A 144,179-nucleotide genomic window follows, 5' to 3' on the forward strand; every position below is an offset into this window, starting at 1 on the left:
CCCCTCCCCTTGAACCCGCCTCCCTCCACCATCCATTTCAGAACCAGGGTGTGGGCATCTGAGTAATCAGCAAGCCTCTAGCTGCTCCATGCCCCGACCCCTGTATCTTCCGGGAGAAGAGGAGGAATTTTTCTCTGCGTTTAAGTTTCCAAAAGAACCTTGCATATATACACATTAGTAATGGTATTGCATTTGCTTATCAGTCTTTAACATCCCCCTCTTCCTCCCTTCTCATCTTAATCTGCTGATTTTCCCGCTGGTGGTTTGGATACGTTGATGTATGAATGTAGTCTATTTACTCTGCTTTTTTTAAGTTTGTCTTTTTCTTTCCCTGAGTCTGTGATCTCCTCTAGATATGCTTGAGCCTGGATTTCCCTAGTGAAACTTCTAGTGGCTCCTTTATAGATGATCTGTAGTTGTGCAGGGTTCTGTAAATATACAGTAGCACCAATCTGTTCAAAGGGGGTGAAAAGTTATCTCATCCTCCATCTTCGTTCCACCGTCGCATGAGCGTAGTCAGGTCTGCTGAAGAACATGAAGCCTTTATATTCCCTTTTGCTAGTGGGTCGTGCCAGATCGAAGATAGCTTCACCTAAGAGAAAGTTACCAAAATATACCAGCATTGCTCTTGAGTATTGTGCTGGAGTGTGCAACCGTTTAGGGAGGGTCAGAGGAAAACGGTGAGTGCGCTGAACATTCCCAAGCATTTAGTTCTGGGAATGACTCTTTAAGAAGAGATGCCATATAACCCCTTGGGTCGTTCCCCTCTGCCCCCTCGGGGATTCTGAGAAAGCGTAGATTATTACGACTAGCTCTGTTTTCTTGGTCTTCGACCTTCAGCATCAAGTTTTTAACGATTCCCTCTTGATCTCTTCCCTGTGTTTGCAAGGCGGAGACGTCTTTCTCAAGGTTCTCGGTGCGTAGTTCTACCAAAGCCATTCTATCTGAGATCTGCAGACATGTCTGGCCCACTTTTTTAATCGCTCCTTGGAGTTTCTGGATGGCAACGTGGTTCTTCTTGTTATCCTGTTTAACATCTTCTTGAAATTTCCTGATTGAGTGTAACACATCGCACAGGGAGGGTTCTGCTTGATTTCCCCTACAACCAATGATGTCAGATTGCTTATGGTCGGTCATTTTGGAGTCTCCCGACAGACAATGATTCAGGTCAGACAGGGTTGTGACTTGTGGAGATGAGTGCCTCAGTCTGTGATCAATCTGATCTGTATTACTCCCTTGATCAGTAGTGTCCTCATACATTAGCTTATTTTGTCTTTGTGTCTTCTTTTCTTTATTTCCTGTTTTTATCTTTGCAGCGTTGTCCTTAAAGGACTCATTCATCTTCTTAGAGTTTGGGTCTGAAAAGTCGGAAGATTCTGCACTTGTGCGCTCTAGTCTCTGTGCCTCGCTTAAAGTAGACACCACAGTCTCGAAAATTCAGACTATGACTCAGCCTCGTCAGAGGGCGCTTGGGCTTGTAATTGAGATCTCTTGCATAGAGATAGGGGGTTTGTAGATGCAGTTTGAGCTAGATTAATATCCTCCCTTACGCCAAGACACAGTTCAATATTGCCTGGGTCTTGATGCGGGCCTGGTTCCGGCATGATCATTTTCTGCGGCGTCTGACTCTGCGCCTGTTATCAAATTTGAAGGTTGAGAAATGGTTAAGGCTGTGTGCCCAGCTGTCGATTCTGCTTCTTCTGCTGGTTCTGATCCGGCCATTTCACTCGCCTGTTTCCCACTTTTGGCCGCAAGGTGCACTCCTCGTATTCCCAGTATTTTTGTCTTACTTCTTAATTTTTTATCAGGCCCATCCTCCCCTTCTAGATCAAATACTTCTTTGACTATTGGGCTGAAGATATTTGAGATCCGCGGTTGGGCATCGTTTGGCTGTCCTTTAGTTTTGGCTGCCGACTTTAGGTTTTTTATTGACTGAAGTCTCCTTGCTTTTTTTAGCCAATAGTTCCATTTTCGCGGTCGACTGCAGACTGTCAGAACCCACATCTATATCTCTATCTTTATCTCTATCTTTGTCTTTATCTTTATCTTTATCTTTAACTTTATCTATATCAGTGTTCTTGTCTCTACCCCGCTCTTTTTCTTTATCCTTGTCCTTGATTTTGTCTTTTTCATCTTTGTTTTTGGATCCCTATGTTTCTGGCCGCCTCATCACGTTTTGTGAGCGCTGTGTGGTTTGGGTGCCTTGAATGCCCTGTAGGTTCCCTGTGCTCTGTAGGTTCACAAGTATTGTCTCACTCTGATTGTCAGCCAGCTCGCAACTTGCACCCAACTCTCCCGCTCCTGTCATGCTTACTTGTGTTGTCTTGTCCTTGTCCTGTGCTGACTTCTGCCGTGATCTTTCTCCCCCTAGGTTAAGGGCGCGATCACTGAAACAAGCAGCCTTCGCCTTTGCCTTGGTTAGCAGCATGGACTGATGCCTCTTGAAATTCTTTGGCCACGACCACGGCCCCTTGCAAATCACTTGGGCCATGCTTGCAAATCACTTGGGCCATGATGCAGAGGAGCATTTGACCAGAGGAGCATGTAGTGAAAGAGGCAGTGATAGGGCAGGAAGCATCAGCAGCATTGGCGGCTGACCGGCGTCTCCATGGCAATGGAGTGACGCGGACCAGCGGAGGAGGGCTGGGAAACCAGTGGAGCATCGAGCTGTCCGGGTCGAGAATCCCCCTCGAGGAAGCAATGGAGGGAGAGGCTAACTGATCCGTGTTTCCACTGGTCACTTTTCCCCTCTCCAAACAGGTGGGGGCCGCTAGCATCTAGCCCGCATTCAGCCCACCACCCGCAACACACAAAAAAAGGAAAAGATGATGATTTTCCTGAGTGACGGCCCTTTTTGCCTTTTGCTGTATCAGTGCATTGCACAGCGGCAGAGTCGGAATCACAATCGACTGAGAACGAAGGAGTCGAGGTTGGAGGGCATCACTTGCACAACGTACAGGTACGGCTCCTCAATCGGCAACCCACACTTCACAACCACGGCACGATAGGCTGAAGAATTTTGTCTCAATGTCACAAATATCTCAAGTGTCTAAATCCTCGGACGAAGCAGAGCAGTCTTCAATAACTGTCACCAGAGCACACCCTTTTTCCTAAATCCATGATCCATATGTCCTCCAAAGAATCCAGGGGATACAGGGGTCAGAACTAACGGAGCAGTGCCTTTAGCCTCCGATCACACTGACGCCATCTTGCCCCTTTAAATAGTTTTTTAATTGATAGTTAATTATGTGACTTGTGTAATATATATTTTTGGGTTGGTGGTTTGTAGTTTTCATATGGTTAAGGATGTGTTAAAAAGTATAATTATTAAAAAATATTGTTAATGTTAATAATCGTTTAAATGATAATTAATCATGCAAATATGTAATTAAAATATTGTTTAGGTTATATCGGTGAGGTGTATTTTTAGGGAAAAGGATGGAAAGCTAATTAAATATAATTAATGCATTATTTGTTAAATAGTAATATTAATTGTTTAATTGATTATTAATTATGTAAATTCTTTAAATCATGTTTTTATGTATATATTAGGTGTGAGTTGTTTGTTTTGTACAGATAAAGGGTGGAAAGATAATTAAATGTAATTGATTTATGAGTAGTTAATTAATATTAATATTCTCATAGATATTTAATTATGTAAAATGTGATACTAATATACATTTAAATATACATTTTAGATGTGTGATGTTTAGCTTGGAGAGGTATAGGGTAGAAAGTTAAATAAGTAATAACACATTTAAAATGAGTAACTGTTTTTTTAAATTGTCATTTATTATTATTGTATGTGTTAATTGTATGCATTTTAATAATATTTATTGGTTGTTATTATTTTGACAATAGATTTTTGTATTTTTTTAATAAAAATAATATTAGTGATATTTTAAACTATGTATTGCACTTTGTTAGAAATACTTACTTTGTTCATTTAAAAAAATACATAGATCTTTATATTTAAAGAGTTTTATTTGTTATATACTATAGTTTTGTAATTATTTATTTTATTTAAAGTGAAATTATGTAAATGTAAATGTGTGCTGGACTTGTTTCTAATGCTGCATAGAGTGCAGTGGCAGTAGTGAATTTTACTCCACCGCACTGACCGGAATAAGAATAGAAAATGTTACTCCTTCATAATCTACACTTTCCGTACTGTTTCGCTTAGTAGAGTTGGAAGAGTGACTTTTACCACTTAGCAATCCAACACTTTACCTACTGTAATAATGAATGGAGTGGGAGTAGTTAATGTGACTCCTCTGCAATCCAACACTTCCCCTACGGTTGCACTGAAAGGAGTAAAAATAGTAAATTTTACCCCTCCAAAATCTGACAATTTACCTACTGTTGCATTGACCGGAGTGGGAATAGTGCATTTTGTCCCTATGCAATCCAACACTTTTCCTACTGTTGTACTGATTGGAGTGGGAATAGTAGATATTTCCCCTCCACAATCCAACACTTTCCCTACTGTTCCACTCATTAGAGTGGGAATAGTAAGTTTTGCCCATCTGCAATCCAACACTTTCCCTACTGTAGTACTGAGTGGAAAAGGAATAGTAAATTTCACCCCTCCGACATCCAACACTTTCCCTCATGCATTGACTGTAGTGGGACTTGTACATTTTGCACCTCCTAGGTTTGACACTTGTCTACTATTTATAAGCTGTAGTTGGAATAGAATCTATATTCCTTTAATTTTTTGGTAGTTTACATTATTTTGCTTAAATTTATATTTCGGTTATTTGAAATTATAATATTTATACATATTTATTTTACTATATTCATTTTTAGTAAATTACACATTGTTTTGTTTGAGTATTTTATTTGTAATTACAATGGTTTGTTTATTAAATATTTTATGTTATTGGATATATGTATATATATATATATATATGTATGTTATGTTATTACATTAAACAAGTATTACAAATAATATAAATAAAACATATTTGTACATAAATATATATCTTTCTAAAACATTTTTTAACTGATAATAATTGTTCTATTTTTCAAAACAATTATTGAAAATATTTTATTTTGGTTATATTAGTATGATTATGTAATTGAACTTATATTTATTATTTAAATGTATATATATATTTAAAAATCAATATTTTAGACAACTATATTATTGAAAATTATTTTGGGGGATATTTTTGTATTTTTTAATTATAAGTATATGGAGTCGATATTTTTTGAAAATCAATATTTTTGACTAGATATATTGGTATGTAGATAATTTGGTAGTCAATATTCCCTGTATTCTTGTGTGGAAAGCCCTTCACGTGACCAATCAACAAGCATTGTTGACTATTTTTGGAAATCCAAAAGCAAAAATGCCTCCTTGCATTGAACGTTGGGGTGTGCACCATCGTACATCATCCAGGGATGGGCACCCATTCTAAGATGGCTGGAGCGTACGTAAATTTCAAGTGAAATCAAGCACCCCAGCTGCCGTATTGTTGGAAACATTGTCACTGCCACAAGTCAAGATAGTGACATGCTAAAACTGAAAGACATTATTACACATCAGTCTTGAAACAAACACTCTCTGCCTCTTACTAGTGAGTTTGTAAAAATGAAACCTTTGTGGCTTTGTTCAGCCTATGTTGGCAGGGTATGTCCAGACATGGATCCCTTGCTCACTTTGCCACTGGATTCAAGCCAGCTTGCCTGGTGAGGGCTGTCAGCCTGAATCTGGTCCCAGGATGCTTGTTTCTGGTCCAGGGAAGACATGGCTCGGCAGTTCAGGCTGGACTGTTCCCATGAGGCACTGGGTCAGGACTGATTTGCATATAGCTGTGTCTGAGGTGGCGAAGTGAGCTAAAGAACGATGATGGATTCAACCAAGATCTGTGACTGGGGTTGAGTGTCTGAAATGTTTCAGTGCTACATCCATCATCTCCTTGTGTTTGCTTTGTTTGCCCTAAGTTCGCAGGGTGTGCCCAGACGTGGGTCCCTTGCTCACTTTGCCATTGGATTCAAGCTAGACTGGCTGATGAGGGCTGTAACTCCAAAACCGGTCCCAGGATGATTCTTTCCGGCCCAGGAAAGACCTGGCTGGGCAGTTTGGGCTGGACTGTTCCCATGAGGCACAGAGTCAAGACTGATTTGCATATAGCCGTGTCTGCACTGGGGTGGCGAATTAAGCTAAAGAACGATGATGGATTAAACCTAGATCTGTGACTTGCGTGACTGTCTGAAAACTTTTTGTGCTCCATCCATCATCTCCTTGTGTTTGCTTTGAAATCTTTGTGGCACTTGTTGGACTCCATAGAACTGTTGGGATCACACAGTGTATAGAGTAGCGAAGCACAACAGGAAATTAAAAGGGAAAGAAATAAGAACAATTGGTGGGGAAATACAAGGGTTTGGATGAGAGCCCTCACTCACCCAAGGTGGCATGCTTCATTATCTGGTCCCTACACAAACTGGGACTGCAAGGTACCCCCTGTGGGCTATGACTTTCCAACAGGAAAGCAGCAGGAGTATTTTGTGGTGGCACATCTTTGTGATAATACCTTTGGGGTGGAGCAAAGGGCAGAGTGCAAAGGGAAATAGTGTATTAAAACTATCTCAGTAGGGACAAGCAACTTTATTCCTATGCCCTAAGGGATAGATATTAAAAGCATAGTGAAACGTGGTTATGGATGTTCACCATGTGTAATGACCACACGTTTCAGCCATGTGTGACTAAGATGTTCCAGGCACTCTTCAGGACCAGAATATTCAGTCACTCTGCTATATAAAATGTGTATAAACTATAATATCAATATGGAATTACAAATATACTCAGGCCTATACTCTTGACCAACAGTGCTCAAAGACAACGGGTTGTTGAGTGGGTCACATGGCCCTACAAGAAAATAGCCAAAAGGCACATATCAAACATATGCATCAATGTCAGACACTGATGCACACCACCACCACAACCAAAGTGTAAATATTCCCAAAGGATGTACATAAAAGCCTTACCTAAAGGCAGTATGTACGGTCCAACTCTACCATCTACAGAGTCTCTCCACACGTAGAGCTCTCTATCGCATTGCGAAAGTGCGGCGCATCGCTGGAGAAGCAGGACGCTGCCACAGAGGTCATTGTTGCATCACCGGAGAAGCGCGTCGCAGGGCCTGACGCGACTCCAAAGATCATTGAGGCGCCGCATGGCCGTCGGGCATGCACGCATCACACCAACGTTGTTGCATTTCTATTTCTATTTCTATTTAGGGGGTTTTGTAAAGCGCATGGTGACGCTACAATGGAGTGTCCCCGCGCTGAGGAGCTACTTTGTTACTGGACCATACAGAAGCGGCACACCTACTAAGCAAATAGAGCAGTTTTGAGCTTAGCTCTAAAAATAGACTCAGATGGCTCTAGTCGTAACGCCATGGGCAGCTTGTTCCATCTAGCGGCTGCAAGGCATCTGAAAGATCTTCCCCCCATCCGAGCTCTGGATACCTTAGGGACAACCAGGAGTCCAGAGCATCACAACCGAAACGCCATTTTGTCACATCGCAACGGAAAAGAGTATTGCATCAAGGTGCCATCTTGTCGTATCGCACCCGAGAGCAGTAAGAAACCGACCCATCAACTCCCCACACAGTAAGAAAGCGAGCATCAACTCCCGTATGCAGCAGTAAGGAACCAACGCATCCACTCCCCTGCATGTAAGAAACCAAAGCATCAACTTTCCTGTGACCCTTTTGTTTTCTTTGCATTACGCATTTAAGGTACAGTGAGACTAAAATGTTGCATTTGCAACTTCAGAGAACTGAGCTACTTTACAACATTTAAAGTCTATTTTTGAGTACAATATTGTGGATTTTTGTCATTTGGTCTTGTGTTAAGTCTATATAAAAATACTTATTTTTTTATAATACAACCTGTGTGGTGTCCATCTGTAGTGTTGTCACTGTATTTCTGTATGTGTTCACAAATGCTTTACACACTGCCTCTGACATAAGCCTGACTATTCGTGCCAAGCTACCAAGGGGGTGAGCAGGGGTTATTTTAGTAGTGTAACCCCTTACCCTGACTGGACGCAAGTGTCCCCATTTGTCACGGGTACCTACCTATGCCAACTAGAAACCCCCAAATTTAACATTGGTGATCAGCAGTGAGGATTTGGACTTGCATTTCTGATTCATATTGTGAGTGCAGACCATAATGCAACCACATACTTTGAGAGAATTTTTCCTTAGAACTTCTTTTCTATTTTTGCATCCTGAGGAGCCAGCAATGGAGGCCAAGAATTTAAATGAGCAATTTGAGGTGCCATTGGGCCCAATGGGGGGGGAAAGCATCTTCAGGGGCGGGTAGCAGTGTTTCTTCCAAAGGATTGTCCCCAGGAGAGCCGGAGGACAGAGCAAAGGAGAGGATGCATACGTTGGAGATACCCATGCTCAAAATGAATGGTCAGAAAGACACAGAGAGCAAGAAAATAGAGCTTGGGATTGAATTAGAGATGAAAAGTTAGCCTTAGAGGAAAAGAGAGTACATTTTGAGCATGAGAGAGGATTGAGGGAATTGGAGCTCAAGGCCAAAAAGTTAGAGATTCCTCCCTCTGGTGGCACCATACCGCCAGTGCATGTAGAAGCAAGAGCTTACATCCCCAGAGATGTAGTTAAATATTTCGATGAGAATGAGGATATTGGTCAATGGTTTAGGGCTTATGAAGCTGCAATGTTTAGATTGAGGAGTGGGGTTGTGGGGCCGCTTTGTTAGTGATGGGAGGGACACTTTGTTAGATTTACCTACAGAGGAGAAGATGTCCTACAGCCACATGAAGCTTTATATGCTATGCCAACTGCTTCCATTAAAATAGTAGGAAATGAATCCGCTCCTCTACCGATATCTAGAGCAGCCCGACAAGGGTGCCCATGTTCCCCGCTTTTCTTTGCCCTATATATTGATTTTTTTTAAATAAACTGAATTCTGCTAAAGATATAGAGCCTGTCAAAATTTCTAGGATGAATTATAGAGCATTAGCTTATGCAGACGACATTGTAGTAATTACAACAAATATTCAAAAAACAATTCCAGTTATAGAAAATTTGGCATGTCAATTCGGCTCCTTTTCTGGCTATAAATTGAATACTTCCAAAACCCAAAAATTACATTTAGCAGAAGATCCTTTGCTTCTTACGCATTTCAAAACGGTCTCAGAGGCTACCTACTTAGGCATTAAAATTGTCATCCCACTGTCTGATATCCCAAGTACAAACTTTGAGGCAATCTTAAAAAAAAACAATTCAATGTTGGAAAGAATAGATTACCTTCATTTTTCACTAACTGGCTGTGCTAATATCTTAAAAATGGTGGTCCTTCCAAAGTTTTTATACATGTTTCGCACAATTCCTTTAGAATTCCCTCTCTTTTAAAGAGCTAGAGAGAATGTCGAACAGATTCCTATGGAGTTATAAATGACATAGATGAGCATATAAAAAAATGATTCTACAAAAAGAAAGAGGAGAGTGGGGTATTCCTCACTTTCTGTATTATTATTTGGCTGCTGTTTTACAGTATATAGGTCCATTGGTGATTGGCGATAAAGCTAGACTAGCTCCATGTCATTCCCCATCCATTTATGAATTTGCTTTGGGGAAGAAGTATAGAGCAGCTCTAACAAAAATAATTGAACCTAGCTTTTTAAAAAAGACACGATTCAAGGTTCTGAGACCTGCACACAAGGTATGGAGATTAATCAAGCGTCAAAGCGGAATATCGAATATAACACTATATACTCCTCTTGATGCTTCGCACATATTGCCATCGATTTGGCAAGATAATGTGATGTCCATAGGGCGCTTGAAGGGCATGGGCTGGCTTGGTGACATAATTTCTAATGGCTCTCTTTTATCTTTCATGGCCCTACAGGATAAATTTAACCTATCTGGCTTTGATTACTTTAAATACTTGGAAATTCACTGCTATATTACTAAACTAAATGCACCTTTAGATAGAATACCTATTATGGACAGCTTACACAAGAAAACGCCAATCGGTATGTATTATAAATTATTGTTAGAAACCTGCCCTGATGATTTGGAATCAACTCAAGGAAAATGGGCAGTAAAACTGGAAGTGGAATTAGTCCATTTAGAGGAATCAATCAAATTAGCTAAAGAAGTCTTAATTACAGGACGCTCCAGAGCACAACATTACATGGCAATTTTCGATCTCTACTATGCTCCCAGTAAGATATCGAAATGGCAGACTTCGGTGGGAACAGTGTGCAGCAGATGTGGGGAGGCTGCTGTAGATACAACACACATGTTTTTTTCATGCTCAAAACTAAAGGGACTGCTTTCTTCCATTGAAAAATTCTTGACTATAGTTCTTCACTCAAGAGTATCCATTACGGGGGAATTAGTTGTGTTTGGAGTAACATCTGAAGTAATGCCATTAGAAAGAAAACAATTTTTATTTATATGCATGGCGGTCACTCGGTCCTGTATCACCCGAGAATGGATTAGCACTGCCCCTCCTGCCTTTGAGACTTGGCGAGCGGGTTTACTTGCTAAATTTTATCTTGAGTTGGCGATGTATAGAACTAAGGGGCGGGAAAATATGGACACCTCTGATGGATTGGTGCAAAGAGTAAAAATATGTAGATATGTAGTCATGAGGCTGGATAATATTAATGTATGAATCTTATAGGTTATTTTTATCCACCAATGTCTGAAAGCTTTATTGTTTCTTTTTTTTTCCAGTGTATACTGTATTATAGTGTGCTGCTCTGTCTCATGTACTTGCTTGTATAAAAATATAAATGATTCCATAAAAAAAATTTTTAAAAAGAAACCTGCGTTTTTTTCTGTAAATTTCAAATGTTTTTTAAATGCTAATTTCAAACTATAACATCCCTGAAAACTATGGCTTTTCAGTGAAAAAAAAAAAAATATATATATATATATATATATACATATAGATATATATATATATTCACTGAAATAAACGCAGGTTGTCACTGACTATGTCATGAGTGATGTAATATGTGACGTCGTCAACAGTGCATTGCGGGAGCACAAGTTATAGTTAGCTCAAGTAACTATAAAGGCTGAGTTTCTCTAGTTTTGTACAAGTAAAATGTCAGCCTAACTATAACATTCCTGAAACCTGTGTTTTTTTCCGTGAATTTCTAAGGTTTTTTAAATGCTAATTCCTATCTATAATGTCCCTGAAACTGTGTTTTTTTCAGTGAATTTCCAATTTTTTTTAAAATGCTCATTACTAACTATAACATCCCTGAAACCTGTGGTTTTTGCAGTGAATTTTAATGCAGAAAGAGGCAAGAGAACTGCAGAAAGAGGCAAGAGAGGTACAGAAAGAAGTAAGTAGGTGCAGTCAGAGAGGGAAGAGAGGTGCAAAAAACAGGCAAGAGAAGTACAGAAACAGGCAAAAGAGGTGCAGAAAGGCAAGAGAGGTACAGAAACAGGCAAGAGAAGTACACAACGATGCAAGAGGGGTGCAGGAATTTGTAAGAGAGGTGCAGAAAGAAGCAGGAGAGGTGCCGAAAGAAGCAAGAGAAGTGCCGAAAGAAGCAACAGAGGTGCAGAAAGGGGCAGGTGTAGTGCAGAAACAGGTAGGAAATGTGCAATAAGAGGGAAAAAAGGTGCAGAAAGAGGAAAGAGGTATACAGCCATTTGCAAGAGAGGTGCAGAAAGAGGCAAGAGAAGTACAGAATGAAACAAGAAAGGTGCAGAAAGTACCAACAGAGGTGTTGAAATAGGCAAGAGGGTACAGGAAGAGGTACACAAAGAGACAATAGGGGTACAGAAAGAGGCAAGAGTGGTGCAGAACATGGCAAGAGAACTACATAAAGAGGCAAATGGGATACAGAAAGAGGCAATAGAGACACACAACAGGCAGGAGATGTGCAGAATGAAGCAAAAGAAGTGCTAAAAGATGCTAGTGAGGTACAGACATAGGCAACAGAGGTGCAGAAAGAGGCAACAAAGGTGCAGAAAAAGGTAAGAAGAGGGGTGCAGAAAGAAGCAATAGGGGAGCAGAAAGAGGCAAGAGAAGAGCAGAAAGAAGCAAGAGAGGCACATAAAGAGCCAAGAGGGGTACCGAAAGATGCAAGAGAGCTACAGAAGTAGGGAAGACAAGTGCAGAAAGAGGGAAGATGGGCGTAGAAAGAGGCAAGAGAGGAACAGAAAGAAGCAAGAGAAGTACAGAAAAAAGCAACAGGGGTGCATAAAAATGCTGGAGTGGTGCAGAAAGAGGCAAGAGAAGCACAGAAAGAAACAACAGAACTGCAGAAGGAGGCAAGAGAATTGTAGAAAGAGGCAAAAAAGTTGCAGAAACAGAGGAAATGGGTGCAGAAAGAGGGAACGGGGTTGCACACAGAGGCAGTAGAGGTGCAGAAAGAGGGAAGGGGTGAAGAATGAGGCAAGAGGGGTGCAGAAAGTTGCAAAAGAGGTGCAGAAAGAGACAAGAGCAGTGAAAAAGTACCAACAGAGGAACAGAAATAAGCAAGAGGGGTTCAGAAAGAGGCAATCGGAGTACAGAAAGAAGCAAAAGAGGTAAAGAAAGAGGCAATGGAACTGTAGAAAAAGGAAAGGGAGGTACTGAAAGAGGCATGAGAGGTACGCAAAGAAGCAACAGAGGTGCAGAAAGATGCAAGATAGGTACACAACAGGCAGGAAAGGTGCAGAAAGAGGGAACAGGGATGCAGAGAGAGGCAAGAAGGATACAGAAATTTGAAAGACAGGTGCAGAAAGAAGCAGGAGCAGTGCAGAAAGAACCAACAGAGGTGCAGAAAGAGACAAGAGAGGTGCAGAAGGAGGTATGGAAGATACACAAAGAGGCAAGAAGGGTACAGACGTCAAGAGAACTGCAGAAAGAGGCTAGAGGGATGCAGAAAGAGGTAAGAGAGGTATATAAACAGGCAGGAGAGGAGCAGAAAGAAGTACTGGAAGTGCAGAAAGAAGCAAGAGAGGTACAGAAAGAGCCAAGATGGGTGCAAAAAGAGACAAGAGAGGTGCAGAAAGAAGGAAGACAAGTGCAGAAAGAGGCTAGATGGGTGCTGAAAGAAGCAAGAGAGGTACAGAAAGAAGCCAGAGAAGTGCAGAAAGAAGCAATAGGGGTGCAGAAAAAAGGCTAGAGGGTGCAGAAAGAGGCAAGAGGGTGCAAAATGAGAAGTGGAGAAAGAGAGAAGAGGGGTGCAGAAGGACGCAAGAGGGGTGGAGAAAAATGCTAGAGGGGTGCAAAACTAGTCAAGAGAAGCACAGAAAGAAGCAACAGAGGTGCAGAAAGAGGATGCAAGAGAATTGTAGAAAGAGGCAAAAGGGTTGCAAAAACAGGGACAATGGGTACCGAAAGATGGAACATGGATACAACAAAGGCAGTAGAGGTTCAGAAAGAGGGAAGGGGTGAAGAATGAGGCAAGAGGAGTGCAGGAGGTTACAAAAGAGGTGCAGAAAGAAACAAGAGCAGTGCAGAAAGAACCAACTGAGGTGCAGAAAGAAGCAAGAGGGGTTTTGAAAGAGGTAAGCAAAGTGCAGAAAGAAGGAAAAGAGGCACAGAAAGAAGCAAAAGAGGTACAGAAAGAGGCAAGAGAACTGTAGAAAAAGGCAAGGGAGGTACTGAAGAGGCAGGAGAGATGCAGAAAGAGGCAAAAGAGGTGCAGAACGATGCAAAGAGGTACAAAACAGGCAGGAAAGGTGCAAAAAGAGGGAACAGGGGTGCAGAAGGAGGCAAGAGGGATACAGAAATGTGCAAGAAAGGTACAGAAAGAAGCAAGAGCAGTGCAAAAAGAACCAAAAGAGGTGCAGAAAGAAGCAAGACTGTGCAGAAAGAGGTATGAGAGGTGCACAAAGAGGCAAGAGGGGTACAGAAAGAGATAAGAAGGGTGCAGGAAATATGAAGAGAGCTGCAGAAAGAAGTAAAAGAGGTACAGAAAGAGCCAGGAGAGATGCAAACAGAGGCAAGAAGGGTGCAAAAAGAAGGAAGAAAACTGCAGAAAGAGGCATGATAGGTGCAGAAAGAAGTAAGAGAGGTACCGAAAGAAGCCAGAAAAGTGCAGAAAGAAGCAACAGGGGTAAGGAAAAAGGCTAAAGGGTGCAGAAAGAGGCAAAAGGAGCGCAGAAATTTGCAAGAGGGGTGCCAAAAGAAGCAAGAGCAGTGCAGAAAGTACCAACAGAGGTGCAGAAAGAGGCAAGAGGGTGCAAAAAGAGGCAATAGAAGTGCAGAAACAAGTGCGAAAGAGGAACCATAACTGCAGAAAAAGGTAAGAGAGGTACAGAAAGAAACAGGAGAGGTGCACAAAGAGGCAAGAGGGGAACAGAAAGAAGCAAGAGGGATACAGAAAAAAGCAAGAGAAGTACAGAAAGAATTAACAGAGGTGCTGAAAAAGGCAAGAGTGGTGCAGAAAGCGGATGTTGTGTGGCGTTTTAAGCTCCAAGTGAATTTTCCCAATTCATGCCCTAATATAGGTACAATTCACATTGCCCTTATTTAGGCATAGAAATCAAACCCTTATTTAGGCTTAGCCCATGCTACCCAAATACAGGCATGGCTATTTCCACCCATACCAAACATCACAATGATTTCTTGGAAAACCAGCTTAAGCAGTTAGGGTACTTCCCATTGCTTGAATATTGATTTGTCCAAGAAGTCAGTTACTTTACAAAGAACAACTATTCTTTAGGGGTTCTTTCCTGACTTTCATATGTCAGACTTTACGTCAAACTATGGCATTCCTAAACACCTTCAAGGTATATATATACCTACACTTGTTCTAGCAAGATACGGTGGTTCGGAGCAGTTCGAAGACCTACTTGCCCGACGCAGCTCGCTACAGCAAGTGCAGAAGGAAGCCGACTCTCCAGCTGACGCACTGATCAGGAAGCTGCCTTTCTTCTTTCGAGAATCCAGCTCCAGTGTTTCTGGCGCCCTTTGCGGGGTGTTAGGAAATCGAGTCCCGAGACAGAGATACAAGACCTCCTTCAATCTAACCAAGGTATAGAGCTGATTAGAACCTAGAGAAACCTTTGGTAGATTCTTGGAAAAAACTAAACATATGCTACACAATACTTACTTCTTCTCTCGTACTAGACCTGGTTATGTACATTGGGGTAGGTGTATTTTAGAAGCACCTGTTGAGTATTTAAGTCAATGTTATTTATGTATTTTTTTTATAAGGCTTAGAAACCATACACTGCTCTTACAGTATTTTTTCATATTACTGTTTACACAGTATACATTAAACTTTGCAGTCTGCATAACGATTGTAGCAGTTCACTTCTCTTGCATGAGAAAGAAAACTGTTCAATAAACCCTTTTCATTGAAAACACCTGTCTGACTATTTCTCTGCAACTCTGTAGAAACGAAACATGCACAATTGACTGAGTGAAATACTTATCTATTGTTTCCGCGACTCTGAGAGATATATTCTTATTCTTGGGAAACAAAGTTGTCATGTTTATGCGGTTGTAAGAAACTAATCCCTTCTTGTGTATTCAAGAAAGTTTCTAGTGACCTATGAGTTAGCTGGCACACACACAATTAAGTTTAGTATATTCGATAGAGACCTAGTTGAAATCAGTCCTATGTCAAATCTATAGCATATATTATTCAAAAGCGCAGAGCCTATTGGGAATATAGGAACTACACTACATGGTGCCCAATGTTTGGTAAGGCACTAATTTAACATTAGAAACTAAAGTAACTCAGTCGTGCTTTTCTCACAGACCCCATTTTCCGTGATACTCCAATAGATGTTCGGAGTGGGTAAAGGGATAATATCTACCATAGCTGAGTAGGAGGAAAAACCTATGTATCCGTTTTTGGTTTGTTCAATGTTGAATGATACAGTGTTCCAAAATATTGTGCACCTTATCTTTGTTTCCTTGTAACTTGCTCTGCAATTTTCATTAAACAATGTCGAATAACGGAGACAACACCGAAACCGGTGCAGCTGCAGCAGATGCAAACGTACAAGTTTTAAACTTTACAGGTTTCTAAGAGACCGGCGATGATGCTATAAGCATTCCAGAAACTTTAAGGAAAGCCATCACTATAAAACTCATAGGAAATTGCTTATCAGCAAGAGGTGGTAGGGTAGTTTTTGTGATAGAGGCACATGAATATCACCAGAGAGAGGTACTCTATTCATGGATAGTCTTCCCTGAAGCAAATCCGGGAACAAAACTGTTTCACTTCTACAAAGAAGATGAACCACCAGAGGAATACATTCCTTTCAAGGATATTGACATTCCACTGACATACCAGGGGCATGCGGTCTGGTTTAAAGGCACCCTAAAAGATATACATCAAATTACCAGGCTCAGTGCTCTAGGTACACCAGGAGCAACATGGCATGTATTACCCAGCTATACACCACATGCTGCCATTGAAGAAATGTTGGAAGAGGAACTATTAGTTCAACTAAAAGAGCTGATAAAAATGTATAGGCAATTGGTTCAATATGTCATGCAGACTTTTACTGTCCAAATGGCAATACAGATTCCACAACACACCCCTTACCAGGGGAAAACAAATAAAACAGGACCAAATTCCATTCTGGATAGCTCAAAAAATCATTCAAATAGAGGCAGTATTTCCTGATACTACCCATCATGAGAAACACAGAATTCTAACAATCTGTTTACCAATGGGGATAGCACAACATCTGGAGGACTGCAGTACTTGGGGTACAGTCTTTGCTGCATTCTACACCAATACACCAGACGTCCTGAAACAGATTCAAAATAAATACGGGGCAGAGCCTGCTCTAAATCTAGGTATGACACTACTGAAAGATTTCAGACCGGTATCAACAATAATATTAGCTAATATTCTAGGTGAAGCAGCATCTGTGGCGATCCGCCAAAAGCTAAGAGAATTTGATGTAACTGAGCAAACACATGCACTGGCCAGAATAATAGAAAAATCCTATGAAGACTTAATCAGAGACAGCTTGGGTGGAAAACCAGTTAAACCTCAACTGTCAGAAAGTCCTGAAAAGGTCTTTATTAAGAACACTCCTGCTCCTCCTAAAAAGAAGTGAGAGAACACTAAACAAACATCTAAAGAGAAGTGTTCTCAATCCAGAGGCAGGTCTCCTCAAAAGGAGCCCTCTGAAAGGAGGTATAACCTCAGGAATAGGGATAATTTGAGAAAACCTGATAGATATCAAGATACTGATACACGTTCCTCTTGTACCTTTCATACTTCATCACAGAAATCCGAAAGAAGAGGACGGTCAGAACAAAAGGAAGAACGTGTGAAGTCCAAAGATGATCAACATGTTCAGAAAAATAAGAAACCTCAATTCACCAAAAAGAAGGTAGCAGGTCTAAAAATCAGACATGCAGAGAATCTTGAGGACACAACTCAAGAACGAGAAATGGGCTCAGACAATGTTAGAGAGCGCAGCAGAAGTCACCATAGCTCGCAGGATCATCTAGAGACAGTGGACTTGAATGAGTACATCTAAGTTGAAACTGCAGATACCATGGTTAGTGTCCCACATAAGTTATATGAAGTAACACTCCGGATGGAAGGGAAGATAACGAAAAAAATAAGAGCACTCTTTTAGGAGTGGTACTCTCAGGGTTGTGACATTCTTCAGCTGAACAAGACTGGCCACCTGAATGTGTCAGGGAGTGACCAGATGGTGAAGAAATCATTATGCCTGCTTTCTCCAACCACATTCCAATTCATTTAAAATATACCTATGCCAGGAAATGGGCAGTAGCCAAGGGTCCTGCATTATATAAAAATCATGTAGGATGGGATATGGATTCTCCTCACCATAAAATCTAGTTAAAAAATCAACCAACTGCACAAAGGCAGTACCCAGTACCCAGTTTAGAAGCTAAAAAACAGGTCAGGGAGATATTAGATCAACTTGAATAACAAGGGATGATTGAAACATGCACCTCATCAATGAACAATCCTTTGTTTCCTGTCTCCAAACCAGACAATACATATCGGCTAGTATTGGATTACGGACATTTAAACTCTTGTTGCAAAACCTTTGCAGTACAAAATACACATAGTGCAGCATTAATGAATAACATCGTGTGTAAAAAATATAAAACCACATTAGATATTTCTAACGGTTTCTTCTGTCAAAAAACATTGCACCAGAAAGTATGTACTTGACCGCTTTCTCAATTATGGGGACACAGCGTCACTTCTGTCATCTCCCTCAGGGATTCAAGAATAGTCCAGGGTTATTTTCAGCCAGAGTAACAGAGTTACTACAAACCTATGATGATGAGGCATTATCATATGTTGATGACATCTATCTAACAGACAATGACTTGGATAGGCACTTGAACAGGGTGAACACCATAATATTGGGCTTCACCTCTGAAGGGTATAAATTCAATTTCTAGAAATCGAGAATTGCCCACCTCAACGTCCTTTTCCTAGGATATGAGTTATCATGTGAGGGCAAAAGCCTGGCAGCAAACTTTCTAGAGAAATGTGCGCTGCTCCAACCTCCAAAAACGCTGAAAAACTTACAGTTGATTCTAGGTTTCCTGAATTTTGGAGGAACTTACATTCTAAACTATGCAAAAATAGAATACCTCAGCACACCCTTCTCATTATTTCTGTAAACGGTAGTCTCAGTGTTACTTGACACAATTTTGGCAATCTCAGTGCCCTATGTGATTCAGTCCAGAAAAAGATTATAGTCTCAGGAGGTAATGATATAATAGTCCAAACAGGTCTCCTTGGATCGAAGTTTGTTTATTCGCATATACCACAGGAAGAAAACAGCCGACGCGCGTTTCGCCCACAGGGCTTTTTCAAGGCTTGTAGTTATTTTCCTTCTAGTGATTAGGGTCCACAAAAGATATTTCCAAATATAAGTATTTTTGAATCCAGTCAGTCACAAATTACGAAATAAGTCTGCTTTTGTCATTCACTCTATATTGTAATGAAAATATGTCCAATTAGAGGGAATGTATTGATTTCCTTTCCAAATAATTAATCGAAAACCCAATTTAGATGGCATCCAAACCCAAGGTATGGGTTTTATTCCATGAATATTGATAAATCCAAGAATAAATCTATTAGACAGAGCGGGGGCAGTGTAACGCGCCCAGGTAAATCCAATAATGGTGTTCTTATTGGATTTACCTGGGCGCGTTACACTGCCCCCGCTGCTGTCTAATAGATTTATTCTTGGATTTATCAAGATTCATGGAATAAAACCCATACCTTGGGTTTGGATGCCATCTAAATTGGGTTTTCGATTAATTATTTGGAAAGGAAATCAATACATTCCCTCTAATTGGACATATTTTCATTACAATATAGAGTGAATGACAAAAGCAGACTTATTTCGTAATTTGTGACTGACTGGATTCAAAAATACTTATATTTGGAAATATCTTTTGTGGACCCTAATCACTAGAAGGAAAATAACTACAAGCCTTGAAAAAGCCCTGTGGGCGAAACGCGCGTCGGCTGTTTTCTTCCTGTGGTATATGCGAATAAACAAACTTCGATCCAAGGAGACCTGTTTGGACCATTATATCATTACCTCCTGAGACTATAATCTTTTCCTGGACTGAATCACATAGGGCACTGAGATTGCCAAAATTGTGTCAAGTAACACTGAGACTACCGTTTACAGAAATAATGAGAAGGGTGTGCTGAGGTATTCTATTTTTGCATGTGTGACCCAATTTCCTTTGGATCTTGGGAGGAAACGACACCTTGGTGGGTAGGTGTCACATACCTTCAGCACCCTCGCCGTAGTTGCAATTGCTTAATGACCTATTGTCACGATTATACTTGGCGTAACAACCTAAGATGTGCGGCTCAATCTAAGCAAACCCATTCAATTGTGCTATAATATACATTCTAAACTACGCAGAAAGGGTTAAACATCTCTACAAATTAATCAAACCTGATTTCAAAACAGTTAATATGACTCAAAAACACACAGAAATGTTGTGTTAATTGCAAACAGACATGTTAGCAACAAAACATTTACAAACATGCGTAAACGTATGCAACTTACGTATGCAACTTAGGGACCCAAATCATTCCAGGACAATGCGGATTCACATAGTTAACCTTTTAATGAAGGAGAAAATGTACTGATAGTAGGGGTGGGCGGAATTATGTAATCACGTTACGCAAATCTCCACGAAACGGTAAAAAATCTTTGCGAACACGCTGACATTCCGCGAACATGCAGAATTGCTTGTTCGCAATGCTTTTTTACTGTTCGCAATCGCTGTTTGCGTGCTCGGGAAAAATATCTCGCGAACACGCATTCGAGAACGCAAACAAGCAAACAATTTCGCAAAGTCGCGGAATGCAGAATTTTGGGCAATTTCGCGTTCTCCGCAGAACGCAAAATTACCAAAATTCCGCCAATTCCGCGAGCGGAACGAAATTTAACGCCCAGGCCTAACCAATAGCTTACAAATCACATTTGTAAACACAAGCAGAAATGAAATTCACTTCAACTGAAAAAATTCTGACAGCGGTTGGAACTGCAGTAGCAAGAGAGAGAGCCCTCACACAGGATGAGTGCATAATGGTTGTTAGTCCCGTACCTGCCTTAGAGGCAGTGACAAAAAACGAGCATTCCGAATACTAAAGCTTTACATCAGAGATTGATACAACGGGTTAATTCTCTTGCTGCAACAGACTTTGAATACGTTTTTGACCCTTATTTGAAAACACAAGCATTTCTACAATATGAACAAGAATGTCCTCTGCCTACTGAGATTCTGCCTTTAGAGCAGTATGAATGTATGATTTATACTGACGGATCAGCCCAACCCGCTACAGGGGGTAAACAAGCTTATAGTGCTGCGTGCCCGATTGTTAAAGGTCGCTGGTGCAATGGCAAATACCGTACTATGGTCACTAAAACACAATCCCTAGGAGATTGTACTGCTCAGCTAGCTGAACTACAAGCATTCAAGATGGCGGATGAAAATACTGATTGCGAATTCCTCAGACTCATAGTGTGCAATTCGTATTATTTTGTTCAATCTTACAATGAATACTTGCAAAACAAACCGGATTCAAAACGGTTACAGCGATGCAAAAGGTGGCACAATCAAGCATAAGTTGCTTTGGGAACAAGTAGTTCAGTTACAACAAGAACGACAAAAGGCTCATGTGATACATACACTGAGTCATCAACGTGATGGCGTTCACGTTGCAGGGAATTCATTGGCTGATGAAGCTGCTAAGGCAGATGTGCAAATGGCTTCCGTAGCTGCAATTACTTGTTCAAAAATGAAAATAGAGGGCAAAATAATGCAAGCTGTCAATGCTTTGAGCAAAGACAGTGGTAAAACATTACCAAAAGGCTTTCCACTCAAATACTCATTCATAACTGATGCTAATAATGTTCAGTTTTCTCGAATACCTGGAGTGGGGGATAGAGTATATCTAAACATGGAACATAGATTAGGACTAATCTTAGCAGCACATGAAGGGCTTGCCTCTGCACTCACAGGTGTTTCCGCTACAGTGTTGTTATTAAAATAGAGATACTGGTGGCCGTGCATGAGGAAACAGACCAGAAACTATGTTTTGGAATTTGAAATCTGCCAAAAGATGAAAGTGTCTACAGTGAAATGTCCTGTGCAGACGTCACTAATAATTTCAGACAAACCATTAGCTTGTGTTTACCTGGATCACTGAGGTCCCTTACAGAGGGATGGTAACTTTAAATAAATCATGGTCGCAGTGGATTTGTGCTCAAGGTTCATTTGGATGTGATCTCATCGCTCGGCTGATGCTCGAACTGTTATAAAAGATTTGCGAGTCTTTATCGGCACATACACAGTCGGCACGCAACATTCTGACCAGGGTACTGCGTTTTGCTCTCGAACTTACAAGGAGGCCATGGCCAAATTTGGTGTTGCATTGCGGCACTCTAGCCCGTTCCATCCTGAGGGAAATTTGGTAGAGGAGAGACAAAACTGGGACATAAAGCAATCTATAATAGCTTATTAGGCTCGGGTGATGGGTGGATCAAACATCTAATAAGTGACCAACGTAGTCCTAATAATCTGCCAAGAAGTTCTCTAAGGGGTATCATTCCAAATGAAATACTTTTTGGAACAAGAAAGATTATTTCGTATCTCGATTGTCAGACTTCAGTGGTAGAACAAAAACTCTTTGATATCAAAGACCGTTTGGCTATTTTGCAGGACTTAAATAAAATAAGAACCATCCAAAGTAACGTGTTCCTGAAGCCAACAACCACTGAAGAAAAACCGACCATTCCAACACGGCCTGTCTGGATTACAAAGATTGGGGATCTAGTCAGAGAAAAGATCGCGTACAAGAAGGAATTTGGGCCTTCTTACAGACAAACAGGACCTGTCCTAGCCATCCACAGATCAAGAACAGTATTACTGCCGCCCCTTGCTGGTAAGAAGGAGAACAGGTTTGTGTCCATCGACCTGGTCAAACCACATCATGTGGCCAATCATAAGCAATAGGCCAAGTTGACGCCAAAGATGTAGCAGACGCCCTAATCTGGCTACTATCCAAGAGGTTCACACTGAGAGACTCATCACCTTTGAAGAATCTGCAATGCAAAAAGACGGGTTTATGCAACAAAGCCATGGAACTTGTACCTCTTGACACACAAATAACAGTTTGTGAAGAAACACCTGTCTACAATGAAATAGCATCTGACTATACAAATGTAACAAGTGATCAAGTGGTTCTAGTGATTTCAAGAAATCCTAAAGCAATCCCTACAATTGACAGAACTGCCTCTGGCTATTTCATTAACTTTGATATGTTTTCCGAGGATCCCAGTGAACCTGAAATGACGCCAGTAAAAAGAACTTTGAAAGAACACGCAACAGAACATTTTCTTCACTTGGAAAAGACTTTTTCTCCTACTTTAGTTAACTCTTGCAATAACTGTAGGAATGCTGATAAATGAATGATATGTTAAAAAGTACACCGCAAGTAAGAACATCAACTTACTAATCAAGCCATACAAATCATCTCATCGTGAATAAAGAGACTTGTCATCAGTGAACATCACAGCCGTTCCTATACCTGGTGGTGTAGCTTGGGACAGAACTGAATGTTAATTTTTTGATCCGGCGGAGCTGTTGAAGTTTCCACACCAGTTCAAGATTTCCTTGAATTACTTTGTTTCACCCAGTACCTTTTCTGATGATTGGGACTTCTAGACTATTAATGATAGGATGTCAGACTTAGAAATGTCTGCTGTATTTACAAATAATGAATACTTAGAAGGTTCATCAGATTATGAACAAATGTATTGTTATAATCCTTATGGTCATCATTTCTTACACAGATCTGTAAATGCTAGAAATGTACTTAAATATAATCAATGGAAACATTGTCCTACGCCACCAAAGGGTAGCTCAAAAACATTTTAAGGCAAATTTCCATACTTTTCAGATTTTATTGTTTCAAATCCTGAATTATTTTACTTTAAAAATGTTAATAGGATAGGAATTAAAAGTATGTTGACAAATACAAATCACATTTATTCTGCTGCCTTTTATGCTCAGCTGTCTTCGTTAGGTTTCGACTTTTGGAAAGACAACATTGAGATAAAAACTGTCTGGGGCACAAAAGACTGGCAGGTGCAGGGATTGGAAGCCTTATTTAGAGCCTGCATCATCCCAGAGCAAATAATGTTTTTGAATATCACTGTCCAACAGACATCTTGTCTTGGGTTATCCAAGATCAAGGAGTTAAACAAACCATCCATACCTACACCTGCACCTGATAGTAATAACACTTCAGAGGGGGTAGTCGAGGTACATACTATTTTGCTCCAGAACAGAACAGATCCAGAATGGAAAAAATGGTTAATCTGGTCCACAGACGCAAACAACTGTCAAGATAGATTCCTGAATAAGACACAAGGGTTCACACTTACTAGGCCAGATCCAAGATATGTTCAGAGACAGCATCCAGTAATAGTAACAACATACAGTGTAGGGAAACTGTGCCTTGAATGGGTACAAAAGTCTACACTAAAGGAAGTAAAACAACACTTATCTTTACTTAAAGATGGCGCCGATCTGAGGGACTTCTTACAAGGACCTACTAAACCGCGTCATGAACGTTTTATATACGCCGGTATCTATGCTGCTTATAATGAAGCATGGAAGATTATGCAAGCAGAGACTGCAGAAAGAATGTAAGAAATTGATCGTATTAATATAAAGAAATCTCTCTCTGTAGTTGACAATGGGTTAATGTAGTCCAGGATATATTCTTTAGACAGCATAGTATCCTCGGCCATTGATATAATGGAACAGGACTTGGTCATGTTGCAACATGGTCAGTCGCAATTACTTTCTATAATGCTATTAGGCTGGACGTTACAAAACCTTCGTTCAGGCTATGTGCCTTGGCGTTTAATCAACACTACGTCACTGTTTTCAGAATTCAATCTCACTGATAAACAGATCAAACTGGCAGACTATTCGGTGCTGAGCATTGAAAAACTGGAAAGATTGACATTTACAGTTGCTGAAAAGCCAGCAATTGAATGGATAATACACAGTACAATCACTCTGCCTGTTACAATTTTCCATTTTCAGTATTGCTTAAAACATATACCAGCAGGCATATATGAAATGTTGGGTAAAGAATACATCAAGACATCCTGGGAATTACTATAGACACACAAATGTTGAGTGGGGGAAAGAAGTGTTTCTTACTGGTAAAAATTGTGAAAATGCACTAAGCTGTGCTCTCCTTTGTCAGGGTATTAATTTACACACGGCCTGCGATGGTACCTCCAACAATTTATCCTGCCACCTGCAAGGTTCAATAGCTGCAGTGATTGATCCAATTTTAGGAAACTTTCGAATAGTAGTTACATTATGTTGAATGATCACAGCTGCTGTGGCCTGTTGCCAGGATTAGCCTATCTCGTAACTGTGTCCGCCAGGGTCACTTGCTGTATGCAAGTATTGTTTCCAAAAACCAAGACAGACCGGGAGTCGCCTTTATGGCATTCACTAAACATCTCTTCTAAACGAATTGATACTTTAAGCAGAATGAAAGCCATTCTACAAAAAACTGTGCCACTGACCTCGGCCTAAGAGACCTATGATCTGCAAGTCGCAAGGACTTCTGCAGAGATACACACCCTATTAACTACAAACTGCCCTGTAAATTTCTCAGAAATGTTAAGTCGTATCTTAAACATGTCTGATACGAGTGGTATTGTACATGTATTTAGGACAGTTTTTCAGGACTGTTAGCACCTTTTGAAGTAGTCCTAGGCATATTTCCAAACTTCGTGCACTCTGTGTTGGGCGGACTGCCTCTCATTTTGGGAATCGCTGCGGGGATGCTATTTTCGCTCCTACTGCTTCGATATGGCAAGCCAAGTCACCAGCGTTACCCAGTTCACCGTGGAGAATACTCTAGCGGCGATGAAGTGTCGTGAGCGCATAGTCCACATTTTGGCATTAACTTGTTTAAGAGAATTGAATACCACATGGTTTATGTCATTCAGACCAATCTGGCAAGATTGCATCTTACCTGTTCTACAATGCCTGCTATGTGGAGAAGAATGCTTGCTAGACATCTGTCTGACACTCCCATCAGTCATGCCAACGGATGTTGATACTTTGCTTGGACCAGTGACGGCGCATGCACTGTGTTGTCCCCAGAGGCTACCAATTCTGATGACGGCATTCATTGACATCTCACAGATGCAAAATGCTGACGGTGAGGTACGAGAGGATAGCGGCATACAGGTACCTTCCAATTCAAACATTGCTAATGCGACCAATGCCTACAGCGATTCTTCACATCTATGTGCGATTAATCTTCTTAACGAGGTAATCCAACTTTCACCTACAATTATAGACAAATTCTTTACAGACTTAGAAGATTTGATGTTTTCTCCAAACAATAACACTGACTTTTGAATGTTGGCACACAGTGTTCTGAGGGACTCTGAATTCGACCTTCATTTTTCAGAACAAAGTTTCTAACTTTGGAACTCTGTTTTTTCTATGATCAAACTTTTGTTTTTCCAAATTCGTACTTTTTCTTTTTTGGGGGGGGGCACATAGTAATCTGCTTAAAGTAGAACTATTCATAGAGAACTAGAATTATTTGAAAAACTTCCAAGAGACAATATTTGCAAGAAACAAAGAATGTGGCTGACTACGGTTAGGCACTTCAGTTTCTTCAGTGAGATTGTCCATATTGGGATTGTGCACAGAACATCCGGAGCTAGCCACACAGAGGCTCCACTGTTGCGACAGATACCAAAATGTTTAACTTTAAGGAAGTGCATAAAAGGGAAGCGGAGCGTATATAACCCCGGACAGCGTAGAAATTAACTTTCTCCTGTCTACGTTCATCTCCCCTGATCGCGCCGCGAAGATACCTTAGAGTCGACCTGTCTGGAAAAGGTACTTAAAGCTAAACGACTGTGACACTGGTCGGTAGCCCAACTCCTACATGACAGAGCATTTCATTTTTTGTTCATAGATCAACAACGGTTTTTGTGGTCTAAACCTTGAGTGAGTCTGGAGACACCTGATCGCCTATATTTGCTGTTTACATATATTTGACTTTCACATATCACAACATAACGTGACCTAGCCGTACATAGATGCTTTCTACATCCACCTCTTGATCATATCAAGGGACTTTCAAGAGATTTTTAAGCCCTGATGAAAATCCGCAAGGAACAAAACGCGTTGACTGAGGCCGTTTTAAGATTGAACCAATAAAGGATTTATTTTTCACAATTTTGAAAGTTTCTGGACTTCTAATTTTGGTGCGCCATCCATATCTTCAACATTTTGGCATCTGAAGAGACAATATTTGACCTTGTCCACAATCAACCAGTTTATCTAATCTGCCATGAAATGGTCTTGACTTTTTTCTTCTGGAATTAAGAGCCTTTTCATAAATGTATTTTCGTGATTTATTCGGACAGCATTTTCAAATGTCATCTATATGCTTTGAATGAAACATTGCTTTAAATGCATACAGCACAAATGATTTTCGTGTACAACCAGTCCCAATGCATTTTTATGTATTTTGGGTGGGTTTTCACACATTAGTAATGTCGTACATAAGAAAGTGGAGTGTGTGTTGTATGGCGTTTTAAGCTCAGAGTGAATTTTCCCGATTTATGCCCTAATATAGGTACAATTCACATTGCCCTTACATAGGAATAGAAATCAAGCTCTTATTTAGGCACAGCTCATGCTGCCCAAATATAGGCATGGCTACTTCCACCCGTACCAAACGTCACAACAATTTCTTGGAAAACCAGCTTAAGCAGTTAGGGAACTTCCCCTTGCTTGAATACTGATTTGTCCAAGAACTCAGTTACTTTACAAAGAACAACTATTGCCTAGGTGTTCTTTCCTGACATTCATATGCCCGACTTTACGTCAAACTATGGCATTCCTAAACACCATCAAGGTATAAATATACCTACACTTGCTCTAGCAAGATACCGTGGTTCAGAGCAGTTCAAAGACCTACTTGCCCGACCCAGCTCGCTACAGCAAGTGCAGAAGGAAGCTGACTCTCTAGCTGATGCACTGAGGAGGAAGCTGCCATTCTCCTGCCGAGAATTCATCTCCAGTGTTTCCGTCTCCCCTTGCGGGGTGTTGGGAAATCGAGTCCAGAGACAGAGATACAAGACCTCCTTCATTCTAACCAAGGTATGGAGCTGATTAGAACCTAGAGAAACCTTTGGTAGATTCTTGGCAAAAACAAGACCTATGCTATACAATACTTACTTCTTCCCTCGTACTAGACTTAGGTTACGTACATTGGGGTAGGCATATTTTAGAAGCACCAGTTGAGTATTTTAGTCAATGGTATTTATGTACTTATTTTTATATGGCTTAGAAACCATCTAATGCTCTTACACTATTATGTCATATTACTGTTTATGCTGTACGCATCATACTTTGCAGTCTGCATAACGATTGTAGCAGTTCACTTCTCTTGCATGAGAAAGACTTCCGAATAACTTTGGAGCTGTTTGGCAGATCTTAAAAACAAGTTTCCCCCTCATTTCCGCTGCTATCTGGGAAGTTTTGGGAAGCTCTGTCAAGCGGGGGCCGAGAAAAGGGCTGGAACCTAAAACACATTTTCCCCATGCAATTTCTCCTAGACACGACCACAGCCCAAACTGCTGAATGGAATTACGCCAAATTTTGCAAGAGGCTAGTTCTTGGTCCAGAAATAGTGCTTTTTGTAATTTGCTGTAAATATCTTCAGTATTTTTGGGCAGATACACTCACCAACATCAATGCTGTGATGTGCTGGCTGCAGCCTGAGAGGTTAGCTGCGGCTGCCATTTTGTGTATTTGGACTCGGTACCCAGGAAGGTAGAGGTAACCTGACCTGATGAGACTGATGGAGGGGTCTGTGAAGTACCCCTCCTGGGCAAGAAATTTCCCCCAATCATTTTTTGGGGAGCATAAGAATCCGTGGATCCTTCCGTGTAAATCTATGGTGGATCTGTGGATCCAGATCACTATTAAAACGATATACCCACTCACACACTCTCATACAACCACTCAGTCACGCACTCAAACATCCATACACCCACTCAAAAACCCACTCACATACCCATACAGTCACTCACACACCCTCTTGTACACCCATACAGTCACTGATGCATTCAATCACAGAACAGACAACCACTAACATACCCACGCGCAGATAAACACAGGCACTCAAATACCCACTCACACAGCCCAGTACACACCCACGCAACAAACTACACACCCAACCATAGACCCACACAGCCACTCACACAGTAAGGCACACATCTATAAAGACAGTTACACACCTACTCACAGACCCACCCTGCCACTTACATACCCACTCACACACTTAGTCATACCATGCAGCAAAGACCCTCTCACACCCACTCGCACAACCATACTACCACTCATACACCACTCAGAGACGCATAGAGCCAATTTCACACCCATTAATACACCCATCCATCACATAATCACTTGTGCATGTACACACTCATACAAGCACTCACACACCTGCACACAGACCCAGAAAACCACTCACTCACCCATACAGACACTCAAACATGCGGTCATACATCCATAGAGTCACTTACACACCCTCACACACACCCATACCGATACATCCACTCAGAGACTCAGAATATCACTCACAGCCACTCACAGCCACACACAGGCACTCCCACCCCCACTCACACACTCCAACATCCACTTACACTCCCATACAACCACTTACACATCCACTCACACAGTCATACAACCACTCACATACCCACTCTGAGACAAAAAAACATACACTCATACATCCACTCACACACCAAGTCAGAGACCTAGAAACCACTCACATTCACATTTACACACTCATACAGCCTCTTACACACACCCACTTACAGACCAAGAGGACCACACATACATCCACTCATATACACACACAGAGTCCCTCGTACACCCACACAGTTACTTACACAGCTACTAACACACCAACACACAGACTTTGATACAGTTGCATGAATTGTATTAAATGTATTGTTGTTTTCTATTGATTGTGTGCTTTCGATTGGAAATTAATCTGAGGATCCATCTGCAAAATAGCCGGCCGACCCCTTAATTGTCCAAGTATTCACAACAGATCTGCAGATCCATAAAAATCATTTTGAATAAAAGAAAGACCTTGTGAATTACATTTATAGAAAGGCTTACCTTATTTTTTCAATTTAAGTTTTAAAATATATAAGAAGAATGAATACAATTTATTTATAAACTTGCGAAAAGGTAAATTAGCAAATTTAACTTATGGGCCAAATCGTAGTACAATTTCTATAACAAACAGTGAAATTCGCTTTAAAAAACAATAACAAGACAAAATATTGAATTCAAAATATAGAATTACCAAAATATCAAAGTCAAAATATAGAAAGGACAAAATATCGAATTGACAGAATATAGTGGTGAAAAATATCGAATTGAAGGTAAGTAATATATTATCGATTTTTTAAAATATAGAAAGTCAAAATATCGTTAGTATATAAGTGAAAAGTGTATATTATTTTTGTAATTTATTTTAAGTAATGATTTTATGGTTTTTAATTTTTGTGTAATCTAATTCATTGCCGGGTTGTTGTTTTTAGGGGAATAAGGTGGGAAGTAATTTAATTATATTAAATTAAATATAAATTTTTAGAAATTACCAATTATTTTTAATTTAATTTTGCATTTTAGTTCTGTAGCGGGTTGTGGGTTTATAGGGTAATAGGAAGGGAAGTAATTTAATTGGAATTAATTAAATAAATCTATTTATTTATTGGTATTTATTTTGAATTCATTGTTAATTAATTTTCAATTGGTAGTTAATTTGTAATAATTGATAATTATGTTAATTGTATTAATTTATTTTCTGTAGCGGGTTGTGGGTATATAGGGGAATAGGGTGGAAGTAATTTAATTGTAATTAAGTAAATAATTTTAATTTAAATTTATTGGTATTGATTTTTTATTTATTGTTAATTAATTGTTAATTGGTAATTATTTTGTATTAATTGGTAATTAATTGGTATTAATTTATTAATTGATAATTATATCAATTTACTTTCTGTAGTAGATTGTGGGTTTATAGGGGAACAGGGTGGGAAGTAATTTAATTGTAATTAATTACATATTAAAAATACTTTTTGTGTATTGATAATTAATTTACTGTTGATTAATTATTAATTGGTAATAATTTGTATTATTAATTAGTTTTTTTTAATTGGAAAATTAATTAGTCGTTACTTAATTATGAATAGGTAATTAATTTGAATAATTAATATATATTTGTATTTATAATTGATTAATTATTACATAATATTACATTGGCAATTCATTTAAAATAATGTTTTATTGGTATTGATGTTTAATTTATTTTTATTCATATATTAAATCATTACTTTCCCTACTGTTAAATGCACTGGATCGGGAATAGTAATTGTTACCCCTATGCTATCCAACGCTTTCCCTACTGTTGCACTCTCTGGAGTGGGAATAGTAATTTTTACCCCTACGCTATCCAACACTTTATCCACTGTTGCACTCTCTGGAGTGGGAATAGTAATGTTTACCCCTACGCTATCCAACGCGTTCCTTACTGTTGCACTATCTGGAGTGGGAATAGAAATTTTTACCCTCCCACTAACCATCGCTTTCCCTACTGTTGCACTCTCTGGAGTGGGAATAGTAATTGTTACCCTCCCGCTATCCAACGCTTTCCCTACTATTGCCCTCACTGGAGTGTGAATAGTAATTTTTACCCTCCCGCTATCCAACGCTTTCCCTACTGTTGCACTCTCTGAAGTGGTAATAGTAATTTTTACCCCTACGCTATCCAACGCTTTCCCTACTGTTGCACTCTCTGGAGTAGGAATAGTAATTTGTACCCTCCCGCTTTCCAACGGTTTCCCTACTGTTGCACTCTCTGGAGTGGGAATAGTAATTTTTACCTCCCGCTATCCAAGGCTTTCCCTACTGTTGCACTCACTGGAGTGGGAATATTAATTGTTATCCTCCTGCTATCCAACTCTTTCCCTACTGTTGCCCTCACTGGAGTGGGAATAGTAATTTTTACCCTCCCGCTATCCAACGCTTTCCCTACTGTTGCACTCTCTGGAGTGGGAATAGTAATTTTTACTCCTACTCTATCCTATGATTTCCCTACTGTTGCACTCTCTGGCGTGGGAATAGTAATTTTTACCCCTACACTATCCAACGCTTTCCCTACTGTTGCACTCTCTGGAGTGGGAATAGTAATTTTTACCCTCCCGCTATACAACACTTTCTCTACTGTTGCACTCACTGGAGTGGGAATAGTAATTTTTACCCCTACGCTATCCAACGCTTTCCCTACTGTTGCACTCACTGGAGTGGGAATAGAAATTTGTATCCCTACGCTATCCAACGCTTTCCCTACTGTTGCACTCACTGGAGGGATAATAGTAAATGTTACCCTCCTGTTATCCTACGGTTTAAATATTGTATATTTTTTTATTAATATTATGTTAATATATATATATATATATATATATATATGTATCAAAAAATAAAATTGTATGTTTTTTTACTTAAAATAATTATTTAATAATTTTAAGGTTATTAAAGTATTTTAAGTATGTTTTAGTTAGTTATAATTATTATTTCATTAATTTTAAATTAATATTAAGACATTTAAAAATATCCGATATTTTGATTAACTATGGGGGTCATGAAGATAAGGGCGGGGGTCCCGTGGGGGACATTAGGATGCGCCCGCCACTGTGGCGGGCGCATCCTGCATTGTTAGCCTTGTGGCGGGCGGTGCTCTCAGCACCTTCCACCACAATGCTAACATTGCACAAATGCATTTGCATTAACAAAGCGGCAGGCACCGCAGGGTGCCTGCCACTTTGTTATTGCAAATGCAGGGGGTACCACAAGTAGCCCCTGCGCTCCCTGTGCACCCCCCACCTTTCCTTCACTCTGGGGGACCGCAGGGGGCCCCCAGAGTGAAAACTGCATGCCTTTATGTGGCAGCATCGCCGCCACGGAAAGGCATCTAACTCAGCTCATGGTAATATGGCTGGCGGTGTCTAATAGACACCGCCAGCCATATTATTGTTATAAATCTTTTCAGCCCAGACCGCAAGGCAACCGGGCGGAAAAGCGGCAGACGGTCTTTCCGTCCGCCGCGGTCCCTCCGCCATACTAATATGGTGGGGGTCATTTATGTGAGGATGGCGTGCAGATTGCCCCCGCCAGGCCGGCAGTGGCTACTGCCTGTCTGGCGTGGGCAATCCGCCCGCCATCCTAATGGTCCCCTATATTTTTTAAACGATATTTTTGATTCAATATTTTTGTACTTACCTGTTTGTAGATAGGAATTCGATATTTTTGCATTCTATATTTTTTCTTCGATATTTTGGTAATTCTATATTTGTGCATTCGATATTACGTCAGTGATCGAAAAAAAACAAAGGTTACAGGGACGTTATTGTTAGGTTTAGATTTTACACACACAAAACCATTGAAATTCAACAGAGATAGTTATAGTCACCTTAAGTAATTATAACTCGTGCTCCTAGTTAACTATAACTCGCTCCCTCGCCAGGCTCTGTGTATTTCCCCACAAATTACATCACTGAAGACATCTTCTATGACATCATGATAATGTCACTGCAACATTTGCAGGGAGATTATTCATGCGAAACTGTGCATAGACTTGAGATATTTATAACTATAACTCCTGAATTTCCATGCTTTTGTGTGTGTAAAGTCTGAACCTAATTATAACGTTCCTGTAACCTTTAGTTTTTCTCAGTGAATGTAGATAGATACATAGATAGATACATAGATAGATAGATAGATAGATAGATAGATAGATAGATAGATAGATAGATAGATAGATAGATAGATAGATGGATGGATGGATAGATAGATAGATAGATAGATAGATAGATAGATAGATAGATAGATAGATAGATAGATAGATAGATAGATAGATAGATAGATAGATAGATAGATAGATAGATAGATAGATAGATAGATAGATAGATAGATAGATAGATAGATAGATAGATAGATTGATAGATAGATAGATAGATAGATAGATAGATAGATAGATAGATAGATAGATAGATAGATAGATAGATAGATAGATAGATAGATAGATAGATAGATAGATAGATAGATAGATAGATAGATAGATAGATAGATAGATAGATAGATAGATATTCAGACACACATATACATATGGTCAGCTGAAATAACAATTGCCTTTGAGATTTTGCTGTGCTCCTTGTTATTTGGCATTAAGCTCTAGCTAGTTTAGACTTCCTGACAAATTGTGCTTTCATTTTTAACATATTGTAAAAATGCAATCACATATAGTGCATGCCAAATTATGTTGTCTAAAATGCTTAGATGGGAAGAAGGAGAGATACATGACTGGGATCCAGTTGGCGTTTGTTCAATCAATCACAGACCAAAACAGGTGCATGCGCAAACAAAAATATTTCTTCACAAAGGGGCTCAGAAACACTTAAGCACAAGCTTGCACATAGAAAAATAAATTTAACATATAACTGACATGCACAGTATGCAGCACCTTGCTTTATTTACATATACAACTTCAAGGTAACAGTCTACGTTAACAATAAAAACATTGTCAGTAAGTTGAATGTTATGTTTGACAATACATTTTCAATAAATTAACAATTTGAAAGTAGTAAAATGTGGCAATGATGCCAATTAAACCAATATTTCTCTGAAGGACTCTATTTTTAAAATATCATACATTAAGTCCATTGACAAATAAATCTATTATTAGTATGTCAAATTAGTCATGGGTTCATGGGCTTGAATCACAAAACAATTGTAGCTCCACAACCTCCTACACAGGGGTGTAGATGTATGACTTTTCAGGTAATACACAAACATTGAACAGTACCTATGGAAGGTTTGCCAGTCACAACTCCTCAGGTGTACTCCTGAGAACGTATGTTTTTTTATGCATGGTAACCCCCAATATGAAATTGTGCACTTATTATAATACCACCCTGAGGAAAGGCATCCTCACTTTTTTCCTACCCCTATAATACTACAAAGCTTGGATGTTTGTTCCCCTCTGAACATGGAAAGTGTTTTAAAGTCTCTTGTACAACAAAGTCCTTTTGCAATCACAAATCCTTTGATTCGCAAAAAGGTTTTCTTTATGTACAAAAGCCATTTTATTGCGAGATGGAAATGTGTTTCAGATGTGTAAAAGGACTTTTGTGACCCTTTCTCAATCACAAATCAGGTTTGCTTGAAAGGGGAATCCATTTCCTATTTCTGCTTTGTAAAAGGATGTACGAATGTTTTATGACCTTAATTGCAGTCGCAAACCAATGATGAGTTACTGAAGGGAAGACGTCTCATTATGACCCTTTTGATGTTGGGAATCATATTGGCAGACCTTAGGGGGTGTAGGCAGTGTTTCAGTGGACCACTGCCTACTCTGCATGAAGTTTCCAAAAACAAAAAATAATTAGGTTTCAAAATCAGCGCTAGTTTCTTTAAGAACACAGCCTGTTTTTTAACCCCTCCCATGCTTGTGACGAGCTGAGCTCATCATGGAGTACAGTGGAGCTGCACTCATGACGAGCTCAGCGAGTCACGGCCGTTGGAACGTTCGCACGCGGGGCTAATTCCCCCTCTGTGCTGAACGTTCGAAAAACGGGTGCGGCCATGACGAACTGAGCTTGTCACCAGCATGCGGGCGCTGCGTGTGCCCTCCCACCCCCCGCACAGCGGGGGGAAATACCCTGCAGCGAAGGGGTTAAAAGAAAAAAACGGATTCTTTTGGAATACAATTATAACAGTGGGGTTTTGCTGCGCCTTGTAGATAAACCCTTAACTGTAGCCATTCTCAGGTGGTTATGACATTGTGACGTGCCTTATGAATATTATTATCAATACAGAGGTCAGTTAGCAGAATACTATTCCATCCACAATAAGTCAGTGGGCAATCTGCTCCCACTTTTTACAAATGAAATAATAGTACATCAGTCCCTTAGACGTGTGCAGTATTACATGACTATGGTCAATTCCAGCATGATCAAATTTTGTGATACACTCATTTTTGCCTTTATTGCTGAAAATAACTTTATGATTCAGACCAAAAATGTTCATTGAAGGCCATGATGATGATTTGTGCACATTTCATTGAACTAATTTGATATCTTATTAACACATCTAATTGACATCTCAATGACACAGCAAGATGATCTCTTTGAAAACTAAAAATAAAACAAGAACATTAGCAATCCCCTTAGTTTCAAGAGCAATGTGATCGTGGAAAAAATGCAGAAGTTGAACTGTTTTCAAGCTGTGTTGTTAGAAAAAAATCCACAGAATAAGCTAGACAACTCCTATTTCTGTAGACAAAACATGCTTTAATAACACTAAAAGAAAAACATCTTCCTACACACGCTTCTCATTGGTTGACATGTTCAAATTTCCTTCAACATACTAGAATCAAAAAAATAGTATAGTGTGATACTAGAATTACTTCTATTTAGTTCAAATGTATTTCATTCTCAAATATGCATTTTCATGCTTATTAAAACCAAACTAAGCATGTGATTATGTGAATTATAGTACAACAATGCCAACCTTGGAAATTTGCTGCTCAGAGATGGTTTAACAATCTCATTTTGCTTTCCACAGTGCAGAGATACACTAGAGAATACAATGAGCCATATGTATTGAACTCATATTTTGCGATTCTCAAAAATGTGATTTCTTGGCAATCGCATTTTGCAAATCCCAATACCAGATGTAATTAAAAGTTCTCTAATATTTAGCGATTCCCCAAAAATTGCAGATTTTTTATGCGAATACCAAGAATGCGATTCCTTAATTGCAAAATCGCAAATCGGAAATTCAGGTGCAGCTTGATGGCATCACTACCAGGAAGTGCGACTACCCATACTGCACCTGAGTTTCAGAAGCAGAGTGACAGGCTGGAAGGAGGGCTGAGGCACCAGTGCACTGCTACTGTGAGAGAAGACATAGCCACACAGGATAAGCAGCAGGGGGACACGCCCAGGAAGAGAAAACAGACAATCTCTGAAAGGGAGCAGGAGGTGCTCATCCAGGAGATGGTGGTAAACCATGAGCTGCTTTTGAGAAAGAAATCCCTGCGTGTGCCAGAGAACCGCAAATGCAGTATCTGGGCAGACATCCAGGAAAAGGTCAACTCCATTGATGTCACCCCCTGCAGCGTAGAAGACCTGCGAAATCGCTGGTACGATATGCCCCAGAGGTCTAAGGAAAAGGTTGCTGCCAGGCTGGAAGAGGCAAAAAAGACCGGTGGTGGGAAGTCCACTGCAGCTGAAGGATTTAGTCTAGTAGAGGGGACCCTGCTGCTAGAGAGTGTGAGTGGTGTGGCAGACCTTGACAGCATCGAACCCCAAGACCCCAACGAGGTGAGAAGCATGCCATCACACCCCTGATACCTCCCTACTTCACCCAGACACCCAGGAGAGACCCAGGCACCCAACAAAAAAGCAAGTCCAGTGCATGCACACAAGCACACAGCAATGCATTATGGGAGATGTAGTCACATGCACCAAACAGTGGAGCAGTGACACCCAGCAAGGGTCAATCAGTATGTGTGTATCAGGAAAGGCAAAATACAGACAGTTAGGACCTATGTACCTCCAAACCGTATAATTTATTGCATGACAAATGAAAGGCAGGACACCAAATTAATGTGTGCATTTATGTCCGCAGCACCCTCAGAAACACAGGGACCGATGGCAGGAGGGGAGGATAAATGCCACAGCGTGGAAGTGTCAGAGCAAGAGGAGGAGGAGGAAGGCAGCCCAGTGATCCCAGAAAAATGCACATGGCGCATTGCAGTACCACCATTGCCACCACTGGAGGTAGAAACACTGGACACAGATGAGGATGGGCATCAAGTCCAGGGCCAGTCTGACCTTCACCACAGAGCGCAGTCACCTGCATGTCACACTCCAGCTATTCCAACCAGGCGCAGAGCATGGTCGTCCACAAGCCCAGCTGCCGCAAGGGAGGACACAGTTTTCAGAGGGCTTGAGGGCAACATACTGGAGGTACAGCAGCTGCAGGCAAAAATATTAACATAAATTCAGTGACAAATGAGGGTGGGCTTCATGGGCCTGGCGGGTGCCCTGGAGGCACTGTGCAATGAGATGTGAGAAGACCAGGCAGCCAGGCGCAGGGAGAGACCGCCTCCACACACGACTGGACTTATATACGAGGGCTGTTACCCGGCTATCCTCTGCCACCTCAGTGCTGTCAAGTAGCTGCATCAGCACACAGCATTAGTTTGCACACTGCTGCAAGAACGTGGCCCGGGGACTAGTGCAGGTCACATGTGCGGTGAACCAGCTGCGGGCAGCAGCACTGCTGGCACAGGAGCCCTCAGCTCACTGGAGGAGGATGGGAAATTGAGCAGGAGCACTATTACCCCACCCCTCCCACAGGACTTGTGCGGTAGTGTACGTCATTGTACGGCTGCCGATGCTTCAGGAGAAGGCACTGTACACTCTGAGCGCGAGGCTATGAGCCATCAACGCCGACATTGAGGTGCCCTAACTAGCAGATGGCAATGGATGAGTTAACCCATTGCACACAGACTCATGTTTATTATGATTTTTTGCACTGTGTGTTCAATATGTGCGGTACATTTAGACCAGCGTAGTGTGCAAGACAGGCTTTGTGAAGTTAACTTTCATGAACGTAAGGAGTCAGTCAGTCAAACAAAACTTTATTTGATTTGTTAAAACCTTAAAAGTACATTCCACATTCCGTGATAGGAGAAAGGACAGCAGCAAAACATGGCAATATTCAACAAGAGAAAGAGCAGCCGCATAACATGATAATATTAAAATCACAATTACACCTCAAGATACAAGTAATTTAACTTCTCTTGTTCCTTTTAAAACGGAGTATTATAACATTTATTTATTAAAATCGCTAAAATTTCCCTATATATAACTTCTTCAGAATGCAATTTTTACTACTGTTGTTCCTTAGTATCTCTACCTTTATTCAAAGATTAGGGCTACTCTATACATGTTCTTCTGCGCATTTGAGGAACAGCCTAACTTTATTCATATATTTCCCCAACGCACAGGCTATATCTAAATTCTCCATTTCCACCAAAAGAGTGGCAGCTTGCATTCTGTGCGTAATCTTGTATTTTTTAAAAATCAGACATAAAAACTCCTTTCGAAAGTCTAAAAATCTCGTACAATCTAATAAAATATGTAAAATATCGCAAGTGGTTCCTAAAGTGCAAGTGCATTTCCCATTACATCCTATCATTAGGTTTCGAACCCCGTTATTTGCATAGCCTGGGTTTATGCCAATTCACATTTTCAAGACTCCTCGCCTCAGACTACGGCTGGGTAACCGATCCACGTAGGGGAAGTGTTGACTGCTCTCCCAAGCCACTTTCATGTGTGCTACCGAGGTCTTTTGAGCAAGGTATTCCCGATCATAACTACGAGACATATTGACCCCTTGAGTCTTTAATTCTTTTTTCCCAAATATTATGGGGTCTTGCGGCAAGCATACCTTCAAATCTAACACCCCATAAGCCTTGCATATTGAGGCTCTCACCTCTTTTGCACAGGGGAGCTCACTAATGGTAATTTCCTCCTTAGCCCATTGGGAGATTTTAGCGATTTCCCCTACTCCCAACCGCTGCCAGAAGCGTACAAGGCTCATACAAGCTGTTATAGCCCATGAGGTTAATCCCAGCTCCAGTCGTGCTGCCTGCACCATAGAGGATTTTGGCAGAGCGAATAAGCTTTTTAATATATTTCCCTCCTCTATATCCCAGGAGGTCTTGCCACTGAGATAAATAACCTCAGCTCCATACAGAAATTGTGGGGGGACCATTGCTTGATAGGCTTTTAAAACCGGTCTATATGACCTTTCACCATAGGTATTATTAAAGCTTTTTAGGCCTTTGACCGACGCCAGTGCCCTTATTTTTAATGCTTGCAGGCGTGTGTGCCATTTCAAGTTATCTGAGAACCACATTCCCAAATATCTGTAGTTGGTCACCCTCTCAAGCAAAATTGTACCAAGATACCATGAGAACTTCACTTTCCTTCTCCCAAAACATACAATTTTGGTCTTATCCATATTTACCACAAATTTTTTACTCGTACAGTAATCTTTAAACCTATTTAGTTTTCTCTGAACGTAAGGAAATAAAAACAGTCTTGCACCAATCTGTAGCATTGTGTCATCATTTCTCACCTAGAAATAGTTCTGTGTGATCTCATCTCGCCTCTGGCGCCCAGCAGCAGTGCCAATATCACCGACCGGCCTGCATCTTGGCACTGGCCCCTCCTCATCCAATGATTCTGAATCTGTGAGCTCTACTGGGGTGTCTTTCCTGGTGGCGATGTTGTGCATCAAGGCACCCGCAACCACGATCTTGCAACAGGTCTCGTGGCTGTACTGTTGTGCCCCTCCACTCTTATGTAGGCAGCACAAACAGTTCTTGAGTATGCCAAAGGTCCTCTCAATGGTACAGTGGGTGGCTGTGTTGGCACTGTTGTGCCTCCGCTCCCCAGCGGTGGCAGAATTCAGGTGTGGAGTCAGTATGTAGTCACGGACAGCATATGCACTGTTACCTGTGGGGTGAGAAGAATCAGGTTAAACATTGTGCTACGGCTGCTGTGCTTCACTGGTGTGTCCTTGTTACCAATGTGTTTACCTAGTAAGTAGTAGACCAAAAATGAGGGTACACAGTTCCCCAAGTTAAGAGAGGGGGGAAAAACAGACAGATGAACCAAAGTGAGTGTAAGGCAAACAAGAGGGGAATCCTCTTTGTTGGAACTAGAGTCCTCACACACCCAGCAAGCTAGGTGTCGTGCTTCATCATATGGGTTCGCTCCTCGTTGGGTCGGCGATGCAATACCCTATGGGCACCCATAAAGGGACTCTTTTGCAGAGATCTTTTGTTCTTGCCGTATGGTGCAGTGGGTGTGAGGGCCCTAGGGGAGAGGGGGAGTTTTTGTGTGTGTGTAGATGTGCATAAGGGGTTAAAAAAGGTTGGGTAGTCCACAGGGGAACTTTAATAAAGTGAAAACCCACCTTACTAAAAACAAATAGAGTGGAGGCTCTCTGGCTTAAGGATCCAGGGGAGCCAGTCTCTACTCTATATCCATAGTCAACATGTTTCATGCAAAAGTGTTCTAGGCAATACAGTGCATTTCATCAGGACCTAAAGACTATCTACACTAAATGGTGTGGCTAGAGGTGTGCCTACCCACTCCAAAATCAAGGTGCGAGTACGCAGTACAGCCAAGATCTACTGAAACCTAAAGGAAGGGGATGACATAAAAAGACAGTACAAACGTTGTCAGTTATGTCATAACGTACTAACTCACACGATATAGTTCATTCGTCAAAGACAAGAGACAGTAAATTATACGCTCTATTTTTATAATAATACCAAAGGTGGGAAGGAGAAGTTAAAAGGAAGCCAAATGACTGGTTAAAAACACAAATGAAGTGTGAATGACAATAAGGTAAGACCAGTCTCACCTGGTAATTATTAAGCGCTTGCTCCTGGCGTCTCCACGGCCTTGGACACCTCAAAGTGGTTGTCCTGGAGAAAGGGAGAAAGGGAAACCATGGAAAGATACCGGCAGAGTGGGAAGAAGTGGCCCACTTAGTAAGGGTGAGAAACAGGAAAGTCAGAAAGCATGTTGCAGTAGCCAGCGAAGTAAGGTAAGGGTACATGTGTGCCCTGCCCATAGGGTAGCCTGCGAGTGGCTGAACAATTGCCAAGGTGTCCGCAAAACATGGCCCGTTACAGCAGTCTAGGGTAAGTCCACTAAAAACTGAACTGGTAAGGGTGCTACAGACCAACTTAGGACGCTGCCCCTCCATTAGAGAGGACATGCGCCATACTGTGCTACGCCGCACACAATGTCGATGACAGTGGCGGTGTCCCCCACAAGCAGTAGTTAGGTACACAGAGGGAACTCAGTGATAGGCAAGACCACCCGCTCTTCTGTCCCGTGAGTGGTGTAGGCTCCACGACAGTGCTACTTATACTCGGAGTTCTGCCCCGGCAACTCCTGCCACACTCCGACCTCGTACAAACACTCACCTGTCCTTAGTAGAGACGTGCGCTGGTAAACTATCCATGCGCTATGTCCAGGGAGCCAGTGCAGCCACAGGTTTGGGAAGTTGCCATTTAAATGCAGAGTGGTAACTGCGCCAACTCCTGTGAGACAGCGTACGTCTCGACTACATCGGTCATGTGGTAACAGACTGTGAAGCAAAGTGTGCATAAGAGTAAGGCTCTATAAAGAGGCGGCCATCTTGGAGTTTATGACCTAGTATTAGGAAGTAACCTAGCTGAGTTGAACTGGATAAAAGTAGTTCCAGAGGATTATATTATATGGGGCAGGTAGAGGTATTTTGTTTCTCATTATGGTGGCGGTTTGGTTTGTCTAAAAGAGGAAAGCTGGGAATGGTGCGGGCTGAAAGTCCGTGCAAGATATCCAGATGGAAGGTGGAATGTGTCCATAAATTAACCAAAATGATGACGAAGTCCACCCCAGTTTGGCGTGAGGGGGGTCAAAAATTTTGCAATTTGAGATTCCTTATTTGCAATTTTCACTATTTGCGTGGCTGAGATAGCCATTCGGCACATTTATTCACAGAATTGATTTCTCGCAAAATTGCTAATTGCTAGTTTTGCAATTAGCAATGTCGCGATCGCTATGGCTCTCATGCATAAGGAATCTCTGTTTTGCAAACGCAAACACTTTTTTTTTCGATTCACAGTGTTTTCGATCGCAAAACAGCTTCATACATATGGCCCAAAATGACTTACCACAACATTTCCCGACCTGAAAATTTTCGATGATTGACCAGCAAACGAATCACAAGATAAAATCCATTAGGCAAAAAATTGGATTCTATTGTCTTTCGGCAAGTTAGTGCAGGATAGATTTTCTAAGCTATGTTAATCCAGTCACCTAAACAGCCACATGCACTTTGCCAGCCTGAAAAAGTCACAGCTCCTGTGGGACTGACCTCTTCAGCCTGGCCAACACCTCAAGGCCCTCCCCCTCCTGACGAGGTTAAGTGTTTCTGATTGACTGGGCCCTGGGCATTTCAGTTCTATCCCTGAAGTGCCCAGGGTCGAGTGCCAATCACTAACACCTTTTCACAGAGTGGGGTGGGGAAGAAGTCTCACTGACCCCATCTCACTCTGTGATGAGTGAGGGACTGCTGACTTTCTCTTTTGCTGACTTGTCGTCATTGAATGAGGAAGGTAGCAGTCACAATCCTCCTAGGACCTCCAAGGCAAAGCTGAGTAAGTAAGTATGATTTTATTTTAATGTTGGCAGAGAGTGCTGTGAATGGATGCGTGTGCGCTTGTGTGTAATATATGCGTGGGTGTGAGTCAGTGTTTATGTATGTGTGCGTTTGTGTCCTTCTCGATTCCCCCTCCCTACTAAAACTACTGCCCACCACTGCATCTTAAAGAATAAAAAATGAACCCTTATTATTAATGAAATATTAAACCGAGCAATCAAGCAGAAAAGGTCTTCTCCTCTCCTCTTTGTCACATATACTGCCATCTGTCAGTGTACACAATTACAGTTGAAACAACACGAAGTGCACCCATTGCTTAGCAACAGTCATGTCTAACTATTGCGAAGGAACTGAAGCCTTTTAGATGAAATGATGTATGGTACCTATAACGAGCACAGCTTTTCTGAAAATGACAGAAAAAATGCAAAGAAAAGCTGCTTTACTGAATCAAATTAAATCAAAACAACCTTAGATTATTACAAATTAGAAGCATGTGTTTGCTGTCATTTACCGTGTGGTTTCAGCTGCATGGGTGGGGAAGGAAAACTCATTAAAAACAAGGGATTGCGCAGCATGAGGTGTAAAACAGTCCAATGATACAGATTCGGAACAATTAAATGTGTAACAAGAGAGGTAGCTGAGTCATATCAAATACATGACATGGGAACCAAACACCACAATACAGATGCAAATCTTTCTATATTTCGTTTTCAACTTACAACCTAAAAACCTTAGGATCAGGTTGTGTCTAAACACATTGGGGCAGATTTACAAGCCCCTTGCGACACTTTTATACAACCGTTGCATCACTTTTGTGACGCAGCAGCGGAGTAATCAATGTGCCACGTTGCAACTTATTTACAACGTGACGCATCTAGGCAGATGCGTCACGTTGTAAAGCCTTGCGCCACATGAAACCTGCGTCAGGTTTCATGTGGGCGTTCTGTCGCAGGGTGGGCATTCTTTCGCAGGAAAGCCCCGTAAAACTGACGCAGTGAAATCTACAAGATTTCACGGAGTCAGTTTTACGATGCTGCTGCGTCAAATCCTTACGCCTGCTTGAAGCAGGTGTAAGGCAGGCGTAAGGAGTGACGCACCAGGTTGAGTATGGGTGGCCCTTGTGCATTGCAGGAGTTGCGTTGCGCTTGCGACGCGACTCCAGCAATGTGCCGCCCATACGCCACAAGATGTGTCACGCATCTTCCCTTCTTTGCACCATGGTGCGCCGCATTTACAATGCGGCGCATCTGTGGTGGCGAAAGGAGGGGATTGCATGACGCATCTGTTCTGGCGCATCCCTGCTGATTTGCAGAGATGCGCCAGAACATGTAAATATGCCCTCTAGTATTGAGTAGAGTAGAACTGTGCAAAATTGCAAAAATGTTATTTACATCCTTTGCAGTTCTCTTTTGAAAGAATTGACGCTTTGTATGGGTTGGGATTGTTTTTGCTTCGAGGCAGCAATGCGAAAATCATAATTTTTTGCAACAAATTATATCACTTATCCTTGTTAAGTGCTAAAAATAATGTTTTTCAGAAGTCATTCATGTCAAGTTACTGGGTGTGACTTAGAAAGATCACCAGAGAGGCAGGATATGGTAACTTGAATTTATTCACTTAACAACAATCGCAGGAGAGCGCCGGGCACCCGGCGTTCTCCGATATTTTTCCCCGTCTCGCGCATGCGCAGTGCGCTCTATGATGGCAGCCTCACGCGCTACATCGTGACGTAGCACGCATACACTAGAGTGCGACTCTACATATCTCCCTCTTTTTATCACCAAAGAAAACAATAGTCTTTATACGTAAAACTGTGGCGCAAGCCCTTAAACCAGCTTTGTAGCTAGAATGGGAGATATGGACCTTTTTTAAAAAAATCCCCGCCATTAGATCGGCGATCTAGCTCTGAACAAATATACAATTGTTCATAAGCTCGAGGCAGTGCGGTGCATCATGCCTATTAAGAACAACTGCTGACGAGCAGCCAACTTGAGTTAGAGACACGAACGCTGACCGGCAATATGATTGTCCATAATAGAGACATATATATATATATATTTAATGATTGAGAATTTTGTTGCTCTGATAATAGTCCCCAGACGCGGTTGTTAGACTGTCTCTTTCCTATGTTTTTTAGGAAAACAACAATATATATATATATATATATATATATATATATATATATATATATATATATATATATATATATATATATATATTCACTGAAAAAACCATAGGTTATAGACCATATATAGTTAGGAATTCGCATTTACAAAACCTTATTTTACTCACACAAAACCATTGAAATTCCATATATAGTTAGTTGCACTAACTATATATGCACTAACTATATATCGCGCACCCGCAATCCACTGCTGATGATGTCACATATTACATCATTCATGACATGGTCAGTGACATCACTGATGACATCACTGATGACATCTCAAATGACATCACTGATGACATCACTGATGACATCTCATTTGACATTACTGATCACATCACTGATGATATCATTCATGTGATAATACGATGAACCTCTTCAGACTCTAATATACCCTTAGATACAATCAGTGTAAACAGACACTCACAGACTGTCACTCATCCATGGAGTTACTCACACACCTAGTCAGTCATGCAAAGAATCAATCACACCTCCATTTCCTCAACTATACAGTTATACAAACTTTACTTATTCAAACATATACTAACACATATTTACTCTCTTATACAATCCCTGATACAAGTTCACAATGATCCATACAGCCACTCACACATTCACTGGCTCTTATGCACAGTTATTTATATATGTCAACTCTCACATGTACTGTGTTTTACATATGTACTTACTTTGACATGTAGCACTGAGATATCCATTCACTCACCAATACACTCATGCACACAGTCAACCGCCCATACAGCTGTTTCCACATGCACTTTTGAAACCATACATCTAGTGAATCAACTGCTCACACATCTATGCACAGAGTCATACACCTCCCAGCCACCCACACACACACTCAGTCTCCCATACAAATACTTGGGCAACCAATCAATAACCCATATAGTTACTCATATAGCTACTTATCAACACATGCAACAGTTTACAGAACAACAGACATAATGATGCACAAATTAAGACAGTTTAGTCACTAACCCATGCACTCAGTGAGACACATTTAATCACTCACTCATACAGTCAGTCATGCACCTACTAAATCCTTCATCCAGACACTTATACATCCACTCATTCTTCAATATGTAAGACATATTTTAACTTTACAGAAACATACAGTCACTGGATGTTGTCATCAGAGATGTCATCAGTGATGTCATTTGAGATGTCATCAGTGATGTCATCAGTGATGTCACTGACCATGTCATGAATGATGTAATATGTGACATCATCAGCAGTGGATTGCGGGTGCGCGATATATAGTTAGTGCAACTAACTATATATGGAATTTCAATGGTTTTGTGTGAGTAAAATAAGGTTTTGTAAATGCGAATTCCTAACTATATATGGTCTATAACCTATGGTTTTTTCAGTGAATTTTCAAGGTTTTGTAAATGCTAATTCCTAACTATATATGGTCTATAACCTATGGTTTTTTCAGTGAATTTTCAAGGTTTTGTAAATGCTAATTCCTAACTATATATGGTCTATAACCTATGGTTTTTTCAGTGAATATATATATATACATACATATTTAAACATATATCATCTGTATATCTATATAAATACAAACATAAATGCATGCATACATATACTTATATGCATACAGATGCATGTTATTTACATGAAAGTTGAAAAAACACTAATAAAAGCAAAGCTAAAAAGCCACCTCATTACAAACAGAATGGCTTTAACTTAAACGAGGGCGAGATCTATTGCATTTTCAATGCTTGTTTACTTTGGTTCCATCAAGAAGGCACTCAGATGTGTCACAAATTTGCCATAAATTCTGAATGTTAGCACTCTAGTTGCACATTAGATCACTGTAGTAAAGCTACTGCTCACCAGGGACGTCTGCTGCTGGTATTCAAAGTGCATGTTTCAGTCTGCATGTCAGAATTTTTTTAATGAAATAGAAGAGGATTTGAGAAGTCACTCAAAATGATCCCTAATTTTTCTTTCTGAAGCGCTAATCATACTTTCTATGGCAAAATTAACCCCCTCATGTTGTTCCTTTTTAAATTGAGTGTTTTCAGACTTACCACTTCATTCCAATCAAGATGGCTTCTGGTGTGCCATACTTTTGTCATAAGTAAGACTGTTAGCGCTCTAGTTGTTCTTTAGAACACTCTGGGACATTCTGTCATTGGGCTATACTTGGGGTACATCTGGGTGATATTTGGGCTACATTTAGGCTCTTTTGTCTCTGGTGGCCATCTTGGGAGACTGTATGTCAGAATTTTTTAATGAAATTGAAGAGGGTTTGAGAAGTCACTCAAAATGTGCCCTAATTTTTCTTTCTGCAGCACTAATCATAATTCATATGGCAAAATATACCCCCTCATTTTGTTCCTTTTTAAATTAAATGTTTTAAGAGTTACCACTTTATTCCAATCAAGATGGCTTCAGGTGTGCCATACCTTTGTAATAAGTAGGACTGTTAGCGCTCTAGTTGTTCTTTAGAACACTCTGGGACATTCTGTCATTGGGCTATACTTGGGCTACATCTGGGTGATATTTTGGCTACATTTGGGCTCTTTTGTCTCTGGTGGCCATTTTGGGAGACTGCATGTCAGAATTTTTTAATGAAATCGAAGAGGATTTGAAAAGTCACTCAAAATGTGCCCTAATTTTTCTTTCTGCAGCACTAATAATACCTTCTATTGCATAATATACCCCCTCATTTTGTTCCTTTTTAAATTAAATGTTTTAAGAGTTACCACTTTATTCCCATCACGATGGCTCCAGGTGTGCTATACCTTTGTAATAAGTAGGACTGTTAGCGCTCTAGTTGTTCTTTAGAACACTCTGGGACATTCTGTCATTGGGCTCTACTTGGGCTACATCTGGGTGATATTTGGGCTACATTTGGGCTCTTTTGTCTCTGGTGGCCATTTTGGGAGACTGCATGTCAGAATGTTTTAATGAAATAGAAAAGGATTTGAGAAGTCACTCAAAATGTGCCCTAATTTTTCATTCTGCAGCACTAATCATACTTTCTATCGCAAAATATACCCCCTCATGTTGTTTCTTTTTAAATTAAATGTTTTAAGAGTTACCACTTTATTCCAATCAAGGTGGCTTCAGGTGTGCCATACCTTTGTAATAAGTAGGACTGTTAGCGCTCTAGTTGTTCTTTAGAACACTCTGGGACATTCTGTCATTGGGCTATACTTGGGCTACTTCTGGGTGATATTTGGGCTACATTTGGGCTATTTTGTCTCTGGTGGCCATTTTGGGAGACTGCATGTCAGAATGTTTTAATGAAATAGAAAAGGATTTGAGAAGTCACTCAAAATGTGCCCTAATTTTTCATTCTGCAGCACTAATCATACTTTCTATGGCAAAATATACCCCCTCATGTTGTTTCTTTTTAAATTAAATGTTTTAAGAGTTACCACTTTATTCCAATCAAGATGGCTTCAGGTGTGCCATACCTTTGTAATAAGTAGGACTGTTAGTGCTCTAGTTGTTCTTTAGAACACTCTAGGAGGCTGCAGTAGAACACAAAGGAATCAACTGACAGTCTCTGTCCTTGTTGGATGTACATGTTTTACTGAGAATGTCAGACTTCATTTTCACATGACTGAGAAAGATAATGTGAATTTACAGAAAATATGCTTTCAGTTTAGCTTATAGATCCCCTTCCAAACCACTGTGGGAAAATCATGAGATATTAGTTTTCTTTCAAACAATATTCATGATATCACAGCAGAAGGTTTTTTCACATGGTAAAATCACCTTAGAACCCACCACAATTCCTAAAACGAGTATGGTACCATCAACAAATGACTTATAATGTAACTAAAGTCCTAAAACCCTCTATTAACTACAATGCTTTTTAATGAGGTGCTATCATGTATATTGGTCCCAAGATGGCTGCCAACACTTCTTGGATGAAGTGCTGACAGCCAATCAGATCAGATGTGTGGTTAGGCTCCGCCCAGATATATATCTTTTTTTGAACCTAAATTACTCAAAATCCACTGGAGCACATATATTGAGACCTAGCAAAGGCACATCGGGCTAACAGTCTCTACAATTTTGCCAAGTTTTGTGCAAATCCATTCAGCCGTTCGAGCTAAAAGTGAGGCCAACCGCCCTATGGAAATTAACATGGGAAAAACGCGTTTTGGGACCGCCCTTTTTTCTCGGCCCCCCTTGATGAAACCCCCCCAAATTCTCAGGGGCTGCTCAGAAACAAAATGTTCCATTTTCCTGAAAATTTCAGCCAATTCCGTCCACAAACGCCAAAGTTATTAGACATAGAATTTTCAAAAATCCCATAGAGAAAAAATCCTAACTATATATACCTACTGGCGACCGCCAGTAGGTAATATATATATATATATTGTTGTTTTCCTAAAAAACATAGGAAAGAGACAGTCTAACAACCGCGTCTGGGGACTATTATCAGAGCAACAAAATTCTCAATCATTAAATGCAGTTTTTATATATATAAAAAATAACCTATTGCAATTAGAGGGTAATTTTTATTACTAATCTATTTACAGAAATAATTACGAGTCACAACAAAGAATGTGAAGAAAATGCACGCGAAACAATCGGATTTCTAAAGCTTTGCTTGGGTGTGCTACAACAAACATCATAGTGAGTATAAAAATAGAAAGGCTCCCATCTAAAATGAAGGTTCGAGTTGATCGTTGTCTGACATAGATCCTTTTATCATCTTGATTTGCAGCTAACAGAGTCCCAAGTCTACATAAAGCTACACAGGTAAAAACCTGAGTGTGTGTGCTGAATCGAGTAAAGTCGAGAGTTTCTCACGCGGATGACTGACAGATTGTTATTGTATTTGTGTCTTCCAGATTGAATGTGTATGGTCCTGGAGAGAATCTTTTGACTTGTAAAGGATTCGAAACGCGTCGACCGTGGTGTTAGTTGCCGTGGTGTTATTTTTGAGTACTTAGACCAATCTTTACCTTGGCAAATACGAGTTGTAATTAACAAATTATTGATGGTCTAAATGGTCAATGTGACTGTACTGATGCATTTTTTCATTTAGTGTAGTAAGTTATATCTGTGATTATAATTAGGACTAGCGCAGAGCCTACCATATAGAACTAATTAAGAAGTTCTTCCACTCAGAAATGGCCACACCACCAACCCCCACCGTCACCCCCACTACCAATCTATGTTTGTACATTGTTTGTTGTCAATTCATGTTGTCAAACACAACGTCGTATGTTTGTTGAGTTTATTTCCAAGTACACAATTCCCGCAATCACTTTTCCCACCCCTTTTTTGAATATTTTCTACTCCTCCTTAATGTTTAAATTGCTCAATGTTGACTGATGAAAACAAGATAAAAATAATTCTGTTCTTTGAACTAAAAACAAAAATTACAATGATTTTTCTACTTGACTTTTGACTGAAAGAGTGGTCTTTTGGAATGAGCAATTGTTAGCTCATTCATGTGGCTATGTATTGAATCGTTGCACAGTACTGGTAACCAGTTTTGTTCATTGGATTTTTGGCGCAGCCTTACTGTGCTTTAAGCCAAAACCCTTGTCGTTATCTCGGGTATGTCATTGTCTCCCAACTCCTCACTGTTTCCCTCTGCTCCCGCGTTCTTTTCTCCTCCCGGGGTACTTTCCTCATTCTCCTGTTGTCTTCGGTCTTGTAATGTCCTCCCATTATCCTCATGGGACCATTGTAGGATCTTATTGCATTTGGACATGCGGTCCTGAGACCACACATTTTTATCGCTGAGCAATGCTGCCCTGTCATACACTTCTTTTACTTGTAGTGGTTGACTGTATTTACTGTCCCCTTTTCTCCTTAGCACAGCTAATTTGACTCTCACCCATTCCCCTCTCTCAAGGGCTGTCTCCTTCGTATTTCTTCTCTGGTTGTAATGTTCGGCGTATATCCTCTGGGCTTTCTCTAGATTGTGCTGCACCACTGCTGGAGACCACTTGCTTGTGACTGTCTTTTCCTTCCATGCTAAGTTGTCCTTGGTGAAGGGGTGTTGTGCTCTCAAGATCTGGAAAGGACTATACCCACTGCTGGTGGGGGTGATGCAGTAAGCCCACATCATACTTTGGACCTCATTTTCCCAATCTTTTCCCATCATGATGGCGGCTTGTATGGATCCCATTATGACTCTCTTGAACCGCTCCACCTGGCCATTAATCGATGGATGGTATATGGAGGTGTGTTGACTTGGATGCCTTTCCTCTCTGCCGTACTTACCACTTCTCCGAAGTGAATTGCGGTCCATTGTCGCTCAGAATGGATCTGGGTATACCGTCTCTGAGGAAGACGGATGTGAGGAACCGGAGCACTGTTTCTGTATCCATCTGTTCCTGTATGTGTACTTCAGACCATTTTGAGTACCTGTCAACGAGGATACACGGATATTTTGGCATTCCCTGGGTATCTAGCACGGGTCCCAGAATGTCTACAGACACCTCTTCCCATGGTTTACTCGGGTTGGCAAACTTCGCCAAGGCAGGCCTTAGGGGCTTCAGCGTTGTGTCCGCCCTTTGACATTCATCGCAATCCCTCACATGTCTTTCCACTTGGATGTCCACTCCTGGCCACCAGTACATTTGCTTCGTACTCATCTTAGTATTCACAATTCCCAGATGGCTGTCATGCAGAATCGCCAACAGGTGTGGAATCAGCTTTGCAGGGGGGATTACTTTGTCACATCTGTACAAGAATATTCCATTGTCTGCCACAGACAGTTCCTCTCGGACCTCATAGAATTTCCTGAGTGCTTCTCGTGAATGTTTCCTTTCGGGCCATCCATGTTTTATACATTCTTTGACCTCTCCGATGTCCATGTCTTCTGCATAAGCAATGGTCCACTACTGATTGCTTATCACGCATTCCTGGTCTTCCATCACGGCTACCATCTCCTCGCTCTCATTTGACTTGTTGGGAGCTCCTTCCATTGGTGAGGCTCTACTGAGGTAGTCCACCACCTTGTTTCGTGTTCCTGGTATGTATTCCACATTGTACCTGTACTCTAGAAATTTCAAGGTCATCTTGACAATGCGCGGCATGGCTCTCGCATGTCCGCTCGAGGTGAGTACTTTGACCAACGGCTTGTGATCAGTCTTGAGTTGGAACCTCATGCCCCATAGGAATTGGCAGAACTTTCCCATGGCCCACACTACCGCAAGCATCTCTTTCTCTATTACGCAAAATTTCTATTCTGTGGATGATAGGGATCTTGATGCGAAGCTGAGGGTCTCCATCATTCCGTCTTTCCTCTCCTGCATGAGGACTGCTCCCAGCCCCTTCTCGCTGGTGTCCGACGTCAATACTGACCACCTGAGGGGGTCATATCCTTGTAGTGGTGTAGCTTGGCTAATTTCATTTTTCAAGGTGTCAAATTCTTTTTGTGTCTCTTCTGTCCAAGTCAACACTGTTTTATCCCTATAAGTTGTCTCAGGTGGTACGTCTTGGTGGCAAAGTGTTGTACAAATTTGCTGTAGTCTTAAGTCATTCCTAGGAAGGATCTTACTTCTTCTTTGTTGTCGAGGGGCCTGGGCATTGCAAATTGCCTTCACATTTGCTCGTTTGGGTGTGATGCCGTGTTCTCCGATCTCGTGTCCCAAGTATGTGACCGACGTCATTCCAAGTCGGCAATTCTCTCATTCCGCTGTTAGGCCATTGCTCTCTAGGACTCAAAGTACCATGTCCAGCTTCTATCATGATCCTTCCGATCTTTCCCCATCACCAGTATATCGTCCTGGAAATACTGTACTCCCTCAATGTCTTTAAATAGGCAGTGCATTAGTTTCTGAAAAACTGCTGCCGCTGAAGCAAGGCCAAAGGGCATTCTGCGAAACTGATAGCACCCGAAGGGTGTTATGAATGATGTCAGCTTCCGGCTTGCTGGGTGTAGGGCTATCTGATGATAGGCGGAAGTGAGATCAATGGTGGAGAACCACTTTACCCCCTTCGTCTTGGCCAACATTTTTTCTATGCGTTGCAGTGGGAATTTTTCCACAATTATGCATTTATTCAGTTCTCGAAGGTCTACAGAGAGACGAATCTTGCCATTCGGTTTCATTGCCACCACCAGGGGCACCAGCCACTCAGAGCTATTTATTGGCTCGATGGTTCCATTCTCCTCTAGTCGGTGCAGTTCCTGCTGTACCGCTTCTCTCACGGGTATGGGCACGGTCCTTACTTTGTGGGATATAGGCATTGAGTTCTCCTTGAGTTCTATCCGATGCGTGAATTTTCCCAACTTGCCGACTTTCCCGCCAAATACTTTGGGGAACTCGCTCTTCATCTTCTCCAAGTCCGGACAGCGCTCTGGGGCCGCCATCAGTACTTGTGTGTCTCCACCGGGATCCAATTGAATTCCTAGGTCACCTTGGTCCATCCATCCTAGGACCGATGGGCCCTTTTCTGCTACGTACAATTTGCACTCTGCACTACTTCCTCTGAACGCGAAGGTGAGAACTCTGTACCCGACCATCCGATTGGGTTCACCCGTGTACGTCACCGGTCTTATGCTTGGTGGTTCTAGTCTCCGGCCCAAGCTGGGTTTGAAACTTCATTCCACACTGCTCTTTGGACAATGGTATATGGGCATCCCGAGTCCACTATGATCTTAATCTTCACTCCTCCTATCATCATGTCACACTGTGGCTTGCGGGAATGCCTGCAGTCAATGCCCAGTACTTGCCCTTCCACACATAGTACGTTGTCTTCTTCGTCCTGTTCTTCTTCTCCTTCCTTCTGATCCTGCGCCACATACTTCACCGTGGGTCTCCTCATCTTGCGGTGGCATACCTTTTTGTAGTGACCCAATATGCCACAGAACATGCATTTTGCCCTGAACGCCGGCCAACGTTTGTCTTGGGACTGGCTTCCGCACCTGTAGCACGCGGACTTGCTTTCTTTGTTCTGCTTCCACTGTTGCCCAGGTTTCTCCATCCACCTGTTTGGCCCTTTACCTTCTGCCGTCATGGCTTTGCTCTTTCCTGGTGGTTCTGCATCGTCTACCTTGTTCACCATGGGCCTCTGGGCAGATTCTCTCTTTGCTGCGTCAGCGCACCGTTTCAACAGTTCTGCTTTTTTCACCATGGCTATCACTTCCTTAAGCGTGGCCTCTCCATTCACCCACAATTTGTCTTGTACTGTCTTGTTGGTGGTGTGCATGACTATCTAATCTTTTATGAATTTGTTGTGCAGAACGCCAAACTTGCATGTTATCGCCAACTTCCTCAACGCGGCGACATAGTCATCTATGGATTCGCCAGCTTCTTGTTTCCTCTGCTGGAAATTATACCGGTCAATGGAAGTGCATACTGCTGGACGATAGTGGTTGTTCAGATCTACTATAGAGTGTCGGAATACGTTGTTGTCTGCATTTGGTCTGGGTGTGGGCACAAGATTCTGAAAGTCCCTTATCCCTTCCGGGCCTAGGTCGTGCAGGAGTATCCTCCTCTTCCTTATACTGGGGAAGGCCTCTCCATTCTTGTCTTCTAGGGCTTCTATGTAGTTCATGAAGTACTCTCTCCAGTCCTCCCACTTCATTTGAGGTTCTCCCAACTTGGGTGAAAACGGGATTGGCGTCGTGAGTGAGGACGCCTGGGCACTCATTTCGGCGCTTCTTTCTGGTTCCACCCCTGGACCTTTTGGGCTGCCTGGCGTGTTCGCGCCCTCACCTTGCTCTTGGTTCGGTGGGGGTCCTTCTGCGCCCCCTTCTCTGTGTCTCTCTGGCTCCGCCAGGGCCTCTATGGGGTGCGGGTACTTCCCTGTATTCACCACCCTCGGCGTCCTTCCTCAGCCTCTGTTCATTCTCCCTCTGGTTTCCCAACTGGTTGGTTTCTTTACAGCACCTACTTGCTGTATAGTGCCACAGCCTCTGGTACCTTGATGTCTTTGTGCTGCTCTCCCCCTTTCCCTGCGTCTCTGCCACGCTCCCCCGCTGTGTTGCTTTCATTGGTCTCTGCTTGCTCCTCCTGTTGCTCATCGAGGTGGGCCTCTGGCATGTGCCTGTGTTTTTCTGTGCCCTGGTCGGGTCCTAATTGTCTATCCTGATGATCTTTTTTTTTCTTGCGCAATCCGGCCCTCGTCGCTATTGTAAAGTTACTGGGTGTGCCTTAGAAAGATCACCAGAGAGGCAGGATATGGTAATTTGAATATTTATTCACTTAACAACAATCATGGGAGAGGGCCGGGCGTCTGGCGTTCGCCGATATTTCTCCCCATCTCGTGCATGCGCAGTGCCCTCTGAGATGGCAGCCTCGCGCTATACGTCATGACGTAGCGCGCATCCACTAGAGCGCGACTATACAATTCACTGCATAAAATAGTATAATTTTCCCCACAATGTCACAGTGCATAAACATCTTCTCAAAATCCACAGTGAAACATTCTGCATACATTTTATTGTAGAGAGTTGTGTCACAAAAAAGCAAGAACTGCACACCGAGAGCTAAGTGTGACTTGCGTAGGAAAACAGGGAAGATTAAGAAACTTTGGGGGATATTCACAAAGATATGGCAGAGAGAGGCGTTAGCCTTCTTGGCTTATTGCTTCTCTCCGCCACTTCGGAAAATGCAAGGCTGCACCATATTCACATGGCTATGGTGCCGCCATGCATTACCACCTGCGATGTCGCTAAGTTTCACAACTCAGAGTCAACGCAGGCACCCTTGCACCAGAGTGCAAGGGTGTCTGCAAGCAGGGAGGTTTCCCTTCCTGCACATAAACAAACCTAAAATGCCAGTTTGTTACTTACATGTGTGCTGCTTCATGCTGCACACATGTAAGTTACAAAACAGCATTTTAAAAAAAGGGTTTGTTTATGTACAGGAAGGGACACCTTCCTGTAGATAAACAAACCATGGCATTTTGAATTTTCCATGTGTGCTACACAAAGCCGCCCACATGGAAAAAGCAAATAAGAGGAGAATAAAGCATTTCTCCTCGCTTCGCCAACTTAAGACCAGGTTTTCCTGGTCTTAATTTTGGCACTACTTCCAATTTACGCTGCCCTTGTGAATAGGGGGCAGCGTCAAAATCAATGGGTGTTGCGGAGAAACGCCGACCACAACACCCACTGCACACGCCTTTCGCGCTAAACACAGCGTGAAAAGGGGCCTTATTCACAAGGCAGCGTAAAGACATGTTAAGTGGAGCCATTTTTAAATTAAAAGTAAATATATATGACCTAGCTGTGCTAAATCCAAATAGATGAAGGATAATGGAAAATAAAGTGTTGCTCTCTTTTTTTCGAAGTAAAGTTTAAATACATTTCGAAATATATATTACTAAATATAATCCAAAGATTTGGCATATTTCGGTACTTTTTAACACCATTAGAAATATGGGTTGTTGGGTGAATACAAGAGTTGTTGAAGTGTTTTTGTCTGTTTAACATAGGCAGCACATGGGTATGAACCCACTTCACTGAAGTAAATAAACCCACTGCATGTTAGCATTCAAGTTCCCCATATAAGGACATGCAACCTTCAGGGCAAGGACAGGCAGATAGGGCATTTGCAACCACGTTATTCAGACCTCAGTATTACATAAATATTAATATACTCTGAGATGGTCCATACTTTTATTACCTCTGCCTTGGTCTTGTTGGCGTTCCTATGCTTCTCAGTAGCTTTGCTTGCAGGTCAGCAGAGGTCAAGAGCAATGTACAAGGACATCAATAATTCTGGTCTGACACTCCTAAACGTGTAATGATGCATTATGCTTCATTGTGTTCTGTAGTGGGGATTCCAGTTACCAGGCCTTAAGATGGCTGCTGGGGTGGTTTATATGAAAAAGCTAATATATCAATAAATTAATAAAATTAGCCCTCCATTGAAGGTCTCACCTAAGTATCACTAAATTTTCATCGTGAAGATGACAGATATTTATTGCTTTGGCCACAAAATCTTTTAATATTCACTAACACTCAGAAGAGGGAGTTGTTTAAAAGGAGACGTGTGGGAGCGAATCTTACTGGAAGGTGGCAGTTGTGAAGAAAGGTGAAGGTGCAAAGGATGAAGTAGGATTTGAAGATCCAACTCAGGATAAAACATTGCGGGCAAGGTTTATCATGCTTCACACAACTCAATGCGAAAGGCAAAGGGCAGGAATGTACCATATAAAACATTACATGGCACATTCCTGTCATCTCCTTGTCCTGGTGCCCAATGTGCTGCATCGCGCCAATGCAGGCATGCTTGCACCATGGTGGTAGGGTGCCTGCATTGTAGGCAGGATATTTTCCTGCATAAAACAATCCTCAGAGGCATTTTCTTTCTAAATGTGCTGAAAAATGCAGCACACTTAGAAAATGGAAATAATGAGGAGAAATGGAGATGTTTCCCCTTGTTTCGCCTCCATGAGAAGGCGTAGCATTTTGACCCCTTCCCAGGTTTACCTGTCTTGGTACATCTGGGAATGCGGCAAAATTCACAGGTGGATGCATGGGAACACCCAAGCTCCACCCACAGAATATCATCCCAGGGGAGGGTAACGGAAGGCAGCATCTTGGCGCTGCCTTGCATTACTCCAGAGTTAGCAAGCCTAGTAGGGCTTATTTTGCTGACATTAGTTTTTGTTGGTCTTGAAACTCTGTGCACTTTACCACTGCTACCAGTGCTACAGTGCTTGTGCTTATTTCCTAAAACATAGTAAAATTGGCTAACACCTCATTTGCATATTTAATTTATCTATAAGTCTCTATTAGAGTAGTATATCATATGCACAGGCCTGGTAAATTGAATGCTAATAGTTGTACTGCAGCACTTAGTTGCCACCCACCTACGTAGTCTCCTAAAACATGTTCCAGGCCTGACATTGCAGCCTGTGAGCAGTTTTCCATTGGTAAAATAAACTCCCTGCCAGACCCAAAACTCCCTTTCATATCAAATACAGTTGCCCCTAATGTAAGCTCTAAACATAGGGCAGGGTGCATTGGATTAAAACGGTGAACATGTACTCCTGTTTTGATTGTCCTGGTAGTGAAAAATGTACAAATTAGCTTTTCACTACTGTGAGGTCTACCTCTCCCATATGAAAACACTTGGTTTCATTAAATAAAGTGATTGTAGAAATGCCATGTTTGGTGTCTAAGGAATAATCATTTAAAATCCTTTAATGAAAAAGAAAAAGATCACAACACGTTACAAGTTGTCATTGCAGAAATAATGCCGTCACATTTACACTAACATATTACATTCCAAAATAGAAAAAAAAGATGACAGCTCAAAGAGGCACAATGCATAACCCAGCTTGTTTAGGTGGTATTTATGGCATAATAAGGGATGACTGTGGCACTGACTGTTATGGCCGGGATGCCTGTCACCCCCTCCCAACACAATCCCCAAGGATGGGAAGACGGACGCAGTTCTGAACTTTTGGTAGGCGGGAGGGAGTTACCCTCCCGGCCGTATTTATTAAAATATGAAACAAAATTAAAACATTAAAATAACAGTTTCATATCATGTACAATTTTCATTTATTACATTTTGATGAAGACATGTTCTTTGGCTAACCTTAACAAATCTCTAGTACAAAGGTTTTCCTAGCCGAGTCTAACATCCTGCAAATGCATACTTTCTAAATTAAAATTGTACATCCTAGCATTACAGGCCAACGGCAAGGTCCCAACTGGTGTCAGATCCCCACTACCAGAACTCTCCCCCTCACGGTGTGAGGGCGGCCGCGCAGGGGACTGTACCCTCTGTGCCAACTCCAATTTCCCTTGTCTTGCGGGGGCCCCCATTTTAACTCGACGCCATCTTAAAGGTCGTCCGAGGACCAGTGTGAGGTGTCTGTAAGAAGGCAGCGTGGACCCCCCTCCCACCCCACACTGTCTATCACATCCGCCGTCGTGGATATCCGGGCCCCGGGAAATTCGTAGGAGGGGCATCTAGCCGCCTCCTCCCCTGGAAGGGGCCTATGGCCGTCTTCCCTTAGGCGACCCATACTTAGTGGGTGCCGCCTCCCCGTGGGAGGGGCCAATAGCCGCCTCCCCCCGGGCGCTCCCATCCATAGTGGGTTGGCTCCCCCCCTCTAGGGACCTTGAAATTACTGCTCACCGATCATGACCTTACCGCCCGACCAAAAAATAAATACGACATTTGTTTACCTACTAAGGAAGAAAATGAACTGTACATTGCAATATTTGTCTATATTACTATACATTCATCACATCATTAAACTAGACCGTTATCATCCGCTAAACCAAGGGAAGAAGATGTTATCAATCAAATCACTTTATTGCAGTACCAACATTGCCATTTTATTAACCGCTAAACCAAGAGGAAAAAAGATGTTATCAAAGCAAATCACTTTATTGCAGTACTAACGTTGCCATAAGGGGCTGGTGGGTGGGTCAAAATTGCTCCTTGTTCCGTCGAGGGCTCACGTGCAACGAGTGGGTGCAGCTTCCAAGCACAGGAACAAGAGGATGCTTCTTCGGATTCCTGCTCTCTTTATTCCTCTTCGGGAGGGCGTGTACCCTCCTCCGGTACGCCTACTGGGCGTGGCCAATGGTGTAGGTGTCTAGGACAACCCCTCTTGGGCGGGAAAAGGCGCGCCCCGGCTACGCCGCTTCGGGCATACCAGCCGTGACACGCCCCCCGCCCAAAATGGTTTCCCGGGGGGATCCGGGCCCCCTACCATACGTTCGGGGGGACCGAGTGGTCGCCCCTTTCCAGAATGTGTGTGTGTCGGCGATGTGGGAGCCCATTGGCGGATCATCTGGGGTGGCAAGGTGCTGCAGCTAAGAGGTGAGAGGGGCCCATATGTCAGGGGTCCGCTGGTCGCCGTCATCAAATCCCAAACTTCAACCAGTAATCTCTGACAGTGAGCTGAGTCATCCAGCCAGTTTTTAACCATGGGCGCTGGTTTACACCGCCAGTGGATTGACACCCTTCATTTAGCCAGTACCTGAAGCATGGCAGTGAGTTTACAGAAAGCGTCTGACACAATTTAAAAATATCCTAAGAGGCAAATCAGGGGGCAGGGAGTGATGTGCTCAAGTGTGATGTTGTTTATAGCTGTGCATATGTCCCGCCAGGAGGCAGACACCCTGGGGCAAAAACAGGCCAGGTGGGCAAAGTCCACATCGGGAGCCGAGCAGCATGCACACCTATCACTTTCGAGTAGTCCCATCTTGTGTAATGACGCAGGAGAGCTGTTAAGTCTATGCAAATATTTAAAATGAATGAGCCGCAGATGATAGTTGGGGAGAGGAGTTTAGTCTGATTACAGCAGTAGAGCCAAAGCTTCTGGGGAAGATCCCTGAATAAATCCACACTCCAAGCAGCGCAGGCATGTTCAGTGCTAGGAAAGGAAGCGGCTAGCTTCAGAGAGTCTGGTGACCACCTTGCGGGGGGAGCAAGAGGAGTCAACTCGTTTCAGGGCTGCATGAGCCTGGGGGGCCTGTGGGAACTCGGCGTTAGCTTCTTTGCATGTCGCTATAATCTGATAGTACAGTAATTTACCCATTGATGCAGCATTATCAGGCATAGCAAAAAATTTGTTATCAGGGTAGATGTCTGCTATGGTGTTGAGTCCGAGGAGGGCTAAGCAGCAAGCCGGGCCTGCAGTCTGTAACAGGCGGAATGCTGGATTTGGCTAGGGTCATGGAGGGAGCATATAAGTGCTAGCACCTGTGTATTTTCATAGCCCATCCCAAGCCCAACGCAGGCACTCAACTGTATCAATCTTGCTGCTCTAGGGTTTGAGTGGGATAAAGAGCGCGGTCTGGAGCGGCCATGGGGCTGCAAGTTCAGCCTCGACTTCTACATGGAGTTCAAAAGGCGTGGGGTGCAGCCAAAAGTGGAGGAAACTGGCTTGGGTGCACAGCGCGTACAGCTTAAAGTCTGGGCCAGCCATCCCGCCATGGATCGGGGGGGTGTGAGAATGTCATATACAATTCTAGGTTGTCGCCCTGCCCAAACCAGCCTTTTGATGTTAGAGTGTAATTTGGAATGTGATGTGAGGGGGACAGGATGTTCAAGAAGATGTACAGGAATTTTGGGAGCACCACCATTTTAGCAATGGCAATGCACCCGGCCAGCGATAGTGTTTTTTTTGTTGCCACAATCGGATCTTGGTCTCCAGCCAGTCCATCGCAGGGCCAAAGTTAGATCTACAAAGTTCATCTATGTCCCTGTTCAGCCAGATACCAAGATACCTGGGGGGACCCGCCGCCCAAATGAAGGGGTAGTCAGGGGAGAAGAGCTTTGTTGCATCTGTGAGGGGGAAGAGGATCGAATTACTCCAATTTACTTGAACTCCGGATAGACACCTGAACCACACCACCTCTCTCATCATGGGCGCAAGGTTTTCCTGAGGGTTTCGAACATAGATCGTGACATCATGCGCGTACATGGAAGTGACAAGAGCCCGGGCCGCAAAGCTGATCCCCTCTGAGTATGGTGCTGGTGCAGACAGGCCACCAAGGGCTCCATGACAATGACGGAGAGCAACGGGGAGATGGGGCACCCCAGCTTAGTGCCTCACGAGATGGGGATGAGCTCAGTGAACTGTTCATTTATCCTGATGCGGGCTGTGGGGAGCATGTATAGAGGCCATACCTTACGTTTGAAATCCGGACTGAAGCCTGAGCGCTGGACGAGGTAGAAGGCCACTTAAGATTGTCAACGACTTTGGTGCCGTCTAATAGTGCAGCTGCGACCGGGAGAGAGTGATTCATTTGGTGGAGGACTGAAAAGATGGTCTTGAGGTTGTGGGAAGTAGTGTGCCATGGAATGAAACCGAATTGGTCATGGCGTGTGATTAGGGGCACAATTCTGATAATTACACATTTAGAAAGTTGGCCTTTTCTTGACCTAACCATGTGTTGCCTGCAGCCTGTTTTCTGGGTCACTTAACTAGGTGTAGTTGGCATTTACCACTGTGTATTTTTCCCAGAAAGCTACACAATAGAGGGACTGGTATTTAGCAGGATGTGCCATGCGAGCAGGCTCAGTGTGTGGAGTTGTTCATAGCTCCACTTTCCCTTCAAAACCTCATCTCACATACAAATAACTTCACACTAGCACAGTGTGTCTGCAGACAGCCTGATACAGGAGTAGGGAGGAAGAGAATTCCAAATGTGTTTATCTGCGGACAGGGGGAAGAATACAGAATCTTCTCCCACTTCAAAACTGGCACCAAGTATACAAATATAACCCTCAGACCCAGTCCTCCATTGACCTCTGCACTTTCGGAGGACTCTCTGTTGTCTGCCCTGCTGCCGGGGACCTCGTTCTCCTCTTAAAGCCAGGACTTTCAAAGTGACTCCAACGGCTATTCGGCTGATCTCCTGATTAGAGCCTCAGGGACAAAGGAGATTTCAACCATCTTGAACGCTCACCTTGACCCAGCCTGAGCAAGTCCTAACCTTCCACGTTGTGCAGCCCCATTCCTGGACATTTGGAAGGCAGTTAAATGTGCCCAGACAGCCCAAATCCAAAACTTGGGACTTACAAGGTTTTCAGCCAAAAAGTGCACGGAAAACTGGGACCTAGCTGCTCATTTATCCACCCAAGTTGCATCACCATTCGGCCTGACTTCCTGGCAGCTCCCACTATGTTCTTTGCAGCAGCAGAACCTGATCAGCAGCATCCTATCCAAAAGGGTATCTAGACTCATGAAGCTTTTATCAGCTACAGACTGCAGCCTTGTACCGCTGGAGTTTTTTGACTTCCAAAAAAGATACTAAGGGCCAAATTTTAATCTTGCCGGTATTACTGTTATCCCACGGCTGTCCCTAGTACACCACCAAGTTAATGGTCTTTCACTCACCATATTGAGATGCATACAGGCTGACTTGCAGCCTATGTCAACAGAGTGTTTCCTATTTTGATCGCATGACAGTGACGCCTAAGTGGTAGACTCCAATGATGGCAAATACTACTCTGTTGCCATCAGGGTGATGGGTTCATGCTGAGCCGATTCTGATTTCACAGTTGTGCTGGGGGGTCTACTAGCGGATGTTCCCAGATGGAGTGAGTCCATCAGGTACGCACTCAACAATCCACCATCACTGTTGCCATTGGATGGAAGCTAGCAGAACACACATGATGTCAATTGCCCGATTAGAAATGCCTGCATACCACACTATAATACACACCCCATGTCAGACGATGATCCTTTGCCATTGCAGGTCTACGATGAAATTACAAGAGTGGAGCCATAATTGTTTGAAGTCCAAAATACGCTGCATCACAGAAAAGGAAAATGTGTGCCAGAATAGTTGACAGAGTGAATGCTGTAGCTAACAATCTGCGCACACAGGAGGAAATAGGGAATAGGTTGAATGACCTGCGGGGATTGGTGCATTGCCTGGCCTCCAAGCTTTCATTTGGAGGCCATCTGGACTAGTGGTAGTTCTCCCAGGCACCAAATTCCATCCATACCCTAGGAGGAAAATTGCTTGCAGATAATACATACTGAAGGCTTTACAGGAATACCTGGCGGAGTGGAGTTTGGTAAGTGACACTTTGAAAAGTCACAATAAACCTCATTGTCCTGTTTGCTCTCAAATCAACTGTTGCCAGCGTGTCTTGAACATATTTTCATAATATACAAACCTCAAAGTATCAGTATCAGATAATTACTATTGTTTGTGTTACTGTATTGTGTTGCATGTGTTAATCTCTATTACATGTCACGTGATGGTATGGTGCTGTAAGTGTTACAACACCAAGTAACCCTTTACTCATATGTGTGTCTAAATGTAAGTTGTTTTTAAAATGACTACAACTATCAACAAGCCCTGTTTCTGTTCCTGTTGTTATGTCATTTTGTTCATATTCTCTTTCTTAACAGATTTCATCACGAGGTAAAGTGTCATGTAGTGATCAATCCCTTTTCAATGCTCTCTAATGAAAATGGTATGTGTTGTTTTCTTTATGTTGGCTTGTTCTACTCAACCATTTGTATTGATGTCATGAGTTCTACTTATCAAACTGTGTTGACACAGAAGTTGTCATGTATGCAAATGACTACGCTGAACATAAGCAGTATTTGCAAACATTAACACTGTACTGTAACCCCTAAGCCATGTGGAGAAGTGTGGCTCAGGGGTTAGAGGCGGCAGACCCGGAAGCTGAGATCGGCCCTGGACCAGGGTTCAATTCCCTACCTCGGCGGGTCTTGGGCTCAAAAATTCCACGGACTTGATAATTCTCGCTCCGGTGCCTTCTCAACTCACGGGTTCACACTCTGCGACTCTGGGCAATAGCTTGCTTAATCTCCACAACGGCCCCTCGCGGCGGGATGCCTGGCTTTCACCTTGTGGATACCCTGCCGGGGTTATCTCACAGGGGAATACCAGGACGGGTTCCCTAAGCAAGCGCCGGGAAACCCTTTGTGGGTAGCTGTGCGCTATATAAGCTCAAATACATTTACATTTACATTTTACATTTTTACTGTTCACATGATGATTAATGTCAAATATCCATCCAAGTAGTGTTAATTCTGTTCTGCAGTCATCTAGGTCTTAAAATTGTCAATTACACATTTCACCTCTCCACGATGTTGGGCTGAATGGTTGCAAGATGTACGGTATAACAGTTAATCACTTCATGAACAATTCAGAAGTTCAAGTTGAAGTTGAAGTTCTACTATTTGAAATTGAAAACAGTTTTGGTAATATGCTAAATGCCATTAATGTTGGAAGCTATAATCACAATATTCTATATTTATTTTTTCCTCTGGGTTCTACATTGTTTTTCTCAATAGGTTTGAATGTACAATATACACTTTTTTCAAAAATGAATGTTTTCCATTTCTCAATAGGTCAAGCTGGCTGAGCACATAGGCATTTTCCAGCCACAGAAGGAACATCCACTCCAGCCCAGTGTCAAGGCTACAGTGAGGAAAGCAATCCTGTTGATATGGAAGAGTTTTTGGAGCCTGCTACATCTGGTCAGTCTGCTCCAATCGGCTCCAGTGACACTCCCTGCATGTATTCCGACACCTCCCACTCCAGGTGTGACACCTCAACAACATGAAGACTCCACTTCCTGAGTCCCTTCCACTGTGACACCAATCGTTTGCCCTTCTGTCTCGTGTGCTGTGGAGACCACACCACCTCCAGCTCACCAAGGACCCAGACTGATGGGGCACACATTAAATTTTTAAGTCAAAAAAGCATACACTGATGTTGTATATCTCAACTCTATCAATGCATTTGTATGCCTCCATCATAATTTGACAATTATAGAACATCTACATATTGTGTCAACATAGATGATTTGCAAGTAGGTATTGTTTATTTCAAGTTTCCAAACATGAATCCCAAAATATGACATATCATTCAATCATGATCTATTATGTTTATCCCATCATTTAACCACCTTTGCACTAACATAACAACACCTGACAGTGAATGACTTGCAATTTATAGTGCTTGTCCGCATGATTTTTATGATGCTATCTCCCTCCTACTTCGCCACGGTCCCCCTCAATCCCCCTTTCCCGCTCTGCACATTGCAATGTGTACTCTGTTCCGTATTGTACATCTACAATATGGCTTTGTTTTTAATAAAGAATTACAACACAAAAAACAATCCATGCATTAGAATAATCCTCAGTGCCAGTTTCCGCATTCCCAGTTCTAGACCTTGCCAACATGGAAGAAGGGGGTATGTCCCAAACAATAAGATAGAATAGTCAAATTTTCCTTGATTCATGCCAGATCTTCTGGATCACATAAGGAATTGCACATCAATAACACCACAAGGCAAAACCATGGTAGCACTACATTCTGTTCACACGGGTCACTACAAAATACGATTTTAGTATGTAGTGGAACATTACAAATAAGTTACAATGGTGTGCCACAAGAAGTGAGTCCTACTATAATGAAACACATCGACAGCTATATACACTTTACACACAATGAGGAATTTGCCAATGTGAATGGCGATTACCATGATTTGGCTCCACTACTGCTGTGTTTTTAAGCAAATTATGGCACACATAAAGCTTTAGAGTCTATCTTCCGTCCAATCTGAGTGCAAAGTGCCTTGGTACAAGATTTGTACATCCAAATTCTGTGTTTGTATTTCCCAGAATCGACTGAGGTTCCCTTTGTACTTGGAAAAAGCACCATATAGCTACAAATGTCACAACACTGAAATGTCCAAATTAAGATGACATGGTGAAGGAACCTGAAACAAATCCAAAAAATAAAACATTACCAATCACACAGAACATGATGGCCACTTTACAAAGTCAAATGTTGGAGGACACAGTTTCACAATACAATAAGGAATAGCCCATGTAAATGAGCACGGTAGTCAATATGTCGACACTTTGATCTACAAACAATTTTGCCTTGATTGTCCCAGAACGTGGCCTTCCCACCAAAGTACCCCATATACTCCTTTCATCACCACATCAATTTTTAGGGTAACGGTGAAGGACATTACATGCAAAAATATACTTACACACATTAGAGGAAGTTGTCAATGACATCTAGACGTATGTCAAGTCCTTCCTCTTCATCACTGTCATCTTCATTTGGCATATCAGGATCATCACCCAGAGGCTCTTCTTGGTCTCCATCCTCTGCAATGTAAGGGATGTTTGGTCAGAAGGTGATGTTGTGGAGCATGCAGGGCCCATGTGATTAAACACGCTTTAGCGGGTGAGTAGAAGAAGCCTCCACCAGTTTTGTACAAATATCGAAATCTTGACTTTAGGAGCCAGAAAGACAACTCCACTGGCCTCCATGTTTGTCCATGGGCCTCATTGAAGCGGGCTTCCCCTGGCGTTGGTTGATTCCTCAGCAGTGACAATAACCATGGTCGGTTGGGATAAGCAGCGTCTGGAAGATGGGTGACAAAGGAGGTAAAAAATTATGTAACAAAAGTCCAGATCATGCAACTAGCAATACCCCAAACAACATTATGAATGATTGTACTGACTTACAAGCCAGGCCCTCTTAGGTCCAAGAGGGCAGGGCTCGGGAAATGGGCACTGATTCCTGTGATTTTCAAATCCGGTAAGCAGACAACTTGCTCGTTGATTGAATGGCAGTTCTTTTGATTACAGTACACCTGTTCTCTGGTGTCTGGTGGCACTAAGGCATTATGGGTGCCATTCCTGCTCCAACCATATGTGGTTAGTGACCCAAACCATAGAGGTCACCCTTCACATTGGCGAAATGCTTCTGGCGTAGAAACTGGATTAAGCTTTTGACATGTCTCATCATTGAAGATAGAACTTCGTGTAGCACTCCACTGAAAGTTGGTTCAGACATTCAACCAGATAAAGCCACGGTGTATTGGCAGGATTGTGTGGGCACAACATGAAGTGTAGTCATAATTTTGACATTTGATGTAATAGATGTGGGATTATTGTTGTGAGGCTGTAGATATGGCCCATTTTCCATAAATCCAGTATTGTTTGCCTATTCAGCCTGAACTTCTTGATGATATCCCTTTCTTCCATGGTGGCAAGGTCCGGAAATGGGCTGTACACCCGAGGCTGTCATCGCCTCAGTCTCCCGGGTTTCATTTGTCTGCATCCGAGAAACATGTGAACACTTAATACATGATCCACAGCTACATATGTGATTAGTAACACTTCAGTCACCTATTTACATACATACTTACAAGCTACATTTGCTTCTTGTCCTTTAACCATCACAAAAGACATTCATCACCTTGATGTGATTCTGAAACTGGTCCTAGGATGCTTGTTTCCGGTCCAGGGAGGACGTGGCTTGGCAGTTCAGGCTGGACTGTTCTCATGAGGCTCAGGGTCAAGACTGATTTGAATATGGCCAGGTCTAAACTGGGGTGGCATGGTGAGCAAATGAATGATGGATTTAACCCATATCTCTTGAATGGGGTTGAATTTGTGATTTGTTTTGTATTCCGCCCATCAACTGTGTGTCTTTTGCTTTCTCACCCTCAGTGAGCCAGGTATGCCAATACGTGGGTCCTGGGCTCACTGTGCCACTGGTTTCAAGCTATCCTGGCTGATGAGGGGTGAAACCCCAAAATCAGTCTTAGGATGCTTGTTACCGGTAGAGGGAGGACTTTGCTTGGGAGTTCTGGGCAGACTGTGCCCATGAAGCACAGGGTCAAGACTGATTTGCATATAGCCAGGTCTAAACAGGGATGGTATGGCGAGCAAAAGAATTATGGATTTAACCCAAATATTTTGACTCGATTGTTTTTATTTGTTCTGCCTTCCGCCCATCAACTGTGTGTTCTTTGCTTTCTCTACTCTACTAATGGATAACAAGTAAGACAGTACTAATGAATGTGTTCTTGTTATGATAAAAAGTTCTACATAGTCTGAAACAGTCTAGAAATGACCCTTTCTTTAAAAAAAACCAAGTTGAGCTCTGAGGTTCGAGAGAATGAAAAGTGTCATCCGGCTAAATGTCTGTTTAATTATTTTTTACACATACAGAGATAATCAAATCAATATATAGAAGTAACCCCATAAGAAACAGTGTCCTGGAGAAGGTGGCACCACATCTATTGATTTAAACCAACGAAACGCGTTGACGCCTATGCCAAACAAAAACTCCAAATAAAGCCTGGGAACCTGTAGATACAAGGGAATTCCTGTATTGAGTGTCCCACACGAAATATATAGGGCTATTGGATCTAATTAAGGTTTAATAAGAGCATTAGATTTGCTTAGAGAAAAGGGGTAACTACAGTGGTCTACGATTTCATGCTATGATGTTTTTTTTCTGAAATGTATATGTAGTATATTATTTGGTGATATGAAATGAAATGTTCAAACTGTTTTAAAAAATATATATTTTCATTTTTTATAATTAAATCGCATTTTATATATGTTTTTTCGGGAATGTTTCAGAAAATTTAAGGGTTCTCTAGCGCTGGGATACCTCCGGGTGACTATGCGCTTTATAAAAATAAATAATAATATTAATAATAATAATAATAATAAATAAAAGGGGCTTGTAAAGCGCATGGTGACGCCATCCCGGCGTGTCCCCGCGCTGTGGAGAAAGGTCAGGGCCAGGAGAGGAAATTATAGGGAAAACAGATGGGTTTTCAGACGTTTTCTGAACATGGTCTCTGTATCCGCTAGTCTGATACTCATGGGGAGAGAGTTCCATTCTTTGGCAGCCACTACACGAAAAGAGCAACCACCCATTCTGGCTTTCTTGATGCGGGGAATTTTAAGCAATCCAGTTCCCCCAGAGCGGAGAGTTCTATTAGGCTCATAGGGGATAGCCAGATCGGTCATGTAGGGGGGAGCTTTGTGTGAGACGATCCTGTAGCACATGAGAAGTGCTTTAAATAGGACTCTCTTTTTTATGGAAGCCAATGCAGAGTGGCTAGGGCAGGTTTAGAGGCTGCTCTTTTTGGGAGTCTAAGGACTAGGCGTGCTGCCGTATTTTGGAGTACTTGGAGTCTCCTGATGTTTTTTTGCGTTGTTCCGATGAGAAGCACATTGCCATAGTCTATCCTCGAGGTCACTAGTGCTTGGGTCATAGTGCGCCTGGCTTCAAGAGGGAGGAGGTCTAGGGTACGGTCCAGGGTCTTCATAACCCCGAAGCATTTCCCTACCACTTTGTGCACATGGCTGTCATAAGAGAGTCTGGGATCAACCCAGATCCCCAGGTTCTTGGCTGCTTTGCAGGGAGTGGGTAACGGCCCCAGACAAGATGGCCACCACTCCTTGGTCCAGCTCGTATCCCTGCCTCCAATTACCAGAACCTCCTTTTTTGAACCATTTAGCTTCAGGCAGTGTTGGGTCATCCATCCTGCAAGAGCCTGCATGCAGGCTTTAAAGTTGTCCGCAGCAATGGAGGGGGCTTGGGACAGGGAGATGAGAAGTTGGGTATCGTCGGCATATGAAACTAATTCAATGCCGAACGATTGGACCACTTCAGCCAGGGGGGCCATGTAAAGATTGAACAGGGTGGGGATCAGGGCAGAGCCCTGAGGTACCCCCTGTTCTAAGGCTATGCTATCAGAGAGGTACATGCCTCTCTGAACCTGGAAGCAGCAGTTGGTAAGGAAAGCTTTCAGCCAGCCCAGTGCTTCCTGGGTGACCCCGGCTTTGTTCAGACACTGCAGCAAGATGGAATGTGCCACAGTGTCGAACGCGGCACTAAGGTCAAGCATAATCAGTGCCATGGTCTGGCCCTCATCGGCGCCTGCCCGTAAGGTTTCGGTCGCTCTCAGAAGGGCGGTCTCAGTGGAGTATCCTGACCTAAACCCTGATTGAGAACTGTGGAAGGCATTATTTGACTCTAGATGGGCCATGAGTTGGCTGTTAGCTATTTTTCCGGCCACCTTCGCCAGATAAGGTAGCAACGAAATGGGCCGCAGGTTTTCTAGGATGTCCTGACTTATGTTCGGTTTTTTCTTTATCGGAAGTACAATGGCTTTCTTCCACTCCGCAGGGAGGGTGGCCGTAGAAAAGGAGAGTTGTAGAATGTGTCTAAAGTATGGTACTAGGACTTTAAGGCTAGCTGCTAGTATCTTGGGAGGGGCAGGATCCCGAGGGGAGCCTGATTTAATGCTTTTACAGATACTTGTTAATGTTGTAGTAGAAGGGACAGAAAAGCAATTTAGGCATGTCTTAGCATGAGTGATCTCCAAGTTCTCAGTAAAGTCAGAGCCCGAGGGCAAATCATTAGAGAAATTTGCGTAGATGTTGGTAATTTTACTGGCAAAGTATTTAGCAATATCATTGCACATTTCAACAGAGTCATTCTGGGCTATGTTATCATTAGTTACCACAGAGATTTCTTAAAAAATTTTAAAAAGCTCCTTTGAGGAGTTCACAGCCTCTCCAATGCGGGTCTTATAATGAAGTGCTTTAGCGGAACAAATTCGTTTGTAGTAGCTCGTTTGCGCTTTTTTATAATGGTTTTTAGCTGTAGGGCAAAAGTTGGTGCGCCATTCGCGTTCCAGTTTTTTGCATGCAGTTTTGGCAGCCTGAAGTTCTGATGTAAACCACGGGGAGGGTTTTCTCATCTTCTTGTTGATTACCGACCTACGAACGGGAGCGGTATTGTCTAGGGCAGTTAGGACACAATTCTTAAGGCATGTGTAGGCGGTCTCGCAATCGGACCCTCCAGGAGGTCCTGCCGCTTCAAGTTTGTCGATGAAGGTGTCTAAGTTAAAGTTTTTCAACTTTCGACTTTGGTAAATCTGCGTGCTATCTTTCCATTGCACTTATCGCTATATTGTGTGCTGAATATGTTTTTAATGTTTAATTTCCTAACTTTATTTATACACACCTTAATGTGACTTTTACGCCCACATGCATCAAAGTGAATTGCATTCGCAAACGGTGCGAATCGCAATTTTTCAGCCATTTGCAAATGTAATTGATAAAATTGAGATGCATCATGTTTTTCTCAATTTTAGAAATCGCAATCATGTTGCGATTTCTAAAATTGCGATTGCATTTAAGAAATCGCAATTTAAGATTTCTTAAATGCAATGCATGAACATTTTTAATTTGCGAATTTGCAAATAGGGAGAGGTAAAATACCATGAAGTTGACCTTCATGGTAATTTATGAAAACATTCAAAAATGCACAAGAGTGCATTTTTTAAAGTTTCATTTTATACACACACATGCCCTAGGGGCATGTGTGTGTGAAAAATGCACTTAAAGTTAGATTTCAGGGGTGCAGGTACCCCCCCCTGCACCCTTGAAATTGCATTTTGAATTTGCGATTCGCAAATTGCAAATCGCAAATTGAAAATGACTTCCCATTCATTCCTATGGGCCTCTAGGCCCATAGGAATCAATGGGAAGGGATTCCTTAATTGCGATTCGCAAATTGTGAATCGCTATTAGGGAAATTTAAGAAATCGCAAAAAAAATTGCGATTTCTTGGTGCATAGCCGATTTCTTATTTGCTATTCCGTAATTTTCGCAATTAAGAAATCGCAAACAGCAACAATGATGCATGTGGCCGTTAGAGTGTTATTTTGATATATTGATTACTTTTGTGCAAGTGTCCATTTTGGGAAGGCAGCTTGAACGTAATTCATACATACAATGTGTTGATATAGGTGTTTCCTAAACTTTTTAAGACCTCAAAATTACAGACATCTACATCACACACTGGTATGCTATTGCTTGCACAAGCGATTTATAAATACATGAGTCCTATGCAAATATTGACAGACAGCTTAATGGGTAGTAGGTAAGTGTGTGGCTTACCGTTGATTGCATCCACAAACGTGTTGATATGATTATTATCAAGCAGCAGCGGCAGGAAGTGTGAAATTGAGAAAAGGTGAGTTTAAGCCTTACATCCATTTAATTCCACAAACTCAGGTGTGGAGGTTTGACCACCATTGTCACGTCAGTGGGAAGGCACATTGTGATTGGAATGGCAGAGAAACTGGCAGTCTGCAATCTGACAGCAACTTTTGTGTATCCCGCTGTAGACACGATCGAGATTTTCTAGCGGTGGCACCGGGACAACAGCGGTCTTTTGTCTCTGAAATAGCCAACATCTATATAGGGAAGGCAGACCACCAAGTCGGCAGGCTGGAAGACTACTGAAAAGAGTGATGGTGGGACCAATTCCAGCAAGATTAAATACAAATTCGGGCAAGATTTAAATAAGGGTCCTATTCTGAACATAGAAATCTTTACGGTGACTTTATCCAGCAGCTTCCCAATGACAATCTCTCACCCTAGAATACCACTGGCAGCCTTGCCCGCCTGAACTTTACTTTTTCAGATATTTTTCACAAAATGTCTTCTAAATCCATAGGTAAGCGAAGACTGGGCCCAATCCACTTTGGGTATCCTAACCACGCTCCATAGTGGTTGGCCATAGCTTTCGATTTTTTTGCCATGGTCTCACATGAATAGATGTCTCTGTTTGGCGCCATGATCTTTTAGGCACTATTTTCCACTTTAAACTTTACAAATTCAACTGATTCAATTATTGTTCTTTTGTTGTCAAATAGTTTATTAGAATGTATTCTAGTACAAGGTTTTTCTCGGGCTGTGCTCTCACTTTTTTACTGTTTAACCCCTTCAATGCTGCCGTCGGCCATTGGCCGACGCCAGCACTACCTCACTGGTGCTGCCGTCGGCCAATGGCCGACGCGGCCCCGCCCATTTTGCGGAAATGCTGCACTTCAGCAAAATCCGCGGCGCAGCCAACGGGTTAAGTGCTGCATAAATAGTTTACACAATATCGGAGATCCCGCCGCAAAAAGGCAGGCGTAGAATACCTTAGGGGGCTCGTTGTGGGCCCCCGGGGGTGGGGAGGGTGGGGTGCTGCAAGTGGGGGGTACCTATGGTACCCCCTGCATTTGCATGTACAAGGTGGCAGGCACCGCACGGTGCCTGTCACATTGTATAATCAAATGCACAACATATATTTTTACATTGTGGCGGATGCTGATGCCCGCCGCAATGTAAAAACATCGGATGCGCCCGCCAATGTGGCGTGCACATCCTAATTCATATAGCTGGACCACCGCAGCGGCCCGCCATCGTATTCGGCCCCTTAGCCCCTAAAAACACAATATCCAGCTAATAAAAATATACAAAATCATTTTTTATATATGTTAACACAACTAAAATTACAAATGTCAATAATTTAATAACTATGATCTTACTGAAACAAACATTAGCAAGCATATTCAATGAGTTAAAAACCCCACCGATAGAGCAGGCCATACTCTAGATGGATAGTTGGAGTTTTTTCCAATAATCCCCAAGTGGCCATAAATGTTTTGATTCCTTAATTTGGTCTGACCACTTTGCGGTTATGTTTGACATAAAGCTTCAATTGAAAACCATTCTGGATAAACCCCTTAGTCAGAAAGTTAAATCTTGTGCATGTAAACAAATACATGCAGACCTTTTTAATAACTCTTTAAGGGACTCTATCCCCCCCACCTTGTCTGATAACTTGTATCATTTCTCTCTGACTTATACTGAATAGATTCATGCAGTTGTAGCCATTTTTGCTCATCCTAAGTTCCATAACTCACCGAGAAGTAAACCTTCTGATTCTTGGTTCACTGAGATCCTAAGACTTCAGAAGCAAGAATACAGAAGACTAGACAGACAATGGAAAAAGGGAAAACCACTAGAAGCCAAGGTGTTATTTGCTGCTTAAATACTTTATACATTGACTGCTTTTGTGCCAAGCTACCAGATGATTAAGCACAGCTTAATTTCATTACTTGTTGTATTTCACCCTGACAAGGATTGTGGCTGTTGCTTGAGCAGAGTTTCATACCCCTCAACCAATAACCCAAATTCTTACTTGAGAGATTGTGTTTAGAGGAGGTTTTCAGGTTAATTGATAGGTGGCTGGAAAAATGTAAATAGCAAACAAACTCCAGAGGCCGAGAATTTATCCAGTTGTGTTCAGAAGGTAGGTTGATGGAGAAAGGATACTGGAAAGTATATTCACATGGGAAAACGATGATGGGAGGATTAACAGTAGAAAGCTGATGGAGATGGGATGATAAGTAAAGTATAGGGTCATTTCTGCAGAAGATGAGGAAAGGTGATATTTTATGTAGTGTTATTCCATTACTGTGGTGGATAACTATAATTATTGTGAGAGGCAGGGATGGTGCATTCCTTGAAGATATTTCACTCTAAATCTACAATCTGGCAATTTCCCCATACCAGAGAAGGGAAACTCATCCAAATTGTGTTAATGATCATCAATCTTGGCACGGTCAGAAAGCTCTTATTTGAGTCAAAATACAAACATTGAGGAATAATAGAACTATAAGAAATTAATAGCGATGTTGGAGCTGATGATGAATTAGGGTCATAAGCAACTTTAGAGAACAAAAACATTGGGGCATATTAACAACGGCCAGCGATAATTATCGCTGGCCGTGCTCAGCGATAATTGTATTATCGCAGGCTATCTCTAGATTTTATCGCTCTGGTAGCGCGTTATTGACAATGCTTTACTCCAGGGCGATAAAAATTCCAGAGATAGCGAGGTTATTGCCCTTTTTCAGGGAACATCGCAGATTTTCCAGTGATGTTCCCTGTAAAACGGTGATAACCTTGCTGATACGACCCACAGGGTTGTATCAGCATAATCCACCCCAATGTTGGGGATAGGTAAGTCTGCATTTTAGCAGACATTAGTTTTTGGAGAAACAGCTGTTTTCTCCAGAAACTAACGTGTGCTAAAATGCTGGGGCAGCCTTGTAAGTATCGCGATGTGAACATCAGCGAGATTTGCAAGGTTGTCCATCCGGGGTACGCCCAGTGACACCCACGTTGCATCTCAATAGAGATGCAAAGGGAGGCGTTTGGTAAAAAGGGTGCTAACATGCGATTATGCATGTTAACACCCTCTTGTAAATAGTGTGATAGTTGTATCTCCTCTGTTTTGGCTCTTTAACCTCTTGGCTGCTAATGACAAGTGTAACTCGTCATGGAATTTCCATTGATTTCAATGGAAATTATATGAGAAGTAAAATATTGCCTTAGCAGTAAAGGGGTTAAGCCAAAAAAGCAGATATAAAGCCCTTGTAAATATGCCCCATGGTGTTTTAAAATGTCCACATGCTTTTGTTCTGCTGCCATGTTCAGAACATCAAATGTAATCGCTGTCATCATCTATAAAGAAGGCCAGTGACAGAAATAATTTCACTGTCAATTTGGAGAAGGAAACTTTGCATCCGAAACTCCATTTAATAAAGGAATAATATGACATAGACTAATTTGTGGTCTATAACACTGGTACCATAATGCCATATGTTATGCATGTGAAAATTCTGATGAGGCTTTTATTGAGCTAAATGACTTACAAAATGAACAGATGTTGATAGAGCAAAATAGTATGACACCAAATATAGGCATAAGAATGTAGGAGCTGAAGCCAGATTTTGCTCAAATCGGACTGGGGAGGGGGGCAGAGAAGTCCAGGGGGGTGTGGTCCCCAAGGTAAAATTGGCACAGAGAAGGGGGGCAGGCAGCTCCCCTCTCCAAATAATTTTTGTTTTTTATGAAAAATGATCAGTAAGTCACCAGATGCCTGGTCCCTTTCTTAACCACTTTGCTAATGTGAGGGATTACGTCCTCTTGGGTCCAGAGGGTCCTTGGGGGCCAACAAACCCTCCTGTTACTGCCAGTAAGTCCCACACAGTGGGATTGATGATTGGTCTTCAGAGGCCATGCCTCCTTTCTCCATCACTCTGAAAATGCGCCTCCTGGTGCACTGCTGGTTGGGGTATGAAATCACCTTGGATGCTAAGGTTCCTTGGGGGCCAACATGCCCTCCTTTTACCTCCAGTCTGTCCCACAGAGCACAATTGATGTAAGGACTTCGGAGACCTTACCCCCTTTCTCCACCACTCTGCACATGTGACTACTGGGGCACTACCTGTTGGGGATAAAGACCCCTTGGCTGCTGAGGGACCTTGAGAGCCAAGAATCCCTCCAGGGGTACTGCCCCTTTTCCCTAACACTGTGCAAATGCAACTACTAGTTAAACGACCATAGAAATTAGCTTGAGAAAATCAAAGGTTGCAGGGACATTATAGTTAGGAAATAGAATTAATAAAGCCATAGAAGTTCACTGAAAAAAACAATGGTTACAGGGACAGTATAGTTAGGAAATCGAATAATAAAAAACTTAGAAATTCATTGAAAATACCAAAGGTTAAAGGAACATTATACTTAGGCTCAGATTTCACTCTTACAAAACAAGTGAAATTCAGCAGTTATAGTTACCTGAGATGACTATAACTGATACCCCGTAATGCACTGCTTATGACCGCACATATTACATCATGCATGACTTCACTGATGACGTCACTGTTGATATCTCAACTGACTTCTCTGAAGACATCACTGATGACATTCTCCACAGAACCACTCACACACCCACTCACACACCCATACAACCTCTCATGCTCCCACTCACAGAACCACTCAGATACCCTTTCACAGACACATACACGTATTGGGATGTGAGAGGGTGTGAGTGGTTCTTTGAAATATGTTATCAGTGATGTCATTTGAGATGTCATCAGCAATGTCATCAGCGATGTCACCGATCATATCATGTATAAATGAGGTTTTAAGCAGTGCATTGTGGGGGCACAAGTTATACTTATCGCAGGTAACTGTAACTGCTTAATTTCTCCGATTTTGTCAAAGTGAAATCTGAGCCTAACTATATTCCCCCAGTAACCTTTTTTTCAATGAATATGTTTGTATGTAAATATATAAAAAAAAAAAATATATATATATATATATATATATGTATATATATATATATATATACATATATATATATGTATACATATATATATTTGCACAAAACCATAGAAATTCGCATATATAGTTAGTTGCAATAACTATATATCGCACACCCGCAATCCACTGCTGATGATGTCACATATTACATCATTCATGACATGGTCAGTGACATCACTGATGACATCACTGATGACATCTCAAATTACATCACTGATGACATCTCAAATGACATCACTGATGATATCACTGATGACATCTCATTTGACATTACTGATCACATCACTGATAATATCATTCATGTGATAATACAATGAACCTCTTCAGACTCTAATATAACCTTAGATACAATCAGTGTAAACAGACACTCACAGATTGTCACTCATCCATGGAGTTACTCACACATCTAGTCAGTCATGAAAAGAATCAATCACTCCTCCATTTCCTCAACTATACAGTTATACACACCTTACTAATTCAAACATATTCTAACACATATTTACTCTCTTATACAATCTCTGATACAAGTTCACAATGATTCATAAAGCCACTCTCACATTCACTGGCTCTTATGCTCAGTTATTTATATATGCCAACTCTCACATGTACTGTGTTTTACATATGTACTTACTTTGACATGTAGCACTGAGATATCCATTCACTCACCAATACACTCATGCACACAGTCAACTGCCCATACAGCTGTTTCCACATGCACGTTTGAACCCATACATCTAGTGAATCAACTGCTCACACATCTATGCACAGAGTCATACACCTCCCAGCCACCCACACACATACTCAGTCTCCCATACAAATACTTGGGCAACCAATCAATAACCCATATAGTTACTCATATAGCTACTGATTAACACATGCAGCAGTTTACAGAACAACAGACATAATGATGCACAAATTAAGACAGTTTAGTCACTAACCCATGCACTCAGTGAAACACATTTAATCACTCTCTCATAGAGTCAGTCATGCACCTACTAAATCCTTCATCCAGACACTTATACATCCACTCATTCTTCAATATGTAAGACATATTTTAACTTTACAGAAACAAACAAACACTGGATGATGTCATCAGTGATGTCATCAGTGTTGTCACTGACCATGTCATGAATTATGTAATATGTGACATCATCAGCAGTGGATTGCGGGTGCGCGATATATAGTTATTGCAACTAACTATATATGCGAATTTCTATGGTTTTGTGCGAGTAAATTAAGGTTTTATAAAATTCTTCTGGTGCCTGCACCCTGTCACAGAATATCACCCCAAAACATGGAAGCGCCCAAACACCAGATTGAGTTGAACCCCACAGTAAGCCTTCTTTCTTCAGGGCCTCAGAATTTCTTTTGCTTTGCTTATGGAAATTGTGGGATATAGGAGAGATAATGTGTCACCCTTAAGAAAGGGTAGTATTTAAATTTGCATATCAATTATGTTTAACCTGTTAGACATATGATATGCTAGCTTGAACTTATGCTTTACATTTGAAGCCGAATTCAACAGCTTAAGTAAGTAGGTTTTCGTAGTTGTAACTTTAAAGGGTGATCTAGCAAGCTGTAAAGATTTTCTAAAACAGTGGAGCGTATTTAGTTTTTTAATGTACATGTTTATGAAATGATTACACCCCCCCCCCCGGGCACCCCACGCAGTCTTTCGGCGCAGCATTGTAGGATGGCCACACCAATGAAACTTGCTACACACCACCTCGATGCCATCCGGATCTCAGCGCCTTCGAGTCACTGTACCGCAAGAGTGGGAGAAACTCAGCTGGACACGCCGTCTTTCGGCGCAGCATTGTGGGATGGCCACACCAGTGCGGCAACTTGCTGGACACCACCTCGGTGCCATCCGGATCTCGGCGCGTTGTGCTGCCTTCGACCTACTGTAGCAGCAAGTGCGGGCGCAACTCGGCAGGAAGGCGAGTGAAACGCTAAGGGGCCCCGCACTGCACATGAGGTGCCTCCACCTGGGGAGGCGAAAGAGGGCCGTTTGCGCTGCCTCCCCCCGGGCACCCCACGCCGTCTTTCGGCGCAGCATTGTAGGATGGCCACACCAGTGCAACTTGCTGGACACCACCTCGGTCCCATCCGGATCTCGGCGCGTTGTGCTGCCTTCGGCCTATTCGCACATCGGTCCGCTACTGACGCCGCCTCATGGGCCAACGGGTTGTGTATGCTTTTTATAACCCAAAGCCACATAACAGGTCATGTGACTTGTTTATAAAAATTTTCATTGGTTCATTTTACTTTTGGTTTCCTAATGATGGAAGGCTTGATCATATGACCTAAAAATAACACTTTTCATTGGATTAAAACATTTTTTTTTCCCAAACGATGAAAGACCCACCTTTTTTTTTCTCACTCGGCAATCAAAAAAGGTTCCGATGGATGACAACAGAGGGGACAGGCAACAAGAACCATCACTCAAAAAAGGGGAGGGCAAGTTCTTCCCTACCGGGTCACGTTGGGGCTCCACCGGAACTCATCAAATTGATAGTCTACAGTGTTTCTGGATGTTTCAGACTAAAGCTGGCGTCAGCATGAGAGCACCACCATCTCGTAGCTCCGTCGTGGCCATTCCGCAAGCAATCATGGCAGCCGCTCCCCACCAGAAGCCTGCGGGAGTCGGGGGCCCCCAAGACTTTTGTAGAATCTTCAAGGCTGAGGGGACGCTTTCGAGAATGGAGCCCAAGCCCTAGCAGACAAGCGTCCGAGTTCCAAGGTGTCCCAGGGCCATTTTAGTGGACCAGGCCCAAATCCGAAGAGCCGGCCGCCATTTTAAGAGTCCTGTGGCAGCCGCCTATCGCTGCACCGCAAGAGTGGGAGCAACTCAACTACATGGTGAGCGAGACGCTGTAGCCGCAAGAGCGGGCGGTAAACAGCTGAATGGCGGAAGAGGCACAGTGTAGCAAAAGCGGGCGGAATGGCAACTGAAACGGTAAAGGGGCGCCCCACTACAGCAGACGAGCCTCCACCTGGGGAGGCCCATTCACGCCGCCTCCCCCCCCCCCGGGGCGCCCCACGCCGTTTTTTGGAGCAGCATTGTAGGATACCAAAACCAGTGCGGCAACTTACTGGACATCACCTGGGTGCCATCCAGATCTCAGCGCGTTCTGCTGCCTTGGGACTATTCGCACAACAGACCGCTACTGACGAGGCACAGTGCAGCAAAAGCGGGCGGAAAACCGCTGAATGGCAAGTGAAACGCTAAAGGGGCGCCCCACTACAACAGACGAGCCTCCACCTGGGGAGGCCCGTTCACACCGCCTTCCCCCCAGCCCCCTCCCGGGGCGCCCCACGCCGTTTTTCGGAGCAGCATTGTAGGATACCAAATCCAGTGCGGCACCCACGGGCGCATACGGTGCATACGTATCTCGTGATATCAAGGTTGGGCAACCAGCACACAACAAGGAGTTACGAGTCCCATTTATACCGGCGCCATTTTGGGCGCGGCCGGGCAGGTCCAGAATATAGTCAAACATAACAAATGAGGCTGACGTCTCTGAAGCAGTTGACGCACAGCAGGACATAGCAAATAAACATGAAGTATCTGAAGCTGTTAACTCACTGCAGGACAAAACAAGTGAACCTGAAACCTCTGGAATAATTGTCGCTCAGAAGAACAACACACAAAACTCTGTAGTGTCTGAGGAAAGTAAAACAGAAGGGCACTGTAGTTTCAGACACACTTAACACTAATGACTTAACAAAGATATCGTCTGTCTATGAAGCAGCTGTCATGTTCACAGAATTGACAAAGAAGTGTGCAGACACCAATGCTATTAAGAAACACAAGGAAATCCCTAACGCATCAGCATTCTCGGAAGAGGTTGACACAGATGACATCTTAAGGAACAAAGAAAGACAAATTAAGGATGAGGAAGTTGTCACTTAAGTTTTTTCATCAGCTAGCGACAGCAACAAACACATTGTAATGGAGATTAGAGAGGCTACGGATGGGTGAATAAATTATCAAAAGAAATGGCGACTCCTGCCTTTAGCAGATTAGCTAAATCTTTGCGTAATTTGGGCATAAAAGTTATATTATTGGAAGTAGATGGTTATAGTTCTGGTTAATTTCCATTCAGAGTGTCCTACACAGCACCACTCTAGGTAAACACTACTTTATGTAAAACCTGGGACATAGCACTCATTGGAATGTTTGTGATCTTTCCTGTTAAGTTGCATCATAAGTTATTTTAACCATTCCATATAAAGTCATGCATAAAAATGAATACACAGACACAAATAACATGTGTATCCAAAAACAAGATACAGATTTCGGCCTTATTTATTGCCTCTAGTTTTCAAAGGCAAATTTCTGTGGAAAACATGCACATTAAGGGTTGCCTTCCCTTAAACCTTTGTTTTTAAAAAAAAATTGGAAGAAACAAAAAGTCTTCTCTTCCATAAATAACCCAAGACTTGTATTTTGTTATGGCAAGGGAACGAAATAGAGAATAAACTATAGTTGGTCACCATGGGGTTTAAAGAAGGGATGGTTCTTCACCTGGGTGCCATCCAGAACTCAGCACGTTGTGCTGCCTTGGAACTATTCGCACAACAGACCGCTACTGACCATTGTTGCTTCTGTTTTAATAAAAAAAATTTAAGGTGTGTTTTTGTTGCGATGTATATATTTATAAGTTATTAAAGTGTTATAATCCTACTACTTTGTTGGAGTGCTATATATTTTTAATGTGACACATAATTGTGAAGACTTTGATGTACAAAATGGCATCCCTGGAATCTTCCGCTTCAGGCTCGGTCCCACACACCCTTACTGTGAGAATCCCCTCCCCAATCACAATACAGGATCTTTATCAGATAGTAGAAACGCGTGTGGTGTGACGGATCTCATGGGGTGGGGGCCTTGATCTACTGTAACTCCTTTAAAGAGCGGTGATTCTTTACAGTTGGGGCCATAAACTACATCCGCAGGGCTAGGTGATAGCCTGGGACCGGCCTGGACAATCGGACACAGAGGAAGAGGAGTGTCAGAGGGTGTGGTAGTGAATAGGGTGAAAGGGTGGTGTCGGGCGGGCACAGGGTGTGATTCTCAGGGAAGAGCAGCGCAGATGGGGGGAGGTTTATGGTCCATGCATAAGACAGAGAGCGGGGGTGACCAGTGCATGGGGGAGATGCTAGCGAGGGTGGGGAGCCATGCTGAGGATCGGCGGCGTTCAGAGAGTGGGTCTGGTCAAGGCATCTAAAATGGCTGCCGTGCACGACAAAAGTGTGGCATTGGAAAAAAAGCAAGATGGCGCAGACAATGTTTATCAATACGAATTAATTTATAACAATTATTTTTAACAATATATTTACTCGCAGTGTCAAAATGGCGGTCAACACTTCCTGATTTCCTTCGAATCGAACGTTAACAGACGTCACAATCGGCGTCGTGCAGAGAGTGGGTCTGGTCAAGGTATCTAAAATGGCTGCCGTGCACTACAAAAGTGTGGCATTGGAAAAATAGCAAGATGGCGCAGACAATGTTTATCAATACGGATTAATTTATAACAATTATTTTTAACAATATATTTACTCGCAGTGTCAAAATGGCGGTCAACACTTCCTGATTTCCTTCTAATCGAACGTTAACAGACGTCACGCAGCAAAAAAAAAAAAAAAAACGCTCACGCGCAGCCGCTGGAAGACAAGTATCAACATATATGAGCATCCTCAGCCACCCTCAGAAAACATAGGGGGTCAGGATACGTCTCCCGTACCCCCTTATACCCATTTCTCACATTGTTTTTCCTCCATCTTGTAATTTAATTAAAATGAAACACAAAATGGCGAATTCCCGTTTCGCGTCCCGATTCGCTACCCGGTTCGCGAACCGGAAAGCGCTTCTTCCGCAAAAAATCTATTTTTTTTTATTTGCCCCACGGGACCCTTTAATAACCCCAACATCATTCCTCGGGGGTCAAGAAGGGTCTACCTTGCCCCCTTTCATTAAATTCGCCCTTCGTTTTTCTCCTCTTCTTGTCTCTCGATCCTACCGAGAGACAAGATGGCGGCCGCACCGGACTGTTTAGAATGTTGACAGACGCCGGAGAGCCAATCAGCTTCGCTTCGCAAAGCTCCGTTACGCGAAAAGTTAGCGAACCGGAGCGCTACCCGGGACGCTGTCACAGATATATCTGTTTTTTAAAACGTTAATTTCTCAAAATCCACTGGAGCACATATATTGAGACCCAGCAAAGGCACATCGGGCTAACAGTCCCTACAATTTTGCCAAGTTTCGTGCAAATCCATTTAGCCGTTCGAGCTAAAAGTGAGGCCAAACGCCCATGGAAAAATGAATGGGAAAAACGCGTTTTGGGACCCCCCTTTTTTCTCGGCCCCCCCTTGACGAAACCCCCCAAATTTTCAGGGGCTGCTCAGAAACAAAATGTGCCATTTTCCTGATAATTTCAGCCTATTCCGTCCACAAACACCAAAGTTATTAGGCATAGAATTTTCAAAAGTTCCATAGAGAAAAAATCCTAACTATATATACCTACTGGCGACCGCCAGTAGGTAATATATATATATATATATATATATATATATATATATATATATATATATATATATATGGAGAGGACCAAAAGACGCTTCTTCTGGAGTGCTGGGACCCGTGGGAGTTGGCGCAAATGCCGGCGAAGCAGTCCGGTAATTCAAATGATTCCAAGGAAAACAGGTTAATGTTGCGCTCTCAGGAAAGAGACAAACGACTCCAAAGTGTAATAGTAGCAGTTTATTACACAACGCGTTTCAGCATAAAAGCCTTGTTCACGTGTAACATCAACACAAGTGACACCGGTATTTAAACATAAGTTTTCGCGCTATATCCAAACAACAACATAAGTGTAGGACTAATCCCCATCTGAGGAAGCTAAATGGCAGACATGTTGGAAAGGTCTGAAGGTCCATCTAACTAAGTGTTATCTGCAGTTATATCACATATAAAAGAATACAACATAATCTCAGGGTATTCTCACCCGTACTGGTGTCAAGCAAAATATGCGCTCGTAATTGGTACACAAGGATAGCAAAATAGCAACATTGTGACTACACATGAGATGGCAGACATGATGGAGTGGTGTGCTCATCATCGCTTTTGGTAAGTACAAGTAATAGTGTACAAATCGATCAAAAGAATTGATGTACATAAAGAGGAATAATGTACATAACAATCAATGTAAAATACATGTGAATTGCAAAGCATAAGTTTCCAAATGTCAGAAACTGTAAACAGCGTGTGATAGTAGCGTAATATTCAGAAATAGACTCATGACTGTGAGTGATAGGGCACAGTTGCTTCAAACATAAATGCACCGAAGTACTGTGAAGGCTTGAATAAAGCTTCTGTAAAGCACAACAATCTATGTTAAATACACAATTCACATTATATAAATAATGACAGGCAAGAAGGTAGAGTCATGGAACCGCAGTATTGTATAAGTCCAAAACATGTGGCCAAGGTAGTAAACAAAGTTCTTACTTATGCATGAAGGTCTAATATAGGATAAAATGCGTTAGCTAACCGGCGAAAATAACATCTACAAATCGTGAGTCCCATGGTGCAAAATTAGTGATTCCAGGAGTGCAAAGGAAAATTGGGTCTGTGCTGGTGAATTCATAGATAGACCCAACCTTTCCTCCTGTGGAACAAAAAACATGAATAAAGATTCAATGTATGATAAAATTATGTCATGAGACATAAGTCAGAAGAAGAATCATGGTTGTGCATAAAAGCAGCCTAACGTAACACAGACTATCAATACAGTACAGGTTATACACTCAGACACATCATATCTCCCTAAGGTGACTGGCCAATTCCTCATCGATGTTGAGCCCACCCGGGAATTTAGTCTGGAATTCAATAATGAGTCTGGACTCACGTTGTCTAAGGTTTAAAATTCTGTCACCGCCCCTGGGATTTTTGGGAACATGTTCCAATACGAAGAAGTTGAATTCTGCAATATTGGAAAAATGTTTTTCTTCGAAGTGGCGTGCCACAGGGTATTTTGGGTCGTGATTCACAATGGCTCTCTGGTGCTCAAGTATCCGTTTTTTGGCAGCACAGCTGGTACTGCCTATGTACCATAGTTTACAAGTACATTCTATGGCATAAATCACAAAGGTGGTACTACAGGTGAAAAACTGGTTAAGTTTTTTGGTTATGCCTGCATATTCAACGGATCCCCTGTATTTGCTATATTTACAGGCCTTGCAATGCCCACAGGGGTAAAAACCTTTGAGCCCATGTTCGGTAATCTTGGGGTATAGGGTGATGTCATTCCTAACCACTAAGTCTCTTATATTTCTGTTTCTTTTGTAAGTGATAAGGGGCCGGTCTGGTATGTTTTTACCCAGTACGGCATCAGTTTTAAGAATCCCCCAATTCTTGGAGAGAATCTTTTTGATGCTGGCTGTTTCAGTATTGAACGTGAGTATGAGCCTGGTGGAATCTTCATTATCACAAGTCTCTACAGTAGGTTGTTGCTCAAGGGTCTGTGATCTCATTATCTGATTAGCTCTCTCTTTCGCCTTTTTACAACATCCGCCTATCAGGTAACATCAGTAACATCAGAACTGAATTTTTGGATGTACAAGTGGAAATCAAAAAATCCAAAATTTGTACTTCTTTGTTTCGCAAGGCGACTGCTGGTAACAGTGTGCTCCATGCCCTCAGCAGCCACCCAGAGGCACTCAAATGGAGTATACCTTATGGGGAACTGCTGAGGGCAAAGAGAAACTGCAACACTAAAGAAGCCTACCTGATAGAGCAAGACAATATATTACTCAGATTTGAGAGTAGAGGATACCCAGGCTGGGTTCTTAAAAAGGCGAGAGAGCCATTGTGAATCACGACCCAAAATACCCTGTGGCACGCCACTTCGAAGAAAAACATTTTTCCAATATTGCAGAATTCAACTTCTTCGTATTGGAACATGTTCCCAAAAATCCCAGGGGCGGTGACAGAATTTTAAACCTTAGACAACGTGAGTCCAGACTCATTATTGAATTCCAGACTAAATTCCCGGGTGGGCTCAACATCGATGAGGAATTGGCCAGTCACCTTAGGGAGATATGATGTGTCTGAGTGTATAACCTGTACTGTATTGATAGTCTGTGTTACGTTAGGCTGCTTTTATGTACAACCATGATTCTTCTTCTGACTTATGTCTCATGACATAATTTTATCATACATTGAATCTTTATTCATGTTTTTTGTTCCACAGGAGGAAAGGTTGGGTCTACCTATGAATTCACCAGCACAGACCCAATTTTCCTTTGCACTCCTGGAATCACTAATTTTGCACCATGGGACTCACGATTTGTAGATGTTATTTTCGCCGGTTAGCTAACGCATTTTATCCTATATTAGACCTTCATGCATAAGTAAGAACTTTGTTTACTACCTTGGCCACATGTTTTGGACTTATACAATACTGCGGTTCCATGACTCTACCTTCTTGCCTGTCATTATTTATATAATGTGAATTGTGTATTTAACATAGATTGTTGTGCTTTACAGAAGCTTTATTCAAGCCTTCACAGTACTTCGGTGCATTTATGTTTGAAGCAACTGTGCCCTATCACTCACAGTCATGAGTCTATTTCTGAATATTACGCTACTATCACACGCTGTTTACAGTTTCTGACATTTGGAAACTTATGCTTTGCAATTCACATGTATTTTACATTGATTGTTATGTACATTATTCCTCTTTATGTACATCAATTCTTTTGATCGATTTGTACACTATTACTTGTACTTACCAAAAGCGATGATGAGCACACCACTCCATCATGTCTGCCATCTCATGTGTAGTCACAATGTTGCTATTTTGCTATCCTTGTGTACCAATTACGAGCGCATATTTTGCTTGACACCAGTACGGGTGAGAATACCCTGAGATTATGTTGTATTCTTTTATATGTGATATAACTGCAGATAACACTTAGTTAGATGGACCTTCAGACCTTTCCAACATGTCTGCCATTTAGCTTCCTCAGATGGGGATTAGTCCTACACTTATGTTGTTGTTTGGATATAGCGCGAAAACTTATGTTTAAATACCGGTGTCACTTGTGTTGATGTTACACGTGAACAAGGCTTTTATGCTGAAACGCGTTGTGTAATAAACTGCTACTATTACACTTTGGAGTCGTTTGTCTCTTTCCTGAGAGCGCAACATTAACCTGTTTTCCTTGGAATCATATATATATATATATATATATATATATATATATATATATATATATATATATATATATATATATATATATATATATATATATATATATATATAAATATATATATATATATAAATATATTTATATATATATATAAATATATTTATATATATATATAAATATATTTATATATATATATAAATATATTTATATATATAGATATATTCACAGAAAAAACATAGGTTTCATACATGTTATACTTAGATGGATATTTCACTCATACAAAACCTTTGAAATTCCTCCGTTATAGTTAGTTCAGCTAACTATAACTCACGCGACCGCAATGCACTGCTGATGACGTCACATATTACATCACTCATGACATGGTCAGTGACATCACTCATGACATCACTGATGGCATCTCAAATGACATCACTGATGACATCCTCCTTCTGAAAGAGTGGCAGACCTCCTCTCACCCTGATATAACCTTTGATACACACATTCAAAAATAGAAACTACAATTTTCAAAAAAATGAAGAAAGCAATACCAATTACAATAACCTATTAAGTAATTCCAACATCTACATACACATCTACTCATTCACCAACAGTTCTATATAGTCACTCATACATGTACTCACTCATCATATGTACTCATACACCTATACATCCTGTTACACACTAATACTCATCCAGATAGTTACTCACACACATATTCACACATGCAAATCCATTTACTTGATTATACTGCTATATACACACTGTAGTTACTCATGAATACAATATTGACACAGTCATTCACTCACTAACCCACCCATACATACTATCATCCACAAAGAGGGGGTGGGGTCGCACACTACTCACACACCGGCGGAAGTTGCCCCTAAGGACTCTGGTCATTGTAGTAGAGTGTTCACGATGCATCATCTTTCGATCTTGCTATCTTCGCTGTCTTCGCCATCCCTGGACACGAGTTTCGGGTTTTCAACCCTCGTCAGCAGGGATAGGCAGTGTTCTGGGGTCGCCTGGAGTTCTGGACTTTTTGGTACCGTCCAGAGGTGTCAGGGACAACACCCGAAGACCCCTGAGTTCTACCTGTCTTGGTGCACAAATAAACAGAAACACGGGCTTCTCGATGGTGGCGTCAAAGACCAAAGGTTTATTACTGCAGGGACACAGAAGTCACAGAAACTACACACGGGCAAATTCTAGGAGCCTGTTCGATTTGTACAAAGTGGGTTGCTCCTTAAGTACTAAATTTTCAGCTTGGGGCAAATTCTTTACATGTTAGTACATTTCTAAACCTTTGTGTCCTAAACAATAAATATTTGGTGTTACACAAGAATCGTCAATAATATCTGATGTCAAAACATTACGAACGAGGGGTTCCCACTGTTCCATCATAATCCCATGTCAACTTTTCATTCAAGAGCCGGACCGCCTCATCGTAAATTTCGTTACCTCCCCCTAATAAAGGCCCAGAAGGAAAGGAGCAGAGCCAGGTGCAGAAGATAGAAAAGCAGGATAAGAGATGTTTGTGGGTCGTAAATGGGCAAGGCTACCAGCTTCGGCCGCCTAATCATGATCAGGCCAACGAACACGAGAACCAGTATAGCAGGACTGGCCTCGGGCTGGGGAGGCAGCTTTTGCCGAGTCATGTAGCCATGGCGTTTTCTGTCCTAAGGTGCACGTGTCACTAGCAAGGTGAATCGCCGGCTAAAGCTTACGTGTCCTTAAGTGAAAGAGGTCACTGCGTGTCCATTGACTATGTGAGGGCAAGAATACAAAATGGCTGCCGTGATCTAAGATGGATGCCATGGGTGAATCAGAAATGTGATTATAACAGGAGTGCTCTTGCTCGTAGCGTAGCGCAAACACCAGGATAGGCTAAATGGATCATTTGCGGTTCACTGGTACCAAAATTATGAGTTTACGACAATGTTGAAAACACAGGTTCAAATCGTCACGGAACCTCAGACCCTCCTTTTGCCCTTACATAGGCAATTACTCAGTCTATGTCAGAGTCTATCTCGATGTTCATCAGGTCAGTGATATGTTGTTGCATCATCATCCTTTCTCGTACCTTGTCTCCAAACACAGGTGTTTTTCTGAAACAGGTTGCAGCACAGAGGCTACACAAAGCGGGACCACATTGGATAATAAGGCAGCACGAGAACAGGAATACTAAGACAATACCAACGACCATCAGAACCTTCCATCCCCACGCTGATAACAGAGTCCAAAGCCACTCCATTAAGGACCAATTTCCCTTGTCTACGTGAATAGAGTCGGAAATCTTGTGTAGCTTAGAGATCGCTTCGTATACTGTCGGAGCATTAATGGGTATAAAAACACAGCAGCTCGATTGGATCATTCTGCATACCCCACCTCGATCTGCAAGTATTACGTCAAGAACCATACGATTCTGTAACGTCATGAGACGATCCGCCTGAAGCTCAGCTGTTAAATTACTAAGGGCACCAGCAGTTTCTGTAATAGTAGATTCAACTACCCGTGTTAGCTGACGTAGATTTCTACTATTGGCCATAGGCCCCCAGAACGGAAGGAAACCTTTGAAGAAGTCTCCGGCTTCCTGACCAGCGGTATCTTCCTTGCTGAAAACACCTCTTGTTACTCTGGTCTTGTGATAATCTGAAGAAGCAGTGTATGTTGGAGGCAACAGTCGAGCAATATAGCATGAACCTGAAAAGTCAGCAGGCAGCCATGTATATGCTCTGTCCTGACAGATGAAGTAGGTACCCCTAGCAGTAAGAAAGGCAGGGGAAGAGTTAGACGGATACACGTAAGTCTCAACGCACTCACTCTTCCCTAGCTGAGCTCTCGGATTTCTCCCATTTCCTTGCAAACAGACTTGACCTCGGTGAGGTACGACCCAGACTGGAGTGGAGCTCTTACGCTTGCTTTCACCCAAACTAATGCTATACTCCGTGGAATTCCAACTCAGATAAACCCGTAGTTCATCTCTAGGGACAGGTGGTGAGTTGTTGACGTCTCTGACCATGTCAGTTATTCCCTTTATCAAGGCTTTATTAACAGATGTATACTTAGCGGAGCGTGGAGGGCGCGGGGGATAGGTTTCGAGAGCATAGACGAATATAGTTTGGAAGGCCCGACATGATCCATTGTAGCTAAAAGGCAAGACCAGATAAGGAATGCCTTTATCCATAGTGTGTGGTATCAAACCACATACCCAGCAGTCTGTTGTGTTAACTACCAGTTGGTGTTGATGCAAGAGCTGTACAAAAGTGTTATTAATGAATTCGGAGCGTCTAGCTTGCTCATGTTCAGGGAATGAGTGAAAAGAATGATAAGAAGCAACAGTAGAAGAAACAAGATCAAGGGGAGGTACTGTGGTTGTTACCGGTGTAAAAATTAAATGCACACCAAAGACGATTCCACCCACCAACGTTATTAAAACAATCAAAAACGTAATTGCACATTGCGTCAGAAAACATTTGTTATGAAGAATCTTGTAAAGTCTATTTCTGCGAACATAAATTACATTCTCTCGGTGCAGCCCAGGAAGCTCCATCTTCTACAACCGCTCGCGACCACTGATGATGTGTACGTAGTTGAAAATGCCTCTATCAGCCCTGGGAGTTCCCAAAACTAACAGAAAGGCCGACCTTGTGTCTGGCCCCCGCAGATTCAACTAGGCACACAGCCACGACCCTACGGCTACCCAGACGGCAAGGCAATTAAAACAACATAACATACATGGAGAAATACAAAATATTAGCAAACTTCCTGGCTGGAGGCAATGTATCAAAATTCAAATACGTAAAATAGGCAGTTTCCTGCTTTATTTGTCCTTTGAGTGAGAACGTAAGTTGTATCTCAACTTTCCTGGAACTGTTTGATCCGGAAACAGTCTATTTTCAGCAGGGGTGGCAATGTTCGAGTTCGCAGATGGCAAATGTTCTTTTGATGCAGAGGACAAATGCTCGGAGTTCAAAGGAGCAGTTTTAGAAGGGGAGTCAGAATTCGGTGGATCAGTAATCAGTTCTGCATCGCTGAAAGGAATAAATCTAGGTACTGGTTCAGTCTCAGAGGCACCGATTCCTTTTTTCACCCAGTTGTCATAAGGAAGTGGAAGGGGTACACGTTTAGCGTGCGTCGCATGGATCCAGTTCTTTCTGCCAGCCACACGTATAGCAGTCCTCGTCGCCAACAAGACCTGGAATGGTCCGACGAATTTGGGTTGGAGATTTCTCGTCCGTCCAAAATTTCTGATGACCACTTGGTCACCGGGTTTCAGCTGATGACCTGGACTCTCCGGTGGCTTTGGCAATGCATCGAAAACCTGTTGGTGAATAAGACTCAATTTAGCAGTCAAGTCGAAAAGGTAATCAATTAACATTGGATATTCCAGCTGCTTAAATTCTTTCGGTCTAGGTACCCCCCAAATATTAGCAGGTTGACCGAATACAATCTCATAAGGGCTAAGCCCTACTCGAGAATGTACAGTCGCTCTTGTGGATAACAGAGCCAAAGGTAGTGCATCTGGCCAGCACAAACCCGTGGAGGCCTGTATCTTGGCAAGTTTCAGTTTGAGGGTGCCATTGTAGCCCTCAACTAAACCAGCAGACTGGGGATGATTCGCACTGTGGAACTTTTGTTTTATCCCTAAGCCGGCACACACACTCTGCATAACTTTCCCTACGAATTCACTTCCATTATCTGACCATACAATCCGTGGCATGCCGAACCTGGGGAAATATTCTTTGAGAAGGATTTTGGCAGTGGACAAAGCAGTATTGTCCTTTAGTGGATATGCTTCGATCCACCTTGAAAAAGCACAGACTACCACTAGGACGTACTTTAGGTTATTGCAACGATCCATGTGAATGAAGTCTAACTGGATCACTTCAAAGGGGCAAGAAGGAGGAGCGAAGTGACCAGCGGGTGTGGGGATTCCCTTGCCAGGATTATGCATCAAGCATATCATACAATTTCTCACCACTCTCTCTGCACACTTACTAATTCCATCATTCTTCCAGACTGGAGCCAACATCTTACAAATCCCTTTAGAACTGATGTGCGCTGCTCCATGCGCCATCGTTACTACCGCAAGCACATACGCATCAGGCAACATCCAACGCTGCTGTTCCGACAAATCGATCCAACACCCACTCGAGTCCAATTTACCCGTATTCTCTTTCCATGCAAGCTTTTCCTCCTCAGTCGCTTCTTTCTGAATTTCTTTCACACTTTCCACTGTATCCTCACACATTCCCGAGTCAGTAATCCATCTTGCAGACGTTGCAACATATATTCTACTCATCGTATTCCTAGCTGTCTGTTTAGCGGTCTCATCAGCAAAAGCATTTCCGCGACCAACATCATCCGTGATTGCTCGATGAGCACTGCACTTCACAATCGCAACTTCAGTCGGCAAGGTTAGAGATTCCAACAAGTCATTAACTAGCTGACCATGTTGAATCTTAGTCCCATGGGACGTAATGAAACCTCTCTCTTTCCACAAACGGCCAAAACTATGGGCCACGCCGAACGCGTACTGACTATCTGTGAACACATTCACTCTCTTTCCCTTAGCTAAAACACACGCTCTAGTCAATGCGATCAATTCTGCAGCTTGGGCAGAATTCTGACTCACTCTTGCAGTCTCCACAATCGTACTCAAGGTCGTTACTGCGTAAGCAGCTGTTACATCACCATTCTCCAATTTAAAACAAGACCCATCAACATACAACGTGCCATCAGGATCTGATAACGGGGTGTCTTTAAGATCAATTCGTCCTTTTGTCTCTTCCTCGGTTCTGAAACAACAGTCATGTGGTTCCGAATCACTCGACTCCTGACTAGTCGGCAACAATGTTGCTGGATTCAATACATTGCATCTTTTGATCTGAATATGACTCGCTAGCAGTGTCAGCTCATAGCCTGATAATCTAGCACTAGTAAGGTGCTGTGTCTTGGTTCGGTTCATGAGTGTATCCACAGCATGAGGAACCATGACCACTAACATGTTGTTCATGACCAAACCAGCAGATTGTCGAATGGACGCTGCAGCTGCTGCTATAGCTCTCAAGCAACTAGGCAACGCTCTGGCTACCGGATCTAACGTTGATGAAAAATACGCACAAGGGCGTTGTTTCTCACCAAATCGTTGCGTCAGAACACTCAACGCGCAACCTTCTCTCTCGTGGACATAGAGTGTGAATGGCTTGCTGTAGTCGGGTGTACCCAACACAGGAGCTGAACACAGTGCATTTTGTAACTCAGAAAAACTTTGCTGACATTCGGCAGACCATGGCACCGGACTCGGAACACCTTTCCCAGTCAAGGCCACCAATGGTTTTGCCAAAAGAGAAAAATTTGGGATCCATTGCCTACAGTATGAGGTAATACCTAAAAAGGCATGTACTTCTCTCTGTGTGCTAGGAACATTCATCTGCGTAATTGCTTTTATTCTCTCTGGGGTCAACCTTCTTCCCTCCTTTGACAAGAGATGACCTAGGTAGGTCACTTCTTGACAACAGTATTGCATTTTTGAAGGTGACACCTTGTGATTTAAACTAGACAAATGATGCAATAGCGAAATTGTAGCTGCTTTGCAAGTTTCCTTGTCATCGGCAGCCACTAGAAGATCATCGACATATTGCACTAGAGCAGAACCAGGAGGAACTACAAAGGAATCTAGCTGACTTTTTAATGCCTGGCTGTAGATGGATGGGCTTTCACAATACCCTTGTGGAGCACGTTTAAACCTGAAGCTTCGGCCTCCTAGAGAGAAGCCAAAAATATCTCTGCTTTCCTCGGCTATCGGAATGCTGAAAAAGGCATTCTTCAAGTCGATGACTGAAAACCATGTGGCTGAGGCAGGAATCAGCGTTAACAATGCAGTAATGTCTGGAACCACAGGAAACTGTGGGATCACAATTTTGTTAACTTCTCTAAGATCAATTACAAACCTATAGACTGGAGGCTTGGAAGGATCAGTGCGTTTCAGAATCGGCAGTACAGGACTGTTACAGACATTCCCTCTAGTTTCTTCTACTACATCTTTCTTAATCAAATCTTGCACGATCAATAAGAGCGCACGTTCACCTTCACTAGAGATCTTGTATTGTGGTATTCGTGGAAATTTTACATTTGCTTTCAAAGTGACTACATATGGAGGAATTTCTAAAAGACCTACATCATTAGGACCAGTCGCCCAAAGAGTATCAGGGAGAGAACGCAGCTCCAGTGGGAGCGCATCCATTGACAAGTACATCGGAGAGATGATTCTCTTACCCAATGTAAGCTGTACTCCTGCCGGAGAACAGTACAGAGTCGCGTACAGGCGTTTTAACAAGTCTAAACCAAGCAGATTTTCATTACAACCAGTCGTCAAAATCAAGGGTGCTTTCAATTGACGGGGTCCAACAGAAATAGACAAAGGACCAGATACGGGGTTGTGAACAGGGGCGCCTGAAAAACCTACAGAAACATTTGTTAAGCCAGACAAAGGTGCGCCAGGGAGTTTCGCATGTATGATAGAACTTTTTGCTGCACCAGTATCCAACAGAAACGGTTCGATTACACCTGATGTTGCTACTGCGACATAAGGCCCACTCTGATCTACTGGAACTGATACTACTCCCTCTCTTTGTCCATGGCTGTCCTAGTACTCATTTTGCTGAAAGTCCTCACTAACTTCACAGTAGTCTTCAACATGATATTGTTGAGATCTAGTCGGTTGGGCAGACTGTCCATTTCGCTGATCAAAATAATTAGAAGGGCGATCATTCGTTTGTGGAGGTATAGCACCTCGTCCTCGACCTCTAGAATTTTGCGTAGAACCACCACGACCTCTCTGAGCTGCTGCAGCATTATTTTGCGCTAATACTGGACACTCATTTTTATAATGACCTTCTTTCTTGCAGTAAGCACACTGATTCCATTGGTATTGCGGTCTCTGAGAACCATAGTCTGTCCTCTGATATGGCCCTTGCTGCGTGTTAGTCTGATTCGTGCGGGCGGATATGCCTGCTGCAAAAGAACTTTAGTTTTTAAATCTTTTGTTTTCTTATCTGACTTTTCCTTCTCTTCTTTATCCCTATTTTCATAGTACTGGGCAGTTGCAAGTATTTGCGCAGTCGTAGAGACAGCCCACGCACTTTCAGAATCTTTTAATTTATTACTGAGCTCTGGTAACAGATTGTGTACAAATTTATCAACAAATAGTCTCTGTCCTCCTTCCGTGCTCATATCCTGACCACTGTGATCTACGAAAGTTTCTTCAAACCTTGTGAAAAAGTCGGACACACTTTCGTCCTTCTTTTGCCTGCATGCGGACAACTTGTCCCAATTAACGCGTAATGCTGGCATCAGAGTCTTCATTAAATCGATTATTCTACCGGGCAAATCAGCAATTGGAGGTTCGGGTTTAGAACCACCTATTTGTTGACCATCTGCCGCTATTATAGCTGCCCAATCACCACCTAGGGCAACTGGATGACTTTCCTTACGAATTGTAGCCCAAATTGGTTGAGGTACTACATTGCCAAATAACATGTCAATGTCCGCTAAATTCGTTACGCAAGCTTCAACTGTTTGTGCTAACTCCTTGTAGTATCCGGCTGGATTCTTACGCGGATCTGGTAAGGCCTGTTTCACTGCTAACACTTCAGCTCGCTTCCACGGAATGTGTATCCACACTCTCTGGAATTGCGCCGGAGCGGCTGCAATACCATGAACTGCATCAGCTTGCACAGCTTCACGCCAAATTGGAGGAACCTCCCTCATAGGATATTGTCGACCTTGCTTCGTACTACGCTTCTCTAACTCTCTTGGTGAACGAAGGGAAGGATCAAATCTAAAATCTAAAATTAATTCCATTGCTTCTTTTATCTCCTGACCAACTATCATACCTGCCGCAAATTTCTGTTGTACTTGAATTAATTCATCCGGTACCTGTTCAGATTCGCTCTCTTCCCATTCTTCACGTAAAAGGGAACACATGACATCAAACACATAGCGCTGTGTCGGTTCCTTCCACTGCATGAATGTGTCTAATACATCTCGCACATTATATCTTGCAACTTTTGAAACCCATCTAAGAGCAGTGGAGTCTAATATTCCACGTTCTTCACTACTAGGAAGCTGACTACGTCTCTGAACGGAGTCAGAGACAGGACTCCTAATCAAGGTTTTGTAAAAGGGAGATAGAATATTAGTGACAGAATCAGTGATTCTCCGTCGGACAGAAAGCGGAGTCATATAGCTTGCAGAAGTTTGGAGAAGAGTAGTAGTCGGGACAGAAGAAACAGCAACAGTAGGGGTAGCAGGCAAAGTAGCTTGTGAAACAACAGGTATAAGCGGTACAGGCATAGGCAGAGGAGCTGGCAACCCTGGAAGAGGGGGTGCCGGAGGAACATTAACATTAACCACAGGAAGTACAGGAGCTTGATTCAGGGGAGCAGGAGCAGGTATACCAGGCTGTCCAGCAACCGGTAATTGAACATTCGGTAAAGGTGGAGCCGTAGAACCCTGTGCATATGGTGGGGGTGACCTCAACAAGTAAGACAACAGAGGATCCTTTTCGGGGTCCTCTACTATCTTAGCTGTACTCGATGGCAAGGCAGGATAGCACTTGTCTATCGCTAGATTACGCTCTCTATTGGCCACCTCCATCGCTTTCTCAGATTCGTTGAGTTGCAACTGCTTAGCAGACTGCTCTAAAGTCAACTCTTGCTCTTTCTGTTCTTTCTTTAACTTTTTAGTTTCTCTCTGTTTGGATTCTTTGCGCCAATAACAGAAAGAATCAAACATTGCCAGCCGGGCTTTCTTCTTAAACAATTTCATTTCTAAATTATCAAGAATTTCGGGTTCAAAACTACCATGCAGTGGCCAACTAAGGACACCATCTTTCTGTGTATATCGGACCCACACCTCATTATAAGATATTGGACCCACACCGAACTTACAGTACAGATCATAAAGAGGAGTTCCGATCGGAGGAACCAGACATGAGTCCTCTAACCGGGAATCCCTGTTGCAACCAAAACACGACAACATACAATTTTTCCGACTTACCATTTTATAAACCGGAACACAGAACAAACAAACACAAACAAAGGTGCGCGCTCGAACTAAGAACTTAGGCCTACCAAAGCGAACAAATGTATCGATACCCAAACTAAACCAAAAGATTATCGTAGCTAGAACAACCAGTGATAATCTTACGAAACCAAACCAAACCAAACCAAGAACTAAAAGGATTATCCAAACAGGATCAACCCTTACGGAGTAACCAAACAACTGGCAACCACTTAATACTTAACTGAGGTACTGAAGACGTCACCAAGGAGAAACCCGTCTCGTCTCGCCGTACTAAGGTCTGCACCTCGGGTCCAAGACAGGGCGACAGTCAAGGCAGCGGACCACTGCAGCCGTCAGAACGGGAACCCTTGTGGAAGAGAACGTCGGGCCACTTTTGCGATATGCCGGGATCGATGAAGTGGGGCGCCTCCCTCTGGAATCTTCACACGAAGCTTCTCGAACTCTTCAGGCTTTTGGACCGGTACCGAATGACGTCGCCCCACCTGGGGGCCAATTGGAGTTCTGGACTTTTTGGTACCGTCCAGAGGTGTCAGGGACAACACCCGAAGACCCCTGAGTTCTACCTGTCTTGGTGCACAATAAACAGAAACACGGGCTTCTCGATGGTGGCGTCAAAGACCAAAGGTTTATTACTGCAGGGACACAGAAGTCACAGAAACTACACACGGGCAGATTCTAGGAGCCTGTTCGATTTGTACAAAGTGGGTTGCTCCTTAAGTACTAAATTTTCAGCTTGGGGCAAATTCTTTACATGTTAGTACATTTCTAAACCTTTGTGTCCTAAACAATAAATATTTGGCGTTACACAAGAATCGTCAATAATATCTGATGTCAAAACATTACGAACGAGGGGTTCCCACTGTTCCATCATAATCCCATGTCAACTTTTCATTCAAGAGCCGGACCGCCTCATCGCAAATTTCGTTACCTCCCCCTAATAAAGGCCCAGAAGAAAAGGAGCAGAGCCAGGTGCAGAAGATAGAAAAGCAGGATAAGAGATGTTTGTGGGTCGTAAATGGGCAAGGCTACCAGCTTCGGCCGCCTAATCATGATCAGGCCAACGAACACGAGAACCAGTATAGCAGGACTGGCCTCGGGCTGGGGAGGCAGCTTTTGCCGAGTCATGTAGCCATGGCGTTTTCTGTCCTAAGGTGCACGTGTCACTAGCAAGGTGAATCGCCGGCTAAAGCTTACGTGTCCTTAAGTGAAAGAGGTCACTGCGTGTCCATTGACTATGTGAGGGCAAGAATACAAAATGGCTGCCGTGATCTAAGATGGATGCCATGGGTGAATCAGAAATGTGATTATAACAGGAGTGCTCTTGCTCGTAGCGTAGCGCAAACACCAGGATAGGCTAAATGGATCATTTGCGGTTCACTGGTACCAAAATTATGAGTTTACGACAATGTTGAAAACACGGGTTCAAATCGTCACGGAACCTCACGCCGATGGCTGCCAATATCTGCCAGGTTAGTACCACTCCGGCACGTAGGTGCGGGATCCCAGGCTCGTCAGCCCGCTGCTCAAGGGAGCTTTAAGTTACAAAAAGGGGGTGGGGTCGCACACTACTCACACACCGGCGGAAGTTGCCCCTAAGGACTCTGGTCATTGTAGTAGAGTGTTTGCGATGCATCATCTTTCGATCTTGCTATCTTCGCTGTCTTCGCCATCCCTGGACACGTGTTTCGGGTTTTCAACCCTCGTCAGCAGGGATAGGCAGTGTTCTGGGGTCGCCGATGGCTGCCAATATCTGCCAGGTTAGTACCACTCCGGCACGTAGGTGCGGGATCCCAGGCTCATCAACCCGCTGCTCAAGGGAGCTTTAAGTTACAAAAAGGGGGTGGGGTCGCACACTACTCACACACCGGCGGAAGTTGCCCCTAAGGATTCTGGTCATTGTAGTAGAGTGTTCGCGATGCATCATCTTTCGATCTTGCTATCTTCGCTGTCTTCGCCATCCCTGGACACGTGTTTCGGGTTTTCAACCCTCGTCAGCAGGGATAGGCAGTGTTCTGGGGTCGCCGATGGCTGCCAATATCTGCCAGGTTAGTACCACTCCGGCACGTAGGTGCGGGATCCCAGGCTCGTCAGCCCGCTGCTCAAGGGAGCTTTAAGTTACAAAAAGGGGGTGGGGTCGCACACTACTCACACACCGGCGGAAGTTGCCCCTAAGGACTCTGTTCATTGTAGTAGAGTGTTTGCGATGCATCATCTTTCCATCTTGCTATCTTCGCTGTCTTCGCCATCCCTGGACACGTGTTTCGGGTTTTCAACCCTCGTCAGCAGGGATAGGCAGTGTTCTGGGGTCGCCGATGGCTGCCAATATCTGCCAGGTTAGTACCACTCCGGCAGGTAGGTGCGGGATCCCAGGCTCGTCAGCCCGCTGCTCAAGGGAGCTTTAAGATACAAAAAGGGGGTGGGGTCGCACACTACTCACACACCAGCGGAAGTTGCCCCTAAGGACTCTGGTCATTGTAGTAGAGTGTTCGCGATGCATCATCTTTCGATCTTGCTATCTTCGCTGTCTTTGCCCTCCCTGGACACGTGTTTCGGGTTTTCAACCCTCGTCAGCAGGGATAGGCAGTGTTCTGTGGTCGCCGATGGCTGCCAATATCTGCCAGGTTAGTACCACTCCGGCACGTAGGTGCGGGATCCCAGGCTCGTCAGCCCGCTGCTCAAGGGAGCTTTAAGTTACAAAAAGGGGGTGGGGTCGCACACTACTCACACACCGGCGGAAGTTGCCCCTAAGGACTCTGGTCATTGTAGTAGAGTGTTCGTGATGCATCATCTTTCGATCTTGCTATCTTCGCTGTCTTCGCCATCCCTGGACACGTGTTTCGGGTTTTCAACCCTCGTCAGCAGGGACAGGCAGTGTTCTGGGGTCGCCGATGGCTGCCAATATCTGCCAGGTTAGTACCACTCCGGCACGTAGGTGCGGGATCCCAGGCTCGTCAGCCCGCTGCTCAAGGGAGCTTTAAGTTACAAAAAGGGGGTGGGGTCGCACACTACTCACACACGCACCTGCGCGCCTGTGTGGTACTAGACCTGGCAATATTTGGCAGCCACCGGCAACCCCAGAAGATAAGAAGATGGCCTATTCCCTGCTGATGAGGGGTAAATACCCCAAAACACGTGTCCAGGGATGGCGAAGAAGGATACATCGCGGAATACTAAACTACACTGACCATAGTCCTTAGGGGCGATCCCACTGGTGAGTGAGTGGTGTGCGACCCCACCCCCTTTTGAAATGTTTAAAGCTCCCTCGAGCTGTTGGGCTGACGAGCCTGGGACCCCGCACCTGCGCGCCTGTGTGGTACTAGACCTGGCAATATTTGGCAGCCACCGGCAACCCCAGAAGATAAGAAGATGGCATATTCCCTGCTGATGAGGGGTAAATACCCCGAAACACGTGTCCAGGGATGGCGAAGAAGGATACATCGCGGAATACTAAACTACACTGACCATAGTCCTTAGGGGCGATCCCGCTGGTGAGTGAGTGGTGTGCGACCCCACCCCCTTTTGAAATGTTTAAAGCTCCCTCGAGCTGTTGGGCTGACGAGCCTGGGGCCCCGCACCTGCGCGTCTGTGTGGTACTAGACCTGGCAATATTTAGCAGCCACCGGCAACCCCAGAAGATAAGAAGATGGCCTATTCCCTGCTGATGAGGGGTAAATACCCCGAAACACGTGTCCAGGGATGGCGAAGAAGGATACATCGCGGAATACTAAACTACACTGACCATAGTCCTTAGGGGCGATCCCGCTGGTGAGTGAGTGGTGTGCGACCCCACCCCCTTTTGAAATGTTTAAAGCTCCCTCGAGCTGTTGGGCTGACGAGCCTGGGACCCCGCACCTGCGCGCCTGTGTGGTACTAGACCTGGCAATATTTGGCAGCCACCGGCAACCCCAGAAGATAAGAAGATGGCCTATTCCCTGCTGATGAGGGGTAAATACCCCGAAACACGTGTCCAGGGATGGCGAAGAAGGATACATCGCGGAATACTAAACTACACTGACCATAGTCCTTAGGGGCGATCCCGCTGGCGAGTGAGTGGTGTGCGACCCCACCCCCTTTTGAAATGTTTAAAGCTCCCTCAAGCTGTTGGGCTGACGAGCCTGGGACCCCGCACCTGCGCGCCTGTGTGGTACTAGACCTGGCAATATTTGGCAGCCACCGGCAACCCCAGAAGATAAGAAGATGGCCTATTCCCTGCTGATGAGGGGTAAATACCCCGAAACACGTGTCCAGGGATGGCGAAGAAGGATACATCGCAGAATACTAAACTACACTGACCATAGTCCTTAGGGGCGATCCCGCTGGTGAGTGAGTGGTGTGCGACCCCACCCCCTTTTGAAATGTTTAAAGCTCCCTCGAGCTGTTGGGCTGACGAGCCTGGGACCCCGCACCTGCGCGCCTGTGTGGTACTAGACCTGGCAATATTTGGCAACCACCGGCAACCCCAGAAGATAAGAAGATGGCCTATTCCCTGCTGGTGAGGGGTAAATACCCCGAAACACGTGTCCAGGGATGGCGAAGAAGGATACATCGCGGAATACTAAACTACACTGACCATAGTCCTTAGGGGCGATCCCGCTGGTGAGTGAGTGGTGTCAGACCCCACCCCCTTTTGAAATGTTTAAAGCTCCCTCGAGCTGTTGGGCTGACGAGCCTGGGACCCCGCACCTGCGCGCCTGTGTGGTACTAGACCTGGCAATATTTGGCAGCCACCGGCAACCCAGAAGATAAGAAGATGGCCTATTCCCTGCTGATGAGGGGTAAATACCCCGAAACACGTGTCCAGGGATGGCGAAGAAGGATACATCGCGGAATACTAAACTACACTGACCATAGTCCTTAGGGGCGATCCCGCTGGTGAGTGAGTGGTGTGCGACCCCACCCCCTTTTGAAATGTTTAAAGCTCCCTCGAGCTGTTGGGCTGACGAGCCTGGGACCCCGCACCTGCGCGCCTGTGTGGTACTAGACCTGGCAATATTTGGCAGCCACCGGCAACCCCAGAAGATAAGAAGATGGCCTATTCCCTGCTGATGAGGGGTAAATACCCCGAAACACGTGTCCAGGGATGGCGAAGAAGGATACATCGCGGAATACTAAACTACACTGACCATAGTCCTTAGGGGCGATCCCGCTGGCGAGTGAGTGGTGTGCGACCCCACCCCCTTTTGAAATGTTTAAAGCTCCCTCAAGCTGTTGGGCTGACGAGCCTGGGACCCCGCACCTGCGCGCCTGTGTGGTACTAGACCTGGCAATATTTGGCAGCCACCGGCAACCCCAGAAGATAAGAAGATGGCCTATTCCCTGCTGATGAGGGGTAAATACCCCGAAACACGTGTCCAGGGATGGCGAAGAAGGATACATCGCAGAATACTAAACTACACTGACCATAGTCCTTAGGGGCGATCCCGCTGGTGAGTGAGTGGTGTGCGACCCCACCCCCTTTTGAAATGTTTAAAGCTCCCTCGAGCTGTTGGGCTGACGAGCCTGGGACCCCGCACCTGCGCGCCTGTGTGGTACTAGACCTGGCAATATTTGGCAACCACCGGCAACCCCAGAAGATAAGAAGATGGCCTATTCCCTGCTGGTGAGGGGTAAATACCCCGAAACACGTGTCCAGGGATGGCGAAGAAGGATACATCGCGGAATACTAAACTACACTGACCATAGTCCTTAGGGGCGATCCCGCTGGTGAGTGAGTGGTGTCAGACCCCACCCCCTTTTGAAATGTTTAAAGCTCCCTCGAGCTGTTGGGCTGACGAGCCTGGGACCCCGCACCTGCGCGCCTGTGTGGTACTAGACCTGGCAATATTTGGCAGCCACCGGCAACCCAGAAGATAAGAAGATGGCCTATTCCCTGCTGATGAGGGGTAAATACCCCGAAACACGTGTCCAGGGATGGCGAAGAAGGATACATCGCGGAATACTAAACTACACTGACCATAGTCCTTAGGGGCGATCCCGCTGGTGAGTGAGTGGTGTGCGACCCCACCCCCTTTTGAAATACTATCATCCACCAATACAATCTTGCACACATGCTTTCTTCAAAACACATACAAACAGTGAGTCACTCATTCATGCATCTGTGCACTAAGTAATATCCCCACCGAACCATACAGACACTCATACTGATACTCAAAAAAAACACTAATAACCCATATACACACTCATGTAGCTACTCACCAACCCATGCAGCCACTTATACACAAAGTGAGACACAGATACAGATATTTAAATATTTAAACATTACTCGCTAATATATGTATTCACTAAGATACACTTGATAAGTCAGTTAACCAATCAATTTTACAAAAACCCATTGATTTAGACACTTATTTACACATTTATTCTTCCATCAACCTTTAGATATACATATATAAAACATATTTATTTTTCAGAAAGACGCGCATTCACAGGATGATGTCATTGGTGATGTCATTTGAGATGCCATCAGTGATGTCACTGACCATGTCATGAGTGATGTCATTTGTGACGTCATCGTGTGTGTACAAAAAGAGGGTATCCCCGACTAGAGTTCCTAATTCGGGATAAATCAAACAATTGAGAATACAATAAATTAGGAACAGGTTGTGTTATGGACTTAGACTGACATTAGACAACAGAAAGTGTATCTAAATCAAAGTTTGGGTACAAAAATATTCGTTCTTTATTAAATCATGATAAGTTTTAAAAAGAGTTACAATGATTTTTGGGTTTATGTGAAGAACTTTCTACATATATTGCATACTGTAAATTCCAATTTGTGGATTTTTAAAGTGCATTACAGTAAATATTTAAAACATGGCTATAGGTTACAGTGTACTACGCGCGTTTCGGCTGTGAGCCTTCATCAGGAAGCCATGACTGTTTCCAGTTACCCTATATGGGGAAATATATAAATAAAGAAATACAAAAATGCATATCAGTGTCAATTTGTATAAGTTAGAATGTCAGTCTATTGTCCTATACAGTTAGAATTTATACAAGGTGAAAACCTTAGCAGTGTCTATCTATGTACAATATTTACAAGCGTGTTGTGAGTGGACGTGGGGCACAGTAATGCCTCACTATCTTAGTTACATTTGTACAGATCTACAGTTATACACATATATATACACACAGAGAATGCTGTAATGCAATCATATTGAAGTAGACCAAATGATACCTTACTGTTTTATGTACATTTATACAAATCTACAACTGTACATATATCTACATAGAAGATACTATAATACAATCATACAGAGTTACATTTCCTGCAACTATTTAAACATTTTGATAAGCCCATTTTGGAAGTGGGAATGGAAAAGGCACAGATGGGTGCAAAAGGGCGGGCGTGGGGCAAGTGGGGGCCGGGTGGGGGGGGTTTGGCGGGGAGTTCCTCACTCACGGACTTTGACAAGAGAGCAACCGAGATGCAAAAGAAATTTATATCTCGAGGATATCCAAAAAGATTAGTCTGCGATGCATACAAAAGAGCCGGGTTCTTTGACAGACAACATCTATTGACACCCAGCATCAAAGAACCAAATCCCAAACTAGTCTTTGTGACAAGACATTCTACAATGAACGCCAAACTTCAACAAATAATTTTCAACAATTGGCACATTCTTAATGCTACGAAAGCCGAAAAACCAGTTGCCCAAACCTGTGTTTGCGTATAGAAAAAATAAAAACCTTAAAGACTTAGTTGTTCGATCCAGAATGGAACCAAAAAACAATCTTCCAACTCAACGTTCTCTCACTGGCATGACCCCGGTAGTATGCAATTTCAATTGCCTTTCTTGCACTGCCTGTAACTCTGCCATTGAGACCAAAGAATGGATGTTCAACAAAAAATCCCTGCGATCCCAAACACTAACCAACTGCAAAACTACAAATGTAGTATATTTATTAGGTATGCCCTTGCGGCATGGGATACGTAGGTGAAACGGCTCGCATGATGTCCACACGTTTGTCTGAACACAGATCAGCCATCTGGCCGGGATGCCCGTCACCCCCTCCCAACACAATCCCCAAGGATGGGAAGACGGACGCAGTTCTGAACTTTTGGAAGGCGGGAGGGAGTCACCCTCCCGGCCGTATTTATTAAAATATGAAACAAAATTAAAACATTAAATAAAAAGTTTCATAATCATGTACAATTTTCATTTATTACATTTCGATGAAGACATGTTCTTTGGCTAACCTTAACAAATCTCTAATACAAAGGTTTCCTAGCCGAGTCTAACATCCTGCAAATGCATACATTCTAAATTAAAATTGTACATCCTAGCATTAAGGGCCAACGGCAAGGTCTTAACCTGTGTCAGATCCCTACTACCAAAAACTCTCGCCCTCACGGTGTGAGTGGCGGCCGCGCAGAGGACTGTACCCTCCTTGCCAACTCTAATTTCCCTTGTCTTGTCGGGGGCCCCCCTTTCCGCTCGACGCCATCTTAAAGGTCGTCCGAGCACCCGTGTGAGGTATCTGTAGGAAGGACAGCGTGGACTCCCCCCCACCCCCACACTCTCTATCACATCCGCCGTCGCGGATATCCGGGCCCCGGGAAATTCGTAGGAGGGGCATATAGCCGCCTCCTCCCCTGGAAGGGGCCTATGGCCGTCTCCCCTTAGGTGACCCATCCTTAGTGGGTGCCGCCTCCCAGGGGGAGGGGCCAATGGCCGCCTCCCCCCGGGCGCTCCCATCCATAGTGGGTGGCACCCCCCCTCTAGGGACCTTGAAATTACTGCTCACCGATCATGACCTTACCGCCCGACCAAAAAATAAATACGACATTTGTTCACCTACTAAGGAAGAAAATATCAGCCTACCTAATTGTATCAAACTATTTACTCCTAAAAGAAAAAACAGTATCCTACTGACAGAAGTCACATCATCAATCTAGACATTCATTCTCCTTCTATACGGAGGGAAAAAAGATGTTATCAGAGCAAAACTTTATTGCAAAACCAACATTGCCATAAGGGGCTGGTGGGTGGGTCAAAATTGCTCCTTGTTCCGTCGAGGGCTCACGAGCAACGAGTGGGTGCAGTCTTCCAAGCACAGGAACAAGAGGACGCTTCTTCGGATTCCCGCTCTCTTTATTCTTCTTCGGGAGGGCGTGTACCCTCCCCCGGTATGCCTACTGGGCGTGGCCATCGGTGTAGATGTCTAGGACAACCCCTCTTGGGCGGGAAAAGGCACGCCCCGGCTTCGCCGCTTCGGGCATACCAGCCGAGACACGCCTCCCGCCCAAAATGGTTTCCCAGGAGGATCGGGGCACCCGACCATACGTTCGGGGGGACCGAGTGGTCGCCCCTTTCCATATGGCCGGGATGCCCGTCACCCCTCCAAACACAATCCCCAAGGATGGGAAGACGGAAGCAGTTCTGAACTTTTGGAAGGCGGGAGGGAGTCACCCTCCCGGCCGTATTTATTAAAATATGAAACAAAATTAAAACGATAAATAAAAAGTTTCATAATCATGTACAATTTTCATTTATTACATTTCGATGAAGACATGTTCTTTGGCTAACCTTAACAAATCTCTTATACAAAGGTTTCCTAGCCGAGTCTAACATCCTGCAAATGCATACATTCTAAATTAAAATTGTACATCCTAGCATTAAGGGCCAACGGCAAGGTCTTAACCGGTGTCAGATCCCTACTACCAAAAACTCTCGCCATCACGGTGTGAGTGGCGGCCGCGCAGAGGACTGTACCCTCCTTGCCAACTCTAATTTCCCTTGTCTTGTCGGGGGCCCCCCTTTCCGCTCGACGCCATCTTAAAGGTCGTCCGAGCACCCGTGTGAGGTATCTGTAGGAAGGACATCGTGGACTCCCCCCCCCACCCCCACACTCTCTATCACATCCGCCGTCGCGGATATCCGGGCCCCGGGAAATTCGTAGGAGGGGCATATAGCCGCCTCCTCCCCTGGAAGGGGCCTTTGGCCGTCTCCCCTTAGGCGACCCATCCTTAGTGGGTGCCGCCTCCCAGTGGGAGGGGCCAATGGCCGCCTCCCCCCGGGCGCTCCCATCCATAGTGGGTGGCGCCCCCCCTCTAGGGACCTTGAAATTACTGCTCACCGATCATGACCTTACCGCCACAGGCCGGATAGTTGACCGGCTATCCGGTCCCCCCAAACTCCTCCTAAAGGTCATGCTTCCTCAAACCCCTTAGCCATGCTATGAAGTCTCCTATGAGTAAAACATTCCCCTCCCTGGACAGGTGAACCCCATCATTCAGATACATGTGATCACCCCGAATACACCCATGAGGAATATTATGCAACTGCGCCGAGCGAAACAATCTACCAATTTTGTTGTTAACCTTCTTCACCGAATGGTTCAGTGCTGACACTGAAAGGCCCCCCCGCCACACCTTTCTGGGAATCATGTGGGACCAGGCAATCGTGCACCCCGGGATTCTTTTTGCCAACCAGCTAACGGCCGACAAAACTTGCTCGAGTAATACTCGTCTACCCAGTGTCACCAAGTCATTGCCCCCCAGGTGTACTATGACTACAGATGGCGGTGACCTCTGCCGCCCTAAGGGACCCTCAACAAAAGATTCGAATTGGTCAATACAGAGCCCGCCCCTTCCATGGAAGGCCACTCTGTACCCGTATTCACCAGCTGCGCGAGTCGCGTCACCTGCTTTGAATACGTCCCCGGCCCGCCTCACGTATGAGTGGCCCACGACCCAAACTACTCTCTCCTCAGACTGGGTCGACTGCAAATTCCGCCCCGCATGACATGCTCGCAAAACTGTAAATCAAACAGAAGACAAGAAGCGTGAGTGCATGTAACTTGACTTCACAACATGTGCAATCGCACATACCTTTTAAAACAATTCGAGGACCATCGTCCTAACTGTTTCACTTCTTCTGCACTCTGACCCCTGGCTGTAGCCTCAGTAGCAGCCCCTATCCTAGAGGAGTGGGTCCCGAAATCGCATGGGTCCATGCCCGCCGCAGCGATTGTCAGTGCTAGCACCCTCTGGAACTGAAACCTCGTCAGTGGGGTGGCATCGATGTGCCTCAGCAAACTCCCCCCCCATGTATCCGCCCTCAGTGCCAAGTATTCCTCTATACACATTATTGGGCACGTGGGGGACCCTCGCATGCGCTGGACAACAACACTGTTTCCCATAGCTCCCTGGTCAGTTTTGGACCTAGCTATCGTGACTACCATCGAATCACCCCTAATTAAGATGTGATCCCTGCACAAGCCTCCCTCCACATCTTTCTTATTCCTTGCGACCAGTTCGCTCACCCGCATAGCCCCATGGAACGCTAATGCGAAAGCTGCCCGGAACAGAACTGCTTCGAATTGGGAGGAGCATGTCGTGACTAGTTTCGCCATGAGTAGGGACAACCTTTCTAAGCCAATCGGGCGCCTCTCGTCTTGCTTGCGACCCTCGAGGCGCTGCCAGCCGCGAAGGGCTTTTTTCGCCAAAAAGGAACCTGTTGGGTCTTTGATGCCATGCACCTGCGCCATGAATGAGATGGCCACCCTGTGTCTATTGGCCGTTGCCGCTGATCGGCCTTCTCTGTGCAGTGCTACCAGGAACCCAAGGAAGGAATCCTCCTGACCCCAGTTCTGACTCCCTGTCGGACCCAAAAATGCACAATAGGAACGAAACGCTCCTTCGTATGCCTTCCTCGTCCTGGGGGCAAAGCTTGCTGCCACGAGGTCTTGTAATCCGGGGCACCGATTAGCCAGATGCTTCGGGGAATGGTGCCGCCGCTAGGTCCGCTGTAGGTAGATAACCCCTGAACGCCTGCATATGTGAACGAGAGAGTGCATCAGCCGCATGATTCAGTACACCCGGCACATGTTTCGCCCGGAACTGTACATTCAGTCTCATGCAAAGCAGCACAATTTCCTTCAACAATCTCAAGATCCATTTGCAGCGTGCTGCCTGATTGTTAATGCATTCTACAACAGTCATATTATCAGACCAAAATACCAATGCAGCAGTCGTTTGGGTGTATTTCTATTTTAGACCTTATGTGTCTCTCCCTGTGTAACTGAAAGGTTTTTTTTTATAACTTCACTCTGGCAATGAGATGCTGGGGAGTAGCATGTGCGACTCCCTTTTGAGCACTTCCCAGCGGCGTGTCAAGCTCCTCAGACTTTGAGTTGTGATCGCTCTAAGAGCCGCTTTGGGCAAATTCCTACCTTAATCTATAGCCTATAGCATCTATATGCTTTGATATTGTACAGATATGGTGTTTTGGTTCTGCCTGTTGCTCTGGTGACTCTGACTGCTGTGATTCGGATTTCCTCACAGCTACAGCTACAAGTAATTGAGCCTTCAAGCCTACAAGTCTACAACGTTTACAGCTCTGCATTGGGCTGTTCTGGGTGGAGGCGGCGACCCCCAGCAAGTGCAATAGGTTCTAGGGGAGGAGGTCTGTGGCCCGTTCAGTGCTTTGACCTTTTCAGATCTTTGCTATTTTGTTAATATTAGCCGCTGGTAGTAGTCAGGTCTCAGTCTTTGGTTAGTCCATAATGGGGAAATGGAGGATTGCCCCCAGCAAACCAATGCCAACACCAGGCAATTCCCTCAATCGGTTTCTGCAGTGGCCTGTGGGGGATAGGAATAGGGAGACTGATCTTGAAGAATGCCACCTGTCCCTTACATCTAAGGCGGAGCCGACGTGTGATCAACCATGTACCCTTTTCAATGCAAAAAGTCACTTACCTTGCTTGTACCTAACACTGGTCCACCTGTCTCACATGCATGTGCCTTGACCAACGACACCCTGGTCACCTCGCTTCCTAGACACTGATACTGCTGGATGGCTCAGTGCCCGTAGAGCTTGACGACCTCACTAGAAAGGATTCCTCACCCTCTAGTTCTTCCAACACAGGAAAGGTCAGAAGTCTGGGGGGCATAAGGAAAAGGGCTGCCAGAGGATCCAATCCAAGACGTCAATGCCTGGTCCCCTGGCTACCCACCTAGCTGCGACACACACCAAGGCCCCTGATTCGATCTCTGATTCTAGCCTTTTTCCCTAAACTATCTGAAGACAATCTTGACAGATGTAGTGGGGGAGGCAGCCATGAGTGTTATGTCCTCCTTCACAAGTGCACTGGTCCCTATTTTAACTCACCTGGAGAAAGTGGAGGATGCCCTGCCTAAACGAGGTAATGCGCTGTGTCAGTGCAATGCTCAGAAGGCCCCCAGCAATCTGCTTCTACTAGCACCACTCTCCACGCAGTTCCATCTGCATCACCTCAGCTCCAGGGTGGCCTGGGTGCCACCTCCCTGGGAACAGCAGAACACCCCAGGCAGGACAGACCTATTACCGTACCTTGGGTAGCTGCATACGTCATCGCTGAAATAAGGGGCGTGACACAAATTCAACCAACCGGGATTCAAGCTACTAGGATGGATAGTGCTGATCTTACTTCACCCACCATACTCTCTAGGACTCCCACGATGCATATCCTGCCTCAGGCAACCCCTTTTGTGATAATATTGAAAAGTTGATGGTATGCGGATGAACCATGATTAACTGGTAAAGAAGATGGTTCAGTGGGCAAATAGTGGACTAGAAGGTTCTGTTTCATTTTACAGTCACATTAACCTTGTTAGTCGACCCCCTATGTGCGTAATACTCCCAAACCTGATACCTTCAACTCTGTTGTGACTTTAGAGAAAGGAGAGTGGCTGCATCTATTTTAAATGGACTACGTTTTGCTGCACCCCCCTGCCACAGCTGTAATTGAGACGCTCCTGTTGGGATATTTCTACAGACCCCAGACAGGCTTATCAACTTTGCTGCAGTCCAGAGACCTCGTTCAGACCTCTAACAGGTTTGCTCCTATTTCAAACTTGTACCAGCTGGATTGACTCTATGATGGGGCAACTCCTGAAATCACTTGTATCTTGTCAGACCTTTAGATGGCAACACTCCTCCTTTGCCTGCCAGAGTCAGGTCCTCTCGGGGTGTTGGAAATAAAAAGGACTCAACCAAAGTTGATAGCCTCATTGAATGTTGCCCCAGTTTGGCAAGCAAGCTAGGTAGGCAACACTGGATTCATTTCATTGATCGTTAGGCCTACAGGCATATAGGACATTTGCCTACAAGAGAACAGGCTTAAAGACTCAGTCGCCATAAACGGGGAGACTACTTATTTCATACCGCCAGTGCAGGAGCTTTGGGCCAGGCCAAGGGGGCCTTGTTACCTTGTTTCCCTCCGTTTCTCTACCCAAGCATTGTGGTTGAATTGTGTACTACCAGATGATTTTGCTCCAGTGCCATTCAATCTGTCTGTTATTGGTAAATCTGTCTATCAAGGTCTTTGAGACTTCCAACACTGATTTTGTAGGCTCTCTATCTGGGGATATTGATTAGTGCATCAGATGCATTCAAGGGGACAGTGCTGTGATACCTTTGGAGCACTTTAATAGGAGATCTCATCAATCCCACGCTGCTAGTGTGGACGACTTTGGGGACCCTTTTATTCACTTTGCTCACTGCCCTCAAGGGGACGCACTAAACATTGTGTTTAGCAAACGCAATTTAATTTTCTCTTCTGACTCCTTATGTATAGAGCCAATTACTACACCTATTTATGTTGAAAGGGGCACCCTATGTCACATTGACTTTATTCTTTTCTCACAGTCATTAGGGGAGTGGATGTTGGATAATTGCCTTGCCGGCTCTCCACTGAGTGATCATAGACTATTGGCCCTCTCGCCGCATGCCTCGCTCTTTGCCGATACGGCTGTTATGAATTATCCCTTCCCCTTAACATTCTCTAAGAACTGTTGGGTGATCAAGAGCTGTGTGAAGATTGATTAAACTACCTTCCTAACTCAGTTTGTGGCTTCCACACTCCCAGATTTTCTTAAATGCCTAGTCAATGATTATAAGCAAGGAAATGGATTGGAGCTTCTGGAGAGTTTTAATTACAATTTCAGTATGGCCTACAAACTGATTCTGGATCTGGCTAGGTTAAGCAGCAGACCACCTGCGAAATGGTCAACCTTGATTGCACCAAGGAGCACTCCCGGTTGCTTGCTGCCCTAAAGAAGATACCAAGAGAGCAGGAAGTGGTTAAACTCTGCAAATATATCTATAAGAGCACCCTCAAATCAAGGAAGATTGCCATTAGAGAATAAACCTTTTCTTCCTTATTGCAAGCTAGTGAGCTAAGGGACAATGGAGGCATTTTGGACACTGATAATCATAACTACTTTTAAGAATCAAAAGGCCCCGACATTGATACTGTGATCCGCCCTGACCTTTGGGTCACTCACTTCACGTAGCTTTACGAGAGCCCTGCCACAGAGAGTTCGGATAATTTTATCAGCGATCGAGCTGGGCCATCCTTAGGGCCCTTTATACACTCCCAGCCCTCGAATGCACATTTGGTTGCTCTTTGAGATAAAGTTGACTGAGGTCCTCCTGGCAATAGCGAGCTGTCCGGATAGGGGTACCCCAGGACCAATTGGGATACCTTCAGAAGTGTTCAAGCGTAATACCTCATTGAGGACCTTGCTCTTAACTAATGTCCTTAATGTAGCCCTAGTGCCTGGTCTGCCCAAAGGTTGGTCCCATGCTATTAATACTACAATATTCAAAAATAGCTCAAAAGGTGACCCGCAATGTAACCCTCCCGCATGTTTGATAAGTTCAGCTGGCAAAGTTATAGGATGTATCTTGCTGGATTGCCATTTGATTTGGTCTGATGAACACAATGTACTTTCAGAGGTTCAATTCGGCTTCTGCCTGGGTCTAGGCACCATGGAGCAGTCTCTCAATTTTTGTTTGTTTATAAGTAAGTACACAGTGGCTAGGAAAGGAAAGTTGTATCTGGCCTTTATGGGCCTGACTACTGCTTTTGATTCTGTCAACAGGTCCAAGCTCTTGAGTATATTGACCGACACATGGAATGACTTGTACATTGTCAATTTCCTGAGAGAGTGTCACTGCTGGTATGAGATTCGGTCTGGTTGGAGAGACTACCTCAGTATATAACCCCGGCAAAAGGCGTGCATCCAGGCTGTATTTTGGCACCATTCCTATTTTCATTGTACAAAAATGGCCTTGCGGAAAACTTGCTGGAGTTGAGTGGCAAATGCCCCTGTATAGGTCAATGCAGCATTCCTACATTAATTTTTACAGATGATGCTATCCTAGTGCTGAGGACTATTATCAGCTTACAATGCTTGCTGGACCGTTTTTATCCATTGATGACCACTCTAGATCTGAGGATCAACATAGCCTAGACAGCTGTTATGATTGTTGGTGTGAAGAAAAATCACATCACTGCCTTTGTAGTTAATAGTTCCAAGGTTAGCACTGTGCCTTTGTTTCCATACTTAGGTATTCCCTTTGATACACACTTAGCATTGATCCCATAAAGACTTCAGAGCCGCTGCTTTTTCTCAAGCTGCCAAGGCTCTTCTTAACTTTGCCTGCAGATTAGGCTACACGCTGCTCAAGGAATTTGTGGCCGTTATAAAGCCATATTTTGAAAGTCGCCTCCTATGTTGCCAGGTTATGGGGCATCAAAGATCAACGGAGCTTAAAAGTAATTGAGAACGGTTTTATCAAAAGGCTACTATCAGTCCCCATTAGCACCAGCACTTTTATTTGCCCCTTATTTGGGATTGGGTATATAAACGATTTTATAAGGCTGCAACCACTCCTCCTGTGGCTGAAAATTTGATCAAGGAGTCATACCACTTTTAGCAGAGCCGTGCTCGCTGACTGCATGAAACTGGGCCGAGGCCTGGCCATTCCCTGGATAAGGTATATCAAAGACACGTGCCTAAGTCTGGGACACAAAGACCTGTTCATTTTTCTAAGTATTGGGGCAGCTTCTCCCACATTTCTATAGAGACTACCTTTTTAGTGAGTCGAATGAATGAGAGAATTCAGAGGGTGGGTAAAATACCTACTGTCCAGGGGTATCGCGGATTTGCATAAAAACTGGCACTGCTCCTTACCTTTAATGGGTGAGCAAAGAGCACCACAGATTTTGTTAGTCAGATTTAGACTATGTACTGTGCACTTTATGGCTGCCTTTCCTTGGCAGGGCTCCTATTTCCGTAGCTTACCTGCTTGTCCCTGTGATGATCACTCAGCAAAAAGCACAGTTCACCTTATGTTGTTCTGCAAATTTTACTCATTGCTAAGAAAACGCTACTTGCGAACTTTTTTTAAAAGAAGTGAACATTTGTTATTGCAAAGCAGCTTTTAATTACCTACAGACCCTTCCCTCTGTGAAAATTAGCTTTTTAACTGATACATTTATTCAATGTGCGATAAAGCAGAGGGCGGCGTTGATTATTTAGTAACTGGAGCACTTTCTTTTAATTTTTGTCTTGTTCTTGTGTCTGCATGTGCCTTGTATATTTTATAACTATTTCATTTTAATGGGCTCTTATTACCTTTTAATGGTATCTCGCCTGCTGTATAATTTTATTGGGTTTGGATTATTTATATAGATCTATTGCTTTATACTTATATAAGCTATAGCTAGACTGAATACAGTCAAGCAAAGAATCTGAGAGTGACACAAGAACTAGATCACTTGCAAAAACAATTGGTGCTGTTAAATGCAAATAACCAAAAAGAGCTGTGAGTACCCCATACAAATATATAAAGATACTAGGAAGTCAAATGTTAGGCTGATGTATGAAGGTCAGGTCGCAAACCTGTCAGTGTTATTTGGAAACAGAGGGCATCATTTATGTGATGTTCCTTGGCGCAGGAGCCTGCTCCATATATATGAGGCAGCACTAAGCCACTTTTTTGGGCGTAATCCTGCCTCCTAAATATTGTTCCCTTTAACACAGTTTTCTGTGGTAAAGGACCATGCAATAGGTGTTGTTGGGGGCGTTCCCAGCAACATCCATGGCTTTTTGACAGTCTCTGATTTATGAGAAATCAAAAACGTACGCCACAACGAGGAAAAGTATATGTATTTCTCCTTGTTTTTCCTTTTTATAAGTGTGCTGCATTCTGCATTCTGAGGAAAAGCCTCTTGTGATTGTTTTTGTGCAGGAAGTTTTACCTTCCTGCACAAAAATAATCATCCTTGCAACACAGGCACCACTGCACCATGGTACAAAGGTGCCTGAGTTGGCGCATGGCAGCCCCTTGTGCAACAGCGCAGCGGAAAAGGACAGAAATGATCTGTATCTGATAGATACACAGCATTCCTACCCTTTTCTTTTGCCATAGGGCAGTGCAGGAGGAAGGCCTGTGGCGCTGCCCTAGGGCAAAATCTCATAAAATACTTATTGATTGGTTTGCGATCTGACCTGAGTTTGCGCTACGACAAAATCTTTTACAGCGAAAAATAAAATATCCATTTACAGATTAGTCCCAAAATCTCCTACTACAATAGTATGACCAAGGCAGTTCTCCTCTTGCGACTCCTTGTGATAAGTTGCACATGAAGTCCTGGAGGGCGCCTGGAAGAGACAGCAGACCTCCATCGTTGCGTTCACATTCATTGAATAACATCACCCGATTACTTTTAGATAGGGGCAGTTTTCAAAAGTAAAAAGTTGTCAACTAATGAATGGATTTGGGGGTATCCCTAGACCACTGCAGGCTCCCCCAAAGTTAGGAGCCCACTTTCACATGATCCCTACTTTGCGAATAGAGTTTTGGTAGTCAGCACCTGATCAATGGTTTGCGACGCAATTGCTATTGCAAACAATTAAAATAGTCCATGGCGAGTCACAAGAAAAATGAAAAAAACAGTATGGCATTTATTCAAGACCACTACAAAGTAAACGACGAAAATCCTTAGGCATAAGTTGATGCTTTTTCTTACAAAGACCAAAAGCGTAAGCTATATATATATTTGAAACTATGTCTGCATTCGTTTGAGAAATAAATATGCATTCAAACTATTGTGCTTACTATAAACACTGAGAACATGGGGACGCCAGATCTTACTCATCTTAATAATTATGATAGCTGGTGCTGATGCTTACCATTTACTTTGCACTTTTGTTCTTACTCCATGTACACTTATTTGCATATTCTATAACAGAAAACATATCATCAGCTTAACTACTGATTTTTGGCTGGCGTCTCTGAAACAAAGGAGATGGATGGATGGATGGATGGATGGATGGAGTGGATGGATTGGATGGATTTTTTTCGCAGAATGATGAATGACAAAATGTCTTCTCAACACATATTGATCTAATTGATTGGGAAGCCAGTGACACTATTTTAAAGAGAAAATCAACTGTGAATTGTTTTACAAACAGCTGTAAAACGAATAGTCAGAATAAGCTGTAACCACTGCATCATGCATCTTTCCCAGAACATCTCTGTGCAAAGTTTAATCGTAATTGGAGGCTGAATCACAAATAATGTTCCATCCTGTCTATTCTTCACGCCGAATGATGCTTAAGGCATAATTGGGAATATACAATGATTATATTGAGATGTGTCACCTGCTCTGCATCCCATCAGGTGGGACAAGAAGCAGATGAGCCAGTGGGCCTGCAGGCTGTTGCTAGGATGCATTCATTCGGTGCACTTTTATCTTTAATGAAGAAATAAGGGAAATTGAGTTGTAATTTCGGCTGTGCTGTCGCTTGTCTTCAACACATAGTGCATGATTTTAATTTGGCATTTCACATCCTCCGCTTTCAACTTCGAAAATAAATCTTACCTTTAGTGTGAGTCGATCGTCGACATTCTGAAATATCTATGTATTTCATTTAAATTTGTAGCTAAATGTGGTGAGTAAGTGAACATCAGAGGTCTTACTATGGAAATAGGTTACAATTCAGCTAAGCCACACCAATTAAGGTGACTTCTTGAAAATTGCATAATTGTTTTTTATTTCCTTTGGTGAAAAAGGAACAAAATAGAAATGTGCCCTCCCCCACACGTTTTGTTCAAGGAAGAAAATGTTCAAAACATAAATATAAATAAAATAAATACATTAAAACAAGCTTTTGAGAATGAATGCATACTCTTTACTTAAAGTCCTAATGCCAACCTGTATCATACGATTACCTCTTTTGGGTGGGGCTCGAATTTTAATATATCAAAAGAAAAACTAGTATAACAGGTATAACCTTGGAAATGTATCTCGCACTTAGCACCTTTGTTTGTGTCTTTTTATCTTTTCAAAGCAGCTCAATTTTCATAAAGCTCAGTTCAACTTCTTCCCACTGCATTCGGCGTTCCATTATAGCTCCTTCTTTGACCTGCCTATACTGGGCAGGCGTTTCTGGGAACATCTTAAGGAAGATGGCTGTGCGTGCATTTATATTATTATGATCAACTATGTTATTCAATACCGCATCTTGATATTTCTGACTGCAAGGCTTGGCGATCTATTTACTGAAACAGATTTTTCATATATTCAAGAAGGTAGCTTGCCTGCCTTCCCTGTCACCGTCAAAATGGTCTTGTGTGAAAGGTGTTGACGGTGAGCCTAGAAACACTGACGCAAGGCCTGTCACTAGCATTTTCATTTGGAGCTCGGTATCTGTGCCTGGAACGGAGGTTGCCAGAGATGGATGCCCTAAACAATCCTTTCTCCTTCCTGATGGTCCTGAGCACTGTTTTCGACTAATGCTGCAGACCTCATCTACTGCCATTGGTGGGCAACTAAAGCGAGGGCAGACAGGTTCCAAGACGAACTACCCCGGCCCTTCTCTCCCTGACTCTGCAGGACGTAGAGACTCGATCGGTCAAGTTTGTTGTCCCTGCTGCTGACTGGAATATATATGATGCTTCTTTTTCAAACCATCAAGGTTGCAAGAAGACTCGTAACACCTACACTCCGACATTCTTTATTTAAAGATGTCAGTCTGGATTCTCCAACATGTTTAATTAGAGGGTCGCTTACTTATCGAGAAAAGAAAAAGCAGTAGATATATATGTGTTTATGTGTGTGTGCTTTTGTGTGTGAGAGAGAAATTGAATTATTAATTGTACTATAAATATCTATCTATCTATCAGCCAGTGAAATGTTGTCAAGTGGAGTGTCATTACGAGGAGTGTCATCATGTACAGTGTTCTAGAGTGGCATAGAGTGGAGTAGAGTGTTGTAGTACAGTGGAGTGGTATAGAGTGGAGTGGTGTAGAGTGCCATGTAGTAGAATGGAGTCACTCAGAGTGGAGTGGCATAGAGTTGAATAGAATGGAGTGGTGTAGAGTGCCTTGGAGTAGAATGGAGTCACTCAGAGTGAAGTGGGATAGAGTGGAATAGCGTAGTGCGGACTGGTATAGAGTGGAGTGGCGTGTCATAGAGTAAACTGAACTGGCTCCTCAAAGAGTTGCATGTCGTACAATGTCTTAGAGTGGAGGTGCATAGAGTGGAGTGGCATGTCATACAGTTGCATGTCATACAGTGGAGTGGCATGTCAAAGAGTGTAATGTCATACATTGGAGTGTTGTTGAGAAGAGTGTCGTAGAGTGGCATAGTTTGGAAGAAAGTGCAGTAGATTGGACTAACAGAGCGCAGAAGAGTGTCTCAGTTTTGAGTGTTGTCATGTGGAATTGTCCTGCAGTAGAGTGCAGAAGACTGTCCTAGAGTGGAGTGTCCTGAGTGTAGTGTTCTAAAGTGGAGTGTGGTAGAGTGAAGAAGAGTGCAATAGAGTAGAGTGGCATAGAGTGGTGTAGAGTGGTGAAAGTGTAGCAGTGTAGAGTACAGAAATCTGTCATAGAGTGATTTTAGGGTGGAGTGGCACAGAGTGGCGAAAGTGGAGTGTCCTAGAGTGGAGTAGTGGAATGCAGTGGAGTAAAATGGAGTAGTGTGTCATAAAGCAGAGTGTAGTAAAGTGTTATAGAGAGGTTTTAGTGGGGGTTGCGTAGAGTGTCGTACAGTGGAATCAAGTCTCAAAGAGTGGAGTAGAGTGTCGTAGAGTGGCATTGAGTGAAGTAGAGTCTTGTAGAGTGGAGAGGCATAGAGTTGAGTAGAGTAGAGTATCATACAGCTAAGTAGTCTGGAGTGTAGTAGAGTTGAGTGAAGTGTTGTGGAGTGGCACATGGTAGAGTGGAGTAATGTGTCATTGAGTGGAGTGGCATGGCATAGAGTGGAGAAGAGTGCAGAAGAGTGTAGAGACACAGAGCGTAGTAGAGGTTTGTAGAGTGGAGTTGCATATCATACAGTGGACTAGTTGGCGTGTTTTAGAATGGCATGCCAAAGAGTTTCTTACAGTGGAGGAACATAGATTAAAATGGAGAAGAGTGGAGTAGCTCGTCATAGAGCTGAATGCACGGAGTGTCATAGAGTGCAATGGAGTGTAGTAAATTGGAGTGGAGTGGCATGCCTTGTAATGTCATAGTGTGAATTAGAGTGGAGTAGAGTGAAGTAGAGTGGAGGGGCATAGAGTGGAGTGTTGTGGAGTGGTGTACATGCAGTGGTGTGTCATAGAGTCGAGTGGAGTGGTGTCTCGTAGAGTGTCATAGAGTGAAGGGGCATTGAGTAGAGTTTTGTAGAGTGGAGTAGCATGGAGTAGAGTGGCATGTCATACAGTAAAGTGCAAGGGTGTTTCATAGAGTCGCTTGTTGCAGACTGGAGTGGCATGTTGCACAGTGAAGTGGCATGTCATTGAGTTGAGTGGCGTGTTGTTGAGTGAAGTTGTGTGTGGTAGAATGAAGTGGTGCAGAGTGTCATTTCATATAGTGGAGTGGAGTGGTATATCATACAGTATTGTATAGTAGGGCAGAGTGGCATAACACGTAGAGGTAAAGAGTGGAGTATAGTGATGTAAAGTGGAGGTAAAGAGTGGAGTGGAGTGGAGTGAAGTACAGTGGAGTGGTGTATTTTAGAGCCGATTGAAGTGGCGTGTCGTAAAGTGGACTAGAGTGACATAGATTGGAGGGATATAGAACGGAGTAGACTTTTGTACAGTGGAGTGGGGTAGAGTGGAGTGGCATGTCGCAGAGTGTAGTATGGGGTGGAGTGGAGTGTCGTGTCACAGAGAGGAGCGGTGTGCCATAGAGTGAAGAGGCATTACATTGAGTATTGTAAAGTGGAGTAGAGTGGTGCTGAGTGGGGGGCACTGAGTGGAATGGCATACGGTAGAGTGGCATGGAGTAGAGTGGCATGTTGCACAGCAGAGTGCAGTGATCTTTCATAGAGTGGTGTATTGAAGAGTGTCATAGATGGAGTGCCATAGAGTGGAGTGGCATGTGATAGAGTGGAGGAGCCTGTTGTAGAGTGAATTGGTGTGCCGCAGAGTGGAGTGGTGTGTCGGACAGTGGATTGTCATAGAGCAGACAAACAATACTAAGCTATATTTATTTTAAAACACAGATCACATCAAAAATGTGGTTTAAATATTATAGCTGCCTTTTCACCTTGTAAGGGCTTTCATTATCCAGTCATAATGTGTTTGTCTAAGCCTGGCGGAATGGAATTCCGCGAAGTGCAAAAAAACTCTGCTACACTACAGGGAGCGCAAGTGTCGGAGTTCAGTAGATAAATGTTGTTTGCAGTAGTTTGCAGTGCCGGGTGTTTATCTGCACTGTGTAATCATCACAAACTGCTTCATGCACAGCGCACACGGGCTCTGCTTCCTTCTTGCCACTCGAGTAGATGTTTTACATGAGCAGCAGCTTACTGAATGTGAATGGACAGTTTTTTAAAGCAAGCGGTCCCGTGCATTCGCGACAACTCGCAATGAGAAATCCAACTGCCCGCCTTGAGAAATCTCACTGGGAGTTCACGGCCCAAGGTTAGTTTTGTCATCACAAGGTACTGTGGTATACCTAACGGTACCACAGTACACTGCAGCTCAATATTGCACTATGAGTTTGTCTCTTTTGGCTTAAAAAATGCTAACCAATTTGGATCAAAGAGTTATAGCAGGACTCTTTCCACACCATAATCCATAGTTCTGACAAATTCCATGAAAATCTGTTTAGCCATTTTGCTGCTACATCTGTCTAAAAAGTCTATGTAAAAAAACATTGGTGGAAAAATGTGTTTTAAGAACCCCCTTTTATCTGTGCACCACATTAATTAACAGACCACAAAGCTTTGGATCATCAACCAGTGTAGACAATGAAATAAATCTGCTAAGTTTTGTGGAGATTCGTAAACAGTGGAAAAGTTATTAACAATTGAAAATCCGAAGAGTTCGGGACCTTAACTATAACTACAAAGTGGCTACCACTACACTGGAATATATATATATATATATTCACTGAATTATCTGAATGATCAGTGACAATATTAACGTTTTGTTCTAAGAAAAACACAGAAATTGACCAGTTATAGTAAGTAAAGCTAACTATAAATTGCGCCCAAATCATGCAGTCCTTAAATCGTGACATATAACATTACTGATGACATCTCAAATTACATCATTGATGACATCACTGATAACATCATCCAAGATTATTTTGTACTTCTTGCTCTTTAAATAGGTATAACATTATAGCTATATAAGTAAATGCAAAAAAACCTCAGAATAATATGAAGCGTCTTTACTGCTATCATACACACACGCTTGTGTTATTTGTAACATTAACCCTATACCATTTCTAGTTTTTTAACTCCTTAAGCGCGTCGAACGTTCAGCGGCCAGGGCTGAACGTTCGAATAACGGGTGCTGGCCCGTCGGCCATCGGTCGTGCGCAGCACTGGCAAGGTAGTGCTCGCGATGACCGTTGGCCGACGGCAGCACTTAAAGGGTTAATGTAAAGTTATATTTATTTACCATATGTAAATGCAGCCCCACTACTGTGCGCCCTCTGCAGCCAACCCCCCACACGAAGCTTACCCCCACAACATTAGCGTGTGCGCAGTGGTGAGTTGGCCACAAGGCCTGAGCTGCAGACAAATGCTCTTGCCAACCCTGTAATGGGAGCCAATCACACACTGTATAGGGCCTTCAGTCATGCATGTGGGTTTGAGCAAAGGGCTTGGCGCACAGGCCAAGCCCTGTGGAACACCCCACTATACAGCCACCTTTCGCCATGCACGAGGGGAGTGAATCCTCAAGGCTGATCTACCTGTACCTTGTAGGGCCCTGGGGACCCCATCCTCAGGGCATTTCTAAAACTAATTGGGAAGGAGGCCATGTGGCCCTATTCTTGTGTCAATTCTAGCCTAGGAGACCCCATTCCCCAGGGCCTGACTTCATTTTTGGACGGAGTGGGGCATGCATCCTCCCTCCCTGGGCCAATTTCAGCCAAGGGGGACCACCTCCCCCGGGGCCCGGCAACATTTTTATTGAGGTCCAACCACACTCCCTCCCTGGGCTGATTTGGCCCCAGAGATCCCATCTGCTGTTGCCCTTCACTATTAAAGGCGGGTGCCCTGGTGCCCACGCAGGGCCTCCAATAAACCCTCATTGGGCTGAGGGCCGCGGGGGACGGTCCATGTCACCCCTGACCGTAGCTGATTCCCTGCATACAATGGGAGCCAGCATTGCTCCCACCGGCAGGGAGCAGCACTTAATGCTGCTCCACCTGTGCAGGAGCAATATTTGAATCTGTTTCCTTGCTCGCTTCCATGCATGCAGGTAAACAAATCAAAAATCCACTACCAGCGGGCGGGCGCATTTTATAAGCTCTCGCCCACTGGATGTGGACTTGGTGTTTGCTTTGTCTTGGCAGATGATTGAAAAATGCTCTGATGACACTGGAGCAAACACAGGTTTCCCTGCCCATGCTTGCAGTGGCAAAGAAACAGCTATGTCCTGTGGCTGTACTCTCGGGGACATAGTTTGTGTGCTGGCCTTGGGGAATGGAGTCCACAGGGACAATGATGACTCAAGGAGGAGCCCCCCTCCCTTAAAGTTCTTGGCCCAGAGTGTGGACACTCCAGGGTCTTTTTAGGCTCAGGTAGGGGACCACAAGGTCCCCTCCCCATTTTGTAAAGTTTTAGCCCCAGTGATGGGCTCCCTGGGGCCTTGAGAGGCTCAAGGAAAATGGCTGTATGCCTCCTTCAACATATAAATAAGTTTGAGCTCTAGAGTGGGTTTCGCAGGTTCTCTGAAGGCTCGGAGAGGAGCGGTGCATGTCCCTCTTCCCCATGTACAGCAATTTTGCCCTCAGGTTGGTTCACCTCTGGAGGGTGTCTGGCTGCCCCTCTCCCCATATAAAGTATTTTCGCCAAGGGAGTGGGCTCTCCAGTGTCTCTGCAGGTTTGAGGATGTTCAGCCCAACTCCCCTTTCTGAACAGTGCCCCAGGAGAGTGGTTCCTGGGGCATAAAGTTGTTAAATGCGGCCTGGCCTGACATTTCGTTTTTTCTTGTCTTTTTACCATCTTGCAAGAGTCACGTGGATTCGAATTTTGTTTTACAGATTTGTTTGCTTTTTTACCTGAGAGGGGATTTCTCTGCCTCCCCCCCTCATTGGGGCCTATGGAGTTAGGGTACCCTTACACTGCCCTCTTATATATTTTTTTTAACTTCAGGTCACGAAATGTAGGGCAGCAACATTTTTCTCATGTTGCTGGCAGACAATCAGAGCACTCGAGAGTCAGCGAGATGGCCATGGGAAATAAAGCTCCCGGTGCCAACCAGAACGCAATATTTTAATTGATGCTCCCACAAGAATCTCTCGAGGCTTTTGTGGACCCAACCATCCATATATTTAATTATGTTTCACACTCAGTTTCTCAAAAACTGCTGAACGTATTCATTCCAAATCACCAAAAGGACAACCTGCAGACCAAGATCTAGATTCCTGCCACATTTAGTGTAATTCTGTACAGCAGTGTTTGCTGTAGCCTTGTCTAAAGAAGACTGGCAATTGCATAGGGTTTTTGCGTTTCTGGACACCTTTTTTTCTCAGCCTCTGCTTGACATATCACATTAAAATGTTCCAATAAGGGACTGAGACATGAATATAAATATGGACAAAATGGAAGTGCCAATCTTTGGCAACACCAACACTCCTTGGAATGAATCCTGGTGGGCCTCAGAACTAGGACAATCACCAAAACTGACCGATCATGCAGGAAACCTTGGCATAATACTGGACATCAAATTGACCATGAAGTCCCAGATCAATGCAGGCAGCTTTGTCTGCTTTTGCACACTGTGCATGTTACATACAATCTTCAAATGGCCTCCCCTGAACACCAGCCTTACTGTCACTCAGGTCATAATCACTTAGATTAGACTAAGGCAACAATCTCTACACTGGTGTCACCACACACCTTCTGCAGAGACTCCAGATCATACAGAACTCTGCTGCCAGAATAATCCTTGACCTCCCCAGACAGACCCACACCACTCCCACCTCAGAAACTTCACTGGTTCCCCATACAGAAGAAATGCCAATTCAAGCTGTTGATCCATGGCTATAAAGCTATGCACAACGACGGACCAGTCTACATCAACCTTTACCTGAATTTCCACCACCCTACCAGACAACTATGCTCCACCTCCCTTGCGCTTACCAGCACACCCGCACCCATCAATGCAACAGCAGAGGATGCTCCCTCTCCTACCTCACAATGGAACGACCTCGCTCTGCTGATACGGACCACCACATCTCTTCAGGAATTCTGTAGAGCACTCATAACCAGGCTGCTAGAATGAGTCACCAGAATCATCATGACCCAAAAGCACCAGGCTATCCTCTTGGGTGATTAGCTGCACTATATAAATGCACTTGAATGATTGATTGAGGTAGATGAACTTTTTTTGAAAGTTTTGTCCACCAGGGCTAAAGTTATTAGCAAACTAAAAAATACTCCATCTGCGGTAAAGCAGAGCTAACCGTAACTACTCAGTGTTGACAGCCACTAGGTATTCCATCCATCCATCCATCCATCCATCCATCCATCCATCCATCTGCTGTTGAGCTAGATTGGCAACATTCACAAGAGGTGAATTTACTTTGAAACACACGTGGCTGCTAGAACAACTAAGTGCAGTTTAAGAAATAAAAGACTCTGTTTTGATGCTATTAAGCAAGATTTATAATGACATTTTAGTCACAAAGTATGTGATTACATTTAAAGCGCATTCTGGGAATTGTATGAACACTTTTAATCCACTTGATTGTGTGCTTTTAATGCGTGCACACTTTTGCCTCATTAATCGACTCACCTTTGAACAAGGCTGACGTTACAGCCAAAACACGTCAGGAAATGCTACCACTTTGCCATTGAATAGTTACAAGTGCTTTATAGAGTTGGGCTTCAGTATTTTCTTCGGGCTGGGGCTTTGGTGGGTTTTCACGGGACGTCTTTCCGTTTCTGAAGCTGCCCTGCAGAGTTGGAGGCTCCCATCTCAAGGAGACTGTTGCTGCTTGGAAACACATTTGGGGAGCATGACTCGCTGGCCTTTCTTGTGACCGCATGGATTTTCCGCCGAGTAATTGCGACATGAAGGTGAGAAAGGGAGTCAGAGAGTCAGGTGGGGGAAGTGTCTCCTTTTGCCAATTCTGAAATACTTTTTTTGTGGCTAAAGGCATGGATTTGCAAGTGGTCACGAGCTGTTCATTGAGACTGGCAACATTTACAAGAGAGGAATTTACTTTGAAACACACGTGGCTGCTAGATAAAGTGCACTTTAAGAGATAAAAGACTGTGTTTTGAATTTGATGCTATTTAGCAAGATGCATACTGACATTTCAGTCGCAAAGTATGTGATTACATTTTAAGTGCAGTCTGGAAATTGTATGAACACTTTTAAACCACGTGATTTTTTGTGTGCTTTTAAGGGGCACACACTTTTGCATCATTAATCGACTTACCTGTGAACAAGGCTGAGGTTGCTGCCGAAACACGTCAGGAAATTCTATCACTTTGCCATTGAATTAATACAAGTGCTTTATAGAGTTGTATTTTCTTCGTGTTGGTGCTTTGACGGATTTTCTCGTGATGCTCCTTGCCCTTTCCTGAAGCTGCCTTGCTGAGTTGGAGGCTCCCATCTAAAGGAGACGGATGCTGATGGGATGTGGGGATCCCAAAGAGATCCAACCTTGATTGTCTGGCCACAACAAACCACATGATGGCAACCATGGCTGGATTTGGGGACACAGTCTCCATTAAAATGCTTTGTTGTGAATGCCAGGTTTTCTGGATCATAAAAGAGTACTAATAAAGAGTGGAAACAGATTTTAGTTGATCGTACTGGCTTATTATCTGTGCGGGTATCCAGGTGTAGGGCTACGGGTTTCAGTGGAACAGCCAGGTTTTGAGCTTCTTCCCAAAGTCTGTCAGTGAGCGTGAGGTTTGGAGGTGGAGGGCGTTCCTGGACTTGTCGGCAGGTTGGGGGAAACAGCATCCTTTGGTGCGGCAGCGACAGACATGTGATGTCTGTGCGAGGGAAAGGTGGGTAGAGCGGAGGTTTCCAGATATTTTGCAGAAGTTCAGGTGGTGGTTCAGTAATGCCCGCCCTTGGTCGTGGAGCGCTTTGTAGACATGGGTCAGTAGTGTGAACTGGCATCTTTCCTGGATGGGGAGTCAGTGAAGGCTTGGTGATGTGGGTTCTTTTGGGCAGATTGAAGATCACTCAGCTGCGGCATTCTGAATTGTGTGTGTTGCTGCAGTCCAGGCAGCTGGTGATGAGAGGCTGCGTCAACATGATGCAAAGCCATTTGAAGATTCTTCCGAGCATGTGAAGAGTGTGAAATCAGGCTGAGGAGACCGAGTTGACCTGTCCAGAATGATGCCAAGGTTATGGGCATGCAAAAAGACCAATAGATGGACAAAATGCAGAGATGTGGGCCTAAATCCATAGTTTTTTGCCCCCCCCTGCCATTTCAGTTTGAAACCAGCCATATGCAAATCAGTCTTTACCCTGCTTCCTATGGGAACAGACAAGCCCAAACACCCAGACCAGGTCCCCCGGAGACTGGCAACAAGCATCCTAGTACCAGTTTCAGGGTTTCACCCCTCATCAGCCAGGCTAGCTTGACTCCACTGGCATGGAGAGCACAGGACTGAAGTCTGGGCATACCCGTCCAACTCAGGGTGACATATGCAAAAAGAACAATTGATGTACCGAATGCAGAACACTCTCATACATTCACCCCAGTACAGAGATCTAGGCCTAAATCCATTGTCTTCTTTTGCTCCCCATGTCATTCCAGTTTGAACCCAGTCATGTGCAAATCAAAAACAAAAATTGATGGACAGAATGCAGAACACAGTCCTACATTCATCCCAGTACAGAGATCTGGGCCTAAATCCATCGTTTTTTGTCTCCCCATGCCATTCCAGTTTGAACCCAGGTAAATGCAAATCAGTCTTGACTCTGCTCCCTTTGGGATCAGCCCCGCCCAAAGTTCCAGGTTAGGTCCTTGCTGGACTGGAAACAAGCATCTTAGGAGTAGTTTTGGGGTTTCACCCATCATCTGCCAGGCTAGCTTGCCTCCAGTGGCATGGAGAGCACAGGACCCATGCCTGGGCATACCCGTCTCACTCTGGGTGACATATGCAAAAAGAACAATTGATGGACCAAATGCAGAACACTCTCATACATTCACCCCAGTACAGAGATCTGGGCCTAAATCCATTGTCTGTTTATGCTCCTCATGCCATTCCAGTTTGAACCCAGTCATGTGCAAATCAGTCTTGATCCTGCTCCCTATGGGAACAGTTCAGCCAGAACTGCGAGGCTAGGTTCTCCCTAGATGGGAAACAAGCATCCTAGGACCGGTTCCTGGGTTTCAAAGTCCATCAGCCAGGCTAGTTTGACTCCTGTGGCATGGAGATCATAGGACTCACATCTGGGCATACCCACCCCACTCTTGGTGACATATGCAAAAAGAACAATTAATAGACCGAATGCAGAACCCCAATACAGAGATCTGGGCCTAAATCCATTGTCTTTTTTTGCTTCCCATGCCATTCCAGTTTGAACCCAGTCATGTGCAAATCAAAAACAAAAATTGATGGGCAGAATGCAGAACACCTTCCTATGTTCATCCCAGTACAGACATATGGGCCTAAATCCATTGTTTTTGTCTCCCCATGCCATTCCAGTTTGAACCCAGTTAAATGCAAATCAGTCTTGACTCTGCTCCCTTTGGGATCAGCCCGCCTGAAGAGCCAGGTCAGGTCCTCCCTGGACTGGAAACAAGCATCTTAGGAGCAATTTTGAGGTTTCACCCACCAGCAGCCAGGCCAACTTGCCTCCAGTGGCATGGAGAGCACGGGACCCATGCCTGGGCATACCCGTCTCACTCTGGGTGACCTCTGCAAAAAGAACAATTGATGGACCGAATGCAGAACACTCTCATTCATTCACCCCAGTACAGACATCTAGGCCTAAATCCCTTGTCTTTTTTTGCTCCTCATGCCATTCCAGTTTGAACCCTGTCATGTGCAAATCAGTCTTGATCCTGCTCCCTATGGGAACAGTCCAGCCAGAACTGCGAGGCTAGGTTCTCCCTAGACGGGAAACAAGCATCCTAGGACCGGTTCCTGGGTTTCAAACTTCATCAGCCAGGCTAGTTTGACTCCAGTGGCATGGAGATCGCAGGACTCACATCTGGGCATACCCACCCCCCTCTGGGTGACATATGCAAAAAGAACAATTGATAGACCGAATGCAGAACACTCTCATACATTCACCCCAATACAGAGATCTAGGCCTAAACCCATTGTCTTTTTTAGCTCCCCATGCCATTCCAATTTGAACTCAGTCATGTATAACTCAAAAACAAAAATTGATGGACAGAATGCTGAACACCGATCTACATTCATCCCAATACAGAGATCTGGTCCTAAATCCATTGGTTTTTGTCTCCCCATGCCATTCCAGTTTGAACCCAGCTAAATGCAAATAAGTCTTGACTCTGCTTCCTTTGGGATCAGCCCCACCCAAAGTGCCAGGCCAGGTCCTCCCTGGACTGGAAACAAGCATCTTAGGAGCAATTTCGAGGTTTCACCCACCAGCAGCCAGGCCAACTTGCCTCCAGTGGCATGGAGAGCACGGGACCCATGCCTGAGCATACCTGTCTCACTCTGGGTGACCTCTGCAAAAAGAACAATTGATGGACCAAATGCAGAATACTCTCATACATTCACCCCAGTATAGATATCTAGGCCTAAATCCATTGTCTTTTTTTGCTCCCCATGCCATTCCAGTTTGAACACAGTCATGTGCAAATCAAAAACAAAAATGGATGGACAGAATGCAGAACACCGTCCTACATTCATCCCAGTACAGATATCTGGACCTAAATCCATCGTTTTTTGTCTCCCCATGTCATTCCAGTTTGAACCCAGCTAAATGTAAATCAGTCTTGACTCTGCTCCCTTTGGGATCAGCCCCGCCCGAAGAGCCAAGCCAGATCCTCCCTGGACTGGAAACAAGCATCTTAGGAGTAGTTTTGGGGTTTCACGCATCAGCTGCTAGGTCAGCTTGCTTCCAGTGGCATGGAGAGCATGGGACCCATGCCTGGGCATACCCGTCTCACTCTGGGTGACCTATGCAAAAAGAACAATTGATGGACCAAATGCAGAACACTCTCATTCATTCACCCTAGTACAGACATCTAGGCCTAAATCCCTTGTCTTTTTTTGCTCCTCATGCCATTCCAGTTTGAACCCTGTCATGTGCAAATCAGTCTTGATACTGCTCCTTATGGGAACAGTCCAGCCAGAACTGCGAGGCTAGGTTCTCCCTAGACGGGAAACAAGCATCCTAGGACCGGTTCCTGGGTTTCAAACTTCATCAGCCAGGCTAGTTTGACTCCAGTGGCATGGAGATCACAGGACTCACATCTGGGCATACCCACCCCCCTCTGGGTGACATATGCAAAAAGAACAATTGATAGACCGAAAGCAGAACACTCTCATACATTCACCCCAATATAGAGATCTAGGCCTAAATCCATTGTCTTTTTTAGATCCCCATGCCATTCCAGTTTGAACTCAGTCATGTATAAATCAAAAACAAAAATTGATGGACAGAATGCTGAACACCGATCTACATTCATCCCAATACAGAGATCTGGGCCTAAATCCATTGGTTTTTGTCTCCCCATGCCATTCCAGTGTGAACCCAGCTAAATGCAAATAAGTCTTGACTCTGCTTCCTTTGGGATCAGCCCCACCCAAAGTGCCAGGCCAGGTCCTCCCTGGACTGGAAACAAGCATCTTAGGAGCAGTTTTAGGGTTTCACCCATCAGCTATCAGTCCAGCTTGCCTCCAGTGGCATGGAGAGCACGGGACCCATGCCTGGGCATAACCGTCTCACTCTGGGTGACCTATGCAAAAAAACAATTGATGGACCGAATGCAGAACACTCTCATACATTCACACCAGTACAGAGATCTAGGCCTAAATCCGTTGTCTTTTTTTGCTCCCCGTGCCATTCCAGTTTGAACCCAGTCATGTGCAAATCAATCTTGATCCCACTCCCTATGGGAAGAGTCCAGTTCGAAATGCCAGGCCAGGTTCTCCCTGGACTGTAAACAAGCATCCTAGGACTGTTTCCGGGGTTTCACCCTTCATCAGTCAGGCTAACTTGTCTCCAGTGCCTCAGAGAGCAAGGGACCCACACCTGGGCGTACCCGTCTCACACGAGGTGACATAAGCAATAAGAACAATAGATGGACAGAATGCAGATCACTGTCCTACATTCACCCCAGTACAGAGATCTGAGTCTAAATCCATAATTTTTCTGCTCCCCGTGCCATTCCAGTTTGAACCCAGCCATACACAAATGAGTCTTGACCCTGCTCACTATGGGAACAGTCCAGCCTGAAGTGCCAGCCAGGTTCTCCCTGGACTGTAAACAAGCATCCTAGGACCGGTTTCAGTGTTTCACCCCAGCCAGGATAGCTTGACTCTAGTGGTATGGAGAGCACATAACCCACATCTGGGCATACCCATAGCACTGTGGGTGACAAATGTTAAAAGAACAATTGATGGACAGAATGCAGAACACTGTCATACATTCACCACAGTGCAGAGATCTGCGCCTAAATCCATTCTTTTTGTGCTCCCCATGCCATTCCAGTTTGAACCCAGCCATATGCAAATCAGTCTTGACCCTGATCCCTATGGGAACAGTCTAGCCCCGTTACAGACGTGGTCATTTGGTGTAGGGGTGGGTCTGAGTTATGATGGCCACCAGGTGTCATTCCAGGGGGAGGCGCGGCTGCCAAAAATTAGCACTTCGGTTTTGTCTGTGTTGAGCTTCAGGCACTAGTCCTTCATCTAGGTGGAGACATTTCTCATTTGGTTGTGCAAGTTCAACTTTGTCATGGTGGGGTCAGCTGATAGTGAGATGATGAACTGGGTGTCATCGGCATAGGAAATGATGTTGATGTCATGTCTTCTGGCGATGTTTGCAAATTATGTCATGTAGATGTTTAAGGGGGTCGGACAGAGGGATCGATCTTGCGGGCGTCACAGATGGTGTTCTTGGTTTGTAAGGTGAGGGAGGGCGACAGATTTTCTGGGTGTGCCCTCCGAGGAGAGAAGCCATCGATTTAAGGGTGTTGTCTCCGATCTCAATCTGACGTAGTTGTTTGATGAGTGTGTTGTGGGAGATGGTGTCTAAGGTCAAGAAGGATCAGGGCGTACGAGTTCTTCTCTGTCGAGTAGGGTGTGGATTTCATCTGTTGCGGCTATCAGGACCTTCTTAGTGCTGTGGTTGGCTTTGAATCCTGATTGAGAGGGTCTAGTAGGCTGTTTCTCTCCAGGTGTTCAGTGATTTGGAGGTTGATGGTCTTCTCCAGGACTTTGGCAGGAAAAAGGGGCAGTGAGATGGGGTGGTTGTTCTGGAGATTGCTGGGGTCAGTGGAGGTTGTCTTGAGGAGACGTCTGACCTCTGAGTGCTTCCAGGTGTAAGGCGGCTGAGGTGATAGAGACATTGAGGATGTTGGTGAGCTGGTGGGTGATCTTGTCACTTCTGAGTTTGAAGAGTTGATGACGGTCTGAGGGTGCTCCTGAGTGGATGGAGTTCATTAAGGCAGTTGTGTTTGTGTGCTGAGCTGTTCCAATGGGGTGAGCAGGTGGTTGTTGGAGATCTTTGTGGAGGTGAGGAGGCTTAGATGGATGGTGGGTCGGGGATTGCAGTTTCAGTTTATGGTGGCTATCTTGTTGTTGAATTGGTTTGCTAGAGTGTCGCAGAGTTTTATGAGGGGGATCGAGTTTTCTATGGCATATGGATGAGTGAAATCTCTGATGATGGTGAAAAGCCGCTCCTGAAAAAGCCCTCAGCAGAGCCTACTGACCTCAAGAACTTCAGGACTACCACACTGCTTCCATTCACAACCAAGAAGCCATCAACATCCAGCTTGCAAACTTCATTGAAGCCAACAATGTCATGGACATCGCCCAATCTAGATTCCGCAGCAACCACAGTACAGAGACTGCCCTTTTCACCGCCACTGATGGCATTTGCTCCCTTCTCGACCAGGGCCAAAGGGCAACCTTCATCCTCCTGGGCCTCTCATCCATCTTCGACACTGTCTACTACTGCACACTAGCCACCTGACTCCATGACGCCAGCATTTGAGGAAAGGCCCTCAAATGAACACGCTAATTTCTACCCAGCCAGAACTCAGCTAGTCAGACTCCCGCCCTACCTCTCAGAACCAACCAGATGTTGAGTACCTCAGGGAACCTCCCTCAGCCCCACCATATTCAACATCTACATGACCCCCTCGCATTATTCGTCAGAAACCATAGGCTCAACATCGTCTCCTATACTGACGACACCCAGCTCCTCCTCACCCGCACCAGGCACAACTATCAAGAAGGGATGAAAACCCTTGGAACCTGGATGAATAAGAACTGTCTGAAACTCAACTCAGAAAAAATAGAAATCCTCATCCGTGGCTCCACCCCCTCAGCATGGGACAACACCTGGTGGCCCCTCACCCTCGGAACCCCCCCCCCTGACAGACCATGCATGAAACCTCAACATCATGCTGGACTCGTTGCTCACTATGAACTGCCGGATAAATGCGGTATCCTCGGCCTGCGTCAAAACCCTCCGCATACTCTGAAAAATATTCAGATGAATCCCTTCTGAATCCAGAAAAATGGTCATGCACACCCTCATCACTAGCAGACTGGAGTACAGCAAAGTCTTCTATGCCGGAATCAACAAAAACCGCTCCGCAAACTCCGGATAGTCCAAATCGACGCAACCAGACTGATCCTAGACATTCCTCACCACAACCACATCACCCAATACCTCAGAGATCTCCAGTGGCTCCCCATAGAAAGAAGAATAACTTTCAAGCTCCTCATGCACACTTGCAAGGCTCTCCACAACATCAGACCAGCATACCTAAACAACCACCTCTTTTTCCACGCCCCCAAGAGAAACTTCCGATCATCCAACCTCTCCCTGGCCACCGTCCCACGCATCTACAAGACCAGAACAGGTGGAAATTCTTTCACCTACCTCGCAGCCAAGACCTAGAATGACCTCCCCCTCCAGCTCTGGCAAAGCCCTACGCTGCTCCAGTTCAGGAAGGACCTCAAGACCTGGCTCTTCAGATGATCTCTGCACCCATTGTAGGCCGCTCACCCATTGCGCCTTGTGACCCTCGCGAGTGAGTAGCTGAAATTTACAAACACCTGATTGATTGATTGTTTGACTGATTGATTGATAAGTTCCTTGGTCTATCTGGCACTGGCCTCGATGCAGTTTGCCAGGCCTCCTTTTTTGCATCTCTAATTTGGTTGTGGTAGGTGTTGAAGGCAGACTTGAAAAGTGTCTCAGTCAGTGTTGTTTCCGCTGGTACTTTATCTTTTTTTCTAGGGGTTTGCAACTTTATCTCATCATGCTGAGTTCTGGGGTGTACCAGCTGGCTCAATGGATCTGTGAATCTTTGTTGGTTGGTGGGGGTGACTCGGTCAGCAGCGCTAGTGATTCAGGCATTGAGGTTGTCTACAGCCTGATTCAGGTCTAGCGTATGCCCTGCTCTGTGCATGTTATCTGAGACCAGCTGCAAGAGGCCGATGTTTTCCATTCGTTCCAAGACGTCTGTGGATTTGGTGTCTGTGGGGTCCTGCAGGTGGAAGTTGAGCTCTCCCAGGAAGATGTAGTATTCGTAATGGATGGCGAGGGTGTCTTTGATGGTCATTTTGTCACCGGTGTGGAGCTCGAAGTTCAGGTTCTCCATGATCAGCATGATTTCATATTCAGTAGTACTGCAGGTGATTGAGTCCTTGTGTACGATGGCAATGCTGCTTCCATGTCTGTTTGTGCAGTCCTGGCGTTTCACCTTGTAGCTGTTAGGTGTTGCAGTGGAGACATTGGGGGCTGATGCAGGGGTGGGCCAGGTCTCTGTGATGAAGGTTGCATCAGGGAAAGGGTGGAAATTGTGTACCAGACTTCAATGATGTGTTTGCAGAGGGATCTTGCATTGATCAGGAGACTGTGGAGGTGCTCTGGGGGAGTACCAGCCAGCAGGGAGGGTTTAGGGTGGGTTTTAGCGAGGGTGGTTGGTCCAGGAATATAGGTGAACATGCAGTGGAGGCAAGTGTATAGTCCTGCTGTGGAAAGAGTGGTGGGCCTGTTGCAGAAATTAAATATTTCATTAGAAACTGGTGTGTACCATAAGTTTGGTTTTGCCCACATAATAAGCTGCAGTCACATTGCAGAAAAGTGCAGACTTATTTATTAAGCACAAGCTCCAAGCGTTCATGTGTTTATTTGTTTTTAGCACTTTTTGCTTTTACCTAAAAAGCTGCCTAGCTCAGGTTCTACTGATTGGATATTGTCATGTTTGTCTCATTTTATTAATTAATACTCACACTATCTTTCTATATTGGTTTAGGATTGTTTTGTGCTGTACTTTCACTTTATTAATGTTTTTTTGTGCTGCAATAAGTATTTTACACTTTGCTTCCAAAATAGGTGTAACTACTTTTGTGCCAAGCCAGGAGGGTTAGGCACATGTCAATGTAAATACTTTCGGGGTTCACCCAGCCAAGGATTGTGGTTGTTGCTTGAGTAGGGCCTCCACCCTCCTCAACCAATAACCTGAAGTCTTACAACAGCCAATGAAAATGATGTACAAGTACAAGTAATGTACAAGTATGTGTTCTTTTTACCTTAATACGGTGATTGGTGCTGTGAAAGTAACATTTTTTGTGCTGCAGTTTATGTAAAATCGTGCTATGACTTTGTGTATTTTCTTCATGCACAAGAGTACAAAAGACGTGCTTTTAAAGGAGGAGGCAGATTTAATCTTATTCTTCTTGTTGCTTTGAGATTTCTATTTGCTTTTGGCCCTTTCTGTATGCCTATTTACTAATATTAATGTGATTAATTGCCGGATGTGCTATGCTTACTTAATTTCCTAAAGGCATGTTACTATATTATTATTTGTTAATTTGTACAGGGCATGGCTATCCAAAAAAGGTTTTCCCAGCGCAAAACTACAGTAAGAATCCCATCTCAGGCTACTCCCACAGCCAGAATTAAAACAACCAGGTTTTTAGCTTCTTGTGCAAGACTGAGAAAGAGTATGAGGCTCTCAAATCAGGAGTTTGGGAATTCCACAATTTCAGGCCTGAGAAGAGAGTGTGGAGCTCAATATTGATGTTGTAGAAAGTGAGGCTAGATAGCTAGGATTTAGTAGTGGGAAGTAGTCGGTTGCCTCATTTCAGTGCTATCTCATGCTTAGCTAATAGTAGTGTCAAGGCGATAAATTTGCGGCTGCTCTTTGGCATATTTTTAACATAGCCCGGCAGGGCGACCTCAGGCGTAGGATCTATCGCCAAGTGCGTCATCAGTGAAATTATTCTAAATATTTGTCTCCAGAAGCCTCCAATTTTGGGGCAATTCCATGAGAGGTAATAGAAGTCTGCATGTGGGCTACTACACTTCATGCAACTGTGGGGACGAGAGGGATCAATGGCATGTATTTTCGCAGGCGACATGTAGACTTTCCATAGATAGTTGAATTGTGTTAATTTGTGCCTGTGATTGAGTGAAACCTCTTTAGTTTGGGCACAGCAATATGACCATAGGCCATCTAGTATAGGATGTCCCAGGTCTCGCTCCCACAACTCGTGGATTTTGGTGTCATGCGTCGGGACAAGGGCCGCGCATGCTTTGTACAAATTAAAAATTAGTCGATCCCCGCTTGGGCTAGTTTTTAACAACGTCAGCGGGCCGAAGGACAGGGGTTCCAAGGGGAACTCAGCCAGCTTGGCTCGCAAAGCACTACGGACTCTTGCGAAGACAAATCGATCCATAAATGTCATTGGCCTGAATAGGCCCTCTTCGGTACTAGAGAAGATGTGGCCATCAGGGAAAAGGTCTCCGAATTTTGTAATAGCGTGTGATGACAGTGTGCGCAAGAACACTTTTTCCTAAAACACAGGGAGACCCATATTATTTGCGATTGGTATTTTGGAGGAGTAGAGAGTAGTGTCTCCAATAATGCTCATCAATTCGCGCCATGCCCAGGACGTAGTGGACATGGTCTATATGTCATGGGGATCACGAGGGAATCCCTGAGGCACAGAGTACGCAAGGGGCATAGGAATCACCAGATCAGCTCTGGTTTGCTATAGGGAAATCGAGAGTCAGGGTGGTACCAGCTGTGTGCGAAGACTTAATTGTACTACTAGATAATAAAGCTTGAAATCCGGGGCGCCGAAGCTGCCTGGTTTGGCGGTCATGGTTTCCCAGGGGACTCTGGGTCTCTTTCGGCCCCACGCCACCCTAACAAGGAGCGATTTCAGGGTATCAAAGAATCTGTTCGGTAGTTGGATCGGAATGTTGTAAAAAAGGTAAATTGTGCATCGCCGGGCCAATGTTTTGGCGAATGATCTGTTCTGTGTCACTGTGTATATGCATCCCAAAGTACCGGACTGACCCCTCACACATGCCAACGGGAACTCGCAGTCTCAATGGACCGTGCTCGTCGTTAGGGGAAGGACCTCAGACTTACTCCAATTTATGCATAACCCTGAATAATTCCCGAACCTGATTATTTCTCCAATTAAGGGGTCTATGTTCTCCCGAGAGTGGCGGACACAGAGAACAATACAACAAGATTAGAAGTGGTCTCGTGTTAAAGTGCAAACCTCTGTGGAGGTGTTGTTCCTGAAAATGCCTGACCAAAGGGTCAGAAACCAATATAAAGAGCAGCGGGGACGGGGGACACCCCTGCCTTTTCCCACAAGTAAGATTAAATGCTGAGGACAATGTGCCAATCAATCACATTTTTGCTGTAGGGGCAGTGTATAATAGGGCCGTCAGATCAATGAATCGCCTGGGGGACTCCCAGTATATGTATCGCTTCTAGCATGTAGGACCACTCCAAGGAGTCAAAGGCCTTTTCCGTGTCAAACATGATCGCCGCTGCAGTAACCTCAGGGGCTATTCTGTGTAGTACTGTGAATAGCATGTGCAAATTCAGTGTCATGGACCGGTAGGGAACAAATCCTGTGTGAGCCGGGGATATGATACAGTCCAGAACAAGATGCGAGTCTCAAAGTTATCATTTCAGCTTACATTTTCTAGTCTGTTTAATAGGGACAGCAGCCGATAGGATCCATAACTCAGAGGGTCCATGCCATGTTTGGGAAAGAGAACAATAACCGCTTCACACAGTGTAGGAGGCAACATCTTTTTCTCGAGTGCTTCATTGTACACTTAAAGGAGATATGGGGATAATATATCTAATATAACTTTCAAGCTCCTCATGCACACTTGCAAGGCTCTCCACAACATCAGACCAGCATACCTTAACAACCACCTCTTTTTCCACGCCCCCAAGAGAAACTTCCGATCATCCAACCTCTCCCTGGCCACCGTCCCACGCATCTACAAGACCAGAACAGGTGGAAATTCTTTCACCTACCTCGCAGCCAAGACCTAGAATGACCTCCCCCTCCACCTCTGGCAAAGCCCTACGCTGCTCCAGTTCAGGAAGGACCTCAAGACCTGGCTCTTCAGATGATCTATGCACCCATTTTAGCCGCCCACCCCTAGCGCCTTGTGACCCTCGCGAGTAAGTAGCTGCAATTTACAAACCCCTGATTGATTGATTGTTTGACTGATTGATTGAAAAGTTCCTTGGTCTATCTGGCACTGGCCTCGATGCAGTTTGCCAGGCCTCCTTTTTTGCATCTCTAATTTGGTTGTGGTAGGTGTTGAAGGCAGACTTGAAAAGTGGCTCAGTCAGTGTTGTTTCCGCTGGTACTTTATCTTTTTTTCTAGGGGTTTGCAACTTTATCTCATCATGCTGAGTTCTGGGGTGTACCAGCTGGCTCAATGGATCTGTGAATCTTTGTTGGTTGGTGGGGGTGACTCGGTCAGCAGCGCTAGTGATTCAGGCATTGAGGTTGTCTACAGCCTGATTCAGGTCTAGCTCTGTGCATGGGATCTGAGACCAGCTGCAAGAGGCCGATGTTTTCCATTCGTTGCAAGACATCTGTGGATTTGGTGTCTGTGGGGTCCTGCAGGTGGAAGTTGAGCTCTCCGAGGAAGATGTAGTATTCGTAATGGATGGCGAGGGTGTCTTTGATGGTCATTTTGTCACCGGTGTGGAGCTCGAAGTTCAGGTTCTCCATGATCAGCATGATTTCATATTCAGTAGTACTGCAGGTGATTGAGTCCTTGTGTACGATGGCAATGCTGCTTCCATGTCTGTTTGTGCAGTCCTGGTGTTTCACCTTGTAGCTGTTAGGTGTTGCAGTGGAGACATTGGGGGCTGATGCAGGGGTGGGCCAGGTCTCTGTGATTAAGGTTGCATCAGGGAAAGGGTGGAAATTGTGTACCAGACTTCAATGATGTGTTTGCAGAGGGATCTTGCATTGATCAGGAGACTGTGGAGGTGCTCTGGGGGAGTACCAGCCAGCAGGGAGGGTTTAGGGTGGGTTTTAGCGAGGGTGGTTGGTCCAGGAATATAGGTGAACATGCAGTGGAGGCAAGTGTATAGTCCTGCTGTGGAAAGAGTGGTGGGCCTGTTGCAGAAATTAAATATTTCATTAGAAACTGGTGTGTACCATAAGTTTGGTTTTGCCCACATAATAAGCTGCAGTCACATTGCAGAAAAGTGCAGACTTATTTATTAAGCACAAGCTCCAAGCGATCATGTGTTTCATGTGTTTATTTGTTTTTAGCACTTTTTGCATTTACCTAAAAAGCTGCCTAGCTCAGGTTCTACTGATTGGATATTGTCATGTTTGTCTCATTTTATTAATTAATACTCACACTATCTTTCTATATTGGTTTAGGATTGTTTTGTGCTGTACTTTCACTTTATTAATGTTTTTTGTGCTGCAATAAATATTTTACACTTTGCTTCCAAAATAGGTGTAACTACTTTTGTGCCAAGCCAGGAGGGTTAGGCACATGTCAATGTAAATACTTTCGGGGTTCACCCAGCCAAGGATTGTGGTTGTTGCTTGAGTAGGGCCTCCACCCTCCTCAACCAATAACCTGAAGTCTTACAACAGCCAATGAAAATGATGTACAAGTACAAGTAATGTACAAGTATGTGTTCTTTTTACCTTAATAAGGTGTTTGGTGCTGTGAAAGTAACATTTTTTGTGCTGCAGTTTATGTATAATCGTGCTATGACTTTGTGTATTTTCTTCATGCACAAGAGTACAAAAGACGTGCTTTTAAAGGAGGAGGCAGATTTAATCTTATTCTTCTTGTTGCTTTGAGATTTCTATTTGCTTTTGGCCCTTTCTGTATGCCTATTTACTAATATTAATGTGATTAATTGCCGGATGTGCTATGCTTACTTAATTTCCTAAAGGCATGTTACTATATTATTATTTGTTAATTTGTACAGGGCATGGCTACCCAAAAAAGGTTTTCCCAGCGCAAGACTACAGTAAGAATCCCATCTCAGGCTACTCCCACAGCCAGAATTAAAACAACCAGGTTTTTAGCTTCTTGTGCAAGACTGAGAAAGAGTATGAGGCTCTCAAATCAGGAGTTTGGGAATTCCACAATTTCAGGCCTGAGAAGAGAGTGTGGAGCTCAATATTGATGTTGTAGAAAGTGAGGCTAGATAGCTAGGATTTAGTAGTGGGAAGTAGTCGGTTGCCTCATTTCAGTGCTATCTCATGCTTAGCTAATAGTAGTGTCAAGGCGATAAATTTGCGGCTGCTCTTTGGCATATTTTTAACATAGCCCGGCAGGGCGACCTCAGGCGTAGGATCTATCGCCAAGTGCGTCATCAGTGAAATTATTCTAAATATTTGTCTCCATAAGCCTCCAATTTTGGGGCAATTCCATGAGAGGTAATAGAAGTCTGCATGTGGGCTACTACACTTCATGCAACTGTGGGGACGAGAGGGATCAATGGCATGTATTTTCGCAGGCGACATGTAGACTTTCCATAGATAGTTGAATTGTGTTAATTTGTGCCTGTGATTGAGTGAAACCTCTTTAGTTTGGGCACAGCAATATGACCATAGGCCATCTAGTATAGGATGTCCCAGGTCTCGCTCCCACAACTCGTGGATTTTGGTGTCATGCGTCGGGACAAGGGCCGCGCATGCTTTGTACAAATTAAAAATTAGTCGATCCCCGCTTGGGCTAGTTTTTAACAACGTCAGCGGGCCGAAGGACAGGGGTTCCAAGGGGAACTCAGCCAGCTTGGCTCGCAAAGCACTACGGACTCTTGCGAAGACAAATCGATCCATAAATGTCATTGGCCTGAATAGGCCCTCTTCGGTACTAGAGAAGATGTGGCCATCAGGGAAAAGGTCTCCGAATTTTGTAATAGCCTGTGATGACAGTGTGCGCAAGAACACTTTTTCCTAAAACACAGGGAGACCCATATTATTTGCGATTGGTATTTTGGAGGAATAGAGAGTGGTGTCTCCAGTAATGCTCAACAATTCGCGCCATGCCCAGGACGTAGTGGACATGGTCTATATGTCATGGGGATCACGAGGGAATCCCTGAGGCACAGAGTACGCAAGGGGCATAGGAATCACCAGATCAGCTCTGGTTTGCTATAGGGAAATCGAGAGTCAGGGTGGTACCAGCTGTGTGCGAAGACTTAATTGTACTACTAGATAATAAAGATTGAAATCCAGGGCGCCGAAGCTGCCTGGTTTGGCGGTCATGGTTTCCCAGGGGACTCTGGGTCTCTTTCGGCCCCACGCCACCCTAACAAGGAGCGATTTCAGGGTATCAAAGAATCTGTTCGGTAGTTGGATCGGAATGTTGTAAAAAAGGTAAATTGTGCATCGCCGGGCCAATGTTTTGGCGAATGATCTGTTCTGTGTCACTGTGTATATGCATCCCCAAGTACCGGACTGACCCCTCACACATGCCAACGGGAACTCGCAGTCTCAATGGACCGTGCTCGTCGTTAGGGGAAGGACCTCAGACTTACTCCAATTTATGCATAACCCTGAATAATTCCCGAACCTGATTATTTCTCCAATTAAGGGGTCTATGTTCTCCCGAGAGTGGCGGACACAGAGAACAATACAACAAGATTAGAAGTGGTCTCGTGTTAAAGTGCAAACCTCTGTGGAGGTGTTGTTCCTGAAAATGCCTGACCAAAGGGTCAGAAACCAATATAAAGAGCAGCGGGGACGGGGGACACCCCTGCCTTTTCCCACAAGTAAGATTAAATGCTGAGGACAATGTGCCAATCAAGCACATTTTTGCTGTAGGGGCAGTGTATAATAGGGCCGTCAGATCAATGAATCGCCTGGGGGACTCCCAGTATATGTATCGCTTCTAGCATGTAGGACCACTCCAAGGAGTCAAGGCCTTTTCCGTGTCAAACATGATCGCCGCAGCAGTAACCTCAGGGGCTATTCTGTGTAGTACTGTGAATAGCATGTGCAAATTCAGTGTCATGGACCGGTAGGGAACAAATCCTGTGTGAGCCGGGGATATGATACAGTCCAGAACAAGATGCGAGTCTCAAAGTTATCATTTTAGCTTACATTTTCTAGTCTGTTTAATAGGGACAGCAGCCGATAGGATCCATAACTCAGAGGGTCCATGCCATGTTTGGGAAAGAGAACAATAACCGCTTCACACAGTGTAGGAGGCAACATCTTTTTCTCGAGTGCTTCATTGTACACTTAAAGGAGATATGGGGCTAATATATCTAATATAACTTTCAAGCTCCTCATGCACACTTGCAAGGCTCTCTACAACATCAGACCAGCATACCTTAACAACCACCTCTTTTTCCACGCCCCCAAGAGAAACTTCCGATCATCCAACCTCTCCCTGGCCACCGTCCCACGCATCTACAAGAACAGAACAGGTGGAAATTCATTCACCTACCTCGCAGCCAAGACCTAGAATGACCTCCCCCTCCACCTCTGGCAAAGCCCTACGCTGCTCCAGTTCAGGAAGGACCTCAAGACCTGGCTCTTCAGATGATCTATGCACCCATTTTAGCCGCCCACCCCTAGCGCCTTGTGACCCTCGCGATTAAGTAGCTGCAATTTACAAACCCCTGATTGATTGATTGTTTGACTGATTGATTGAAAAGTTCCTTGGTCTATCTGGCACTGGCCTCGATGCAGTTTGCCAGGCCTCCTTTTTTGCATCTCTAATTTGGTTGTGGTAGGTGTTGAAGGCAGACTTGAAAAGTGGCTCAGTCAGTGTTGTTTCCGCTGGTACTTTATCTTTTTTTCTAGGGGTTTGCAACTTTATCTCATCATGCTGAGTTCTGGGGTGTACCAGCTGGCTCAATGGATCTGTGAATCTTTGTTGGTTGGTGGGGGTGACTCGGTCAGCAGCGCTAGTGATTCAGGCATTGAGGTTGTCTACAGCCTGATTCAGGTCTAGCGTATGCCCTGCTCTGTGCATGGGATCTGAGACCAGCTGCAAGAGGCCGATGTTTTCCATTCATTTCAAGACGTCTGTGGATTTGGTGTCTGTGGGGTCCTGCAGGTGGAAGTTGAGCTCTCCCAGGAAGATGTAGTATTCGTAATGGATGGCGAGGGTGTCTTTGATGGTCATTTTGTCACCGGTGTGGAGCTCGAAGTTCAGGTTCTCCATGATCAGCATGATTTCATATTCAGTAGTACTGCAGGTGATTGAGTCCTTGTGTACGATGGCAATGCTGCTTCCATGTCTGTTTGTGCAGTCCTGGCGTTTCACCTTGTAGCTGTTAGGTGTTGCAGTGGAGACATTGGGGGCTGATGCAGGGGTGGGCCAGGTCTCTGTGATGAAGGTTGCATCAGGGAAAGGGTGGAAATTGTGTACCAGACTTCAATGATGTGTTTGCAGAGGGATCTTGCATTGATCAGGAGACTGTGGAGGTGCTCTGGGGGAGTACCAGCCAGCAGGGAGGGTTTAGGGTGGGTTTTAGCGAGGGTGGTTGGTCCAGGAATATAGGTGAACATGCAGTGGAGGCAAGTGTATAGTCCTGCTGTGGAAAGAGTGGTGGGCCTGTTGTAGAAATTAAATATTTCATTAGAAACTGGTGTGTACCATAAGTTTGGTTTTGCCCACATAATAAGCTGCAGTCACATTGCAGAAAAGTGCAGACTTATTTATTAAGCACAAGCTCCAAGCGTTCATGTGTTTCATGTGTTTATTTGTTTTTAGCACTTTTTGCTTTTACCTAAAAAGCTGCCTAGCTCAGGTTCTACTGATTGGATATTGTCATGTTTGTCTCATTTTATTAATTAATACTCACACTATCTTTCTATATTGGTTTAGGATTGTTTTGTGCTGTACTTTCACTTTATTAATGTTTTTGTGCTGCAATAAATATTTTAC

This window comes from Lissotriton vulgaris, chromosome 4_1, assembly GCF_964263255.1.
Source record: "Lissotriton vulgaris chromosome 4_1, aLisVul1.2, whole genome shotgun sequence".
Lineage (NCBI taxonomy): Eukaryota > Metazoa > Chordata > Amphibia > Caudata > Salamandridae > Lissotriton > Lissotriton vulgaris.